Here is a 121,931-nt window from a genome sequence, read left to right on the forward strand (position 1 = left end):
GGATATCGTTATATGCTCTGTTTCAACCAGACCATCAGCCAGACTATTCTACATCTAACCATTAAAACTGGCCGTGCAGAGTAGCCACTGTGGCCTTCAAGCACCCATAGGGGTTATGAGTACATATGGTGCTTTCATATTTACATAAGCAGTTTCCCGTGAATCCCATAGAGGCTGGAGAAATAGAGCTAGCTGTTCTTTTTTAGCAAGAGCACTTATAAAATATGGACAAAGATTAGGTAAACATCCCTTCTATAGGAAGTTGATCTGTTAAAGGACTTTAGAAAAGTCAGCAGTTTAGTTACCTGAGTTTCCCATTTAAAGGCTAAATAGTAATTGAATGCTTTTTACTTAAGAATGTGAACAAAAATCTATAATATTAAAAAAGGGCCAGAGTCAGAAAAATTTGAATCAAGATAAGTTTGAGAATTTTGAATTTCTAAAAAATCTAATAGAAACATCTATGAATTTCCCTTTTTAGTTAAATCATAAAGTCATGGAACTATACTAATTTATTGGATGTTATTTAGAACGTAGGTGAAGGGTCAGCTTGCAAAATCATTAAGAAAGCAAATCAAATTCTTTTGGAGTTTCAAGCAAATTGTTGTAAGTGATAAAATAATTATTAGTGACTTACTTCAGTTATGAGCCTATATGAGATTATAAGTTAACACCAGATAAAGACTTCAGCATAAATATGATTTTTAACCTAAACAGATCCCTTTTGAAGAGTGATATAGAAAATAACCATACATTTTATACAGAAAAAATAGTGCACCCAGTGTTTTAACAGTAGTTATTGAAGTTTACCTTTCAACAGGGTATTTTCGTCATGCTCAGCTTGAACAATCTTCCAGGTTTTTTTTTGTGTTTGTTTAAAACAGATAGGGCTATGTTTCTACATACAGCACATTGTTTATAGTCAGGATCTTACCACTATTCTGGAATTGCATATTTTATCCTACAAGAAATAGAACCATGTTACTATTTTAAACACAGTGTTTCAATTACAGGTCGAGATACATCAGCTATATAAAATCACCATTCTTACCCTTTAACCCAGAGCAGAAATAGTGAATGAAGCACTTTGGTCTACACGAGTAGATTATTAAGTAAATGAAAAGCATCTCTTTCCCAAATTCTTCACCCCGTGATGTACTCAACGCGAAACACTCGACCGAGGTCCGTGCATCTGCTGAGTAGTTCCTGTAGGTGTGTTTCATGTGGCCCAAAGTAGCACTGAGCCAAGTCACCAGGGTTCAGGAGCAAGTTTTAAAGGCAGCATTTTGAAACACCCAATCCTCTTCCTACTTTCTCTCATTGTGAAGTCACAGAGTTTTCTTAGAGGAGACTAGGACTTCAAAAATGGTCAGTGTGATTTGGTAAATAAAACAAAATTCCATGATCAGTAGCACTGGTCCTGAACTGAGGACCACACAGCTTAACACGTAGTGAAAAAGTTTGCCCACGACCTACACAATGGTGGGTTCTTAAGTACAAAGAGGCAAGAAAGCTCTACTGATCTTCAGGCAAAATTATTGCTAAGTGACATCCACCTAGCAATTTATTCACATTTCAGAAAAAAAGGAACAGAGCCATTCTACACGAGATACTTATTTTAAGCCAGAGACAGCAGACGGGACCCTGCGCTTGTAGCACTAGCCTTCACAGCAAGGGCTGACTTGAGGGAACTGATCAAATATGTATATGTGTGGATTCTTCTGTGCAACAGGCAGGATTTGAATAGACTCCTCTGCCACCCTGCCCGGAGGAGCCAGTGGGCCTGCTCAGTGTGCACCAACTCTTTTTTTTTTTATCCTCACCTGAGGCATTTTGGCATTTTCCATTCAGATAGAGTGGGAAGGAAAGAGAGGGAGAGAGAGAGAGAGAAACATCGATGTGAAAGGGACACATCGAGTGGCTGCCTCCCGCACGCACGACCCAACCAGGGCCGGGGACAAACTGCAACCGAGGTACGTGCCCTTAGCGGGAACCAAACCTGGGTCTCTCTGGACTGCGGGCCGACGCTCTAACTGCTGAGCCAAACCGGCCAGGGCTGTACCAGCTCTTTAACCAAGTTCTTTAGTAGTAAATTTTTTCCCCATCTGATGTATCTACATATCAAGATATCAAAGATGATTAAATTACTCAAAACCAGACTTCTAAGTCTATGATTTTTAAATTTAATTACTTGTTTTAATTAAAATGAATCTAGCTTCTCTAAGGTTGCTCAACAGTACTACATAGCTCACATAGCTCTATTGAGACCAAAGGGAAGAACCTCTGTATTGAGTTCTTAAATATTTTAAAATGCTGCTGAAAAAAAAAAAGGGAAATTGATTAAATTATAAATGACCAATTCAAGCATACCCACTATGGAAGATTATTGTCTTCACTCACTTACAAAATCCTTGTCTAAGGATAACTTGAACTGTCAGGTGGTTGGAATAACCTAATTGAAGGTCCTCTTGGAGATGGGGGGGAAATGAAAAAATAATAGTCTGAGACAATGCACTTATGTGAATTTAAACTCCAGAAAAGAGTGACCTATAGGATAAAAGGCTCGGCCAATGGAGAAGGCAGCTGGTATCAAAACAACAAGCACAGATTACTGGGTATACACACGATGACAAGAGCAAGGAACTGACAGGTGTAAACAAGCTAACGATGACCTTGGCAAAATATCTTCATCTGTTTTAAAAAAATACCAAAAAGCATGCCACGTACAATTCTCTCCCTTTCGCAAGAATTCACTGAAAAACGACAACAACAACAAAACAAAACAGACGGAACCATCAGTTTCTGTTAGCAGAAAACAATAACAGCTGCATTAGGTTCCAGGACCAATAAAACTTTAAAATATTAATACTGAAAAAATACAATTAAATTTTTATTAAAAAATACATACTCCTTACTCAATCTTTGTGTACATTTTGTTTCATGTGAAAAGAAAAAAAAACATAAACATAAAATAGGAAAGGCGTTAAGACTACCTAATTATTTATACTGTATTTGGTAGAAGCATGTTTCAGTCAAACTTTAAACAAAAATAAGTTATTCCGTTTTCATTTGCTCCCGGATATCAGAGGGCAGAGTTTCAAACAGAGCATCTTCCACAACTAAACCGGCCCTTTTCAGAGCCCGACAGTCACCCAGCTCGGGGGGGAGGATTTCAAAGTGATTGCCTTTAACGTCTAAGTAGGAAAGAAATAGTAAATTTCCAATTTTTGGTGAAAGTACTGACAGGCTGTTTTTCCCAATCTTCAGTGTTTTCAGTTTCTTGCAGAAGTACAGTTCGTCTGGAAGGTTCTCCACTTTGTTACAAGTGATGGAAAAATACTGTAAACTTTGTAGAACGCCGATTTCAGGGGGGATAAAACGAATGTCGTTGTAGGATAAGTCCAAGTATCGGATTTTGTTGCATAGGAAGAGGTGGGAAGGCAGCACCTCTATTTTGTTGTGACTGAAGGACAGACGCTCCAGGCTGGTGAGTTTCTTGATGTGCTCCGGGATGTAGGTGATGCTGTTATGCCACAGTTTTAACACCGTCAGCTTTCTCAGGTGCTGGAAGCTAACGATCTCTTCTATCGACTTCAGGTTATTTTCCTTGAGGTCCAGTTCCTGGAGGCTGAGCAGGCTGAACACGGCGTGCGGGATGCGCTCCAGGTCACAGTGGACCAGCTCCAGCTCGGTCAGATTGGTCATCTTCTTTAAGTTGTTGAGCATCACCAGCTTGGTGCCGTCGTTATGGATACACATCTTCTGGAGATGGCTGGACACGTCCACCACTGCCTGCGGGATTTTGGAGACGTTGCTTTTGATAGACAGAATTTTAAGGCTTTTGAGGTCCCTCAGAGACTCAAGGGTGACGTTTCTGGAAATGTCGTGACTTAGGGAGCCAACCAGGTAGAGCTCTTCCAGGTTCCGGAGTCCATACATCCAGGGGGGCAGCTCCCTCATATCATCGAACTTGACGCTCAGGACCTTGAGGTTTTCCTTCAGGAAAGAGAGGGCCGCGCTGTGGATTTTGACCGAGCACTGGTGTAGCGAGAGCTCTTGGAGATTGTCCAGCTGCGCAATGGTGGCCGGTATCATTACATTCTTAATGATCTCCAGCTTCAGAGACTGCAACTCTGTAATTTCAAACACAGTGTCTGGAAGGCCAGAGAGCATGATGAGAGGCAATTCCAGCCGGTTGTGGGCATTTGTCTGCAGCTTCTGCCTCAGCTTGTCGGGAGTCCACTCATTATTTAAGTTCAGCTGCTTTAATTTGTTTTCACTCACTTCGGACAGGAACACTGCAAATCTCTTGGAATACAGGGGGTCATACTGATCTATCATATGAAGCATAAAAGCAAAGTCATTTTTTACGTCTGGAATATCATCGATTCCGGTCTCCTGCCGGACATACTCAAAAGAGTATTCCCTTAGCGAACGGTAGAACAGCCAGTATAAGGTATAAAGGCATGTCAATCCGTAGATACTTACAAAGCACAGGTAGCAGAAGGAGAGTTTTGAGAACAAGTGTGCCATGGTGTGATTGCAAGAAAAGTTCTTATATCCAGTCATGTCCTGAATGTCAACGTTACAGTCCACGGTAAACTGGACCTTGGAAACCAGGGCGCTGTTATATGCAATGATGATCAGGAATTTTATAACCTTCAGTACAGTCTGGCGAACATACATAGCATAGAGTATATCGCCTTCTTCCACATGCAGCCTGAACTTCTTCACTTTCTCAAACAAGGCCTTTGCTTGCTCCCCTTCCTTCTTATCCAGGGCTCCTGCGGTGGACTTGTCGACCACAAACTTCTCAGGAATTGACTTTAATGACTGAGAGTTGACCAGGTTGCCTTCTGGACCAGACTGGGCGGTATTGGACCTGCTCATGTTATTTTTCCTGTTGTCCTTCTCTTCTGAGTCCTCCCCGGACACTTCCGATAAAGCCCGTGTAGTCCAGGGAGAGTCAAAACACTTCCCCAGGATGGAGATGAAATGTTCTATTTTGGAGCTGGAGCCAGGGAATTTGAACCAAAAGTTGCTGCAGAGCATGAAGACCAGGGTATGGATGAGGACAAGGTAAGGGAAATACTTGGCGTACCAGTGGAGGGCTCGCTCGTAGCACATCTGGTTTATGAAACTGTACTGCTGCAGGTCCAGATCTGTCTTCAGTCCTTTCATTTCCACAGTGACGGGGTTGGTCGAAGACGGTTTCGGTGGAGGCAGTGGGGTGGTTCCGGCAGCTGCTTGAGAGACATTCAGAACGGAAGAGTGGTTCTGAGACAGCTGAACTCTTTTTGGAAGGCAGATGATCTTGTCTTGCATGACCTGAAACACAGAAATAACATTTTCAAATTATATTATTCAAAGAGCTTTCCTAATGTCATTAGTGCAAAGAGAGCAGCAATAACATCCAATAAATGTCCATTTCCTCTGCCTGGAGAATACAATGTTCAATTCCAGCACAAGGCTTTATTCTTAACCCGCATTGGAAAAATGAAAATATGACTTTGTTAAACATGTCTAAGTCATGACAGAAAACACAGAGGCTTTGTTAAGATGTAGAACGATTCACAACAAAATAAATCTTTAAAGACTGATGATGTCTTTGGCATTTCTTCCCTCTCACCGGGGCCTGGGAGAATCAGTCATCGGTCTGGGACATACACCCTTTTATCAGGCTCAATCTTGAATTGGATGGCTCCAAGGTTATTCAATTGTGCATGAGAAGTAAAAGGACTGAGGAGAAAATATGGAAGATATTCCTGTCTTTGTTTCCCCTTTTCCTTCTACCCACGTCCTGGACTAAATGCACAGATGCGTGTGAATGGCTTTAATACTGGGAATTTCCTACACTTTTATAAAAGCTTTGTCTTCAGAGAGAGAGAGGTGAAAGAACACACAGGTGTTCAATAGTAAAATAATTACATTTAAATCGCTGCCTTTTCACACAAAATGCCACATTGAGAACGTCTATCCCTCTACAAATGCAGCAATTTGTTGAAAAGAATATTAAGCCAGGGCAAGAATGTCCAGCAGCCTCGCAAGATTGCAATGTGGGTAAGACAGAACGCATCCTTCGTGAAGAGTCGGCAGTGGGAGGCAGAACACATCTTGAATCCATCTGGAGGAATCATCCCCAGAAAGAAATACAAATAGATGGAACTCTATGGACAATAAGCAAACAGTTCAGAGGAGGAGTAATAACCAAGGAACTGACAGCAATCATGTGTGGAATCAATAATGCAGGGAAAGTCTATTTGTACCTTAACATATCAAATGTCTAGAAATCCATAGTGTTTAGTAATTCTGCAACAGCACAATGCTTAGCAATTTTGCAACAGTTATGTCCTTTATACTGATTAGAGAAGTAGAAACGGAATCCACTGCAAAGCAGACTTCTACGGCCACAAGCAGGTGACATGGGTACCAGACAGAAGTACAAGGCTTGACAACAGAGTGGGGCATCCAGTACTTAGTCAGGTGCCTGATACACAGAAGACCACCAGTACACATTTGCTGAGAAAGAGAACGAATCCAGAACTGACACCAGTCCCTCCAGTTCAGAGTTGCCATAGGTCTGGAGGAGGACTATACCTCTCCTAGAGATGAAGATGAGGATGGTGATTATAGTAATGGCAGCCGGAAACTTCTGTTGTATTTATTTATTTATCATTTTTTTACTTCTGTTGTATTTATATGCAATTGACCTTATTCTGAAAATGTCATGGGTATTAATTTTTTTAATTATCACCTTAACCTGACGAGGCAGGCACTCTTGTTATTCCCATTTCACAGACCAAAACACAGAAAGGTTAAGTCACTTGCTAATGTTATATATCCATCTGGACCCAGAGCCCACATTCTTATTTTATTTTACTGAATTTCTAGGATTAAACCAAAAAGACCTCAATCTGACTTGATCATAGGTTACAAATTATCTTACATGAATTATTCCTGTTTTAGAGGAAAAGCTTACTTTTCCCCATATCCTATGCAGATAACAATTAAAAAAAAGAGATTAGGCCCTGGCCGGTTTGGCTCAGCGGTTAGAGCGTCTGCCTGCGGTCTGGAGAGACCCGGGTTCGGTTCCCACTAAGGGCATGTACCTCGGTTGCAGTTTGTCCCCGGCCCTGGTTGGTCGTGCGGGTGGCAGCCACTCGATGTGTCCCTTTCACATCGATGTTTCCCTCTCTCTCTCTTCCTCTCTCTCCCTCCCACTCTGTCTGTCTGTACAAAAAATGGAAAAATGTCCTCGAATGAGGATAAAAAAAATAAAAAATAAAAATAAATAAATAAATAAATAAATAAATAAAAAGAGATTAGGGGAAGAGGGGCAAGTTTGTTTGTTTTTATCTTCACCCGAGGACATTTTTCCATATTTTGTTCAGATAGAGTGGGAGGGAGAGAGAGAGAGAGAGAAAAAAACTTCGATGTGAAAGGGACACATCGAGTGGTTGCCACTCGCACAACCCAACCAGGGCCGGGGACAAACTGCAACCGAGGTACGTGCCCTTAGCAGGAACTGAACCCGGGTCTCTCTGGACCACAGGCTGACGCTCTAACCGCTGAGCCAAACCAGCCAGGGCAAGAGGGGCACGTTTTACCACAAGATTTATAAAACCTCCATCCTGGAATATGAAGGGACTAGTACTTACTATATAAATCAAAAGAAGGCGGAGAAGAAGAAGTGGGATTGCAGTCAGAGGATCCAGGGGCCGCAGAGGTGTGGGAATTGAGCCGTGGACACCAGAGAGTTTTACCACTTGCCTATGTCAGGGAAAGAATGTTCAGCATGCCCGCTCAGTACACGTATGTCTATTCCTAATTATATCCATAAAGTACAGTAAACCCTCAATTTTGCGGACCTCGATTTAATGGACTTGGGATTTAATGGACAGAATTGTCAAAGTCTGTATGTCAAAGGTGAAAATTAATGCCCTGTTCATTTTGAAATGTTTTTAACCAAGATTTGCCACATTGTTTGGTTGCTTCCCGAACAACCCAAACCAGGGCCGGGGATTGAACCGCAACCGAGGTACGTGCCCCTGACAAGAATCAAACCCGAGGCTTTGGTCTGAGGGCCAATGCTTTCACCACTGAGCCAAACTGGCCAGGGTTCACTGTTACTTTGAACAAATTTTAGTGAATAGGCCATATGTTGGAAACATCCCTGTAGTAATTTGACCAACATAAATAAATATCACAAGCGTACAACTATAATCTACATATGTAAACCCAAGAGTCACCGCTTGTAAACAATGTTTGGTGAACGCGTGGTAACTCATTCTGTTGCGGCATGGCGACAGGACAGCAGTTTTAACGCAGGGATGCCCCCGCGTGCTCAGCCACGCCCAGTCGTGTGCATCTGTTTACTCGCGGTGACTGGTGAATGCATGCAATTACCAGACCTCCTCAGTAGACATTTAAAATTACTATAATACATGTAGAAAACTTTTCTGTGAAATTAAACTTTTTCTACATACTTAATTGTAATTACACAAATGTGTCTACATAAGTAAAAACAGATAAACTAATGTGTCAATTTTTTAACATGCCCATTTGGAAAACTTACTTTATCATATAAGAGACTTGTGGCTTTAACGGACACCCCCTCGCCCAAATCAGTCTGTTGTATTGAGGTTTTACTGTGCTGTCCATCTCTATGTCAAATATTAGAAAAGCTTAATTCCCTTCCCTTTAAGATAAACACAAATAAAACTTTAAATTTTTATTCAATATCTCAGTGGGGCATCCTGCACTTGTCTGGGGGTCAAGCACCCTGTCCTGGAGGCCCAGGAACCGGAACAGGAGGAGAAAGCCTTGACAAACGCCAGACTGCCTGGGAGGAACAGAAAGGAGAAGCAAGGAATTCAGTGTTTGTGTCAGGCCCTGGATGTTTTCCTACTCGAGGTCTCATTAAATGCCTCAGCAATCTGCGGAGCAGGGGGAAAGGGAGTGCCTCCCTGAGCACCTTCTCCAAGCGTGACGCCTCGGAGTAACACCGTTAGAGCTGTGATGAAAATACAGAGAAATCCGCGTGGAAGCAGGATCAGTCAGAGTAAAATGGCAGGCGCCCGCGTTAGGTGCTAAATCCCTGCAAGAAACCAGGCTGACCCACTTCTGTTCCCCTGGCCAGCCCTTCCTCGGGCTTGCTCCTGATGATGGAAGATGGCAGCCTCTGCACCTTGGTTGGATAGGTTTTAGGTTATGCACTGCAGCAGGGTGCCCAGCCAAGGGGTGAGTATGGGCTGAAATCCTGCTCGACTCACCTGGATTAGCTATGGCCACACAGTAGGGGTCCTTCGGGATAGTGTGCACAGTCACCTGGTCAGTGCCTCTGCCATGCTAGGCAGGCAGGTCATATTCTCCCCATTCTACAGAGGAAATCGACCAAGGATCAGGGAACTCAGTTAACACACTTGCCCAAGTTCACATAGCTAGAAAACTATGAAGCAGGAATTTAAACCTGTCTTTTCTATAACCTACTGTCCTTCCACCATCCAAAGAGTCTCCTCACTTCACCAAGCTTCTGCTCAGATGCCTTTACAGAGATCGGCCCCGTGTCAGAGGGGAATTAATACACAGATGGTCTCCAGAAGTTCCCTTCAGCCTCTGACATCATATTTCCCTTTCAAGCCTCACAAAGGTATGATTTTTTAAAAAAAGAATAGTGTATTGATTTTTAGAGAGAGAGTAAGGGAGAGGGAGAGAGAAACATCGATGTGAGAGTGCAACATAGATCAGCTGCCTCTTGCACACCCCACACCAGGGATCGAGCCTGCAACCGGGCATGTGCCCTGGACCGGCTACACCGGCAACCTCCTGGTGCATGGGACAATGCCCGACCAACGGAACCACAAAGATTTAATTTTAAAAATGTGTGTACTTAAATTCCAGGAGGGTAAAGACAGTGATCTATTTTCCAGAGCTGTTAACTTCTGAGAACTGAGCACAGGGTAGAAAAAATACTGGAATTCAGTCACGAAGAACAACAATTGCTGGTACTGCTAAGAGAACATATCCTAAGAAGACTCCAGCAGAGTCGCAGCTCAGAATGGAATTCCCGAGGAAGGCGACAGCAAGTTGTCTAAACCAAAACAATGAAAAGGAACAGGGCAGGTTATGGAACTCAGCAATAAAGAGTGTGAAGATTTATTTATTTTTAGTTTTTAGTTTTTTTATCCTCACCCGAGGACATTTTTTCCCATTTCTTGTTCAGATAGAGTAAGAAGGAGAGAGAGAGAGAGAAACATCGATGTGAAAGGGACACATCGAGTGGCTGCCACCCACACGACCCAACCAGGGCCGGGGACAAACTGCAACCGAGGTACGTGCCCTTAGTGGGAACCAAATCCGGGTCTCTCTGGACCGCAGGTTGATGCTCTAACCACTGAGCAAACCCAGCCAGGGCAAGAGTGTGAAGATTTAAACAGTAAAATAACCAAAAAAGAAGAAGTTACCCCCTCCATGTTTAATGGAAACCGCATTTTAGACCACTACAAATTTGAGAAGAACTGGGGAGAAGGATCAGTATTTTCAAAAGCACAGTAAAGAGAAAGAAGACAAGAAAATAAGTCAGAGAGGATTCACGAGAGAGAGAGAGAGAGAGAGAGAGAGAGAGAGAGAGAAAGGAGGGTGTTTGTGGTATTTTTATAAATAACAGCAGCTTGTAAGAACTTGAAAGTTCTTGTTTCACCTTTTCTGTTCTTTTGAGAAGTTTGCCTAATTACACCTATATAGCAGGTCTTCACATAAGGTTGTTTATACAATTACCTGTTTCTTTCTTTCTTTTTTTTAAATTTGTATTAGTTTCAGGTGTACAGCACAGTAGCTAGAAAAGCATATTCTTTGCAACGTGATCCCCCTGATAATTCCAGTACACATCTGACACCATACATAGTTATTACAATATTGTTGACGACTATATTCCCTATGTAGTACTTTATATCCCTGTAACTACTTTGTAACTACTAACCTGTACTTCTTAATCCCTTCACCTTTTCCACCCAGGTTCCCAAACCCCATCCTCTCTGGCTACCATCAGTTAGTTCATTGTGTCTATGAGTCTCTTCCTGTTGTCTTTTTCATCTTTAGACTCTGCATATAAGTGAACTCATATGGTATTTGTCTTTCTCTGACTGATTTATTTCACTTAGCATAATACCCTCTAGGTCTACCCATGCTATCTATTGCCAAGGTAAAATGTGAATGTTGTTATGCTTGATGTTGTCCCAGAGGTCCCTTAAACTATCCTCATTTTAAAAATTCTATTTTCTTTTTGCTGCTCTGATTGGGTGTTTTCTGCTACCTTGTCTTCCAAATCACTGATTCAATCCTCTGCTTCATCTCATCTGCTTCTGATTCCTTCCAGTGTATTCTTCATTTCAGATATTGTATTCTTCACTTTTGATTCTTTTTTTTTTTAATGATTTCTGTGCCCTTTTGTATGCTGTTGAAATTTTCACTAAGTTCCTTGAGCATATACTTATAACCATTGTTTTTAACTCTGCATCCAGTGTTTTCTTGTCTCCACTTTTTAGCTCTTTTTCTGGAGACTTCTGTTTTTTTTATTTGGGATGTGTTTCTTTATCTCCGTAATTTGGCTGCTGCTCTGTGTTTGCTTCTACGTATTAGGTAGACATGCTACATGTCCCAGTCTTGGCCTTATATAGTAGGTTTTCTGGGAGGCCCAAGGTGCAACCTCCCTGATGACCAGAGCCTGATGCTCTAGGAGTGTTTCTTGCGGGGGTTATGTGTGCCTTCCTGTTCAGTTGAGCCTTGATTACTGCTGGCATGTCTGTGGGTGGGGTTGAGCTTTGGGCTGGCTGAGTGTGAGAACCCGCCTCAATCACACTGTGTGAGCTCCTGGTGGGACCGACCCCATGAAGCTGAATTCACCCCAGCATGTTCTGGTTCCTGCTGAGGCCCCTCGTTGAGTATGTTGCTTTTGGAGATAATCAGGCAGTACCATGTTGTGATCTGAATTCAGCCACTGGCTGTTGTTTCAGCGGCCTCTTGGGAGGGAATACAGTGCAGGCCAATGTCGGAGCTGCCTGTGACTGGCCCAGGGCTACCTGTTTGGAGTTACAAAGTGATCCATTCTTGATAGTTCCTTGTGCTTGGCCTGGGTGCCTGTGGGAGGGGCCAAGCTGCATACTGAGGCTGGCTGCCACCAAGAGCAGGCCTGGGGCAGGTCAGCTAAAGGCCCAAGGCATTCCACGATCTGCCTCCACCTGCTGGCTGCCCATGAGGCTCAGCCACTGAAAGAGCCCTGAGCGATATGTGAGCTGTGTGTGGAAGGTTCCCAGGGAGTCGTCAGGGAAGGGCAAGTGGCATTCACCAGGTTAATACGGATTCGAACTCGGCACCAGAGCTGGGCCGGAGGCCCCTTGGTAAAAGTCTTGGTTACACTGAGGCCAGCTGCTACCCACCTGGGGACCTTTGCAGTGGGGCTGGTCTCAGGGAGTCATCAGGGTGGAGCTAGCAGAGATCATCAAGCTGGAGGAGGGAGGGCCTCACACAGGAAAGGCGGCACCGGCTGAGTGTGCAGGAAGAAGACTCTTGCCCTAAAGCCACACAGCTCAGTTTCTCTCTGCGTGTCTCTCTGGCATCCCCTGAGCTTGCCTGAATGCCCTGAGAGTATTTTAAGAAAGATTGCAACGCAAGCCCCAGCTGGCAGAGTCTACAGCTGTGTGCAAGCTGGGTAGGGCGAGGCCTCGGGCTGTCAGGGTGGAGCTCGTGGAGCTCCCCAGGCTAACACCATGTGGGAGAAGTGCTTATTCCAGGAAAAATGGCATCCGTGGGCAGTGTGGCAGAGGGACTGACCCTACACAGGAACGCCAGTGGCTGTCTACCCAGCCCTCTCCCTGAAACCACACAACTCAGTATCTCGCTGTATGACTCTGGTACCCTCGAACTGCTGTCCCTCTACCAGAGCCAGGGTGAGTGGCTCTGAGTGAGAGTGTGTGTGTGGGCCCTTTAAGAGGACACCTGGGTTTCCAGCAGCCTTCCTTCTATCTCACCTGTGTGGACAGAATCCCTGCTGATTTTCACAGCCAGAGGTTATGTAGGCTCCTCTTCTTGGCACTGTTGCTCCAGGCTGGGGAGCCCGGCATAGGCGTCTGGCCTAGGATTGAGACCCCTGACTCCTTAGGGGGTACCTCTGTCCCTGAGATATCCCTCCGGATTTTCAACCGCCACCCACGGGTCTGGGCCGGCCTGCTTAACGTCTCTGCCCCTCCTACCAGTCTCAATGTGACTTCGTCTGTATATCGTTAGTTATAAGACTTTTGTGCATCTAGTCTTCGGATGGTTATCCAGATCGATAGTTGTTAATTCAGCTGTAATTCTGCTGTGGTGAAGGGAGGAGGTGAATCCTCTGCCATCTTGGGCGGAATCTGTGTCCTGTTTCGCTCAATGTCATTTCATGGTAACACTGGTAAGATGCTGCAGGCACTCACCTCCTGTTTATCTCAATTAGCCTATGGCAAAATTGGTTTCGTTATATGTCATTTCACTTACAGTCACAGAACCATGGACCACATTGTGTGGGAACTTACTGTACCTCGTTTCTTTTTACCTTTATCCTGTAACTTAAGGATTAGACTGTGAAACAAGTCTTAAAGAAAGACTGCAAAACAAATTTCAAGGGAATAATTGTACGGCTCCTGACTGCTGTTGCAGGACCAAGAGCCGGCTCGGGAAGGAGCAGGGAGAAAGCCCCACCCCCACCCCATTTTATAGAACACAGGGGCTCAGACCATTGCCAGCTCATACATACACATCACATGTCGAGGAATCCCATCGCTTCCTTCCAGGCTACCCTGAGCAGGAAAACATGCTTGAGACGCAGTGTTTGTGTTGTGGGAGGGAGAGAAGGGGGAGAAGAAACTGGGGAGGGGGAAAGAAAAACATTAAAAAAGCAAGCCGAACAAAAGATTCTGATCTAAAATGTAGGACAGTGAGAAAGTCATCCCGAAAGTGGATAGGAGAACATTCTTGAATGAACTCAATGTCAAGGAAAGTATCTAAGTTGCTTTGGGAATGAGGAGAGTCACTGAGAGCAAAGGTCAGGTGAAGCCAAGGCAACGAAGATGGCTAACTCCTTCATCCTGGGACACACCGGCCCGGAGGCAGGGAAGGCGAGTCAGCAGAACAGAGAGGGGTTAGGACTGAAGTAAAATAGGTCAAGCAATGGGGTAGGAGGCTGAAGCACACACTCACTATTTCTATTTTGAAATGTAAATACCTTTGAATACTCCCCAAACCTTTGGCAAAATACACACACACACACACATATACTCTCTCTCTCTCTCCCTCTCCTCCATCTTTTATGAATGATTTTTCTAGAAATCACAGCAAAAAAGGGACTACATTTTATGCTTGAATCAAACTGTACAGACAGGGAGAGTTTGCCTGGGATGGTAAAATCTGTAAAATCTGTTCTCATGGAAGGAGGAACTGAGACCATGAGAACCTAACTGTTCCAGAAATCTGCTAAACTCGGGTAGGCTGTGGACCGGAATTTGACCCAACATCCCCTAGACACCAAGGAGCAGGTGACAGAAGTGTATAAAAAGCTCCTTAGAGCTTACAGTTCAAGTTCCTGGAGAGAAGTAAAAATACACATGTACATTTGTTCCACGACTGTGATAATATCTAGGTAATATTTCTGGAAAAGAAACCCCACGGTTGCAGGGATTAGAGACATGGAGTCACTAAAATTAGGATTTATGGATTCTCATTTTGCAAATTATTTTGAGGTAACAAAATAACTGTTTTGGGTGTATGTGTGTGTGTGGGGGGGGTTAGCTTCCTTAAATCTAAGGTCAAGAAAATAAACTGAATTCCTTGCTTTTGTTTTCTATAAGAAGATATTTTTTTAAAAAACTAAAAATTCAAGCTTTCTTAAAGAAGGAAACAACCCATTGTAACCATGTCCTGAAATGCTGCTCAGATCTAGGAAAGGAAATCAACTATTTAAAGTTGTAATTGCATCAATGGGAAGAATAGGGGGGACATCTGTAATACTTTCAACAATAAAGATAAAAAAATTGTAACCGTAAAATGTATACAAGCAGAGAGATGCATTTTTAAGTGGTATATATGCAAACTTTATCGCATATTGAATCATCTTGCATATACAATGCACTAGTAGGGCCTTTTAATAGTAATTTTCACTATTTTAAATCATTAATGTTCATGATCTTTGATGACTGCTATTTGATATTCAGTCCTTTGTTAGAGTTGTAACACCATTACAATGTAAAAAAAAAAAAAAAGATTTACTTAATTTAGGCAGTTTCCAGAAAAGAGCTGCAATTAAAAGAAGAACCCACCAGGGTAACAAGTTGGAAAAGTATCGTATTTGCATGAATGAGAAACCAGAGGGCTGAGGTTATAACAAAACCAAACCAAACTACTTAGCTTCAGTACAACTGCTTGGATAGCAAAGATAGAGCAACATCAGGGCCAGTTTGCCCTTTACCAGCCGGAGATATAAATGACATGACCGGAAGTGGTGTAGGACCATATAGAACATAAGTATTGATTAGTCCTGAGTGCACCCTCAGGAAAAGCCAACCATTTTGGATGATCTACAATAGGCATGTTGTTATGTTAGGGATACCAAGAAGGATAAACCCTTCAAGGTCAAGCATGGGACAACTACATCTATAATTAGTGTGATAAGTGCTCAAATTCAGGCTTGTCTATCACAATGAACTTTGTAATCAACTTACCTAGTTCCAGTGGAAAAAAAACCCATTGGTGTTAGTTTTATTGGGATTACACTACATTTATAAATTAATTTACAAAGAACGAACATCTTTATGGTGTTGATTCTGCCTCTCCATGGTGTGTGTTTCTACCTGTCCACATGTAATTTTGTGTTTTTCAGGAGTGTTTTATAACTTTCTTCACATAGATTTTGGCTATTTATTGTTAAGTTGTGTCTAAATTTTTTTGTTTTTGCTATCATCAGTCTGTTTTTCTTAAAAAACACTTTTAACACAAAAGGTAGAGTCCTCCCTTCATCTTTCCCTACCCCCACGTGTATCCTTACTGAGCCCTAATGAGTCTGTTGTGTGCTCTTCCAGATCTATCCTTGTGCATTTATACATGTGATATATAAACACATGGACCTCACTATAGGTACTGTCCTGCACCTGGAGTTTTGCCTTCTCACAGCATGTTTTGGAGACCTTTCACGTTGGCACATAGGGATTGACTCCATTCTAAGGACTACAGAGTCACAGTGCAGATGCGGTAGAATTTACTAAACACATCTCCATAATGATATACATTTAGGTAATTTTTCTATTAAAACCAGCGCCAGTTTCAAAAAACCACATGCTGTCTGATTTTACATGGCATTCTATAAAATAGAACAGAGAACAGATCAGCGGTTGCCAGAGGCTCGCTGCAAAGGTTCAGCACCAGGGAATTCCTTGGGGTGTTGAGATTCTTCTGTATTATTTTTGTGGTGGTGGTTACAAGAATTTGTGCATGTTTTAAAACTCAAATATATATATCGTGTCTTGATAAAGAGTGCATTCTGGCCCTGGCCAGTTTGGCTCAGCAGTTAGAGCATCAGCCCGCGAACAAGAGAGTCCCAGGTTCGATTTCCGCTAAGGGCTCGTACCCTGGCTGCTGTTGATCGTCCTTGGCCCCGGTTGGGGTCATGTGGGTGGCAACCAATCAATATGTCTCTCTCACATCGATGTTTCTCTCCCTTCCTCCTTCTCTGCCTCCAAGCTCTATCTGAAGATAAATGCAAAAATGTCCTTGGGTGGGGATTAAAAAAAAAAGAGTGCATTCTGGATGATGGGGGCTAAATGCTGTCTGATACTAAAAGTGATCCTCCACCTTAAACACCAATCAGAAAGAATCTATGTACCCCCATGTTCGTAGCAGCACTATTTACAATAGCTAAGATCTGGAAACAGCCCAAGTGTTCATCAGGAGACGAATGGATAAAAAAGCTGTGGTACATATACACAATGGAATACTATGCAGCTGTAAGAAAGAAAGATCTCTTATCCTTTGAGACGACATGGAGGGACCTGGAAAGTATTATCCTAAGCGAAACAAGCCAAACAGAAATACAAGTATCATATGATCTCACTTATTTGTGGAATATAATGATCGTAACAGTCTGTGGAATGGGGTAGTCCCAGAGATGTGGAAGTGGTGTACAGACTGACAAACCCCAGAACAGGGGATGGTGGGGGAGAGATAAACCACAGAACTTATATGCATGTATGCATGAACAAAAGTCATGGACAACAAAGCTGGGGACAGAGTGGAGAGGGAGGGGGAATCAGTGGGGGAAAAAGGAGAAACATCTGTAACAAAAATAAATTAATTAATTTAAAAAGAAAGAAAAAAAAAGTGATCCTCCAGCTACTTTTTAAAAATTGCTCTTTAATTTCTTTAGCTGTTTCAATTTTTAATAATTCAAACGAATCACCTCTTTCTTTTTACAAGTGAATTTAATCCATTATATTATGCTGCCCACTTATATTTATTTACTAATATTTAGAATTATTTCTGTATTTTGTTATTTTTCTAAATACCATTCCTTCGTTATTCCTGCCTTCTGTTGCATTGATAACACTTTCCATGTAGAATTTCTCATCCCACCTCAGCTGGTTAGGAAGGTGTACACAGTATTTCTGTAATGTAGAGTGTACTTCTATAACAGGGGTAACTTAATAATTCTTTAAAACATGCACACTTGAAGGTTTTCAGTGTCCCTACATGTTTTAGCTAGCCACTGAATTACCCCATTTTGTTGTTCCCAGAGTTTATTTTAGCTTTCTTCTGAAATGCACATTTTTTGGGTAATCTATATTTGATCATGATTATTTTATACATTAAATCATGTCTTCACCAGTTTTCTTAGATCCTAATATTTTCTCCCTGGGTTCATTTTTCCTTTTGGTTGAAGTATATCTCTTGATAATTCTTTTAATAAAGATCTGTGGGTAGAAAACTCATTTACCTATATCCCTGAATGTGCCTATATTGCTTTCAATCTTGAATAGTAGTTTTTTGTAAATTACAAAATTCTCTGTTGAGGGCAATTTCCCTCCAGCACTTTAAAATAGTATTACTCCGTTCTCTTCTGGCCTGTATTTTTGACAGTGAAGCCTGCTGTAAGCTTGAGTTTCTTCTTTAGTAGGCAGTCTATTTTTCTTGGTGATACTCTTAAAGATTTTACCGTTATTCCCATATCTTCTACAGTTTTACTTAAATTTTATACACAGGCGAATTAACACTGCTCGATATCGTTAGCTAAAGACTTTCTTCAATTTGGGAAAATTTTAGCAAAATCTCTTTATTGCTTCATCGTTACTTCCATTTTTTCTGCAGTTCCTACGAGATGCAGATTAGAGCCTGAGATTATTTTCCATGGGTGGGTGTGTTTTTAAATCCCGGTCTCTCTCTGTGCTAAGCTCTGTGTAGATTCAGAACTCTTATCTGATAATTCTTTACCTCTTTCGGCAACTAAGTGACGTGTAGTTCTTCTACCTGCTGATATTTTTAAATTCAGTGACTTTTTTATTTCCAAGATTTCTAACTTTTTAAAAATAATCATTGGCTCTTATGTCACATCTACCTACTTTTTTATGTGATGTCTTCATCTCTTTGGTCATTGTAAATATATCTATATTAGTTTCATTGTTTTAAAACTTAGTTTCATTTGAAGTGAATCAATGTTTCAACTGCTAATTTTGTTGAGAGCCTTTCTTAGCATAGTTTTCTTCATGTGTGCTGGGTGTTAGGCTTGTTCTGAGAAGGAGACTGTTGTCTACCACCTCTCGCGTGCTCTCTTGTGGTTTCCTGCACCCAACCCCCAGCCCCGAATCCACCAGTAGGTCTTATCACGGTATTCTGACGTTCTGACACGGTAATGTCAGGAGCTCACGGATCCCTGCAGGGGGACAGTGGCAGGCTGACTCAGTTCCTGGCTGGGAGGCACCCCAGATGCACAGTTTCCTCCAGGGCACCAGATCCAGCATCCAGTTAATTGCCATTCTTTTCAGCTTCCTTTTGGGAATGGGGGCCTCTGGCCTCCAACAGTGACCAGGCTCCAGCAGCTTATCTCGCACAGTGCATTTTTAGTTCCCTATACTGGCGGGAGCTGGGCTCCTGGCTGCTACTGCCTACTTTTGGATGAGAGCCCAGCAGTTGCTTAGCCCCACTCAGTATTTCCTTCATGCTCCACAGAAATGTGTATCTTGTTTTTGAGTCCACACATGCGTTTTTGTTATCTCTCTTTATGCTTTATCTATCATGGCAATATTCGTTGAACAGAGGGAGTATTTTGATGTGTAACACTTGCTTTATTATCTTTTCCAGAACAGAATGTGTGGGCGGGATGTTTTAATATAAAAATTAGTCTCAAGACTAGCATGAAAAATCAGCAGTCTGCATTCTTTGGGTAGTGCCAAACAAGGTAAACTCGTAATGCCAAATCCCTCCCACTCCCCCAAAAAGGCTGAATGTTTTTACACATGTCCCACTAACAGCATATGACAGTACTTATTCTCCTATAACCTCCACAATTAAGTCCATTACTCTTTTTCTATGAACTGTGACCCACACATGATTTCCCCACCTTAGACTTTAATTCATAGTGATGACTATATATCATCACTGAAAGAAGTCAGACCACTTACTGTGCACAATAAGACAACTGGTGTCATTCCACTACGTTAACTGGTGGTCCAGGGGTATTCTTTAGATTGTGGTTTATTCCTTAGAGGGTGCTTTAATTCGTTATGGCAAATTTTATAAAAACAGGTAGCCTGGAGCCACAGAAAGGCCTGTGGCCCAACACAAAGGTGATTAACTTGATCCTTTCCCCTCTCTTCTCTCCACAGACTCAGATATAGCTGTTTCCTGAGGGTTCTACCCTGAAGCTGATCAACCAGATTTGCCCCCAATCTCTGATGACCTTGGAATGACCTAGCAAGAAATGGATGGCAGAGACCTACTCCCCAGGGTTTGCTCAACCATACTAAGGACAGACTACCCTTTTTATCAATGAAAACTTATTGAATATCTACTATATGCTAAGCATCATGGGAAAATCAAGGAGGCATAACCAATGTTCGTGATTCTAAAAGCATTTACAATCATGTTGTCAAACAGAAGTGTGAACAAGGCAGTATATACACCAAGTGAACAGCTTGGCGGTACGGTAGGAGCTCAGGCTTGGAGTGAGCAGGGAAGGCTTTTGGGAATAGGAGCAACTCTATTGGGACCTTGAAGCTACTGGACTTGGACAGGTCAATGGCGGAGTGTAAGGTCAGAACCTTGTGGGTTCCAGAGACAGCCACAAAGGGCTGCATTTAGGAAGAGCAAGTGAAAAGATGAGAAAGATGGACTGTCGCTCATCCTTTCTAAGGTAGACCCATTTCTCCAGGACAAGGGATGGAGATATAAGGGAAGAGAATTAATTTTCACATCACTAAGTTATCAGTTAATGTACAAACAATAAACTGTGTTCTCCTAGAAACAAGTTGCTGGAAGACAAAGCATCGATCTGCAAGAGGCATGAGATTCACCCTTATCAGTATAGAATTAACTCTGAAAGGGCAAATTTTGTTTCAAGGCTATGTTCTAAAAATATTTTAAGTAAAAAAAAAAAAACTTGGTGGGAAAGAAAAGGAACTGAAAACGGCAGAGAGGATAGATCCTGTGGGGTGAACATCTACATGCTTTAATTTTCAAAGTACGTCTTATTCCTAAGCCTTGCTATTCTCCAGATGCACCCTGTGGACACGTGGGGGCCATCACCACTGGAGCAGGAGCACACAGCCACAAGCGCCAGGCACTGCGCCACTCTCTCCCCAGCACAGACCAGGTCCTTGTCTCCAGGGAGATGGAAAAGCAGGACGGCATGGGTGTGGCGCCATCATTTCCTGCCTCCTGAGCACTTGGTCTCTTCCTTGTTAATGTTTAAAACGTATAGGATAGACAGGAAGTAACACACTGTGTGTGGACAAAGTTTAGACCCAGACAGTAAAGACAGGGAACAAAACCCCAGTCTAAAAAAAATGGCCAAAGTTAAAAGTGTTTATTAATAGACCCAAGGGCTGCATACAGAGTGTTTTTATTAGTTGCTCATTTTCCCAATAGCAACAGAAAAAGGAGAAGAATAAAGTCATACCCTTGCATTTCTGAGGCATGGAACAGATGTCCTCAGGAAAGTACCCAAGGGATTGGAGGAATGAGCTGATCGAAATGGGGTTTTTGAAGCCATGAATCCTCTCTGTGGTAAGGAGATAACAGCAGTACCCGTGCTATAGGGTTCACCTGTACATGACTAAAAACCAGACCTGAAGCACATCTTCTCAAGTTACGAATTGTCAGCAATGTCTACGCTTGAGGAACATTAAATGCCATTAGTCTGGCAGAAGAATTAAGCACTGAAAAACTCAGGCCATAATTTCTTAAAGAATATATAGTTAAACAAAACCAGACCAGTGTTTTATATCCTCATTCTCTCTCTATCATAGCACCTAAGAAAACATGGTGTACTTGTCTATTTACTTAACATTTTACCTCCTAGCCCGGCTGATGTGGCTCAGTGGTTGAGCATCGACCCATGCACCAAGAGGTCACTGGTTCGATTCCCAGTCATGGCACATGCCCAAGTTGTGGGCTCAATCCCCAGTGAGGGGCATGCAGGAGGCGGCCAATCAATGTTCTCTCTCATTGATGTTTCTATCTCTCTCTCCTTCTCCCTTCATCTCTCTCTAAAATCAATTAAAAAATAAATAAAACAAAAAATACCATTTTACCTCCTAGATCAGTAAGCTCCTTAAAGGTAAGCTCCATCCCTCTTGACATTGCCTGGCACAAAGTAGGTCTACAATAGATAAATACTATGCTCCTCCACAAAGGAAAACAAAGCACAGCAATAGCAAGTACCCAGATTTATAAAATCAGATGCCAGTGAACATCTGGAAATACTTGCCTTCTAGCTACTTTCCTCTGAGATGAAACAATTCATTTCACACATTCTCTCAATTGGCGAGTGACGTCAGCCTAGTGATTCCTAAAGCCAGAGCTAAGTGCTGACTCATTTAAGACACACAAAGGTGCCAGATTTGGGAGGCACTGACCCTTTCTTCCTAAGTAAAAAGCCATCAAATCTACGTAAGGAGCATGTCTACATTTTGGTATTTGCATAAAGGCAATTCTACTATCACTCAAAGGGCAGACACACTGATTTTTCCATGGGTAAAAATCTCTGTACCTATGATGAGTGCTAAATTTTTTAACCTTTGGTGAGCCTGAGACTTTCCAGCCATCGAGGATGCTTTCATTTCCTGTATCTTAGAGGTGCTGTAGTTGTAGTCACTTTCTTCTTTTGAGGAAAGCTGCTCCGTGACACAAAAGCAATGACAGCCCTGGCTGGTTTGGCTCAGCCGTTGGAGCATTGGCCTGTGGACTGAAGGAATCGCGGGTTCGATTCTGGTCACGAGCACGTCCCTCGGTTGTGGCTGGGTCCCGGCCCTGGTCGGAGTCACGTGGGAGGGAGCCAGTTGATGTGTCTCTCTCACATCGATGTTTCTCTCTCTCTCCCTTTCCTCTCCCTCTCTCTCCCTTCTACTCTGTGTGAAGATAAATGGAAAAATATCCTCGGGTGAGGATTAAAGAAGAAAAAAAGCAATTAGAAAACAATGATAAAAAATGAGGGAGTGAATGAGATTCAAAACTGTTTTCATTTTGCTTCATAGCATTTTTCCATAAGCCGAACAGACTAGTGAATTATTTCACCCATGGCAATTTAAGATCTGAGTACAAAGCACACATTTCAAAGTCAAAACCATGTGAGAAAATTCAGTGGATCTAAAAGAACTATGGATAAATGTTAGGAACATGCAATTTATGGCTCATAAGAGACTATTTGTTTCAGTTGTTTGAAAATTTTGAAGTATTTATAATTTTGCTCTTGAAATAAAGAAGGAAAAGCCTTTTTAAATCCATCCCCAGGAACTGAACTCTTAGTTCTGTACTCAACGGACTAGTCTCTGGACTCCCTGCAGTTTGCTGACAGATCTGTGAGGAAAACTGGGAGAGTCCAAAGAGAAGCACAAACTGGACTATTCACACACACACAGTTACATAATTCTACACACCAGAAGAATCCAAAGGACTGAATTAAAGGATATTTTTTAAAAAAGATTCATGTATTTTAGAAATTTACTATAATAAAGAATAATTTGCTAGAGTACTCAGCCATGAATGATGCCAATGGACAGGCTGTGGTCCACTCTATGTGAAGGAATAGATGGGATCATTTATGAGAGAGAATGAGCTGTACCTTGTTGTGACATCATACAGTGGCAGGTAAGACAAGAGTCATGGAAGGTCTTAGTCATTTACATGTGTTGGATGGCAGGACAATTTCAGTCACATGCTTTGTGGAAGTTATCTAGACTCCAGAAATATCATTAATTTGGATGAAAGGTTCTACACATTCCAGGCATATAAAGTTAATTTCAGTTATGAAGTTTTCCTCTCTTCTGACTCATCTAGATGACCAAACACTCCTCTATGTTCCTCCTTACTTCTTGCTAGGAGAAAGAAGGCTGGTAGAGATGGTGACGTAAAAGGACAAGTATGGGACCTTGGTGCTCATAAGGGGTTAAAGTTTACAGTTTAAGTGGCTGGGACTCTCTGCTGAACTCTCTCTTTAGAGCCTCTCTTGGGAGTCCTCACTGTGAAGTCTCTCTTCTTCCTTGAAGCTGGTGTGAAATGATGGGTTTGAAGCTGCCTATCTCTTAGAAGTGGATCTGCCCTGGCCGATTTGGCTCAGCAGTTAGAGTGTTGGCCCGCGTACCAGAGAGTCCCAGGTTCGGTTCCCGCTAAGGGCATGTACCTCGGTTGCAGTTTGTCCCTGCCCCGGCTGGGGTTGTGTGGGTGGCAGCCAGTTGGTGTGTCTCTCTCATATCGATGTTTCTCTCTCTCTCTTCCTCCCTCTCTCCCTCCTGCTCTATCTGAAGTTAAATGCAAAAATGTCCTTAGGTGAGGATAAAAATAAAAAAAAAAAGAAGTGGATCCTACCCTAGGAGAACAGCTCAGGCAAGCTCTCTTCTTGGCTTTAGGGACAGTCAATGATCAATCTCCTCCCCTCTTCTCCCTTCCCTTTCCCTCCTCCCTCTGACTCTTCGTTGGGAGACAGAGATTCAACTGCAGGGAAAAAGGATACGGAGGCTCCTTGAGCTGCCCCTCTCCCTTCCCCTGGTCCAGGTCACAGGCCTGCAGTGTGCAGTAAAGGAAGTCCTGTGACTCACCTGAGAGCTGCCTGTTACCAGGAGATTGACAGTGCAGTCTGGGGCCAGAGCTTAGCTTTCATTAAATGTTCTGCCTGGGCTGGTTTTGTCCTATCTATGCAGCTCCTATGGATTCCTCTGGGAGAGGGAAACAGGTAGCTATGGGAGGGAAGAACTGGAGCATTTGGTCCTTGACCTTAGACTTCTTTTAATCTATTTGCCAGAGATGCAACTAATCACATTTATGACTATATGGAAAATGCCCCAAGTGAAGACAACGCATTTGAAGTCTACAGTTAAAGAGACTCAAAATAATATTTTTCCATCTTATTGTTCACAATAAATCTGTGAAATGATTTAATAAAACCAAAGCTCAGGAGAAATTCATGTGTTTTACCTAAAATCATGTGTGAGGGCCCATGTTTTCTGGTTGAAATTTTGGAGAAAGATTTAGCTTTTCTCTTTAAAATTACTTGACCTAGCTGAAATTATAAAAATTAACCCAGATTTTATATTTCCAGTGTGCATATGAGTCTCTTACAAGGTAAAATGATGATATAGTTGATGGCATGTTTGTTAGACAAAAGATTTGTGGCTGGTAGCGCAGAATTTCTAAAAATATATAATTGTATAATCAATACAATCACGCACAAAGTAATACAGAAAGGAGTATTTCTACAACATTTTATGATCTCACATTATGTATTTTTTGAATCTAATATCAAATGCCTACATTTCAAAAGTTAATATCACATTCCAAAACATCAGCTAACATATTTGAACTTAAGGTTACATATCCTTAGCCTTAGGTATCAATGCAGAGCATCTCACCGGCTCTGAAGGACTAATATACCTTATGCAGGGAGGTGTGGACTCAATTTATAAAATAGCTGACCCTAACATTGCCAGTTAGTATAGTTTACTTCTTAGGAAAGCTAATATTGTGGATTTACTATTACATGATGAAAAGTCACTATGTACATGTAAAAGCCTTTATTCCTCTATGCTTAGAAAGAGGAAGTAGTGTTACATCAAAAGAAGTTGAAAGTCTTTATTTGCTAGAAACTTCCAAGTGGACATTTACTAAATTTCATGTTGCCTCACAAGTCTTTTTTCTTTGTAATACAGCATACACTCCCCCCACCCAGGCATATAATTTAAACCACCTCTAATATTGAGAAACCCGAATCCCCAGGTAGACTGAACTGTGCTTCCTCCTTTGCAGACATTGCAATATCTGGTCATTAAAATATGACTCTTCCTCTCCCGCCCACCACACACACTATGGCAATTATCTTATGTTTTAGAAGGATACATATGAATGCCTATTTTTGCAACAGTTTAACCATCTTTAGGGTCAAGAGCAAGTTTTGTGTTTTCAAACCTCAGCATAGTGCATAGAACATAGCATACAGAATAAATTGGTACAATGAATGAATGAATGAATGAATGAATGAGTTCATTTTGCCCCTGCAACTATTTCTTAAGCTCCTTTGGAGCACAGATGAAACCTTCAATTATTTTGTATTCCCCATATTACCTAACACAGTGCTGGGAACCTTGTCAAACTCAATAAATATGCACTGATTTATCTGCAGTTAAACAGCACACTTCTCTCTATCCCAAATACACACAAACAGAAGCTAGATATTAATTTGCCAAGACTGTTATAAAAGAGATTTTTTCATTGTATGGGAATTTATACACAATCACCTCTAAATTCTCTTCTGATTTTGAAATTCTGTTATTTTTATATATTTAAAAATTTTTTTTCTTTATTGTTTTCTAGAGAGAGAGAAAGGGAGAGGGAGAAAGAAATAAAAACATCAATGAGAGAGAACATTGATTGGCTGCTTCCTGTATGCCCATCACTGGAGATTTGGCCCATAACCTGGGCATGTGCCCTGACCGGAAATCAAACCGGTGACCTCTTGGTGCATGGGTCAATGCTCAACCACTGAGCTACACCAACCGGGCTATTTTTATATTTTAAAAGAAATTTAACTAGTACCGGACTACAACCTTCATGGATTAGAATAAACCAGTATCATGAAGATATCAACATTACTCAAGAACCACTAAATTTAAATGAATTTTTTTAAATCCCTGAAAGACTAAAGTATATTAAATAGTGAATGAACATACACACGTCCTCAAAAGTTCCCTTGAAAATTGGTTGTTTAGAATAAAGGAAACGTTCTCCCACAAAACAACAGGGAGGTTTTCAGACTCTCAGGGAGGCTCATAAAGTCTAATCAGGGCACAAAGTCAAGTACTGATACGGTTACAGAACTTCTTCACCGCTCACAATGCAGTTTACGTTAGGATGCCAGCGGTGCACTTCAAAAACACCCGCACGAACAGGCAGTCACTGGACAAGGAAAACCTGCCTTTCATCGCGGCAGTCAACACAAATCTTATTATAGAACAACCCCATGTGGCCAGAGCATAATACTTTCTCAGTCCTATAAAATAGAGGGTGGGGCAAAAATGGGTTTACTGTTGTGAGTATGCAAAACACAGAGTTTATTCTTGTATTATTATTTATTTATTATTGTACTATTTGCCATATGAACAGCTGCAAACCTACTTTTGCCACACCCCGTATACTCCATGGGTCTCAGCAAGAAAACTCTGTGACTTGGTCTGTGAGGTGCCTCAATTTCTGTAGCTTCTTAAGTTTCTTTACTGTAACAGCATGCTTTCTTTTTCCATACAAATTTTACTTACAGTTTTCCAACATATGAGGGCACATAACCGTGTATAAATCAAGATTTGTTGATCTCTTGTGAACGTACTACTGCAGTACGTCCTCAGAGGATTTTTCCCCCAAGTTTACTGAGCAAACATAAGGCCCTGTCCCATTTCTTTGGTACTGAGTTTATGCTAATGATTCTAAGGATGACGACCTGCAGGTCACGGTTAATCTCTGATAATACTGAGAAATATTAGTTGCTACTGGTTGCTTTTAATAATTTTTTTGAGAGATCTGATTTTTGTTTGTTAATTCTCACTTGAGGATATTTTTAGCATTGATTTTTAGAGAGAGAGGCAGGGAGGGAGGGTGAGGGAGAAAGACTGGTTACCTCCCACACGAATCCTGGTGAATGGGGCCAGGGATCGAACCTGCAACCCAGGTGTGTACCCTTGACCAGGAATCAAACCCTTCAGTGCATGGGTTGATACTCTAACCATTGAGTCACACTGGCCAGGGCAAGAGATATGCTTTTTGTTACCCCCTCATTAATTAGCCCACAGAAAATTTTCCTCCATCAGTTTATAATGCAGTTTTAAACTGCATTTGTATAATAATAATCATTATTTTTGAGACCAAACGAGATCGGGCGCGTTCAGGATGGTATGGCCGTAGACATAATCATTATTTTTAATCCTCACCAAAGGATATGTTTTTATTGATTTTAGAGAGGGGGGATGGGGGGGAGAGAGAGAGAGAGAGAGAGAGAGAGAGAGATATTTATCAGTTGCCTCCTATAAACACCCCGACAGGAATGGAACCCTTGACCTTTTTAGTGTACAGGATGACACTTCAACCAACTTAGCCACCCAGCCAGGGCTGCATAATTATTATTATTAAGACTTAATTCTAAGAGATGTGGAGCATATTAATGCATTCACTGCACACTTTTCTTGGGTGAATGTTACGTCTAAGCAGGTGAGTAAAGATGAACCAGACACAAATCCTGCCTTTAGCAGCTTGAAGTCTTGTAGCCGCAATGATATATGCTCTTACTATTTTCTGCCACACTGTGGCCAACCAAGTGTCAACAAAGAGGTAATGCTAATTGTTTTGGCAGTTCGTAGGTCCCAGGTTCCAAACACTGCAGGACTAAATTCTTTGTCCTTACTCAATAAGTTCTATTTAAAGCTGGAAGCTTAAATTGGCAAGAAAAAATCTGCAAGGGGTCGCTCTCCCCCAAGCTCCTTCTTTACCTGCAACACTGGCCTCTTCTGGTTCCTTTGCCTGGAATGTTCTTCCCCCAGGTACCCAGACCTCCCTCTCTCAGTTCCTTCAGTTCTGCTCAAATGTCACCTTTTCAGAGAGAACTTCCTTGACCACCCTATTTAAAGGAGGACCCTTGCCCAGCCAGTGTGGCTCAGTGGTTGAGCGTCGACCCATGCACCAAGAGGTTTGCCGGTTCTATTCCCGGTCAGGGCACATGCCCAGGTTGTGGGCCCGATCCCCAGTGGGGGCAAGCAGGAGGTGGCCAATGGATGTTCTCTCTCACTGATGTTTCTATCTCTCTCCTTCTCCCTTCCTTTCTAAAATCAATAAAGAAAAAAAAAAAAATAAAGTAGGATACCTGTCACTCTTTCTCTTTACACTGCTTTATTTTTCTCAAAGCACTTATATCTGACATTGTATTTTAAATGTATTTGTTTATTTTTTGGCAGGGTCTTGTCATTTTTATCACAGCCTACCTCCACTGCCTAGACCCATTTATTTTATGTAAAGAACAAATGAACATGGTTTTCATGACACATGGAGCGTCCCTGCAGCCTCCCCTCCACCAGGACACTCGTTCTCTGAAAGGGCATCTCCAGTAGCCTTCAGGTAACTGCTGCCTATTCTCATGCTCCCTTCTGTCTTCAACTTTAGGCCAAGAATACCCTCACCCGGGCCTCATATCAGGGTCTTTGGTCTCTCTCTCCTACTGCTCACAGTGTTTTAAGTTATGGTGTGAAACAGTAAAAAATGAACATAATATCTATGTAATTCAAAGGTCTTAGTCCCCTTCTAAGGCCATTAGATAGATGGTCACTGTACATCAGCACATGGCAGAAATGTCTCACCTATACTTCTCACTCACTCACCCCCTTCGTTCTGCAGAACAAATGCTAGTGGGCACCTACACGTGTCCGCTGCTGTTCTTGGTTCTGGGGATACAGGAGAAGACACAACTGAGAAGGCTGGGCCTGTGGAGGTTATGTCAATTAGAGGTCATTTTTCCAACAAGTTTTTTTTTTATCTTCACTCGAGGACATTTTTTTTTCCTCGATATTTTGTTCAGATAGAGTGGGAGGGAGAGAGAGAAACATCAACGTGAAAGGGACACATCGAGTGGTTGCCACCCACACGACCCAACCACGGCCGGGGACAAACTGCAACCGAGGTACATGCCCTTAGCGGGAACCGAACCCGGGTCTCTCCAGCCCGCAGGCCAACACTCTAACCACTGAGCCAAACCGGCCAGGGCCAAGTTTTCGGTTTTGAAACAAAAGGATGACAAATCTTAGAGCTAATGAGTTTCCACACTAATGGAATTTAGAGTTAAATTTCCTGCTTATGAAATACAAGAGAAATGTTTGCACAGAGATTTAGAAGTTTACAGTTGTTGAAGAAAAGGATGAGTTCTAGATGGAGCATCTGATCCAAAGTCTATAAACAAAATGTGAAGAAATTAGTTTATACAGTCAGGGTGATTTTTGTGTGTGGCGGGAAGAGGGGGACCTCCAAGGTGGAAGGTTGAACTACCCACGTTCCTCAATGCATAGTACAATGTCAGTTCCTGCAAAGTCCCTTCCTTCCTTTTTCCCTCTTTTCTCCTTTTTCTTCCTTCCTTTCCTTTCCTTCTTTCTCTCTATACTTCTTCACTTCCTTCCTTCATGTTATCTTATTCCCTTGCATTATCATATGTGAGCACTCATCATATAAATTTTGATTTAAGTTTATCAAACTTATCCAAACATGAAATTAGAATTTTGTAAATGTTGCTTTTAATTTATAGCAAAATTTGTGAGAAGCGGACATCTTTGTAATATCAAGTCTGTGCCCTCCAAGGACATACAATATCTTTCCATTTATTCAAATTGTCTTATAGGTCATTTACCAGACATTTAAAACCTTTTCGATAAAGTTTTTGTGTATTCTCGGTTAGCCTAATTCCTAGATACTTAATAGTTTCGCGGTTGCTATTTTGAATGGTATCTTAATTTTCGTTTCATCTTTTAGTTGGTATGTATCTTTCTCGTTGGGAGTGTTTTATTTCATACTTTTAAAAGTGGAAGGAAGGGCAGGGGCTGAGTGGAGGTAGGCAAAGGGGGCAAAATGGGGACATCTGTAACAGTGTCAACAATAATGATAAAAAAACAAGTGGAAAAAAATTAAAAATAAAAGTGGATACAAAACAATAATACTGAATTGATATTGTTTTTACTATACAAAGACTAGGTGTTCCAAAACAATAGGAATTCGTAAATAAACATAAAAATGCAGGCATTTAAATAGGAAACCAGTGGTGTGGAGGAAGAGCAGCACTCTATGTTAAAGATAAGACTCCAGACATAACCTAGCAACGTCCCAGCTTTGCAATGAACATGTTGTCCCAATGTTAGCCCTTTCAGTGGTGGCGGAGAGGATCCAGATGTTGTCAGTGTTCTCAGAGGAATGAGAAAGAGAGGACTTTGCGAGGAACCAATAAAGGCAGAAGGCGAAGAGTGGATCCGTTTGCCTGATAGATTAGGGGGTTGGGTAGGATCTCCAAGTCCAGGGCCCTGATGAGAAATACAAGATCATCCTCCTCCATAGCACAGCAAATCAATAGAGACCTTTAAACACAGGTTTTGGTAATTCGCAACCAAGGATCAACAACCGAGACTAAATACATGGTAGATTTCATTTGCTTCTTACAGAAAAAGACCCAATACTCTGTCAGTGCTTTTTTGAAGGAAAAGGTGTATTATTAAACAATCAACAGGCAACATGACCATAACCATCCAAAACAGTGAGGGAGAAGGAAATGCTCCTCCTTCACCGACTGGCATTGGGTGGCATCAGATGAACTAAGAATGGCATTCGGATTCACGCCCCGTGTTAAGCCCAAGCGAGTAAGGTGAAAGGTACTCATATGTGATGCTTGTGGCCAGGAATTCTCCGCACATTAAATTGTCAAGGTGATACATGACATGAGGTAAAGTTCTAGGGAAGATCAAAAGTTATCGGTTTGAATAAACCACCATAGCAAGGAAGTCCTAACGCATATTTTTGTTACTAGATGTAACAGAGATTTTGAAACAGTGTTTTTTTCTTGTAACATCCACCACTATTTCTAGTGAAAAATGATGTTCTTTAAAATAATTTTCACCATCAAATGACTTTCATTTCATTTCCCCCAAAGACCCAAGTGGAATGGTGGGTGACATGTGGGTACATAGACACCATAAGCATAGATGAGGTCTTCATTATAAGCCTACCCACAAGTGCTATCAGCTCTTTCATCAATATTCGGAATTTCACCTTAAACAACAGGCTACTCTCTAAGTAAGAATTTCTGAGCTTTGATCTCTAAATTCAGATTTGGTGAAAGAGAAAGATCTACTAGAAATCCAGACAGTAATGGGAAAGAGGATGGGGAGGGAGACAGAACAAGAATTCAGGGAACATTATCAAAGTGAACTCCTCTGAAATCACTGTGGGGGTCTCTCTTATTTACCAATTCTACTTTCTAGTGAACTGTATGAGCATTTTCTCCTGAAGGCCATTGGCCACGGAGTTGGCACTGATAGCTCTAAATCCGAGAAGCAGAAGCTAACTTCAGCGTGTAGCAAAAATCAAAGTGGGGATCAACTCCGACCAATAAGCTCAGATGTCCCAAACTCCTCTCCAGTGTGATGCAGCTGGCCGGCTTCCTCCTGGTGACTGGGTTAAGTCTGTAAAGATTTTTCTGTAGGTGATTCCAAGCCATTGAAATCATTCTCTTGCCCCCCTCCACACACACAATTCAGAAAGCAGGAAATGTCCCTTCCTGTAACAGTCACAGAGCAGTCCCCGGGGGCTTCCAGGGGGCTCGTATCCTCCAGTTCCTGTTTCTGGTTTCTGACTGCTCACTCTGTATTTGGTAATGGCCTGCCTGTGGGCTGTTTTAGATTTGGTCATAATAAAATAACCTGGACTCACTGAGAAGAGATCTAAAGCAATCTTATTTTTCCAGGAAGCAACATGTTGACCTTTCAAGATTTGGTCTATTTTATTGAGTGTGTAGAGTTTTTGAATAGAGTTGTTTATAGCACAGAGCTGGGTGTTTACACGACTGGACCTGAAGGGTGTATGACTGTACAGGATAGGCTACTACACATTCCCTCCTGCTTCACAATGAGTCTGTATTTGTTTCTCCTGTGGGCAGATGTAATTTAAGCAGTGCTCTTTATAGTATATGCTCTTACTCTATGGCAGCCTTGAAAATATCTACTTGCTCAGAAATGAACAAATATTTGTCAGATGTGTGAGATAAGAGTGTTGATTCTAATTCTTTTACATCAAAGCAAGAAAGATCAACACTCTGTTGGCAAATAATAACTTCCTCTTTCCCCAGTATTTTCAAACCTGCGTAGTTAGTGTTAAACCATTATAAACACAATCTTTTACCAGTAAACAGATAATCAAATATTTGCCATTGCAAGAAGTCATTTAGAAAACAGTCGAAAAGCTTTTGGATTACTATTTTATCACCAATACATGCTTTTCTCACCCTACCTTAGATTTTGATTTGTCCTGTTTTTGAACCCTAAGAGTTAACTTGTTTTGTAAATAAGATCAGAAAGAATGATTGCATATTCATTTTATGAGGAGCAAGTCATGAAAACATGTATTAACCATTGTAATATCACCCTGGAAATGGGAAAGGAATCTGAGTGCCACAGAGAAACTTTATTTGTGAAATTATCAATCATTAAGTCAACTGCACAGGATGCTCATAGTAGGGCTAAAACAAGAACTTAAATCTTCCTAGGGAACATTAATTTGTTATATGGGTACTGAGTGATTTTACTTTCTTTAGTAAATTATATCGTATTTCCTGTTTCGTTAATGTTTATGTAGTTTGAAAGTGATTATTCTTTACAGCAGGTGAATAATCTTTTAAACAAAGTCTAAACTGTCAATCATAAAACTCACTCTTTTTATAACTTTCTATTTTCCCTTTAGTTATCTGCATTTGTTTTTATATTTAAAATCCTGTTTTTCCAGCCAACGTTTGGCCACACAATCTGTATAGCTGTATTGGTTCCAGAGTATTCCCTAGCAGTGTGCACAGGGGTGAAAGACATGTGCTACACACTCATCCTGACATCTGAACCCTTGCTGCATCCCTCTTGGCTTTGGGACAAGTTACAGAACCTTTTATGCTGCAGAACTCTCTTCGGAATGGGACTCGTCTCCCTGCACAGGTTCATGCTGGGAGCTAAAGCACATGTGCTTCCAGCACAGGTTCCTTTCCAGGGCCACTCCGTGGACGTGCTGTCAGCATTCGGGACAGGACAGCTCTGTGTGAGGAAATGCCCCCCAAAATGCCATCTGTGCCAATCAATGAGGGCTCGTGACATGATCATCCTATATCTTCTGATTACACTGATTTTTTTCTTCCGTTCCTCTTTTTAAAATACATATTTAATTTTTTATACTCATTCTTTGAGACTAGGCTCAAGTTTCACCTTCTCAGGTTCCCAACTTCCAGTAGCTGAGATGATAGCATCATATTGAACGCTCTTAAGGTGCTGACACACTGAATGACATTGCTTATGTATTTCTATGCCCTTTGGACCAAGCAACGTGATGGCGGGAGCTGTACCCCATTTCTCTTTCAGTGTCTACAGCCCCACAAGATGCCTGCTGCGTCGCGGTGCTGAGATGTTTGTTGAATAAAATGATCCACTCCATACACTTTCTGAGCCTGGTCGCCTTCATATTCTGATGCAATATTTCTTTGGGGCATCTCACTCTGTTCAGAACCTTGAAAATTCAGACTACACTTCCTGTACCAAGTCAACAGGCATCCGGTTTTTTTTGTTTGTTTGTTTGTTTTTTAATGCTGGAAGGATGAAATAGGTCCGTGTGTGAAGGGCCCAGGTCGTCTGTCTGAGGAGTGGGCAATGAACCTGGAAGGTGGTGGTCGTGGTGCTGGGCCGGGTGCTAAGTGGAGAGAGATAAGAGCTTCTGTACAGCAGACACACGAGGGGGCTGTGCCCCGGGAAGACGGTTCTGACCGCGGTACAGGAACACATGCTTAAGTTGTGCTCGACTCCCCTCCTGCACTCACATGCCTCCCAAATGATGCTCATTACAGATATTTCCACAGGTACCTGCTCTCCTTTTCATTCATTTTGTTCCCAGTTCACTACTAGTGCTGACATTTTCTGGGAGGGTTCGCTCCTGCACATCCTCCCGCCGAACAGCGCACAGAGGGAGGCGGCAGTGCTGGTGCCGTGCACAGTGCAGCCTTCCTGCCACCCTCACCGCCCTCTGCTCCCCAAGCTGGCCCGCCCAGATCTTATCTGTGTCTTCCTCCGGGACTCTGCTCTGCCACCTTCCTTGTTGCCACGCCCTGCCTTCCTGGCCCTCACAATCTCACAGCACGTGCCAGGAGCATACACCCCCCTCTCCCCGGCCTCTCTCCACCTCCCCTCCCCTCCCCGCCCCAATAAAACGCATCCGCAGCCGCCAGTCTCCTGTTGGTGGAAGCCACGCCCGGTGATCCTTCCACCTGGGTCCATCACCTCCTTCCTCCTGAGACGACCATTCTTCACTTCCCTGCCCTCCTGGTCTTATATCCAACTGCTTACCTTAAACATCTCTACCTGGGTACTAACATTGTCTCAAACGTAACAGGCTCAGAAGCTTTTCCCAGTTGCTCAGACCTAACTCTGTTACAGAGTCATTTTTGGTTTCTCTTTTCCTCTCAGACCTCACATTCCATCTTTCAACCTCTTAGTGGTTTTCCTTTAAAATATATCCAGAACCATTACTTTAATCCTGGTCCACGCCATGTGATTCATGTCCTACCTGGATTATTATAGTGACCTTCTAAATAACCCCCTCCTTCTGCCCCTCTCCCCTGTATTCTCAACAGCTACAGTGGTCTTGCTCAAACCTAAGTCACATAATGACTACCTGCTGCTCAAAATCCTCCAGGTCCCATGTCACTCAGAGCAAAGCTAAAACCTTCAGAGCGGCTGCAAGGCTCCACCTCTCCCGGCACCTCTCAGGCCTCATTCTCCTGTCCTCCACTCACACTCTTCTCCACCTGGCCTCCTGGCTTTGCTTTCAACATGCCAGGGAGGCCCCTGCTCAGGCCTGTAACATCACCAGGGGTCTTTCTTGGTTATCTCCACATTCAGACTTACAAGATTATCGTAAACCTCACTTGGCACCAGAATCACTTAGAAGGACACAGGACTGGAGTCGCAGCTTGCCAGCAAGGCAGCATCAGGCTTTCCCCTGTGGGGGGATCGTCACAGCTGCCTGTGTAGTGGTCCACACGGCTGCCAGGAGCTAGGCTCTCCCTGAGCCTCCCCTCTCCGGACCATCACAGGGGCAAGGAACAGAGATCCACTGGAGGCAGATTCTGGATTTTAAAAAGCCTTCTGTTCCAAAAGAGCCCATATCTCTTGTAACCCAATAGATACCTCTTCCATGTGTCAAAGGACATGCCTAGTGACAGGTGGCACCACAATCGTGGAGGTTCTATGGTATGACTTCCTACCAGCCCAGATGCAGCTGACCAATCAGCAGTCACTGACATCATAAGCAATGTTGCCTAGTAACACTGTAACATTCTACCTTTATCAGGTCTGCAGAGAAACAAAGTTCTCTGCGAAATTCTCCTACAGAAGGGTCCTGTGAACCCTCTGCCTATGTGGCCCTGGCTCTTGCTGTTCCCTCTGCCTGGAAAGCTCCTCTCCGGACAATTCATCGCCTGCTCCTGCAGCTTCTTAAATTCCTTGGTCAAAGTCACCTTCCCAGCGAGGCCTTCTCAGGCCACCCTATTTGAGAACTGCAACTCTTAATCTCAGCTGCTGGACCTCCTACCATCCTCGTATGTCTTCTTTTCTTTTCCGCTGCCTTTATTACCTTCTAACATATATAATTTACTAATTGTTTTCCTTATTCTGCTTGTTTTCCCATAGAATTTAAGCTCCATAGGGTTAAAACATTTGTCTTTTAGTTTTTTCCTCCTGTGTTGATCATTCTCGGCTGCTAGAACAGTGCCTGGCACACAGTAGCTTCTTCCGCAACTATTTGGTTGGTTTATTTATGGATGAATTTACATCTTTTCTCTTTCAAACTCTAGTTTTTCATTGCATTTTTTTTTTTTTTTGGTATGTGCCCTTAGTGGGAACGGAACCCTGGACACTCTGGTCCACAGGCCGACGCTCCAACCGCTGAACCAAACCGGCCAGGGCTTTTCATTGCATTGTTAATTTTTTTTTTTTTGAGAAAGGTGGAAGGGTGATATTTTTTTCATCTGACAAATAAAGGGCAGCATGGTGTGAGGGGTTAACAAGAGGGAGTTTGGGGCCAAATTGTCTGGGTTTGAATAAGGGCTTCGTCACCCACCCGGGGAGGTTGTCCTAACTCTCTGTGCCTCAGTCATCTCCTCTGTAAATGGGGATAATAATAATACCCCCCATCTTAGTGTTGCCATGAGGATGAAATGAGTTAAAATACAGGTAACATGTTCAGAATAATGCCTGACACAAGGGAAGCACTATGTGTTAACTAGTATTAAAATTAACTTTAAAAAGGCCTTTACTTTTATTCAGTACCACTTACAGCTATTTTTCTCTCATCTAAGCTCCTCCTCCATTCAGCTGTTTTACCCGGAAGTCATATCTACCCCACAGTCTTCTTTCAATTACAGTTTCCATTCAGTATTACTCTGTATTTGTTTCAGGTACAGCATAGGGGTTAGACAATTATACACTTTACAAAGTGTTCCCCCTGGTATTTCAAGTACCCACCTGGTATACGTAGCTATTACAATATTATTGACTGTATTCCCTAGGCTGTAATCTATATCCCTGTGACTACTCTGTAACCACAATTTGTACTTCTGGGTGAAAAAGGTGAACGGATTGTAAAGTACCTACCCCACAGCCTTGACTTTAACTTCCATTGACTTTTCCAACCACTGAAACTAAGGTTTCTAATGACCTGGCTGCTACTTTTCTCTTCTTAGTCCATGAGTTAGTTGTACTGTCTGTCGTCATTTAACCACACCTGCCTTTGACTTCTGAGCCCCTCCTCTCCTGTCTCCATCCGCACTTACAGCTGCCCCTTCTCAGTCTTCTTCAGAGGCACCCCCTTTTCTTTCATTCACTCTTTAACGTTACTCCTAACATCATCTCACTCGCCTGTTCCCCTTGGCTGGTTCCATTTATAGGCATGGCTTCAACTCTCACAATGATGACACCCAGTGACAGCCAGTCCCACCGAGTTTCCCAAAGAAGCCCTGTTCTTTCTCACATCCCTGACTTAGAACTTTCTTTCCTCTTCCCTGCACCCTCTCCCTAACTTCAGCTGGTTCTCTACTTTTTAATACAACCACCCCCTTTTCTTGTGCTCCCAAGCCAAGCGCTCCTCCTCTGCACCCCCTGCTGCTTATGGATGCAGCTCCATAGTGTAACATGACCTTTTCTGATTGTTGGCTTATTTGGTTTTCCCTGCTTATAGGTACATACGTCCTCAAGGTACAGTGCCCGGCACATAGTAGGTATGCAAAAATAATCTGGATTCAATATACTATTACATAGGATCCATACAGAATACATTTTGATGGGGCTACATTTTAATTCAGAACTAAACTACAGGTAAAATGAATAATGATATCCCATTAAAATGTTCTTCCAGACAATCTTATCAGGGGTTAGTATAAGAGGTAAAGAAGAGTTCCATTTGGCAATATAAATGGCACTGTGAATATACACATTATATTTTATTATAAAACCAACTTTGGAAGATAAGGGACTTCCTTTAATGTTAGGGACATCAAGTACTATTCGACTCCAGACAACTGCTGTTTAGGTTCAGTGAAACCTCACAAGTCCCACATTCACTTTATCAGGAAGTTCAGTGAACCAGTGCTATAGGTTCCCTGCCATTGTTACAAACACCCTCCACCGGTAGAGGAAATCAGCTAATATTTCCTGGGTTAAAGATCACACAGCAGCTCTTTTAGGAGGTTTCAGTGGCTGTCTTGCTGCGGCTCCCCTCTGACATGAGCCTAGGCACCTACCTGTAAAGTACATCCGAACACACCGATCATCAGCATGGCCACCGAAAGGTAATCGGTGAACACATCCCACCATGGCTTCAGCACCCGGAAGGCAGGCTGCTGCTCCGAGAACTGCCGGAATTCTGTCACCGGAATCATGTTTCTGGGAAAGGAGACAGTACTGGTGAATTAATCGCTCTTCACGCACAACATACTCATTGTTAACCACATTTGAAATGCTGCTCCAACCCTCCAGAAACAGGGGTTAGAGTTAGACTTAGCCATCACAGCACCTTGGTGTCTTCATAAGTCATGGACCAAATACAGAGCCTCACATGAAAAAGACAAGTACTTTACTAACTATTGTCCAGTGAGCTGGTTCGGTTTGGCTCCATATGGACCAGAGAAACCTCCGAGTCCACGAGTTCCTGGATTCTCTCTTCTCTTAAACAGAACAAGAGGACACCAGAAAAAGCAGAGGCAGCCTTTGGGATGTTTTGCTATTAATCGTACGATCTTGGATTGTTGCTTTAATTATTTTGTAAGTATAATCTCAGCATTGTTATCTATTGAGCCCTGTATGTAAAGTATTTTGCTTGATCCGTGGGGAAGGCAAACACTTTTGCCATATGGTCCTTGTCTTGTAAAAGGGAAGATCTACTGGATCCAAAGATGGCAAAAGGGAGAGAAAAGAACAGGAAAGTCCCTGGTCTTCTTTTTTTTTTATCCTCACCCAAGGACATTTTTGCATTTATATTCAGATAGAGCAGGAGGGAGTGAGGGAGGAAGAGAGAGAGAGAGAGAGAAACATTGATGTGAGAGAGACGCATCGACTGGCTGCCATCCACACGTCCCCAACCGGGGCCGGGGACAAACTGCAACCAAGGTACGTGCCCTTAGCAGGAACCAAACCTGGGACTCTCTGGTCCACAGGCCGATGCTCTAACCGCTGAACCAAACCAGCCAGGGCGGTCCCTGCTCTTTTGACTTGATAGCATTGCTCTATTTCCTGTGCTTCTCACATTTCACTGTGAGCCTCAAATGTCTCCCTTATCTCTTCTGAGAAATCAGTTGGTCCTGAAAACACCTATCTCTACCTAAATGACAGAAGACAAATGAGAGGGTGCACCGGAGCCTCTGGGAACAGGGGAATCCTTTTCTTAGTCCGTATTCCCCATCTCACCGCTCAGTCCCATTGCCTTTATTAAGATCCAGGACTTGAAGTTACTCATCCTGCTACTGTGAGGAGGAACCGTCTTTCCTTATCTTATGGCAATGAGTAAGAGTGGCAAAGGAGGACTAAAAGGAAAATCTCTCCCTTTGCTATCTTTGGATCCAATAATCGAGCTCACTGCACTTGTCCTTGTTATTAGCGTTGTATTAGAGAGCAAAGGAAAGGCCACGCTTAGTGCCCCCCCTCCAAGTCTTGTTCGTCTCCCGGGTCTTCCTTCCTCAATGCTGAATTAAAGGCTGTACTACAAACAGCCCAAAGAAAAGCCACGGCTCTTCTCTGAATTTACTGGTTATCTCTGGAAACCATTATAATGTAATCCACTCTGCCCTGCTGCTCTATCTGACTTTTTCTCAAGCAGCAATTTGTCTTCCTTTTGGATTTGTTTCTTACCACAGTGTTGCAAATTCAACTGCACGGCGCTGCTCTAACCTGTGACCTATCGACTCGGCATCTGTGCAGCATTTGATATGATTTCCTTATTTTACCAAAACACAACTTTCCTATCTCTAGTTTATTACTAACACTAGGCTGCAAGCTTCTTGAAGGTAGAACCTATGTTATGCACGCGTGTTCTCATTATGCTATCGGTAAGCTTTACGACCTAAAAAATTTTGTGTGTTCCTAGTGCCACTGAAGTTTCATATGAGTTCAAAGTTTGATGTTTTCTGACATTTCATGACCTCTTTTCTTCTGTGAATCATTCCAATCTCACCGCCCCAACGCTTCCTGGTCACAGTTGTTCCAGCAGCAGTCACCGACAGTTTCTAACTCATCTTAATTTTCAAGTTTGCTTCAGAAGCTATTGTCTTATTCCAGTGGTTCTCAACCTTCCTAATGCCGCGACCCTTTAATACATTCCTCATGTTGTGGTGACCCCCAACCATAAAATTATTTTTGTTGCTACTTCATAACTGTAATTTTGTTACTGTTATGTCTTAGGCGACCCCTGTGAAAGGGTCGTTCGATCCCCAAAGGGGTCGCCACCCACAGGTTGAGAACCGTTGTCACATCCCCACCACTTGCCATGATGCTTGACAAACAAGAGGCCCTGAACGCTGTCTGTTGGATAAATAAACAAGTAAATTCAGATGCTTGTTCATGAGCAACGTTTGTCCCAATCAGATCTGGGGTGACCCTGCTCAGCTGCAGGGACAAGCTCAGTCGCTGTGCTCTAGTCTACATTCTTTGACTGATTTGATTGTTGTGCCCTTCATGATACGTTTCTGAACAGCTTGCAAGGACTCGGGCTTGTTCTCTGAAGTGGGGAACAATTTTAGGAATAAAATGCACCAGCGTAGAGAAGTGGTTCTCAAACTTTTTGATCTCAGGACTCTTTCACACTCTAAAAAAGAGGAGGTCCTCAAAGAGCATTCTTTATGTGGCTATACTTATCAATATTTACTATATTAGAAATTAAAACCAAGAAATTAAAAACTATATGAACTCATTTAAAAATAATAAACCCATTTCATGTTAACATAAAATATATTATAACAATAATTATAGTCTATAAAACAAAAATCAGGAGAATAATGGTATTGTTTTACATTTGTGCAAATCTCTAACTTCTGGCTTAATGGAAGATAACTGGGTCCCTGTAGCTGCTTATGCATTCAATCTGTTGAGACATGTTGTCTTGATTGAAATTTATACATCAGATGTGTTTGGAAAAGGGAGAAATATCTTCACAACTTTTTCATATAATTGTGGATATTAATTTTTAATAGTATGTCAAACTGACTTGGTTAGCTGCAATATGGAATCTGAAAACTATCAACTTTTCAAACTCCTAATATTAAAACTCATTTGTCTATCTTGCATTGTGAACAGATCTTTGACCCATGCATGATTTTGAAATTTTTCTTTATTGATTTTTTTCAGAGAAAAGAAGGGAGAGGGACAGAGAGTTAGAAACATGGATGAGAGAGAACACTGATTGGCCGCCTCCTGCATTACCCCCACTGGGGATTTGGCCCATAACCTGGGCACATGCCCTGACCGGGAATCGAACTGGTGACCTCTTGGTGCATGGGGTCGACGCTCAAGCACTGAGCCACACCAGCTGGACCCAGGCGTGATTTTGTATCCTCATATATTGGTCATCTGGAAACTATTAGATGGAGCTCTTCCAAATGTTGACAAATTATATCGAAAATCACATTAATTCGTATCACCACTGCTTTCATCAGAAAAGCTTTTAAGTATTGCAAAGCTGTCAAACGCCTCTTGGTGAAGACAAGATTTCCAAAATTCTAATCATCACTTGAAAGTCTGCATTTAATTTCTGGCAGAAAATATATCTGACATATTAGTTGTTCTCCTTAAAGTGTTACTTCATTTCATTATGGAAAAAAATATCTTCCACATACTCAAGTCTGAATAATCAGTTGTTTTATTCAAATAAAATGGTGTAATATGATAAAGGAGCTAATTCAACTTTCAACTCAAATAAGAACTTTCTCTTGAGATACCCACTGTACTTTAAAAGGTAGCAAAAGTACTTTATATGTTCTTCTCCCTCATCATAATGTATTAATACAATATGTAGCCACGGGTCGAGAGTTATTAAAATAATAACTTTACTGCTTCAATGAGGACATTAAATAAAACTGGCATTTTTTTTTTTTTTTAATCTTCACCCGAGGACATTTTTCCATTTTTTGTTCAATAGAGTGGGAGGGAGAGAGAGAGAGAGAGAAACATCGATGTGAAGGGACACATCGAGTGGCTGCCACCCGCACGACCAACCAGGGCCGGGGACAAACTGCAACCGAGGTACGTGCCCTTAGCGGGAACCGAACCCGGGTCTCTCAGGACCGCAGGCCGATGCTCTAACCGCTGAGCCAAACTGGCCAGGGCAAAACTGGCATTTTTTTAAAAAGTAGTATGTGCAAATGAAGAATGCAATCTCTACATTGCAGTCTGGTGCCTCTATCTGGATTCATGCTAAGGCACCTTACCCACCATTGCTTTCGCACCATCAGTGAATAAAGCAAAAAACATCTTAGTATTAAAAAATAATGTTGGCCCCAGCCAGGTGGCTCTGTTGGTTGGACTGTCATCCTGTATGCCAAAAAAATGTTGCAGGTTCGATCCCTGGTTTGGGCGTGTACAGAATGCAAATGATCGATGTTTCTCTCGCTCTCTAAAAATCAACAAAGCATATCCTCTGATGAGGACTAAAATAATAATAATAATAATAATAATAATAATAATTTTGACCTGTAGACCCCCTAAAAAGTTTTAGACTACCAGGGTGCCATGAACCACACTTTGAGAACCACTAAGGTAGACGCTCCTGTTCCTTTGTCTACAGCTCTCCTTGACAAACCATAGTGCTGGGCACTCAGAGGTGATTTGTCTTCACAGGCATCATTCCCTTAACATGGAAACAGACTAAAAGTCTAGGAAACTTTAAGTATTATCTATTGCTTCCTAATGCTGGCACAGCCTAGTTAAGATGGGTTACAAGACCTGTTAGGAAACCGCTGGTCAAGATGACGTAGCCTTTTAGTGTTATCATTCAACCCCTAATGCACTTAACTTCTTTCAGGGGAATGTGTGTTTGTGTGCACGTGTATGTACATGCTCATACATATATACTACATATAAATGCATGTAATTAGATGTATAATATACACACAGATGTAAATACATACACATACAGACTTTATTTAACAAGGTTCGAAGTAGCACAACATTAATCTTTGGAATTAGTTTTAATGCCAAAAAGGGGGAGCGGGGGGCGGTTAAAGGAGGAGTTGAATAAAAAATTCCAAAACTGGAAAGAGGATGATGGACCTTTTGCTTCCCTAACTAAAAAATTTTAGTATTCTCCCTACACAAATACAGCGCCTCTGAAAGTCATACATTACAGTGACAACGACACTTGATCTCTCTCATTATTATCATAGTGTCCATGTGATATGTGACCATTTTAAGAATTATCATTTTAAGCTGTAGGAGCCACTTCTGAATAAACTGCTGGGTTCAAGTAGGTTTTGCCCCCCTGAAGCTCAATCAACATAATTTAATTTTTACCAAATTTTTTTTAGAAATGCAAATGACTATCTTTATACTTCTAACTTTAATCTCCAGCTTATGTAAGATTTTAGTTTGCCCAATTAAATAATGTCTTTGGAAATATGGTATTTCAACTTCCATCAAGAAACTCTGGTATTTTAATTAAAATATATAAAATAAAGTTTTACTTTATCTCTGCTTTGTATTCTTTTGCAGAAATCAATGTGCACTTCCTTTATTAAAAACATTTACTATCAAAAGTCATTTTAATGGCTTCATTAGCCATAAATCTTTACCTCTCAAATGTATCCTATCATATAATCCTTTGGTAAAGAATACTGGTTAAAGTAGTTGCAAATCCAGAATTCCTCCCTCCCTCCCTTCTTTCCTTCCTTTTTCCTCGCCCTAGGACATTTTTGCATTTATCTTCAGATAGAGTGGGTGGGAGAGAGAGGGAGAACATCAGTGTGAGAGAGACACATCGACTGGTTGCCACCCGCATGACGAACTGCAATCGAGGTACGTGCCCTTAGTGGGAACCAAAGCCGGGACTCTCTGGTCCGCGGGCCGACGCTCTAACTGCTGAGCCAAACCGGCCAAGGCCAGAATTTCTTATTTCTTTAACTTATTTTGCTCTTCCTGAAACAATCTGTCTTCATTCGCTCTCAGAATTTTAATATTTTATTTTCCAGAATTAATTACACAGAACAAATTCTACTCTATTAACTCATGACTTAAAGAATATCAAGTTTATTGTACTCTGACTCAAACTTGATTGCTAGCACTGTTCTTCTATGGCTATCAGGGGGGTACAGCTAACACCTGCTTTCTTCCATATTTTTCTGGCATCGCCTTTAGACAGTACAATTATATGCCGTTCAAGGAAACAAGGACCGATTCTAAATGATAATAGGCATCCTATCAGTAACATGGTGAGTGGCTCCTTAAACGATGAATTTAAAAATTCAATAATTCCTGAGCATGTAAAATAATAAATTCTACAGGAAAAAAACCCCACAAATATTATTCATCTATGTTGCTAAATCTCAGCTCTCAACTTTTTGTTCTATCAGCAGCACTGGCATAATATGACATTCTTTGCTTGACACTCAGAACACCGCAGCTATTAAGTTTTTCTCCTCCTTCCCTGGCTGTTCCTTCTTTAGCTCCTCTGCTATTTCCTCCTCTTCGTCCTGGCCTCTGTCTTTGGAGTGCCCAGTGCTTGGTCTTTGGGGCTCTCTTTTCCCTAGCTTCTTCATTTTCCTGGAGATCACATCTGGTCATAATGTTTTAAATAGCATCTGTACTAAATACACCTATCAGAACCCAGAGTCATGGAACCAACTGCTTACTTGACATCTCCGTCTGGATAACCACCAGAAACATTAAACTCATTATGTCCCAAACTAACTCCAGATCCATTCCCTTCTCCCCACCTCCCCCTTCCCAGCCAAGCCCTTCTCTTGTAACTTTCCTATCACAGTTAATGGCCACTCCATCTTTCCAGTTCCTTAGGCCCCAAATCTTAGTCATTCCTGACTCTGCTTTGTCTCTTCCACCCCAAATCCAATCTGTCAACAAATACTTATTATATGTTCCTTAATATATTGTCTGTCTCTGCCTATAAGAATATAAGTTTCATGAAGGCAGGGACTTTCAGTCCTATTTTGCGCAATGATGTATCCCAACTACCTAGAAAATATTGCTTGGCACAGAGCAGGCACGCAGTATTTGCTGAATAAATTAGTGAAGATGTAGTGATTATAATGAAGGGGGTACAATCGCCTTTTGTTTTAGAAATAATCATTGTAAAGGCAAAGTGTGTATGTCTGAGTTAACGTCACGGGAGGACAATTCCGCAGTGCAGGGCCAGGACATGAGCACATCTGAGACCAGTTTGGAGAAAGTGCAAAAAAGGAAGAGCCCAGAAATGCCACAATTTATTTATGGGTTCTTCCCAGTTGTACCCAAAGGCTCCATAAATCAAAATAAAGTCACCAGGACATGCTCAAGCCATCACTTATGAAATAACTGCTCTTCCTTTAGCTGTGCAAAGATGCAAATACAAAACAGGAGAAAAAGCCAAGTTTTTCAATTACATTAAAAAAAAATGGTATTTTTTTCTCCTGGGAGAGCATGACTCGAGATTGTGTTTTACTCTGTAGCTGTGGTACATATGCCAAACTATTTCTAGAAACATCCACTAAAGAAGACCGTAATTATATGGCTCTACAGAAATATATTTAATTTAAAAATTATAAATAGGTTATAAAATTGTAATACCTGAAAGGCATTTCAGAGGCCACCCCCAGTCCATTACTCTCATTTTAGGAGTGAAAACGAGCCGAGAGAGTGGGTGTCTTGCCCAACGGACACTGCTAATGGTGAGCCGTGACTTCTAACCAAATCTCACTCCTCACTCTACTGCTCTTAGTTAATACTACATCATGCTGATTCGAATGTAAAGGATCCATTATATACTAATAAGCAAGTAGTTTAAATAGAATATCCCCATAAGTGAGAGCTTTAGACTCAGAAGGAATAGTAAGAGGCAGGTTGAACTTGCTCCCCCATAGATTTCTGTATTATCATTTCCTTAGATAGTTTTATGATGTCATATGTTAAATTAATGGCACTGTCACACTATTTGGAAAATATCTGAATTAAGTTTAATCTGTTTTTTTAAGTGTGGTGGTGGTAGGGAGCAAACATTATTCCTCCATAGCTATTCTCATTCCTTTTTAGTTTTTTAATATCTTTTCTTTTTTGATTTTGAGAGAGAGAGGAAGGAAAGGGAGAGAGAGAGAGAAACATTGATGAGAGAGAACATCAATTGGCCGCCTCCTGCATGCCCTGCACTGGGTATTTGGCCCACAACCTGAGCATGTGCCCTGCCTGGGAATCAAACCGGAGACCTCTTGGTGCATGGGTTGATGCTCAACCACTGAGCCAGCCGGGCAACCAATATGCCAGCCAGGCATATTCTCATTCCCTTTTAACCAAGGAAGATATTATACCTCTTCCTCATTATACTTCGCACATGAGTTTGTTTGTTTTTTAATTCCTTTAATCACTCCACTTCAAACCATACATCTCAAGGACTCTGCTTTACATGACAGTTTCCACTGTTATGTTTATCGTATTCATACACCTTTGAATCTACTAAAAACCTGTTACATGTGATCAGCAGCTGATTTTTTTCTCTCACAAGCATTGATCAGTTTTGTTTACTCACACACGTGCTACAGATAATTATGAGTGTGCGATATGTCAGGCACTGTGCTAGGTCCTGGGGAAATGAAAGTGAACAAGACAAAGCACCCACCCTCACTCATATGTATTCTCATGGAAGAATATACATTAAAGAAATTCCTGTAAAAGCATGAATTGTAACTAATCTTCATACATGTGATTATTGTTTCCTGTGCCAAGGACGCATTGAAAGAGGTTGTTTTTATTTCACTGAGTACAGGGTTTATATCTTGTTTATCTCCGTGTCCTCTAGAATTTGGCAAAATACCTTAGAACAGACCCTCAATAAACATTTGCTCAATTGAATTAGACCTAAAAATACACACACACACTCACAAATAGATACACACACCCAATCAAGCAATTTGTAGTGAAGACCAAACTCTTCTATTTGTTATTATCCTGTTGTAAAGTTTGACACTACAACAAATAAAAGAGTGACTATTACTGTATAGCTTCACATTGTAAATAATGATTACTCAAATATCCACTACTCAAGAAAATGTTTGAGAAGAGGAAACGAGTCAGGAATAATTTATAATTTCAAAGTTAAGGTTCACTGGAATTTTAATGCACACTGTTCTGTTACTAGTTATAAAGAGGGTGTGTCGATCAATAATGACTTCTTAGGTCTCAGCTTGTACCTACTGGTCTGATATTGTAACTCCCTTATCAGAACAGTACCCTCTTAAAAAAACAAGTGTCAGAAAACAACTCCAAACATAAAAGTCTTGTTTATAATATAATGGTTTGGAATACTGCATTTATACATCTGTACAACACTAATAATCCATTAATGCTTATTCAGTATATTTTAAATAAATTTGAATTCAGAAATCTTTTCTGAAATGAGGCTAAAGTATGATCTAATAGTCTTTTTTAAAATGAGCAGAAAAGATGATCACCAGATGTTACCCATTCCTTCCTTCATATCTGTTATTTTGAATATACCTTCTCTGAGAAATAACAGCTTCCACTCTCTGTATCCCACCGGTCTTCGTGGTCACTTATTCATTCCATGTTGTTTCTATTTCCTTTGAATCAGGTACAATTTTCCAGAAGGTAGAGTGTATACTTACCACCTGTCCCTCCAAAAGGGTCTTAAATCCTTGAAAAATCTGTGTGTTTCCCCTTAAACCCTCAATTTCATTCAAATGTGATTTAGACCAGGTTTCAGTCCTTATCAGTCTCAACATGCAAAAACAAAGCCTAGAATTCAACTGAGGACATCTGTAATGACTGTTGTTGAAGGTTATGTCCTCCCCCAAAGGACAAAAAGAGACTGAGGTTTATTTCCAATCCCCTTTCCCCCTTGAGCAAAGAAAGTCCAGTAGTCCTAAGCAGCAGACATACTGTGAACATACAGAACAGGCCAAAAATCCAAACCAAACACGTTCGGAAAATCGACGTAGAAGGCTCCTTTCTTCTTGATGAAGGGACCCAAGGAGAGAAAGGAAGCTCTGAATTTAACACACTGATTTGATGGCCATCTTTTCCAAGTTAGACAAGGAGTTCCCTCTTCCAACTCATATTTCTTATAGCAAAGCTAAATAAAACCTAATGTGATGATATCCGAGAGTCCTAGAGTCTCAGATTCCAGAATCTGAGGGCGACATAAAAGATTTCTTTATATGAAGGATCTAGGAGAACAGGTCAAAGGCTACTTGCCTCTCAGACCCAGACTGTGCCCAAAATCTAAATGAAAGAAATGCTTGGAGTATATGAATCATTCATTAAAACACATCTGTTCTGAAGCCATGCTATTTAGTTAAAAAAAAAAAAAAAAAAGAACAAAAACTATCGCAAAGGAAATAGTGAAACTAGGTGATATACATTACATAATTGCAAAGGTCAAGTGACACGTGTGGTGGTTCTTCGAAAGTCACTGTAGAGGAGATATAAGCAATAGTAGCAGGGCCTTGTGGTGCTCATACTGTGACTGGAATGTTCTTTCATCCCCATGTTTTGCAGACTCCTATGCCACCTGCAGAGCTCAGCTCTAGCACCCTGATCTCACTGATCCCACTGATCAGGTCAGCTCGGGCACTGGAGGTTCGCACAGCACGTGGACTTCCCCTGACAGCCCGCCACGAACACCGTTCTCCATTCATCTGTGCGGTGCATGGATTAACCCTGCCTCCATTATTTTCCCAGCACCGAACAGTCTTTGGCACAGAATAGTTGCTCAAACATATATTCATCAAAAAAAATGAAGGGTTAATTGAAAACAAAATGACAAGAACAATGTAAGTGAGAGATCTCAGACATATTCATTTGAATACTTTGTCGACAAAAAGAAAACAGAGGGAAAAATGTAGGGTCCATCCGCTAATTTGGAATAAGACCCAACTCAGTGCCATCTTTGTAAACAAACTGTATAATATTTTGAAATTGTTTACCTGCAATTGCTATTGTTAGTAAGAAAGACGGCTTGGGGCCAGATAAAGTCTTCCTGAGAAAACTACCTCAAAGATATTGAGAGCCCTGCCAAACTCACATTTGAAAATGCTTGAGAGATCTAGAAAACAAGATACTGAAGCCGAGCACTGTATCACCTTGCAGGGTGACACCTAGTTACCTGAAGACGGTTTCAGAAGTGCTTTTGCTCCGTTATTTCATCAGTGGGATGAAAAGGTGGATAGGAGATGCTTAAAAGGAGCAAAACTAGTTCGAGAGTTGTTATATGGGGAGGTTTTAAGTATTCATTACAAATCCTAAAGAATCAAACATTGTACAACAAGGCCATAGAGACTTATTTAAAACTTTAGCTTTAGTAGGAATAACTAAGGAGGAAACAAGAAGACTTACTTTTAAAAGCCAAACATTTCAAAACAGATATCCTGGAAGTTCCGAAGAGAAGTGGGATTTAGGAATGACGGGATGATCTTTTGGATGGTGTAGGGTCAAGGGAAAAGCGAAGGTTTATGGAACAACTGTGGGGATTTGTTTGTTTTTAGTTGTGAACATTGATACTATTTTCAGATGACCCATATTAGAAATGTTTTTTTCCACATTAAAAATTAATAGACTGATGTTTTAGGGACCAAAAAAGTGGTTACACAGACATAAATTAAAACTGTTTCCACAAAAACAAAATACCTTTCCACTTAATGAAGAAATAGACATTGGTGGAAAGACACGTCGGTTCACTTCTACTCAATGCCCTCAGTTACAAACAGGGTCAGTGCTGGGATTCTTGTGGGAAAGAAGTGAGATTTGGGAAAATGAGGTGGAGAAAGTCATAGGACCTTCCTTCATCCTGGGTCCCTTCTGGATGCTAAGCGAGGAATAAATCTTTGGAGATTGCTACTCCAGGAGCACAAAGTTTCTCATGGATAAATGCAATGGCTTTGAAGATCTTTCTAGCCCTAGCACCTACCACAGTGCCCGGAAGCATTAGTCATTCTTTCTACACGTACTAGAGTAGCTCTCAACTGCAAGATACTGTGCTCAGTAATGTGGATATACCCACGGTAGAAAGACAGGTAGGAAATAACTACAAAACCATTTAGGCATAATTGTGATAGGTGTGATGAAGTGGAAGTTTAGGGTACTCTGACAGTATACTGAGGCCCCTGAGCTACTGGGGTTTAGCAAGTGAGGCCTGCAGGGAGATATGAAGTACAGGTAGAAAGTTATCCAGGGAAAAGCTGGAGGCCAGGGACAGAACATTCTGGGCCGAATGAAAGGTCTGCAGTGTGACGGCCTTTTGTTCCCCCTCTGAGATGTATCATTTTGCTCTCCATCACTCGCATATTTTGTTTATTTCGAATAAGGTTGGACCTCCTATTTTCTGTCCCTGGAGACACAGGGTGGGGGTAGCCTGAGCTGGTCCTGATTCTGTGAGACCAAGAAGACAACAAGTTACACGGTCTCAGACTGAAATGGTCAAAAGCCACCAAGACCCCCCAAGAGTCTTTATTTAAGGTATTTATGAGCATTTATCCCAAGTAACCATTGTGTGGAAGCCTGTAGAAGGCAGCAGATCCACCTTGTACCCTGATGCTACACTGCCTTCTAAACCACGCGAACCAAGCTCCACTGCATCTCCTGGGCCATCCTCCACATGACGCCTCGACTCATCAACTCAGTGTGAAGATGCCCAGCGTTCTGGTTGAGTAGCCCATGCTTGGTACTAGATTCACCAAATTCTCATCACAAATGGCGAACGTGTTCTAGAACCTCAGTCATTTCCAGTGAGGGCGCTCGCTGCTCAGTAGTTTAATGGGACTGAGCATAAGTGGCAACCATGAGGGCAAGAGGCTGCTGTTCTCTCCAGCATCTGTCCCAACATGGTCTAGCCTGCAGGGTAGACACCGCACTCAAAATCAGGGCTGAATTCCTGCTTGGGAATGGACTTCTGAGTTACACACAGGAAATTCAGTCTTTGGTAAGAGGATAGTCTCCTTTGGGCTGTTTATAAATTTTCTTTTCCTCTTTGTTCCCTTTGATATGTCTTTCTTTCTTTTATTTCCTCTTCCTTTCCTCCCTCTTTCAACATTTGTTATCCAACTACTATGTGTCACGTAATGGGGATAAAAGATAAATAAAAAGCTGCAGTCTAACACTTGGCAAGAGATCTGCAAACAAGGAGACTCTAAATGTGTTAGCCCTTCTTTTTGCTCCTCAGCTCTTTGTATGGATTCAAACCCCAAGAGTTTGTGTGAGCTAGACCATCAGTAAGAAAGATACATGACAACTAGCCATTTAACACCTACAGGTAGTTTGCCAAGAGAAGGACAGAGATATAAAACCTAGCATGAGATGGCCCTGGGGTGAAGTAAAAATAAAAATGGAAATAAACAGGTATCTAAACTTTCACAGTCTGAACTTAGAAACACAGTGCTTTGGAATAAATCTTATTTTTTATTTTTATAAATCCACTACTATACAAACTCTTACAACTTGCTATTTAAAACTCAAGAACCAGCCCTGGCCGGTTTGGCTCAGCAGTTACAGCATTAGTCTGTGGTCCAGAGAGGCTCGGGTTCAGTTCCCACTAAGGGCGCGCGCGTACCTCGGTTGCGGTTTGTCCCCGGCCCTAGTTGGTTGTGCAGGTGGCAGCCACTCGATGTGTCCCTTTCACGTCAATGTTTCTCTCTCTCTCTCTCTCCCTCCCACTCTATCTAAACAAAAAATGGAAAAATGTCCTTGGGTGAGGATAAAAAAAAATCAATATAACTCAAGAACTAAATAGATTTGGATAATAACAGGTACTGTTAGAGATACTATTTATTCAATATTTCCATCCATTATTTATTTTTTAATTGATATACAACATTGCATTAGATTTAGGTATATAATAATGATTTGATAAATGTATCATATGAAATTATTACCAGATAAATTCAGTTAATATCCATCACCATACATAGTCACAATTTGTTTTGTGTGTGTGTGTGCGTATGTGTGTGATGAGAACTTGTGAGATCTACTCTCTCAGCAACTTTGAAATATAATACAGCATTGTTAACTGTAGTCACCTTGCTGTACGCTACATCTCCGGACTTACCTTATAACTGGAAGTTTGTATCTTCTGACTGCCTTACCCATTTCACACCTCCTCCCTGCTTCTGGTAAACACCAATCTGTTCTCTGTATCTAGGAGTTCAGTTTTCATTTTACTTTTAGAGTCTACATGTATGTGAGATCACATAGTATTTGTCTTTCTTTGTCTCACTTATTTCATTTACCATACTGCTTTCATGTTGCATAAGGTCCGTCCATGTTGTTGCAAAGAGCAGGATTTCTGTCTTTTATGGCTGAATTATACACACACATATGCTTTACCCACTCATTCACTGATGAACACTTAGGTTGTGCCCATGTTTGGGCTATTGTAACAATGCTGCAATGAACAAGGGGGTGCAGGTATCTTTTCAGTTAGTGTTTTCATTTCCTTTGGATAAATACCCAGAAGTAGAATTTCTGGAGCATACAGTTCTATTTTTTGTTTTCTGAGGAATCTACATACTGCTTTCCACAGTGGCTGCACAAACATACATTCCCACCAACAGTGCACATGGATTCCCTTTTTTCCACATACTTCCCAACTCTTGCTATTTCTTGTCTTTTTGGTAATAACCATTCTAACAGGTATGAGGTGATATCTCTGTCTGGTTTTGATTTTTAGTTTCCTGATGATTCGTGATCTTGAACAATTTTTCATGTACCTCTTAGTCATTTGTATGTCTTCTTTGGAAAAAATACTTATTTAGATCCTCTGCCTATTTTTTAAACCAGATTAGTTTTTTTTTTTTTTCCATTGAGTTGCATAAGTTCTTTATATATTTTGAATATTAACCCCTTATCAGATCTATGATTTACAAATATTTTCTCCCATTCCATAGGCTGCCTTTTCATCTTGTTGATGGCTTCTTTGAGGTACAGAAGCTTTTCAGTTTACTGTAGTTTCACTTATTCATTTTTGGTTTATTGCCTTTGTTTTGGTATCAAATCCAAAAAAATATTGCCAAGACCAATGACAAAACTCTGACTCCCACTACGTTTTCTTCTAGGAGTTTTATAGTTTCAGGTTTTAAGTCCAAGTCTTTAATACATTTTGAGTCGTTTTTGGTGAATGCTGTAAGACAGTGGTCCTATTTCATTCTTTTGCATGTGGCTGTCCAGTTTTGCTAACACCATTTGTTGAAAAGACAATCCCTTCCCCATTGAAAATTCATCCAGTATTTCTTTCTTTTTCTTTTTTTATCCCGACCCAAGGACATTTTTGTATTTATCTTCAGATAGAGCAGGAGGGAGAGAGGGTGGAAGAGAGAAACATGGATGTGAGAGAGACACATTGACTGTTTGCCACCCACACGACCCCAACCAGGCTGGGGGCAAACTACAACTGAGGTACGTACCCTTAGCGGGAACCGAACCTGGGACTATCTGGTCCATGGGCTGACGCTCTAACCTCTGAGCTAAACTGGCCAGGGCTCATCCAGTATTTCTTAAACTGGTGTTTTTTTTCCCTTGTGAAAAGGCACATAGCACTTGTTAAATCCTCAGTGGGATTTGTAATCCCTCCAAATACTTAAACATTATTCCAGTAGTATGTCAGCCATTATGACTATAGAAAAGCAGAAAACATTTGTGTAAAGAAGTTACAGGAATTAAACTAGAAAAAAAAGTCATAAGAATATGAGTCAGCATGAGAATATAGCAGCTTTAAAGGTATTAACTTCAAAGAAAAAATGAAATTATTTGGGTTGCCCTAGTAACACCAAGATAAAATGTGGAAGTCAAAATGTGAGACTTGACATTAAGAAAACTTTCTTCAGCATAAAGTCTCTCACATCATGGAATGAGCTTTACCATGGCGACAGGCAAAAAACATACAAACGGATCAAAGAAAGAAAATATCCAAGGGAGTCGAAGCACTGTAATAAGGACTAAGCTGAATTAATAAATATTCTGTACCTTTCTTTAACTCACATTAAGTAGAGGGAAGCAAAATATCTGCAGTGATCAAATTAGATTTTCTGCAGTGACGTGTGATCTTAAATTATTTTAAACGTTCAGCTTTTGTATTATTTCCACCCACTCACCTTTCCCTAAATGGTATAGAGCTTTCACTCATTCTAGAGCTCTGGTTTTATGAACAAGAAAGGGCAAAATAAAAAACAAACAAACATAAGGAATAGGTTACATTTTCCAGGCCCGATCTCTACTTTTTTGGAGGCGATGTATCTCTGGTAAGAGAAACAGACACCCATCTTGCCGTATTACTCGAGTGGTCGGGGCGCAGCGCTGAAGTCAAAGCGCCTCAGTCGGAGTCCTGGCTCTGCCACTTATAAGTGGGGTGACCATGAGGAGGTCACTAAATCCTTCTGTTTCCCCATCTTTAAAATGGAGAAAAGGATATAGCTTCTTTCACAGGGTTGTAAGGTGTGTAAGAGATAATTGTGACAAACACTAATTGCAATACTGGATAGGAAATCAGCACTCACTATACTATCAATAAAGCTAATAATCAAACTTGATAAGTGTGAAATGGAGTTTAAACCTCAGAGGGAAGGGGGTGGGGTGGGTGGAAGAGTTAAACCAAAGAACTTACATGCATATATGCATAACCAATGGACACAGACAATAGTGCGGTGAAGAAAACAAACTTTGAAAGAATCACTTTTGTTAAATGGAAAAGGAAAGATATAACAGGAAACAAACTTCAAAAGAATCATTGTTGTTAAATGGGAAAGGAAAGATATAACGGTGAACATTTAATATTATTGTGCCTATTAACAGCCAGGCATTAAACATGTGATCTATTGAGCTTTATTTTTTAACTTCCACATTAAACCCATGAGGTAGGTATTATCTTGCTCTGCAGAAGAGGACATCTGCAGGGAGAGATTAAATGCTTTCTCCAAGGTTACACAGCCTGTGAATGGCATAGCAAACCATCCCACTCATGTCTGTCACATTCCAGTGCCCAAGCTCATTTCACTTCACGAGAGAAATTATTTTTGTCTCTAACAACCTCCTGTATTGGAAATTCAACCTTGTCATCCATTGGCAAAAATATCTATTTGGGGAGTTAGCTATCTGAGGACTGAATTCAGGGCATATTTGCAATCTGCACATACTAGCCTGAAATCTGGCACTGGGAGAGAAGTCCAGTCTGAGGAAAGGTTTTTTTTGTGTTTTTTTTTTATCCTCACCCAAGGACATTTTTCCATTTTTTGCACAGATAGAGTGGGAGGGAGAGAGAGGAAGAGAGAGAGAAACATCGATGTGAAAGGGACACATCGAGTGGCTGCCACCCGCATGACCAACCAGGGCCGGGGACAAACTGCAACCGAGGTACATGCCCTTAGCGGGAACCGAACCCGGGTCTCTCCAGACCGCAGGCAGACGCTCCAACCGCTGAGCCAAACCAGCCAGGGCAGGTTTTGTTTTTTTTTAATCCTCACCTGAGGATATATTTTCCATTGATTTTTAGATAAAGTGGAAAGGAGGAAGGGAGAGGGAGAAGAAGGGAGGGAGGGAGAGAGAGAGACAGAGAGACAGAGAGACATCAGTGCAAGAGACACATCAATTGGTTGCCTCCTACACGACCCTGACCGGGGCCAGGGATTGAACCTGCAATCCAGGTATGTGCCCTTGACCAGAAATCAAACCCATGACTCTTTGGTCTGAGGGCTAACATTCTAACCACCGAGCCAAAGTGGCCAAGGCAGGAAAGATATATATATATTTTTAGGTTAGAAAGGACTCAGCGTCTCTCTATATGGGGATTACTGGTATGGGACTTACTCTTCTACTGTAAATAGCTAGAAAAACATACTTTTACCACAGCCACAGGAGGCCTTTATGCTGTATACTTTTTTTTGGGTGCTAAGCCGTTGGGTGGAGAATGCAGTCCCCAAGTTTCACTCAGTTCCAATCTCCTTTCGGGGAATATGCATATGATTTCTAGGAGCTCAGTGCAGCAAAAGAGCAAGAACCTTCTTTCTAACTGGCAATCCGAATGCCGGGAAACGTACACCAAATGTAAACAGGACAGTGACTACTTACTTCCTTTTCATTGTTCTTGTCCAAATTAATTTGGTCAAGACAATTATTAACCACCTCTTACCTCTGGAAAATGGTCAGAATCTCCCTTCCCTGAGGTTTCAGAAAAGTGTTTTGCTTTATCGAAGATGTACCCACAAAGAGGATTAGTTTTTCTTAAAAAAAAAAAAAAAGAATGGTTCAGATGTTCAAATTTATGACTTCTTAAAAATTAAAAAAATTACGACTCTGCATTTCTAGCTTCCCCATCCGGATCCCACAATGTTTCCAGAGGCAGGGGACAGAAGATGCTCTACGTGAACTTCATGAAAAGAATTCCCAAGGGTGCTAAGGTCCCAGTCCAACCCAAGGCGCTACAGCCTTAGCTCCGCCTACCAATTCTTGCCGGGAAGACACACCGGGACACGTCGGGCTAGTCGCGAGTTGCAGCTCTGTGAGGGGAATCTGACTTACGATGTGATTTCGCATCAACCTGAGTTCCACGGCTCACGTTCTCTTAGCTTCAGTTTCCTTCGTATCATCAATTGCCACCGTGCAGATATTTCTATTACTGCTCTGCTTTCTATTGTATCTCAAGTTCTTCAGCTCAGCTTCCCAAGCTCCTCCTCCTCTAGTTCCCAAGTTAGGTGCAGGATCTACCCGCTGGATCGATGTGGGGTGTGAGGCCGAAGGAGATGACACCAAGATTCCTGACTCTGAAACTCAGAAGGGATGGAAGCGTCATTTACTACAGGGAGGGTGAAGCTACGGCAGGGGCAGGTGTGGGGAGGGGCGGTGAGGAGTTCCGTCAGAGACATGTTAAATCTGCGCTGTCAGACATCTAAGAGGAGGGACTCCATCAACAGTGGGATATATCAGGCCAGAGCTGGGAAAAATATCTGGCCTGAAAAATGTAAATTTTGGAATCATTGGGGTACTGGAAGTAGTTGAAGCCACAGGACAGAATGAAGTGACTTAGGAAGCATATATGGAGAAGAAAACTACTTAAGGACTTCCAGTAGCAAGGGATATTTTCCAACCAGGTGTGGGATTGGATTACTCTCTGACTTCCTGTAGCTTTCTGCACAAATGTCTTATCACCTACTCTGAACACCGTATTTAATACTTTCTGATTGGTGTTTCAGGCTTCTTATGATATATGCTTAAAAGTGGGATCACTGAGTCAAATGGCAGATCCATTTTTAATTTTTTGAGAAAACACCATATTGTTTTCCACAGCGGCTGTACCAGTCTGCATTCCCACCAGCAGTGTACTAGAGTCCCCTTTTCTCCACACCCTCGCCAACACTTGTTTGATGATTTGTTGATGGCGGCCATTCTGACAGGTGTGAGGTGATACCTCATAGTTGTTTTACTTTGCATCTCTCTGATGATTAGTGATGTTGAGCATTTTTTCATATGTCTCTTGGCCATTTGTTATGTCCTGTTTGGAGAAGTGTCTATTCAGGTCCTCTGCCCATTTTTAAATTGGATTCTTTGTCTTCCTTTTGTTGAGTTGTATGAGCACTCTATGTATTTTGGTTATTAATTCCTTATCCAACGTATCATTAGAAAATATGTTCTCCCAGACAGTGGGTTCCATTTTCATTGTAATGCTGGTTTATTTTGCCAAGCAGAAGCTTTTCGGTTTGATGCAGTCCCATTTATTAATTTTTTTCCTTTGTTTACTTTGCCTGTAGGTGATGTATCAGTGAAAATTCCACTTCTAGGAATATATCCTAAGAATCCTGAAACACCAATCAGAAAAAATATATGTACCCCTATGTTAATAGCAGCACCATTTACAATAGCTAAGGTCTGGAGACAGCCCAAATGTCCATCAGTAGATGAGAGGATAAAAAGCTTTAGTATATTTACACAATGGAATACTATGCAGCTGTAAGAAAGAGAGATCTCTCGCCCTTTGAGATGACATGAAGGGACCTGGAGATTATCATGCTGAGTGAAATAAGCCAGTCAGAGAAAGACAAGTACCACATGATCTCACTTATTTATGGAACATCATGAACAAAATAAGCTGTTGATCAAAAGAGACCCAGAGTCATGGAAGTAGAGAACAGACTGACACACCTCAGAGGGATGGGGGTGGGATGGGTGGAGAACTTACAGGCATATATGCACAGCCAATGGTCACAGACATTAATGGTTAGGGAAAGCAGAGGGGTGGGAGTAGGGAGGAGGGGAGTCAATGGGGGAAAACAGGGAGACATTTGTAATACTTTCAACTACACACACACACACACACACACACACACACACACGAACTTGCCACCACCAGCAGCACACCATCCCAGCATTCCCTTTTCCGTTCTAAGTTTTCTCAACAGCATTACCTTAATCAAAGGTACTACATATGTGCTCACTTGTGTTTTATTCTGTCTCCTGCTTTACAAAGTAAATTCCCTTAGAAACAGGAGTTTTGTTTGGTTCCCTCTTACCTCCTGGTATGGAGAACAGTGCCTGGCACATTAAAAAAAAAAAAAAAAAAAAAAAAAAGTACTCAATAGTTGCTGAATAAGTGAATGAATGAATGAATGAAAAATGAGTGCACACTTATTCTGAAATTCTCCCAGCTGTGAAACATACATAACAGAAACATTTCCGTGAATGCCAGAATTTCAAGTTAGGTGCACTTGGCTTTGGGGAAGAGAACCACCAGATTTCTTTGCAACTCTGCATTTTCTCATAATACCCGCATTATTTTTTTTATTTATTTTTTGGTATATGCCCCTAGCGGGAACCGAACCCAGGACTCTCTGGTCTGCAGGCCAATGCTCCAACTGCTGAGCCATAGGGGAGGCAAAGAAGGCATAAAAGGCCTCTTAGGAGATTTATGGGGAGGCTGAAAAGAAATATCTTCTTTCTTTGCCTTGTTCAGGGAGTTGGGAGAGAAAAGAGAAGAGTGAGAAAAGAGGTGTTCTCAGCTTGATTTATTTTGAGCCTTGGGCTCCTGTATAATGTTAGTACTATGATGTTCTTTCCTCTCATTGACTGCCTCAGTGACATTCTACCAACTATAGAATAAGGTAAGGGCCACAAGAAGAGAAGACAGGTTTTTCTACACAACAGCAGTGCAGTAGTGACCACTGGAGATTTGGGTCAAGACACTCCACGGGAAATGCCCAGTAACACACACGTGCAGGAAAACGGGAAAGTGAGGACTGTGGGAAGTTATGGTGGATCAGAAGTGGAACAAATCAACAGCATGGTCATTCTGTAAAAAACAATATGATACTGAATTTGTGGTATTCAAGAGCCAGAAAGTTAACCATTTGCTATAACTAGCATTATTTGGGACCCTTACTAGACTTTGAATCTCTATTAAGAGGAATAGGAAAAATATTAGATAGACATTTATTTAAAAGCAACAAATTCTACCTTTAAAAATGTATCCAGGCCCAGCCAGTGTGGCTCAGTGGTTGAGTGTTGACCCATGCACCAAGAGGTTGCCTGTTCGAATCCCAGTCTGGGCACATGCAGGAGGCGGCCAATTGATGTTCTCTTTCATTGATGTTTCTATCTCTCTCGCTCTCCCTTCCTCTCTTTCTGAAGTCAATAAACAAAGAAATTTTTAAAAAAATGTATCCAGAGTGTACTAATTTCTGACTCATCTCCATTGCTATCACCATGGTCCATGCCATCATCCTTCAACTCGGTTATTGCAATAGCCTCATAACTGGACTCCTTGCTTCCACCATTGACCCATATAGATGAGTCTCAATGAGCAGCCAGAATGATGCTATTAAATCATTAAGTTTCTCCTCTGCTCAAAACCATTTCTCACTCAGAGAAATGGTATAAAATCTGTACAAAAATCCCACAAGGCCCTACGTACGCTCTACTCCCCCCTTCCCCCCAAACCAGTGGCACAGCCCTCTCCTCCACTCTTACTTTGCTCCAGCCATACTGGTCCTTCTTAACTTTCTTGAACATCCGGGTTCACTCCTGCCTCGGGGCCTTTGCATTTCCTGTACCCTTTGCCTGGAATTCTCTTCTTGATATCTGCGTGGCCCAATCTCTAGCCTTCTTCAGGACTTGCTGAAACTTATCCAGATTCAACCACATTTCACCGCCTCTGTCACTGTCACTCTGCTCCACGCCTTCACCAGCCCTTGTTAGGATAATACTGCAAAGCTGATAATATTGCAACACCACCCACAGACCCAGCACGCCCTTTCCTCCTGAACTGCCTTAGTTTTCTCCATAGCATTTAGCACCTTTGAACATGCCACATATTTTAATTACCTGTGCATTTCCCTCTGTCTCCTCCCACTTGAATGGAAGTCCTGGGAGGGCAGGAATTTTTGCCTGATTTGGACACTCTCTTGTCTCTAATGTCCAGAAGAGTGCCTGGCACATATTTGTCATTCAACAGATATTTGTTGAATGAAAAGAGTCAAGTGGTAGAAACAGAATATATACAGGCATGTTATGTAAATTGAGATAAGCAAAGGAAATACATAATCCAACGGATGAATCATGAGCAGAGAAGTAGATGGACAGACTGACATACCAAATATAAAATGCTTCAACTTCATATATAAAAACAGGCTTCAAACAGTTGCATGAGAGATTCTGGGTATACAGAAAGGACCTGTTACATGACTGAATAGAAGGTTCTAGAACAAAACTTGTGGGTTGGCCATGCAACAGAGATATGAAAAACAGGACAGTGAATTATGTTTTGAGGGTGAGACTCACTCTCTGAAGGCACAGTGCTAGAGAAGCAGCCCCCGCCCAACCTTTGCTCTACTCAGAGCCTAAGATGAGTGTTTCTCCAGGAGTCAACAGCAGAAGGTGCCATGTGTTTCTGAAGGGAGAACATATGGACTGATATTCAATTAGGAACTGCCAAGTGGAAAACCTGTTGACAGAATCTGGGCTGAGCCCGTCTCCCGAAATTTATTAGAACAGCCTGGAAGAAACAAAACCACCCATAGGTAGAACAGTGACTCTCAACACTGGCTGCATGTTAGAATAGGTTGGAAAGCTTTAAAAATACTAATACCTTGCCCAGCAGTATGGCTCAGTGGACTGAGCATCTCCCATGGACTGGAAGGTCCTGGTTCAATTCCCAGTCAGGGCACATGCCCAGGTTGTGGGCTCCATCCCCAGAAGGGGGCATGCAGGAGGCAGCTGATCAATGTTTTTCTCTCGCATTGATGTTTCTCTCTCTCCCTCCCTAAAAAAACTCAATAAAAACATATTTTAAAATAATACCAATGCCTGGTTCAGTTAAATCAGAATGCCTGTGGCGGGATCAAGCCTGAGGCTTCTTTTTAAAGATCTCCAGATAATTCCAACATGCAGGTGGAGTTGAGACCTATTTCCTTAGGAACATCTTATTTCCTCCTATGATAAAAAAGTCACCCTAAGCAGCAGATGAGGTCATCAGGAAAACCCAGAGCTTTATCTGGACCTCCCAAAGTAGAGCCCACATACTTAAAATGATTCCAGTACTCTATGAATTCACTGTTTAATAAATAGAAGGAACGGGTTAATAATATCTTTAGTGAACATGTACCTCAGCCCCACCTCTCCCGAGATCACCACATCAAGACCGACAGGCTTCCCCATGCGGCCCACTCTCTCGTGGGAAGAGCATGCTGCCTGGGTAACATCTGCAAGGGTCTCAGACCAGAGCTGCGGTGTTCTATTTTGGAAGCTTGCGGCTGGGTATTTTCACATGCAGTCCAAGATCAACACTTCCCTACCTGCTCTGTTCACTCCTTCACTCCCCTGGGTTATTTATATACTACGTGTCTGTCTCCCCTCCCCCACTCTGAACTCTGTAAGTGCAGAGGCTGCCTTGGTCAGTTTTGCACTCCCAGCCTTTGGCCTAGTTGTCTCAGTAGTAATGCTTTATGACAGGGTGTGCTACATGTGTAGCAATGACTTACCCCTCCAGAATTTTATGAATGTAGAAAATGCTCCGAACCTTATGTAGTTCTGATGGGGTCCATTTTTATTTTATAGGTGCTTTATCTTAGAATAACAGTATTCATCTTACCCAGCAAAGATCTCTTTATGGATAAAGGAAAACCCACCTGTAACAAAACGTGAGCTAAGGTTTACTATGTACATAGATAGATGATATCAGTCACTTCCCATGTATCCTATTATTTAATCTCCAAACGTCCATCCCTAAGCTCTAAGCACTACAGCTTACTCTTACAGAAGAAGTGGAGATTTCAGAAGCTTAAGTCTCTTCTCTGGGGTTACACAGAGGCAAGTCAAGAAGTCCAAGTACGCCCTGGCTGGTGTGGCTCAGCGGTTAGAGCGATGGCCTGCAGTCCAGAGAGACCCGGGTTCGGTTCCTGCTAAGGGCAGGTACCTCGGTTGCAGTTTGTCCCCGGCCCTGGTTGGCCGTGCGGGTGGCAGCCACTCAATGTGTCCCTTTCACGTAGATGTTTCTCTCTCTCTCTCCCTCCCACTCTATCTGAACAAAAAATGGAAAAATGTCCTTGGGTGAGGATAAAAAAAAAAAAGAAGCCCGAGTACAACCCAGGTAACCTGTTTTTAGAGCCAATTATTCAAAGTCACTAAACCAAACATTTCATGAACAGCAACAGTAACATCAGAACTGAAGATGAAATTCCTTCTTTTTTTTTTAAACTTATCTTTATTGTTGAATGTATTACAGAATTCCCCCTCCTTTCTCCCCACTGATCCCCTTCTCCCCAATCCCACCACCCTCCTGCCTTCCCCACACTATTGTCTTCGTCAACTGGTTCTGCCTATATGCGTAGAAGTTCTTTGGTTTATCTCTTCTTGCCCTCCCTCCCCTTCCCCCTCTCCCATTTGAGGTTCATCAGTCTTAACAACCACTTTGTACTTCTTAATTTCTTCATCTTTTCACCTGTCCCCCCAGCCTCTTCCTATTTGACAACCAACAAAAAGTTCTCTGTATCTATAAGTCTGTTTCTGTTCTGCTTGTTCATTTTGTTTGTAGATTCAATTGTTGAATTGTATTAATTGCCATTTTATTGTTCATATTTTTGTTCTTCTCCTTTAGGAAGAGCCTTCAACATTTCATATAATACCGGTTTGATGGCGATGAACTCCTTTCACTTTTTCTTGTCTGGGAAACTCTTTATGTGTCCATTGATTCTAATTGATAGCTTTGCATGATAGAGTAATCTTGGTTGTAGGTCATTGCTTTTCATTACCTTGAATATCTCTTGCAACTCCTTTCTGGCCTACAAAGTTTCTTTTGAGAAATCAGCTGACAGTCTTATAGGAGCTCCTTTGTATGTAATGAACTGCTTTTCTCTTGATGCTTTTAAAGTTCTCTCTTTGTCTTTAACCTTTGGCATTTTGATGATGATGTGTCTTGGCGTGGACCTCTTCAGGTTCATCTTGTTTGGGACTCTCTGTGCTTCTTGGAATTGTATGTCTGTTTCCTTCACCAAGTTAGGGAAGTTTTCTGTCATTAGTTTTTCAAATAGGTTTCCAATCTCTTGTTCTCTCTTCTCCTTCTGGCACCACCATGATGTGAATGTCGGTACACTTGAAATTGTCCCACAGGCTCCTTACACTATCCTCACTTTTTTGGATTATTTTTTCTTTTTGCTGTTCTGATTGGGTGTTTTTGCTTCCTTATATTCCAAATCAATGGTTTGCTTTTTGGTTTTACCTACTCTATTATTGATTCCCTGTAAATTATTCTTTATTTCAGTTAGTGCATCCTTCAATTCTGACTGGTCTTTATGTTGTTGTTACAAGTTCTTTGGAGTTCTTAAGTTCCTTGAAGGTCTCACTATGTTCCTTTAATGTCTCACCAAGTTCTTTGAGCATCTTTATAACCAGTGTTTTGAACTCTGCATCTGATTGTTTGCTTATCTCCATTTTGTTTAGTTCTTTTCTTGGAGTTTTGTTCTTTTCTTTCATTTGGGACATGTCAGGCGGTTCTGAAGGATGGTTGTTCTGTAGTTTAGTTGTAACTTTGATGTGGTTGTGGGAGGAGACGGTACCGTGCTTACCTACACCGCCATCTTGACCGGAAGTCCTCTAAATTCCTTCTTGACTTCATTTAGAAATTAGCAGAAAAGAATACCTTCCTTTACAGAATGATTTCTTAGGAACTGGGAGTCATACTACTTAAAATATCCTATTAAATTACGTTATAACATCAGAGTCATTTTCTTTGTGTCAATTATATACTCAGAGTCTCAATTATATTAGAGAAGCTTCTGTTACGTTTCTGTCAGCGCCTTCTACCTCTTTGGCTTCAAATCTTTAGCTCTTCATTCCCTTGGTCAAGCAGTTAATAACATTAATGAATTTAAAGGGTAAAATCTACTCCGCCTGAGAGCCAAGTGAGAGTACAGATAATCTATTTTTCTGTTAGAAAAGTGCTCATTCTCAGCATACTGTACATTTAGATTTTAATTAATATTTTATAATTTATCACTTGATGATATACAGGTTCAATTTTTATACCAACAGCTTAGTTTTTAAAAGATAATGGGGATTTCTTGTTCATAGGTGATTCCAATATAAAAATCATGATGATGCATTGGTATAATCTTTCTATAAATGAGGACATAGCTGTCTATTTAAAAAATATTGTGTTTCTGGGTAGGCTTGGCTCAGCATCATCACGTCAGCCACAGACCCAAAGGGTCTCGGTTTTTATTCCCAGTCAAGGGCAGTTACCTGGGTTGTAGGTTTGATCCCTAACCCCGACCAGGGGTCATGCAGGAGGCAACTAATCGATGTGCTCTCTCACATCAATGCTTCTCTCTCCCTTCCAGTCTATCAATGGAAAAATATCCTCAGGTGAGGATAAACTACAACACCTACAAAACTGTGTTTCTGCTGCCTTCCCCACTTCCATTAAATAATTCCTTAGTTGGAGTATGAAATATTAAGAGATGGGGAATGACTATTTTAAAATGTTACGGAGATTATATATTTTCTAATTCATTTTCAGACTATATTCTAAAACCAAATATATTCTAAAACAGGTTTCCTTCTAGGTTTCCAAGAAAACACACCCAAATAGATTAATTAATATATCAGAACTTTAGACTGTTTGCAAATGCTATACTTATACTGCTTATGATGTCACACAAGTAATTTTGATTCAGTTTGAATATGTCAACAGGAAGAGGTCTGGCAGAAACATAAAAATTCTAAGCAAACAAATTCTGAGACTCCAGCAATTCCATTACCAGAAACGTTAGTTAAACCAAACAGTAGTGTGGCCAAAGAACACCACTGTTTTCAAGATCTGTGGTTTTCTCTTATAAGGGACCCATTCTGCTCTTATTTGGTTGTGGCACAAGGGGGCTTTTTGAAAGCATGGTATATTTCAATTAAAAGAAAAATCTCATTACAGCTGAGCAAATGTAGAGATGCTCTCGGTCATACACTTGCATTCCTGAAATCCTCTATAAATATATCTGCTGCTTAACATTAATGACACGCTTGACAGCCTCACCTAAAACATTTCTGTTTTTGCGTATAAAATTCTCTAATGGGATAGGGTCCTATGTGCACAGCTCCAATTTGGGTCTAAATTTTTTTTTCACTTCTGTTGAAGAACAGGTCCCCTGAAATTTGTGCAGAAGCAGATTGTCACCATACTAAGCATCTTTCTTCTAAACTACAATGGCCGCTGCTTACTGAGGCCACTATCATACATAGATGGGATATGCTCCTATTTAGGGCATGGACAGGATATTAATTGCACTTTAATACAAAATTCAAAGGTAATTTGTACACCTTCTCTTCTCTATGAAGTGATTACAGTTGTTTTGTACTTTTAGAGTGACATGAAGGCCTTAGTTCAAAAGACTATATGCCAAGAGTAAAACTAATTAGTTTTACTGTTATTATACTGTTATTATATTATATGTATATATTACTTCATTGAATATCTGCATTCCGAGAACCCTAAGTTTAGTCACCCTAAGCAGCCACATTAATCTAAAAAGTAAAGATAAGTTATCTCTACTCATCATTTTGTTCAACATAAAGTGGAGGTTACAATGCAAATTTTTTTTTTATCCTCACCTGAGGACATTTTCCCATTTTTTGTTCAGACAGAGTGGGAGGGAGAGAGAGGGGGAGAGAGAGAGAGAGAGAGAGAGAGAGAGAGAGGGAGAGAGAGAGAAACATCGATGTGAAAGGGACACATCAAGTGGCTGCCACCTACATGACCAACCAGGGCCAGGGACAAACTGCAACCTAGGTATGTGCCCTTAGCGGGAACCGAACCCGGGTCTCTCTGGACCGCAGGCCAACACTCTAACCGCTGCCCAAATTGGCCAGGGAACAATGCAAATTTTATAGCCAGAAAGACCTAGGTTTGAAATCTAGCTCTGTGCCAACCTCTTTAAATGGTGCAAACTCAGAAAAGTACCTGGCAGTAAATTACAATTATCAAGTTCATTATTTAATTAAGAAAATATGAGCTCGGCTTCTCTCCTGGGAAGCTTCTGGTTTCTGAAAAATTCACTTTACTGTATGTTCTCTCTATCTACTATTCATGGAAAGTACCTAAAAGAACCCCACATAAAGCTTTTAGGGTCTCCAATAATTTTTTAAGAGTGCAAAGGCCCTGCCCTGGCCGGGTAGCTCAGTTGGTTAGAGCATCACCCCGATACACCAGTCAGGGCATATACAAGAAGTAACCAATGAATGTAGAAATAAGTGGAGCAACAGATCGATGTTTCTCTTTTTCTTCCCCTCCCTCTCTCTCTCTAAAATCGATAAATAGAAATGAAAACAAACAAACAAAAAAAGAGTGCAAAGGCCCTGAAGCCAAAACATTGGCTAATGGCTTCTCTACACTGCAGCCAGAGTGATCCTTTGAGAACTCAAGTCTGATTGTGAATCTCACTTGCACAGAACCCTCTAATGCAGTGGTTCTCAACCTTCCTAGTGCCGCAACCCTTTATACAGTTCCTCATGTTGTGGTGACCCCTAACCATAAAATTATTTTCATTGCTACTTCATAACTGTAATTTTGCTACTGTTATGTCTTAGGCAACCCCTGTGAAAGGGTCGCTCGACCCCCAAAGGGGTCATGACCCACAGGTTGAGAACTGCTCTAATGGCTCATCTCGCTCAGAAAAGAGGTGGACAAAACACTTAATGAGCCTACAACACCCTCTCTAAATAACTACAACTCTTCCCCTGGCTCAGGGCCCTCCGTCCACACCGGCCTTCTTGCTGTTCCTCCACCATGCCAGGGATATGCTCTTCACTTCCTGCTCCCTCTGCTTGGATCTCTCTTTCCTCAGATATAAACGGCTCCCTCCCCTCTGCCAGGTCTTTGCCTTATGAGCCATATTTTTAATTGTTTCCAGCTCCAGATATTTAAATACTTGCCTATATTTTCCTCCTTATCTTTGCCACGTGTGTGTGTGTGTGTGTGTGTGTTTTAATCCTCACCCGAGGATATTTTTCCATTTATCTTCAGATAGAGTGGGAGGGAGGGAGAGAAAGGGAGAGAGCGAGAAACATTGACATGAGAGGGACACATCGACTGGTTGCCTTCCACTTGACCCGACCAGGGCCAGGCCGAACCACAACCGAGGTACTTGCCCTTGACCAGAATCGAACCCATGACTCATTGGTCCACGGGCTGATGCTCTGACCGCTAAGCCAAACCAGCCAGGCCTGCTACTTATATATTGTTTACCCTAACGACTCTGCCACAGAGTAAGTCCCAGGGATATTGACTGGTTCCTAGTCACAAAGGACGGGGGATCCAGTGGAGCTTTGCACTATGGTCTTGAATGAAAAACACATGGCTGATCTCAAGGGGTTATCTGGCTAAACCTTCAGGCAAGGCCATACTCAACCCCTGGCAAAGAGCACCAACTCTACTGCAGCTTTAAAACCTCCCAGGGACCCAGCCTCTAGGAAAATTTGTGGAAAGGCTGATGACTTGATGTCAGAAAATTCTTCCTTTTAAATCCTTATGTTATAGGTGGAACTTTTATTTCTTTTCAGAAGAGATGTACAAACACACTTCATATTCAATTGGAGATCCCTTCATACCCCTGGAAGTAATTATTAAAGTTCTCCTTGTCCTCATCTTAGCTGAAACATGCCAATGCTTTCCATTTGTCCCACGCAGATTCTACTTTTCAATGCTCTGATCCTCTTTGTGATGGTCTTTTATCTCTTTCCCAAGTTTTTCATCATCCTATTAGTTATGTAGCCTAACAATAAACTGTAAGAGTTAGTATGGCATCAAAAGATCCCTTGAGTCTGCTTCTTTATTACTGAGTTCCTGTGTATGCTTTTAAAATATACTAACAGCCCTGGCCGGTTTGGTTCAGTGGTTAGAGCATCGGCCCGTGGACCAGAGAGACCTGGGTTCAGTTCCCGCTAAGGGCACAGACCTAGGTTGAGTTTGTCTCCGGCCCTGGTTGGGGTCGTGTGTGTGGCAACCACTTGATTGTCTCTCTCACATTGATGTTTCTCTCTCCCTCTTCCTCCCTCTCTCCCTCCTGCTCTATTTGAAGATAAATGCAAATAATAAATAAATAAATAAATAAATAAGTAAAATGTACTAACACTCTGCCTTACAAAAGAAAAAATTGTCCCAAATCTGTTTGTGTAACTTGCAACTTCCTTCCAGAAAGAAATCAGTGTTCCTGATACAATGCTTAAGTATTGATTCTCATGAACTTTAATGACATTAAGAAACTGGGAAATTAGTTACCACCCAATGCTGTTGACCAGCTGTCAACCAAGAGTTCAATGGCCTTTAACCTAATATTATTTTCTTTTGATGTTGGATCTAACATTTTTCTAACCATTCTCTTTTCCTATAAAATGTTCCTACCAAGAGGAAATCTTTGAGTTAACCTACCAGAGAGCTTTTGCCTTACAGGAAATTTCTTATAAAACAACACAGTTGTCAATGCTTTTTTAAATGCAGGATCGATGAACTTGTTCTATAAAGGGAGAGACAGCAAATATGTAGGCCTTACAGGTCACATCTGGTCTATGTTGCATATTCTTTCAAATATTTTAAACCCTTCAAAAACTTAAATCCAGTCTCAGCAAGTGGGCCATAAAAAAACAGGCTGCAGACTCAAACTACCTGGGCCACAGATGGCCAATTCCTGTTATAGTGGTTCTTGGAGATCCCAAGGGGAGTTGCTCATCTCAAAAGGAACAGAGCTATTCGCAGCCTCTGGATCAAGGAACTTCTGGCATTTAAGCTATTGAGATCCTTTGGGTATCTCATCTAACCTTGGATTTTTTGCTGATCTGTGGCAATTTGAGTACTTGAATGTCAAAGTCTAATGGCCATCTAAAAGGATTGTTGTTCTGCTGGGCTTAAGGTGATTTACCATCTCAATTGAGAGCTTGGAGAGCAGTCTGGGCCCTAAAACTGAATAAACTTGGGGTTGGAGTTAAAATAGAACTCATTCCCAGGAGGAGATTAAAGAGGTATTTTGATAACTGTGTGACACGGGGGACGCCCCGAAAGGAAAGTCAAGCGCAGAACCCAGAGTTGCTGTCCCATGTCTTAAGTTTGAGAACTTCCCCGGCCAGTGTTTTGTATTTGACCATTCTGTGCTTAAATCTCTGTTATATTACTAAGAAAAAAACCAAAGCCCTTAAAAAAAAAGTTTAGAATGAGCAAGAATGCATTGTTAAGAGAAAAAGTAGCCAAACCTTAGAAATGAGGCAGACTATTCGCTCATTGTGATATTGAAGAACTGTTTATTGGCCCCTCCAAGCATAATTTAGGAAAATATACCTTCCTTTGACTTGCTAATTACTACTGATTAAATTCCAGACTTGTAGATTTTTGTCCAGTAAGAAAACACAAAACACGGTTTTTTATTGCCCTGAAGAACACTGCCTAGTTTTGTATCTAACCTAGCAATGTTATTCTAACATTCTTTTTTTCAAATAATTTCTAAATGCTCTTTGAACCGACTTTGCAATCCTGCCAACTCCTTCATTAAGGAGTTGAATAAATCTTTGACATGTTCTTTTTATATTTAAGAGTCATGCTTAACTTTTTGAAAATCATCCTTGACAACACTCACAAAAGTCTCAAGTTATTTTGTGTTTTACTTGCACTGAGTTCATGTATATATTTGCATTTGTATTTACATTTGCCTAACAGTTAAAATTGTATGTTTAGAGGCTTGCTATTTGCTGTGTCTGTAAGCAGCTATTTATAGTGCGCTTTTGCGGTCAGTGAGTTCTTGGGGCACCTACTCGACCTGCAGTTTCCCATTTGCCTAGAACACCTCTAAGAAGGAAGGCTAAGTGGTCACAGGAATTTGTCCTTTGTATGCTAGGAGAACAACTCCTTAAACAAATAGATTCACATTGAAAAGAAAAAACAAGGGGACATTTGCCTGGGTGATTTCATAAGGACGTGAAGAGAAAGAGTTAAGGAACATTTCTGCCAGGTCTTGGTCTGACAGTGAGTTAAAAGCATATTTTTAAATAGACCAAAACAAATAAATCTACAATGTATCAAGATAGTCCCTCCATCACCTCTCAGGCAACAGAACAATGAAAGAATATTAACCAATGAAAGCTTTTACTTTAAAAGATGCCTTTACCTCTTTCCAGAGAGAAATTAACAAGACTATAAAGTCTCAAATGAATAAAGTTCATATATCCCAGGCAGAAACAAATAAATGCTTATGGATATCTAGAATAAGGGAATGTAAAGAATATTTATTGCCCCAGAGCCCCACAACAAAAAGAGGGAAAAAATGCACAAAAGGGAAACTTGAGGTTAATGGATAGTATTCAGGTCACTAAGAATAAGGAACCAAAAATATGCAAATAGCGATCTAGTCAGCCTTCACCAGTCTTTTCTAGATTTCTTACCAGAATATTTAAGCCAAAGTAATTTAGTAGTGCTGTATTAGTACTCTGCAAACTACTATTGAATTACATAAAATTCAATGTTCAATTGATATTCCTGATAATGATGAATTAAACTATTTTGTTAAATATCTTAGCTTTGACTTTATACTAGCTAGGGAGATAATGCAAAAATTATACCTCATTTACATCCAAATGGTAAACACAGAGATACCATATAATCCAGCAATTCTACTTTTATACATATTTATCCAAAAGACATGAAAACATGTCCACACAAAAACTTGTATCTGCATATTATTAGAGGCACCATTCCTCATATCCCCAAGGTGGAAACAATCTTAGTGTCCACCAGTTGGTGAATGAATAAAGAAAATATGGTATATCCATATAATGAAATATTACTTGGCAATGAAAAGGAATAGCATATTGATACATGGTATAACTGATTAGTGGATGAACCTTGAATATATGCTAAGTAAAAAAAAAACCAAGTTACTAAAGATCACATATTGTGTGATATCATTTATATGAAATGTCCAGAATAGACAAATCTATAGATTCAGGATACAGATTAGAGGCTGTCTAGAGCTTGGGCAAACTGGAGGGTATAGTGGGAAGTGATAGCTTATTAGGTACAGCCTTCTTTTTAGGGCAATGAAAATGTTTCAAAATTAGATTATGGTAATGATTGCACAATTTTATAATTATACTAAAAAGCATTTAATTGTGTGCGTTAAACAAGTCAATGTTATAGAATGTAAATTATATCTCAATAAAGCTGTTAAAATGTATATTAGCTCATGCACAACTAATCTGTTCTTTAACAGGATACTTATTTGACTGGAAGTTACTAAATTCCTTATATTTATCTCATAAATCAGATCATTATTTACACTAAAAATTTAAGTCTTTGTAGATATGTTCAATAACATTGAATTATAGCTAGTTATAATTAACCTGTTTCTTTAATGGTGATAAATTTCAGGCATTTCTGCAGTAATATGAAACCACAAATGCCATAGTTTTTGATAGCTTTTTAACAAGAACCATGATATATTATTTTAAGTGGCAATGTAAAGTGTAATTTAAGATAACTAATTTTAAGACCTAGGACTAACATTAAAATAAAGTAATTATAAATAATCTTTGACAAAATACTATCAGGTGATAGTTTAGACTTATGTATCATGTCTTTATACATAAACATAATTTATTCTTCATAACACTCAAATATTACAACTATAATCATTATCTTATAACATACATTATAAAATTAATTTGCCCTGGCCAGTTTGGCTCAGCGGTTAGAGCGTCGGCCTGCGGTCCGGAGAGACCCGGGTTCGGTTCCCGCTAAGGGCACGTACTTCGGTTGCAGTTTGTCCCCAGCCCTGGTTGGTCATGCGGGTGGCAGCCACTCGATGTGTCCCTTCACGTCGATGTTTCTCTCTCTCTCTCTGTTCCTCTCTCACCCTCCCACTCTATCTGTACAAAAATGGAAAAATATCCTCGGGTGAGGATAAAAAAAAAAAAATTAATTTTATCTTAAAAACTAAAGTTTAACACTATTGTCATCCACCATTGTTTGGCTTATGTAATTTATATGATAAGTAATACATATTGAGATAAAATTAAATTTTGAATAGTTTAATATAATAGATAACTGGTAACTCAGAAAGAAAAATTATTTGGGGGATGGAATTTTCTCCGTATGAAGCTGTGAAATTACTTACTTACTATATATTCTACCCAGACGACAAAAGTTATTTTTTTCCTCACCCAATCCAAATGTGTTCTTTCAGAGGGGCAATTAGCTTCCTTGTTTTTGTGCTGTTTTTTTGATATTTCAAATTTATAAATAACTGAAAACAAAAAGCAGAATAAGAGCTATTTGGCCTCTAGAGAAACTAAAATTCTGAGATTTCTTATGTACCATCTGATTTAGTTGTTACTAGTTAATAAGCCAGCCACCAATATGACCTTTTCTTATCACTGGGCATCTATACTGTTATCCAACAACATTTTAAAATGTTGCTTTAAGATTATGTTCCAAATTTGTAGCAGTAAAAAAGGAGCATTTTTTAAATATTCAAAACATGTTTAATACACACTGGACAGCCTCCAGGTAGCACCATATGTCTGCTCCCCCTACTCTAATCCAGGATGTGACACTACCAAGTAAAAGGTATGCTAGAAATAATTAGTTTTAATTGATTTGTTCCTAACTCCTCAATTAGGTCAACAGGTAGGTTGTTCTGTTTATTGCAATCACATTTATGGGAAAAGCTGTCAAGTTAAAAAAAAAGTTAACAGGTAATACCCAGCTGGTGTGGCTCAGTGGTTGAGCATTGACCCATACACCACGAGGTTGCCAGTTCAATTCCTGGTCAGGGCACATGCCCAGGTTGTGGGTCCAATCCCCAGTGAGGGGGATGCAGGAAGCGGCCAATCGATGTTCTCTCTCATTGATGTTTCTATCTCTATCTTCCTCTCCCTTCCTCTCTCTCTAAAATCAATAAAGAAAAAAAATTTTTTTTAATGTTATTAGTGTGATTATATTGTTAGATAACTTTCAAGATAAAATAATCTTTGCATTTGTGTAGAAGAGTAAAATGAAACAGACTTACTTTAAGATTTTGTTCGTAAATTTTAAATAGCTGCATGTCAATCAAAGATGAGTGTGGCACTTATTTTTAGTCGTTGCTTTGTAGATTCCTTAGGATGTGTGTTATGTGTTGTTGATTTGGCTCTGACTCCTGGTGACTCAATCAATGAGTGATGTCCACTAAGTCCTGGCTTCAACAGCCCTACTCAGCTGCTGCAGACATCATGCCTATGGCTTCTTTTATGGAGTCAATCCATCTCCTACTTGGTTTTCCTCCTTTCTTGTTGCCTTCTACTTTTCTCAGCATCATTGCTTTTTCTAAAGAACTCTGCCTTCTCATAATGTGCATTAAGTAGGATAGCTTCAGTTTTGTCATTTTTACCTTTGGCAAAGTTTCAGGCTTAGTTTGCTCTGAGATCCACTTGTTTGTCATTCTGGTGGTCCAGGGTAGAGGTCTCTTTCAACACCATATTTCAAATGAATCGTTTATTTTTCTGCCAGACTTCTTCACTGTCCTTAGCATGTGGAATCCTAATTTCTAAAAATATGTTTGTAAAAGATTTTTACTTCTTCCTCTCCAATATATATGTCTCCCCACCCCCATCCTATTGCACTGGCTAGCCTCCTGTATAATGTTGATTGCGGATAAGACTTATACATGGAATCCAGCTAAAGGGATGCCCAGTTAATCGTTAACTGTTAGTCAAGAGTCTAGTAATCTTTTTTAATAAAATATTTTGTAAAATATTTTTTCTTTATTGATTTTAGAGAGAGAGGGAGAGAGAGATAGAAACATCGATGAGAAAGAACATCGACTGGCCGCCTCTTGCATGCCCTCCACTGGGGATCAGGCCCACAAATCTGGGCATGTGTCCTGACCAGGAATCTAACTGGTGACCTCTTGGTGCATGGGTCGACGCTCAACCAGTGAGCCACACTGGCAGGTGAGTCTAGTGATCTTGAATCCACATTTTTTATCTAGTCTAACAATGATATCTAACTATCCATTATTCTTATAAAATGTCCCTAGTAAGAATAAATTTTTGAACTGACCTATCAGAAACCTTTCCTTTTTTATGTCAGACTGAAATAAAACTTTAACATATGCTCATAAATGACTTATCCCAAAAGTTTTTTTCTAACGGTCAATTCCATCTACTAGTTATTTATCACTATCTCCTTAGGAATAATTTTACTTTTGCCCTCATGGCATATAGTCAGCCTTTCTCTATCACGTATTTGATTCACTTATTCATTAACCAAATATTCACTGATCCTTTTCTACATATTTGGTATTACTATAAAAATTAGTGATACAGAAATGAACATAAAACAAACAAAAATCTAGTATATTTGTATGGTTGATTGATTTGTTTTTCTTCAAGGTACAACTCTATTTAAATGTATTTCATGGCTTAGCTTTTGCTATTTCCTTTATTTTTATTTCATTTCATTTTGCAAAGCTCATTTCCAGTCCTTGCTTCAACACCGTGCTGCTCTCTCCACCATGGGGCCAGCTATAGACAGATCAGGTACATGTTTTATATGACGCAACCAGATCCTTAGATAAAATGCTGAACACTCAACTCAGATCTAAACCCTAGACACACCTCCAGTTGCTAGCTCCTCAATTTTAATTACTTTCTGGTTATAGGGAATCACACCTTTGTGCATTAACTAGAAAGCTGTGTGTGCAGGACAGTATTTCCTAATGTTGCCGATAAGAACATTAAGGATGATGACCTTGCTAATGTCAAGGGAAATAATACAAATTAGCCTGACAGTGTTTTCCTAATGAAGCTAACCTCATATTTATTTTTTAAAATACAAGGTGTTATTAGCTAAATAATTTTCTATAGTATTTTTCTGCAAGTCAGATTTATAGGTTATATCTTTCCAATTAAAAAAAAAAAAAAAAAAGATACTTGAACCTGTTTCTAATCTTCATAAATCTCTAAGATATTTGAGAAAGACTAATTAGCAATTTTTATTGATTTGACAAGTTCTTCATATACACAGGGAGAAGTCACAGGACCCATGAGTTTTCATATATTTGGTTTATTTAGTGCCTTTCCCCTAGGATTTATTTTGATGCCCTGATCTCATATTTTATATAATACTTGTTCCTGATTTCCAATCACATATAGAAATATTTTTGTGTACATCTTTCATGACTCCATTAAGGATAACTTCTAATTACATTATCAAACTTCATGACCAGAATTTAAAATAGTAGAAAGAGAAATGGATACCATCCAAGAAGGCAGGTTAGAAATGCTACTGTAAAATGTATCATTAACAGTCAATCCACGACTACTTCCTGAGGAGCACTGTCCTAGGCACTGTGAAGTGCTGTGGGAACGGAGGTAAACAAGACAGAAATGGCCCTCATGGCTCTGCCCTCACGGAAGTTCACTGCAGCTCTAAAAATCAAAGACAAAAGATGCTGACAAGCAGATATTTCTGAAGTTTGGGGGTAAAGGAAAGGGAAAAGACCAATTGGATTAAGTTAAGACCTGGAGATGAGAAGATGAGTTGTTTTGGGAGACGGGAGGAAGCGAGGGCCAACAGGTTCCACATGCTGAAGGCAGCCAGTGCAGCACAACGGAACCAAGCTCCTCGAACGCGCACAGTGCCTGACGAGACAGCAGAGGCTCAGGCTTATGCTCCCCAGAGAACCGGAGCACGGAACCAAAAATGAAAAAGCTAAGAATGACTTCAGAAGCCCCACCCTCCCCCAACGTCTACTTGTTATGAGCTGAAATCCCTGTGATAGGAAACATGGTGTTTCATATTTATAAATAAGTGGCTTAAAATACAAATGCTCTAATAAGGACAAACTCATTTATATTTATATAATTGACCAGTCACATGAAAGGCTATTATCAGAGTCTTTCCAGCATAAGAGAAGTAAATAAAGGATGTTGAGCATTTCAAGTTTGGGGAAGGCTTCTCAGCCTGGAAAAATAAGAATGCAGGTAGTGGAGGCTTGGGCAGATAACTTTATGAATTTAATAATTTTGCCAAGGTGTAACTGGAACAAGAAGAAGCCATATATTTTTTACATGTGTATTTCCGTTTAAGAGCCAATAAATACTGATGCTTTTTTATAAGGCAAAAGAACAAAACACAATCACACACACACAAAGCAAGCTAATTCCAGAAAATGTGTTAATGTATCATATGCATTATACACACACACACACACACACACTATTCTTTATGTCTTTTACTTCCACATGGCTCTTTCCTGAGTTTCTAACATAATACAGAATCATGCTACATCATGCGTTCTCAATATGGGGATGATTTTGCCTGTGTTGAAAACTGTTTCTGAGGAGCAGGGCAAAAAAGTCTTAAATGATGGTTTGTAGCCTGTCCAAAGGCCACATTACATAAACAGATATACATTGTATCTATGACACTATAATTTATCTAAAATAGGCTAGGGGAGGGAGAGTAATAATGAAAGAAAAGTTGAGCAACACTTTTCTATGAGCTCCATTATCTTCTCTCTAGGGTTGCAAGCTCTTGAGGCAGTTTTTTGATTTAGCCCAATGAACTTTCCTCCTGGCTCTACCTTCCCACCCTTCTCCAGTGTGGGAATAGCTTTGGTCCTTCTAGTCCTTAGAGTCCTTTAAAGAACATACAGTCCTCCTGGATTCCTTTGACTCAAAATACTTTAGTCATCTGAAATCCATTTAGCTAATTCCCTGAAATTTAAAACAGTTTGCTTAAAATTAATTTTTAAATTTGTCCAATTCTCCCTTTTCTTTTCTGAACTCTATTCATTGTCTGAACCCATATTATCATTTCTCTACCAACTGCCTTTCATAGTTAAATACACTGTAGACTAGAGAGAACACCTTTTATTTTTTATTTAAAAAAATGTTTTTCTTTATTTATTTTAGAGAGAGGAAGGGAGAAGGAGAGAAAGACAGAAACATCAATGAGAGAGAACATCAACTGGCCGCCTCCTACATGCCCCCCCTGGGCATGTGCCCTGACCAGGATCGAACCGGTGACCTCTTGGTGCATGGGTCGATGTTCAACCACTGAGCCACACTGGCTGGGCTAAGAAACACCTTTTAAAAGGACACCCATCCAACACCAGAAATTAATCCTAAATTCACTCCTAGAATTTGTAACAATGTATTATACTTCTGTTTAGAAGTATGGGTTGTTTCATGCCTCATATTGGAAAATAATAGTTATCCTCTACCTTTCAATACTTAGAAAATTTTCAATATATTTTTAACAAACTATTTTAAGCAAAGCTCTGAAACTACCCTCTTGCCCTTCTGTGCCAGCCCTGGAATCAAATGGGAGTATATTGACGTGCTAGACGTTCATGGCCATTCTAGTTTCTCTTGCCCACCTTGACCCCAGTCTCTTGCCCATTTCTATAGTCCAGGAATGAGCAACAGCTAGCAGGCCTCCGTCATACAGTACTGTAGTCATGCTTCACTGCTTTCACTTCTTCCTTCCTTTTTATTTTTCTCCCCTCTTATATTTGTGGTGAGACTGCCTGGGTCTTTTCTCTGTGCTGATTCTCTCATGAAGGTCACTTCTGGTTGTAGCCAACACACTGTTGCCATGCTTTGTCTTATTTCCAAGCAAAGGGGTTTGAAATCCTCCTCCCTTATCATCTCAACCTTCTCTCTAAGGTTAAGTGTTCATTTCCCTCAGGTAAATCTGATTCCTAATTAAAGACATCCATTTCAAATGTTACCCCATCTAAAATGCCAAACTACTCAAACATTGTTGACGTGCTCAATATACCTGCAACTAAGGATCTTATCACACCACCAAGGGAGCAATCCATTGATGAAAATGGCCCGGCCAGTGTGGCTCAATGGTTGAGCATCGACCCATGCACCAAGTCGTCACCAGTTCTATTCCCAGTCAGGGTATATGCCCAGGTTGTGGGCCCAATCCCCAGTGCAGGGCATGCAGGAGGCGGCCAATGGATGTTCTTTCTCATCAATATTTTTAGCTCTCTCTCCCTCTCCCTTCCTCTTTCTCTAAAAATCAATAAAGAAAAAAAAAAAGTACTATCTTACATGGTACCTAATGACCAAGGCTTTGTTTAAGAACTATTCCCTTCTAGTAAATGGAATGCTAGTTAAATTGGTGGAGAAGGCTGGGATGAACAAGTATCAAAATAAAAAGGAAGGTGCTAACAATCATGTAACAGAGACAAATAATTTGTGTGTCTTTCCTAATTGATATAAAAATCTCTCTCAGAATATTTGACTTATCTTTCATTCAGGAAATAGAAACCATATATGTTTTATACAAAGCAAAAATTTTAAAGAAATAGAAAAATGTCCCTGCCCTCAAAGAGTTTATAGTCTTTCATAGGATATTACTTGGGCAAATAACTTAAAAAACAAAAATAAAATTTTTAATTAAAACAACTACAAAGTATCACCTCACACCTGTCAGAATTGCTGCCATCAACAAATCATCAAACAACAAGTGCTGGCGAGGGTGTGGAGAAAATGGGACTCTAGTACACTGCTGGTGGGAATGCAGACTGGTGCAGCCACTATGGAAAACACTATGGTGTTTCCTCAAAAAATTAAAAATTGAACTGCCATTTGATCCAGTGATCCCACTTCTAGGCATATACCCTAAGAAGCGTGAAACACCAATAGAAAGAATATACGTACCCGTATGTTCATAACAGCACTATTTACAATTACTAAGATCTGGAAACAGCTCAAGTGTCCATCAATAGATTAGTGGATAAAAAAGCTGTGGTACATGTACACAATGGAGTACTATGCAGTTGTAAGAAAGAAAGATCTCTTATCCTTTGCGATGACATGGAAGGACCTGGAGAGTATTATTCTAAGTGAAACAAGCCAATCAGAGAAAGACAACTATCACATGATCTCACTTATCTGTGAAATAGAAGGAACAAAACAAGCTGAGGAACAAAACAGACCCAGAGATATGGAAGTGGGGTACAGACTGACAAACCTCAGAAAAGGTGGATGTGGGGGAAGGGAAGAGATAAACCACAGAACTTATACACATGTATGCGTAAACAAGGACACAGACAATAATGCTGGGTGGGGGCAGGATTGGGAGGAGGGTGTCAATGGGGGGAAAAAGGAGAAACATCTGTAACAAAAAATAAATAAACAAAAATAAAAATTGTGAAAAACATTAGGTATACATGTTGTCTGAATTATAGGTGAACAGACAAAGGACTTAAAATGCAATGTACAAGAGCTCAGTTAGGATATAGTGTTTAGGCTGGGCCTTGAGGGAGATGCCGAATTTCAGTGAGTAGAGGCTCAGCTAAGGGCGAGGTGTGTGGTGGGGAGATCCTGGGTTTGTTATGGTGCCTTCCGTGAGTGATAAGCAAGGCTGAGAAATCAGGAGAGGCAGAAAACAGGAAAGTGTTTTTGCCAAAAAATACAAATTCCAACTGATTGAAACACGGCTACTAAGGTTCTAAAAAATGTGCAGAGTGGAACAAAGGAAAAACTATGTAAGATGAGCGAACACACGTAAGTCTGGACTACAAAAAAAGGATGTGATTCAAAAGCTAAAGATGCAAAAAACAGGATTAGACCTTTGTGCAGCCATATGAAGAGGGAATCATGGACAGCGCTGACTAATCGCTGTATGCATGTAAATATACAAAAAAAAAAAAAAATACAGTAGAAATTTCAATTAGCACTAGCTAAGATACAGGGGTATTCATCCATCTCATTTACTAAGCACCTATTAGGTGACGGGAGCTGGCCTTTGTATGCACTGCTATAGTTAATCCAAACAATGATCCAGACAGGTAGGCTTTATGACCCCCACTACACGAGGAAACAGGGGCTCAGAGAAACTGCATAATGTGAATTAACTGACACTCCTACTGTGCAGTAGAGCCAGAATCTGATACCAGCTTTTCCTATCTTGAGGCTAAGCTCTTTACCCCACTCCAATGTAGGATGATTTATATGTTAAGATAAATTAAGTGGCCCTGGCCGGTTTGGCTCAGCAGTTGGAGCATCAGCCTGCAGACCAGAGAGTTCCGGGTTCGGTTCCCACTAGGGGCACGTACAAAAAAAAAAGATGAATTAAGTGGATTCAAGGATGCCTCCATAGTAATTTTACCCTTGCTGGTTGCACTATGCTTTCATGAGTGATCCAGAGATGGAGAGACAGTCAGTCTTCTTTTTTTTTTTTTTTTAATTTTTTTTCTCCTTTATTGATTTTAGAGAGAGAGGAAGGGAGAGGGAGAGAGAGATACAAATATCGATGAGAAAGAACATCAATTGGCTGCCTCCTGTATGCCCCCCACTAGGGATCAGGCCCACAACCTGGGCATGTGTCCTGACTGGGAATTGAACTGGCGACCTCTTGGTGCATGGGTTGACACTCAACTGCTAAGCCACACCGGCCAGACCAGTCAGTCTTTGGAAGTGTGATGTATGTAGCCTATCAATCCATCATCGTCATATGGATGAGAATAGCTGATGAGCAGAAGTGAAATGTTGATTAGGTTAAGCTCTTAATCAGTCATTAATAGAGATAGATCAGTGGCAAGAACAGGGGTTTGGGAAACAGATGGCCCTTATTCCAAATTTGAATTCTGTAATGTACTAGTTACATGAAAAATCCTGAACAGATGAGTTGACTTCCTTGACCTCAGATTTTTCATACAGTCATAATGGTAAGTTAACAATACATTTATGTAGGAGAAAAAAGAGGGAGCTTTGGATAATGGAAAAGTATATCATTAAGGCTAATAAGGAGGTTTGGCCTCATTCAGGCATTAATCCAGCTGAATGGTCTTGGGCAAGTCACAAACTCTGAGCCTCTTTCTTCAATGAAATGTGGATGGCATCATCTACCTTAAAGGTTTGTTGTAAGAGTCTGAGCTAATGTGTCAGGTACCTAGACCAGTTACACTAAATCTTTAACACAATGCTTGACAAAGTACTTATAACTTTCCACCCCATTTTTTTAAAAACTTGGGCTTTATTATAATGCTATTGGTGACTATAACTTAAAAATATTACAGACTATTAAAACATCATAATAACAATTTGGTAAAACTGGATACCTTAGAAGTTAAAATATTGTTAGCTTTGTATTCTTTTTAAAAGATAAACTGACAAACTTCACATGAGGGGGAAATGATTCATTCTTTTCTCTTACATTTTCCCTATACATTTTTTTCACTAAAAGCATTCTCTTCTAAAAAAACATTTCATTAAGTAAAGTGCTTAGTCAATCTGAGAAACAAGAACAAAGGCTTTGATCATTCTATTCATAAGAGAACTGCTAAGCATGCTATCTGACATGATTGTGTTAGTGGGCCCTATCGGTGATCAAAATCTCTTCTGTGAACTATAAAACACCCATCCTTGCAGCTGCTACCCATCTTCCTCTCAAAAGCAAAGAAACAACCTAACCTAAAGAGAGTGTTTAAGTTAATGACTCCAAAGTAAAGCAAATCAGGGTTACACTCTTGCTCTTCCGTATTTAAACAAGTCACAAGAAATGCAAACATTACAGACCATAGCTGTATACATCTAATCTGTTATCTATGTCTCCACACCCAACACATGGTTTATGAATCTGAGCAAGTTTTGTGAAGTTCAGCTTTCATTTTGCGTTTACACAAATCATTTTTTAAAACATAAAGAATGCATACACTTACAAAGCTGATTGGCCATGACGATTTTTCAGTGCTGTGCCCACCAAAAGGGTTACCACTACTTTTTCTCTTCTCATCTAGATGGCATTTTGAGTGACTTATGAAGAAGTCTCGTGCATGCCTTAGGAAACTACTGCATACCAGTCCCGAATGTGACCGGTGCTGGAGGCTACATTTCTTACATTACCTTGGGCTTGTGAGAAGTGTGTGACTAAAACAGCGCTGCCATTTTCTTTACCTATTCCTCCCCCATAAGGCTGCGTTAAATAGGGTCATTCAAGCCTCCCTCTGCCCAAAGCCAGCACTCCCACAAAGATTGATTGATTCTCGTTTTTTTTTTTTTTTTTTAACTTTAAGGGAGATAGGGACTTGAAAGTGTTTCCTAGCCGGTTTGCTGGAAGTTTCAAGTGCGTTAAAAGGCTTTGAAACCAAGTGAAGTGGCTTTAACACTGAAATACCCGTCCTCGGATGTGGGCTAGGTGTCTATGTTCTAAAAAACTAGAATCTGATGTACACGGGCTGGTGTGGGGTGGGGGAGGGAAGAACCGGCGGAGGGAGAAAAGAAATTAGCGTCTACAGAGCACATCCAAGGGCTTCCTGAGTTGCTCACTCCATCCCTTACCACCTCGTTTCTGGGAACCGATGGAAAGGGAAAGACCGGCGAGCCTGAGTTTGGGTTCAAGCGGCGAGCGGTCCCGGCCTCAGCCGTGGGCTCACACACCTGGCTGGTGGGGCCCGCGCGATACGGCTCAACCCTCGCCCCCTCGGGTCCTGCCAGGGAGCGGCATCCCGCTCTCGGTGCCTCCGGAGGCCTTCACATTCCTCTGTCTCCAAAGTGCTAACTTCAGGGGCTGGGGGGTGGCATGGGGACAGCAGACCAGGACAGGCAGGCCCTGGGGTCTCCGGAATTTTTAAGGTAGTAGAGAACCACGACAGCCACCGGAGAAAGCCCCGTTTTCTCCTGCCCGCCACCCCCATCCCCCAAGTCCGCAGAACCTGCCGCGGCCAGGCTGCGCTTGGCGCCAGGCTGGGGACCCGCGCCCGGAAGCCGGGGATGGGTGGGGTAGGGTTTGGCGGGTCCCTGAGCCCCAGCAGCGTACAGGGACCACACACTGGAGGCCACCACGTTCTGCCTGCCCGAGAGCCGGGAGAAGGCAGGGACGAGCGAGGCGGGGTGAGTCCTGGCTCCAGCGCACCTAGCGGACCGAGCCCGCGGTCCTCTGCGGGCCGCCCCTCTCCATCCCTCTGCGGTCCCGCCCTTACCTCTGGGCGCGAGGGTGCCGGCTGCAGAGGGTGCTGGGGAGCCGCGCGGCGTCTCCCGGCGGGGCTCAGCGGCGGCCAGCGACAGCGGGGTCGCCTGCGGGGCCGCTGCTCATGGCTCGTGGCGCCCGGAGCACTGCGGCCGCGGCCACGGCGGCGCCTTCCTCCTCGTCCTCTTCGCGGGCTCCGAGCCGGGACGCAGCTAACGCCCCTGCCCCGCAGTCCTCCTCCTCTCCGCCTCCTCGGCGCGGACCGAGCCGCCTCCAGCGCCGCCCCGCGCGCAGCCGGGCCAGCGGCAGCCAGCGCCGCCCAGCGCCCGGCCCCGGGGTCGCCGCCGCCGCCGCCCGCCAGCCAGCCCACCCCGCGGTCCCAGCCCCCCTGTGACGCAGGCCGCCGTGCCCGGGAACTTCCTCCCCTGCAGAGACCACCCCGCGCCGGCCACTCGCCAGGGAGAGCTGCCGCCCGCCGCTGGGGACTTTCTTCAGGATGTGGGAAAAAATCCTCCCGCGGCTTCCCGGCGGGGCCGCTCCGGCCTCCGACCCGCCCACCTGGCGGCTCTGCCGGGGAACCGGCTGGGTCTAGCGACGCCCCCATTCCTAACAATGCGCGGAAAACGAGGCTTCGCCGCGCGCGGCGTCTGCGCCGCTGCTGCAGATCCTCCCCGGGTAAGTTGGAGGGGACAACTACCACTAAAAACAGCCCCTCTGGGAACTCCTGAGAAGGACCTGGGTCCCAGTAGAGATCATTCCGCCTCCTTATTTCCCTTCCCCCTCTACGAACCGATGGGTGGGAGTAGTCGTGGGACGCATTGAGTTAGACGCAGAAAGAGGAAGGCAAACCCCAATTTCCTTGGACCATGAAGTCCACCAGCCCTTTGACACTCAAGTCTCCTCTCCCGCAGGAACCCCCATGTTCCAGGACACTGACAGCCGGGCTCCCCGATCTCTCGGCAGCAGGTTTCTGGGACGCTGAAATTGAATGCACTGCCTACAATTTCATGCTTTGCATACAGGAGTTGCCTGTGCGCGTCATAACCACCTGTTGTTTAAGAGTATGGGGGAGGGGTTCTTATTAACCTGAGCCGTGCCTTTCTTCTCCACACTCCTCTACCCAATTTCAGGATGAAAAAGCAAACTCTGTCTTCTTGAAAGCTGACAGCAATCTATACGGAAAATCTACCCAATGAAAAATGTACAGACACGATTACTAAAGTAATGTAGTGTTCTGGGATGCTTTATCAATACCAGCTGTTCTGCAAGCACCAAAAATTAAACAATTGCTCTGTCCCGGTAGCCAAGAAAAGACCGTTGTATTTGAACAGAGCAATTAATAGACAACTAATAGTCTTTCACTGGTTGGTCTCTTGTTACACAATCAGCCTTAAGAAAGTAGGAACTTCCTTTTACCCCATTTCTATTTCCAAGCCGGAATGAAAAATGGTCCAAAAGCTGTTCTCTTGGGCTTTATCTGCTTTCCCCCAGTTCACATGGCAAACTCCTTCACTTTTGCAGTTCCAGTACTGTTTTTGGATTTCCTTCCTGCAAGACTACTTTAAATCCTTTTAGCCCTTAGAAGATGGCTCCAAACACCAGACTTAATTTACCTATATCAAGACAAAAATTTAGGGTGGGGCTTTCCTAGACAGGTGGAAAAATTCTTAGAGAATTCCTAGGGAAAAGCCAGAGGCTGACTTTAAAAATTTGCTAAAAATTTTGAATGCCTTGCAAGGCACCAGGTACAATCTGAGGTAGCATCAGCTCTTAAATGTATTTAAAGGCTCCATGAGGCAAGTACTAAGGGCACAGACCTGTGGTGGTCCTGCAAGTGCTTTCTGAACACACCTCTATCCTGCACGGCGGGCACCCAGACCCCAAGCGTAGGGACCCTCTAAATGCTGCCTTGCTACCCAGTGTCAAAGAACCATTCAGCCCTGAACTTTGGACTTATATGAACCAGGAATACTGCTCTCTCTGTGTAAATGTAAAGAAGTAATGGCTACTTTTAATTTTTTTTAATCATCAGTGATCTAACTACTACTATAGGGTATTATGAGAATGAGCTAACATATTGAAAGCAACAAGAACAGTGCCAAGCACTTTATACTCAATCAAGGGAGCTGTTATGTACCTTTACTACTCTTCATTGCCCTGAAAGCAAAGCACTGGGGAGAGCAACAGGGTTTTTAAATGGGATATGAACCCCACAAGTTGAGTCTCCCTGTTCTCCCCTTCTACTCGATAATTGCAATACTTTAGTCTACTCTGTACCTCCTTTCTAATAGGGTGAACTAGATAGCTTTCATGTAGCCAGGTGATTCACATACACACTAAAGTCAGAGGGGCACTAGTCTCAAAATCACTATGTAATACTGCTTGGGTCATTTAAAAAGAAATTATAGCGTGTAAACCTTAAGTCTAGTCCCCTCACCTCAGTCAACCTAACTCAAGTCTACATTCACACTTATCAGGCCCTCAGTAAAGCACCAGGTGGATCAGCAATCAGTCAGCCAACTTCTGTGAATGCTGGACCCTGAGAGTTTTAAAGAAGTATAAGGCTCATTTCCTGACTTCAGGGTGTTCACAGAGCATGGGAGAGGGAACCTGGCAGGCACATGAATCACAATAAACCATTTCAAACTAAATATAAATGAAGTTCAGAGAAAGGAGAGGGCACAGTGGGCAGGGTGTCTATACGGAGCCACCACCCTTCACTGAATGAATACTGAGTTCTTCAGACCAAAGTTTGACATTCCAGATGGGCTTCCAGAATGAGTTTCCACACTTAGACTCCACATAGCTACAAGTAGGCCATATGCTGGCTGGCAGTAGGGAGTAAAGTAGATTTTTCTGGCAAGTACAGGGCTCTGGTAAGGGGTTTGGAATGATACAGAATTGGGCTCAAATGCTGGGTCTACAACTCACCAGCTATGTGACTCTGAGCTCCCACAACACTTGCTTTTTGCACCTGTTTTAACACCTACCGTGATGTGCTGCCATTTCTCTCTACGTTTGATCTACTACTGCATCTTCATTCATCTCTATATCAACACCTAGCATAGAGCCTGGTATTAAATGTTGAAAGAATGAGTTTTAAAGTTTTGTGCTGGCTCTTACTTTCAGTGTAACTTGTACTAAGCTAAAGGGCCTAGAATCCCCATGAACCCTTTAGTTCATAGAGTTTATGTTGAAGTGAACTATTGTGTATATGTATCTGCTTAAGCCTTGATTTCTCAGTGCTGGGCTTGCGCTTTAAGACCAACCGGCCATTCCAGCCGTGTTTTATGTTTGATGTCAGTTGATCCTGCCTAGTAATACTGAAAGTAAAATCTAAATTCTAAACCAAAACCAGCAGCATTCTCTGTCCACTCTGCACATCTACTCCCCAGACCGTGTCTGAGCTTTGTGGGAAGATCCAGAGCTAACAGAAAATATTGTTTTGAGTCTCAGCTGTTAACACTGTTGCGGCCATTAGCACTTTCTGAATTAAAAGCTGCAAGATAAAACCCACCTTTAGCAATCATGTTTAAATCCTTGACTCTATGCCATTAAAAATGCTAGGACAGCCCTGGCCGGTTTGGCTCAGCAGTTAGAGCATCAGCCTGTGGTCCAGAGAGACCTGGGTTCAGTTCCCACTAAGGGCACATACCTTGGTTACAGTTTGTCCCCAGCCCCCTGGTTGGTTCATGCAAGTGGCAGCCACTTGATGTGTCCCTTTCACGGCGATGTTCTCTCTCTCTCTCTCTCTTTCTTTCTCTCTCTCTCTCTCTCTCTTCCTCTCTCTCCCTCCTACTCTATCTGAACAAAAAATGTCCTCGGGTGAGGATTAAAAAAAAAAAAAATTGCTAGGACAACCAGAATTAAACTTCCCCAGAAAATGTCCTGTGAGTCAGTTGCCCAAGAGGTGGCAGTTGAAGTTGTGCCAGAGGAGAGGGTGGTGGTGCTGAGAACCTAAAAATAGGATACTATAAAACTTTAGGTCAAGTTCTTCTAAAACCAGCCCTTTATATTATATACCCCTCCCCCATACACACACACACACACACACACGATAGAGTAGATGGTCCCACTAACTTGTGAGATATTCCTTGGAAATAATAATAATGAATCAGCACTGACTAGGTATACACTGTGCACTAAGTACAACCTAGCTTTATATATCTTGTTTAATCACCACAGCTATCCACTAGGTAGGCAGTGATTTTTATCTCATTGACAGGAGAAACTGAGGCATGTTATTATGATCAAGCCACTGGCCAAAGGTCATGTGGCCAATGAGTGGAAGAGTTAGGATTTGGAACCAGGTAAATCTAATTTCAGAGTCCTCATGCTTAACTACTAAGTCACATGGCAAATGTATATTCATTTGTAAATTGAATTCATCAGTTATGATTCAGCAAGGTTAATGATTTTCTTCATTTGTTTTTGAAATTGCATTCATTTGCGCTTTTCCCAGTAGTGTACTCACACCCTACGTGTGTCTTTGTGAGGTGATTTTACAGCTCAGCTTTAACTGAAAAGCATTTTATGACTGTAAACAAACTTTTATTTTTACTTTCTAAAGTAGTTTTAATATCACACAAACAGCTTTTAATTCTAAAGTGAGAGAAAACAGAGGTAGCCAAGAATAGCCCCCCATAGGCCTCTGGGGGCCCTGACCAGGTTAGCAGCTGTGAGGAGGGACCTATGCCTCAGGAAGAGCCAGAGGCCATCCCCGCCCCTTGGAAAACTGGTTTCCCAGGGGAGCACAGGCATCTCGGCCCAGGCCACTGCACCACTGAAAATGCCCTCAATCCCTGTTCATTTAACTCTGCCCAAAAAAGGGGTGCTCTCCCCAACAGACCCAGAACCAGCTTGCCCTGCCACAGGAAGGGTTATCAGCAGGGTCGTCTCTGGCCTCCCCTGCAGAGAAGGCTGTGCACAGCCCCGCATAGCACCAACCAGGGGCGGTCCCAGTAGCTGCCGCGTGCTCACCAAGGACAGGAATTCTGCCATCAGGGCCTTTTCTAGGTGGATCTGCTGCTCCAGCGAGCCCCCCTGAAGCCTGAGGGCCGCCAGGTCTGCATCTCCTGGGTGCTGGAGTAGAGAAGCAGTTAGGGGCTCCAAACGGGGTCTGCTCCTCCTCCACAGGGCAGTGAAGCCCTGGGGAGCCTCCCCGCAGGCCGAGGCCCAGCTGCTGTTCCAGCACTGCCCGAAGCCCCTGCAGCCTGTGCAGACAGTCTCACAACGGCCTGCAGCCCCTCCAAGGTAAGCAGGCAGTGATACTCCTGCATCCAGTCCACGGGGTCTTTTGTGAGCCACCCCCATTCACAGTCTCAGCAGTAAGCAGGCCTTTTGCAGCGCCCCACCTCTGCCTCCAGCTCTGCAGCACTAAGCCTGGAGCTGGGCCAGCCCGAAGTCATCTGCATTTTCTGGAGGAACTGCGTGTTAGAGGACATGGTGGCATCCATGGAGTCGCTGGTCTTGTAGAGCTGAGCTGGGCCCACAGGGGCGAGTTCTGAGAAGCCGCCTTCCTGAAGGCTCTGGGCAGCTGCAGCAGGGTCCCCTTCTCCTTGAGCGTGCAAGCACCTGGGGCCTGAGGAGCAGTCGATGGAGCTATCTGTTGGTCCCTGAGGCCTGTACAGTCTTGGCAGCTTGGGGCCCTCTCCCTGTACAGGTCTGATCCCCGCTGACAGAAGCCTTGCTGAGGGAGGCCCTTGGCAGGCACGGTGGTCTGCCCCTGAAGGGGGTTGTTTGAGAAGCCCGGGGTGGAGCAGAGGCTGTGATAGCAGAAGTGGCAGTGGACCCAGACGTTAGGCTGGAGGCCTTGTCTCTTTCTCCAGCGGTAGAAATGCCCTTTCGCACATGTACAGCCTTCCCCAGTGCCTGGGTTAGAAGCTCCAGCTCCTTAAAGTCTTGGGGGCTGGTGTGTTTGCTGGAAACGGGGCCTCTTCATTAGTTTCTGGACCTGGGGTTGGCTCCAGAGGTGGGGTCTCAGCTGGTTCCCAAGACCTCAGCAGCCGCCAGGAGACTCGCAGGCTCCGCCCGCTCCAGCCCCCGCAGTTGTTGGCACAGGTGTCCATGGCTCCTGCAGGCCGACCACCAGCTGGCGCGAGCAGCCGACCCGCAGCGTGAAGACGGCAGTCGGTCTTCATGATTTCTGAAAACAAACTTCTTTTTTTTTAATCCTCACTCGAGGATATTTGTCTATTTATCTTCAGGTAGAGAGAGAGGGAGAGAGAGAGAGAAACATCAATGTGAGAGGGACACATCAACTGGTTGCCTCCCAGATGACCCCGACCAGGGCCGGGGATGAACTGCAACCGAGGTACGTGCCCTTGGCTGGAATCGAACCCAGAACTCATTGGTCTGAGGGCTGATGCTCTACCGCTGAGCCAAGCCGGCCAGGGCCTGAAAACAAACTTCTTAATGAAAGATCATGAAGTGCCTGTGGCTCTGTATTTAGGCAACATGAAATATATCAGGCAGAGAGCCTCATTCTTATTGTTTATATGGGACAATGATATATAAGTCACATGAAAGAAGTTTAGAGTCAAAAATGAGTTTTACGTTCTCAGCAGTGATTTTTTGATACCCAAATGCCACCACTGTAACTGTATTACTAAACAATATTTGCTTGCTACCATTAAGCACATACAGTCACTGAACTGAGAACTTTCATGTATTATTAACTCATTAATTAAATCTACAAATACTGGCTCTAGCCATGAACTGAATTATTCAAAAGATAATGAAACACTCTTCAGGGTTTTAGAACTTGCTTATTTATTAAAAAAATAAATTAAAGTAGGTCTCATAAGGAAGGTAACTCATTTCTCACAGGACTCAGCATATTCAGCCATTTCTTAACACTGTATCATATTGTGCCTATAGAATGTACCATAGAACATCTCAGATCCAGTTTAACATCAACTTGCTTCAAATTTCAGTGACATCAGCCCTGACAAAGCACAGAATTTCAAGCCCAAGGAATTGCTTTCTTCCTTTGACTAAGAAACTTCTCTTTTTCTGAGCCATAAAGGTCGAGGGCTCAGGAAACCTTATCAGAGTAGTGAAACTGAAGATGCTCTTCTTATCACAAGGCTCTCTTTGACAAGGATCGGGGGTGGTGCTTTGCTTGCTTAGAAAATGCTATAGCCGTCCCAGGTGCTCTCAAAAATACCACCTCACGGTGACACAAGATGCATTTTCTTGAGCCTTTTGGGGGTTTATTTATTTTTTTATTCTCACCCGTGGACATTTTTGCATTTATCTTCAGATAGAGTGGGAGGGAGAGAGGGAGGAAGAAAGAGAGAATCATTGACATGCGAGAGACACATCGAGTGGTTGCCACCCACACGACCTCAACGGGGGCCGGGGACAAATTGCAACTGAGGTAGGTGCCCTTAGTGGGAGCCGAACCCGGGACTCTCCGGTCTGTGGGCTGACGCTCTAACTGTTGAGCCAAACCGGCCAGGGCTGGAGTTCACTTATTAATTTCCTAAATGCATTCATGTGGTTTACCTTTCAGGGGGGTGGGTGAGGAGCCAAGGAGGAGGCCTGGTTTGCCTTCTCAGTATCAGTGATAGTGATCATTAGTGGTCACTTTTATTGCTATTTGTGAAAAGATCATGAACTGGGATTAATGAGACCTGGTTTCCAGGCGTGGCTCTGCCAGTGGTTAACTTCGTGACTTGGGACAAGTCTCTTACTATCTTTTCATCCTCATCTGAAATGTAGGTGTTAAAAGGGACGATTTCTTAAGACCTGTTCGATGCTAAAACTTTTCACATCCATCTTAAAACGATGCATATTAATCTTTCCTAGATTTCAGTCAGTCATGGATATAATCACCAACATGTAATCAAGGAAGGAGGAAGTCATCCATTTCTTCTCTCTACGGGAAATGTGTCTGAAGCAGGGCAGACTAAGGTGAAATCTTCCCAAAGCACCTTTGTCTTCCGCCATCCATTGCCGGCGAGACAGAGCCATTCCTCTCCTGAGACGTTTCCACGCAGCCCTCTGCAGAACTCTAACTTGGAGTACCCTGAGAAACCGGGGTCCTGTGGTCAAATTCATTTGGGGAGCACTGTATCCCCCTTAGAGCTCCACAGTGCATAGTAACATGCTTAGTGCTCTGAGAAGTCCTGCATTAGCAATACTTGTCAACTTTGCTGAACCTGGCATTTTTTAAAGTTTATTTGATTATAGAACTCAGAATAGAATGTCTGAGTTGTTGTTCTAGAGATAAAGACTACAGAACCTTCGTAAGACATTGTTATTTAAAGAGAAGGAAATGATATGCCCTATTAACTCATGTAATGAATGCCTACCAAGATCAGCCCTCTTGGAAGATACTTTCTGCAGCTATTTTCCTTACAAACGTCAGCCATAATGCAGTGCGTGTCATCTTTAGTAGGAAAAATAGCATCCATTCTCACTGGTAACAGTGTAGCACTATTTTCTTCTACTCTGAGGAATATCCCCTTGCATTTACATATTCTTATTACCTCTGAATTCTTTGACATCCTTTTTGAAATAGTTAAAACGAGTGTGAAGACAAACACATACATTCTGAGCACTCAAAGGGCTGGCATAGTGTAGTTTATTAATGACTGTTGGGAGACAATTTTCCATGGGTCTATATTATTTCTGTATCTCTTATTTCTCACACACAGTGAGCAAGGCACTGCACGTCTTATGAGCAAAGGGCAAGCATACTTACTGTCCAGTATAATAATGTTTCTCTCCAGGACAAAGCACAAGCATACTTACACTCATTATAAAAGCTTTTGATTCCCTAAGCTAATGGTTCCTCTCCTCTAACACAACTACTGTTGCTGTGCTGGGGCTCCAGGAACTGACACAAAAATGCTGATACTCTGGCTACTGCTGTTGCTATGAGTAATAAACTGTCTTTCATCTCTGATTCAGGAGTTTCATGTCTTCTACCAGCATCCAAGAAACTGTGGCAGGCAAGTATTTTTAGCTCACAAGAAATAAAGTCTTAGACTTTTCACAGGTTTTTATTACAACGGGCTTTTTCTCCCCTGTCAATTGAACATTGGTAGAATAACTTGACATCGTTAGTTGTTCTCCCTCCCTGGATCATTCCTGGTCATGTGACTATTTCCTCCTCTGACTGCTTCTCTGGGCTTGTTGAACCCATCCCTGTTTCTGAGGAACATTTAATAGAGGGCTAGTATTAGTGATGCAGTCTGATTACGGAATATCAAAAAAAGGCACCATGAATTTCTGTCCAGCATGATAGCATTTCATTAAAATGATTACAGCTCAGCTGGTGTGACTCAGTGGTTGAGCGTCAATCCATGCACCAAGAGGTTGCCGGTTCGATTCCAGGTCAGGACACATGCCCAGGTTGTGGGCCAAATCCCCAGTGGAGGGATGCATGAGGCAACCAATTGATGTTCTCTCTCATCAATGTTTCTATCCCTCTCCCTCTCTCTCTAAAATTAATAAAGAAAAAAAAATTTTTTTAATGATTACAAAATACTTTACATTTATCTTGTTTTTTAAAAAGGAATTAAAAAATTAATGCTCAATGAAAATAAAGTGCCATCTTACAGTAAAGAATGGGTGAAATACTTCTGAGTTCATTGTACTGACTTCTTCTAAAAACAATGTAGAAAGAGGAAAAGACTGGAATTCAGACAAGAGAAATTGCTTTATGTGACCAAAGGGAGAATCACTACCACAAAATGAGAACTGTGGCTATTTAGAAGAATGAAAACATCCAGAGTTCTTGAATGCCAACAATACTGAAATGCTCCTGACAGCAGCCTGTCTACATCTGATCCCATGTTACTTCCTATTCACCAATGTCATTGGCTCAACCAAAATTCAAAATTATGCTTTCTGTAACTTCAGTTGCTTTGAAACAAAAATTGTCTGCTTGAAAGGTTTGCAGGGGCTTTAGAATATAACAATAATCAGGTTGGGAGCATCCTGGTCTGGAAATTTGAAGAGGTAGGCTGCTAACTTGCAACAGTGAGTTGAATGTCCAAATAGGGTAGAAAATTAATGTTTGTTGAATACTCTATGCAAGGTGTGGTTTAAAACATTTTACTTGTATTATTTCATTTAATCCATGTATCAGCACTATGAAGTAGGTACACCATTGTCCCCATTTCACAGCTGGGGAACTTGAGGCACAGGTCAGTAATGTGACTTGTCCATGGTCTGCAGCTAGGAAGTGGCAGAGCCAGAAATAGAATCCAGGCAACCTGGGTCCAGAGCCCATATTCTTTTTTTTTTTCTTTTTTATTTATTTATTTATTTTTTTATTGATTAATTTTTGTTACAAATGATTCTCCTTTTTTCCCCCAGTGATTCCCCCCTCCCCCTTCCCTCCCTGCCCCTTCCCCCGATTGTTGTCCATGTCCACTGTCCATGCATACATGCATATAAATTCTGTTGTTCATCCCTCTCTCAGCTCCCCACTCCTTAGGGGATTGTCCTCAAACTGTTATGTTCATTATATTCCAGAAATCAGTGAGATCATATGAAATTTGTCTTTCTCTGCTTGGCTTGTTTCACTTAGGATGATACTTTCCAGGTCCCTCCATGTAGTCTCAAAGGATAAGAGATCTTTCTTTCTTACCGCTGCGTAGTACTCCATTGTGTATATGTACCACAGCTTTTTAATCCATTCGTCTACTGATGCAGAGCCCATATTCTTACCCCTACCTTTCTGTCTCATAACATCAAAATTTTTTTTTTTTTTTTTTTTATCCTCACCAGAGGATATTTTTCCATATTTTGTACAGATAGAGTGGGAGGGAGAGAGAGGAAGGAGAGAGAGAGAGAAACATCGACGTGAAAGGGACACATCAAGTGGTTGCCACCCGCACGACCAACCAGGGCCGGGGACAAACTGCAACTGAAGTACATGCCCTTAGCGGGAACCGAACCCGGGTCTCTCCGGACCGCAGGCCGACGCTCTAACCGCTGAGCCAAACTGGCCAGGGCGACATCAAAATTTTTTAAACTGCTAGAAAATGTGATTCCTTCCCCTCAACCCCCCGAATGCTTAAGAGAAATAAACATCAATGTGCTTGCTTCTTTGGAGTTTTATCTCTAGACTATTATCTTCCCAGATATAATGTTCAGTTCATCATTTCTCTAGAAGGAATATATTTCAGGACCACTAAGGGTGAATTATGTTGATCATCAACCCACGTTGACTGAGAAGGGAAATATTTTGTAGCTCATTTTGAGTAGCGAGACACTCCAGTTAAGGACACTCTAATCAAATTTTCACCTTGAATTATTCCACATAAGATTTTTTTTCCCATTTTTTGTTCAGATAGAGTGGGAGGGAGAGAGAGGGAGAGAGAGAGAGAGAGAGAGAGAGAGAGAGAGAGAGAAACATCGACATGAAAGGGACACATTGAGTGGTTGCCACCCACATGACCAACTGGGGCCAGGTACAAACTACAATCGAGGTACGTGCCCTTCGTGGGAACCGAACCCGGGTGTCTCTGGACCACAGGCCGATGCTCTAACTGCTGAGCCAAATCAGCCAGGGCCCACAGAAGATTTTGATGTATCTCAAACTCCTCATATAAGACACATTTGAAAAAATTATTAAATATTAAATTTAAAATAAGTAAACAATGTTGTTTGTCTTTAATTCTGTATCCAGAGAAGGAGGAAAACGCAACAGTATTTTTAATGCTATTAGTTCTTCCCTTTGGCAAGTTTTAATTTTTTCACGACCAGGAGTGGTGTTATTACCAGTCCCCAAGTCACCCACCATTGCCAGGCCCCAGATGGGCACAGTGTGACCCTGTCTAGCCTAACAATCACATCACAATGCTTTTCCTCCAATCAGACTGGCAGCTTACTCTAGCCAATTTCCCAAGGAGCATGCAGGTGGGAAATAGTGGGGAGAAGGTGACTTCAGAGGACTTTAAAGGGAAAAGAACTTCAAAATCTTGGCTTGACTATTACTTAGAATGATGAGGAAATAATTTAATATACAGAATTTGTAGATCGCTGCCCAGTCTCTGAACTCCAAAATGATTTCTGAAAACTAGTGATAGGAAGGTTTCATGGAAACTCTCCGCAATGTTAGATCCATTCAGTGTTCTGGCCACTGAGGACACGGAATGGGACAAGTTCCCGGCGCAAGGGCAGGGGGCACTTCACCTGCCGCCACCATTCCACAGGAAACGGAAGGAACCGGCACGGTCACCGCTGAACAGTTTTTGTGGAGATTGGTGGGTACTTTTCTCTCTTCCTGTCAAGGCCTTGAAGAACCAAGAGTTGAGTGGCGTTCTGCCTTTCTGCATCTCGCATCTAGAGTGACTCCAGAGTTTGAAGAAAAGCAAGTATGACTCCATCTCCTGACCTTTATGAGACTTCATGTAGTTGTACAGAAGTAGTGTAATTTTGTTACTAAAAAGATTAGCATTTATCTGGATTTTAACCTGTATTGCATGCTTTTTATAACATATAATAATCGAATGCCTATGGATCCAACATTTTTGGGCAAAATCACTTTTCTAAGTGTTGCACTTGTTTACTGAGGGGACACGAGCCTTCGGTGGCGTCATTGCTTCCTACCTCCTTGATTTTGTGCACGTCTTCATACCACCTTCCAGTTTCTCCTGCTTCCCTTTTCTCACCTCTCCACTCTTCTCGAGTTTCCGCCAGTCTTTAAATGTCTATCCAAAACCTGTCTATGAAGTTTTTCTACCACTTTTTTTTTAGAAAGAGAGGAAAAGAGAGGGAGAGGGAGAAACATCGATGAAAGAGGACATCGATTGGCCACCTCCCCCAGTGGGGATCAGGCCCGCAACCTGGGCATGTGTCCCGACCAGGAATTGAACTGGTGACCTCTTGGTGCATGGGTCAACGCTCAACCCCTGAGCCACACCAGCTGGGCTCTAACACTTTCATTACTGTAAACTCTTACAGTAATTAATCATTTTTTATCTTCCATAAAATGTGAGAACTTGGATAAGTTACTTAACCTCTGTAAGCCTCAATTTCTCCATAGGTAAATGAGGATAATTATAGTACCTACTTTATAGTGTGCTTGTAAGGTTTAGCTCATTTAACACATGTGCCTTAGAACAGTGCCTGATCCATTATAAACATTCAATAAATGTCAACTTTTGTTAATATTAAACGGCTAATTATATCCCCTTTTTAACACTATACACTTTTTCTTGTTTCCCACATTAAGGTTCAAAAATTATTTGTTGATTTAACTTTTTAAATATAATGTCAATGGAAGAGTCTGTTGAAGATTCCTTATGATTTTATAAAAATATTGACAAACATGAAAAGTGGCCAGTTGTCAATTTTCTTAGAAATCAACATCTTATAACTTGATGTATAATAATTTTTAAGTAAACGTAATGAGTTCTTATTGCCTGAATGAACTATATAGACTTTTTTTCTATTTCAATTTAATATACTCATGATACGTTCAAATAATCAAATTGCCCTGGCCGGTGTGGCTCAGTTGGTTGAGTGTCATCCCCTGCACCAAGAGGTCGCTGGTTCGATTCCAGGTCAGGGCACATGCCCAGGTTGTGGGCTCGGTCCCCAGTAGGGGGCATGCAGGGAGCAGCCAATGGATAGTTCTCTCTCATCAATGTTTTTTTCCCTCCCCCATTCTCTCGCTAAAATCAACCAAAAGTGTTAAAAAATAAAATAATCACAATTTATCTTTCCTCAAAGAAATATAAACCCATGAAATTATTTTTAAAAAATCTTATCTAAAGTATCTGTCACATTGCAGAACTTCTGTGTATATGAGTGGTTCACTGTTCACCTTACTATCGTGAAAAACAGATACATGCTGAGAATTCTGAAATTACTTTCACTGTTAACTGAAATCTGCTTGCAGGAAGAAATAGCAACTTTTAACACTGCAGGGTTGCAGGTTCTCTTTCACACAGGAATTTTACAGGGGTACATCCCACATCCCCCAACCTCTTCATGAATTTGTGATCTACAAGGGAAGGAAAGACCTTGTACTAGAAAGTGAACAAATTTTAGCCTGGCCGGTGTGGCTTATGATTGAGCATCGACCTATGCACCAAGAGGTTGCCGGTTCGATTCCCAGTCAGGACACATGCTTAGGTTGTGTGGGCCCAGTCCCCAGCGGGGGGCATGCAGGAGGCGGTTAGTCAATGTTCTCTCTCATTGATGTTTCTGTCTCTCCCTCTCCCTTCCTTTCTTTCTAAATATCAATAAAGAAGAAAACAAGTGAACAAATTTTAAAAGGCTGTTTGAAATGTAAAAATAATGACAATATTCATCTTAAAACAGAAGTAGGTCTTCCATTTGAACACAAGAGGGGTCAACATTTTTGTTCAGAAGAACCAATGGGAATATGGCATTACAATCAGGACAGGGGTCCCAAAGTTTGTTCCAGGGATAAAATATTAAGATCTTTACTATTAGTGGAGTTTTAACATTTAAAATACAAAGTTCTGTTAATCATAGAGAAGCCACTTTATCTATATTACTTGGATATCTTTAAAAAGTAGTTTAACTCTTTTTTTTTTTTTTTGTACAGACAGAGTGGGAGGGAGAGAGAGAGAGGGAAACATCGATGTGAAAGGGACACATCAAGTGGCTGCCACCCGCACGACCAACCAGGGCCGGGGACAAACTGCAACCGAGGTACGTGCCCTTAGCGGGAACCGAACCCGGGTCTCTCTGGACCGCAGGCGGACGCTCTTAACCGCTGAGCCAAACCGGCCAGGGCAGTAGTTTAACTCTTCAAGTAGTTTTAACCTCCTGACACACTGTGTAGTATTTTGTAATTGACACAACCGTTTAAATGATAAACAGTTGAATTCTTCCTTTAAAATCTCAAGTTTTCCCTTTCCATTTCCATTTCTGCTCCTCTAGTTTAGCTGTCTCCACCTTGTGGTTACACAGGGTGATTGCCTTCTTCCCAGTTTTCCCGTCTCAGCGTCATCCAGACCACCCTCCACGCATACCCTAGTTCGCCCTCCCAAAGTACTGCTCTCAGCACATATGTTATGAATGGCTGCCCACAGCAGCTGCTCAATAGATGATCATTTCAAATTGCTTTGAGTGACTCCCTACTGCTCAAAAGATACAGCTTAAACTTAAAATCCCTGGTGATTTGTAAGTAATAATAGGAGACTATTGTATAACCAAATATAATTTTTTATATATAAATGTATGTGTGTCTGTGTGTGTGTGTGTGTGTATATATATATATATATATATATATATATATATATATATGAAGTGACTCAAGTAAGTTTCTGGGTAGCTTCAGAATGGATTGCAAACATCGGATCAACCACGTGAGAAGAGGGTTGGAGTTCTGGGTCAGCCTGACCTTCCCAGGAAGACAGTTGGGGGTCTGGGCACTGAGTTCATGGGGCCAGTGATTTAATCAACCATGTCAGTGTAGTGAAACCCAATAAAAACTCGATACTGAGGCTCAGTGGAGCTTCTTGGTTGGTGAGCTCAGAGACGTGCCCGCTGGCTAACGTGCCCTGATTCCACTGGGAGAGGTGAAGACATTGTTTTCTTTTAGACCTAGCCTTAGGCATCCCATTTACTGCTCCTGAGTTGTATCATTTATAATAAAGCCATGATCATAAATACAGCACTTTCTTGAGCCCCATGAGTCATTCTAGTGAATTATCAATTCGGAGGGCATCATGGAACTCTCACATTTATAGCCAGTTGGCCAGAAATGTGGGTGGCTTGGGGACCTCCCAAGACTTGTGGCATAGCATCTGAAGTGGGGCGGTCCTGTGGGGATCTTTGCCCTAAATCTGTGGAGTCTGCACATTGGGTAGCCTGTGTCAGAACTGGGTTGGGATAAAAACAGAGCAGAGATGTACTGAGTAGTTATTACTGGAATCTACAGAAACAGATCAAGTCATAAAACCATGATTTTGTATATTATACCTGTAATAGACAGACTGATTTACTATAAGTCTCCCCAGGACCAAAAAAAAAAAATATGGTGTCCTCTAATTTGGCTTACATACAACCTGTTAGGATGCCCTCATGCTAAAGAATCATGTCTGTGAGTCATGTGAAGACAATAGGAGTCAAATATTTCTGCTAGCCTAGGGCAAGGCATTTCAATGAATTGTGATCTATGCTCTTAATTCCAGGAAGCTCTACCAATAGTTTCTTTTGGCAGAAGATACAGTGTGTCCTTCTCCACTTAGTTTCTTTGAAAAACATTCCACCTAGGCATGGCAACCAATCCTAACTAAAGAGCTACTAGTGAAGGGGTATGTTATGAGCAAAGATGTGAAATCTTCTGCAGTGTTGACATCCTTGGTAGCAATTCTGAGAAGAATCAAGCTGCTAGTGCTGATCATACTGGTTATGGGATGAGGGAGGTTTGTCTATTTATTGCTCACCAAGCTGTCTGTTTTCCAATTTGGGCGGTAAAACATAGCAACAAATGGAAAGAAAAGAAGCCACAAGGCACTGAGCACCTGTTGTCTACCAGGCTTGGTCTGAGCGTTTTCACTGAAGTGAGCTCATTTCATCCTCATCACCTCCTGAGAAGGAGGTTCTCATTCTACTCTACACACTCAGACCGTGGCTCTAAGTTCCCCGCGGTCCAGCTCGTGAGCTAGAGAACAAGCATCAGCATCCAGGGCTGCCTCGTTCCAAATTCAAACTGCGCTCAACGTGGCTGCTAAGTGTCCAGGTTTGGCGTCGCCTTGGCCGGCCCACATCACAGCCCTAGTTAAGAAAGCAAAGTGATCTTTTCCGCCTCAATGTGTTTTGGATGGCCTGGGTTAATCAACACTCAACTTAGGGTAGAGTGAGCTACTGAACCAATCATCCCCAGACAAGTCGGAGATTGCCACTGGTGAGACAACCCTGAAAACTTTGTATAGCCTTTCCCCCAGCATTCTCTCTTTTAGGCAAATTGGTGCTCATTCTGGGGCAGGCAGGACCAAGTAACCATCACAGCCTCCCAGAAACAAACACTGGGCTGTGTGTACAGAACCTTACCCCCACTCCCCTGAATGGACTCTGTCTCATTTTTAGTAGCCAGCGGGGACTCTTCCAGCAAGAATCCTTTATGATTCTCTCTCTGTCCACCTGGAAGATTTGAAGTATGCTGAAACCACACTGAGTGCCTGAGGCTGGGGCCTGCATTACTAAGCGTCTATTTGTCATTGAACAGGTGCTCCTCCTCGCGTGGTTGGCGGAGGACCTAGCACTCCAGGGCCTGGGGTATAGAGCCCGGCCCCCTGGTGGTGGTCACTGAACGGAGGATGATGAGACAAGCTGACCTTTGAGTGTTTCCTGGCCACCAGCAGGGTGGGCAGCCTCGCATTTTGTACGGCTGTGCCCCGAGCCTGGGCAGCAGACAGAGTGCCTCCGCTCACCAGACAACACCTGGAGCTGAACACACTCTCCCTCCCATTTCCTAAGGCTTCGTGGCGGTTGATTTCCCATGGAAACAAGCAGAAATCTGTTTTCATCATCAGACATTTTTAGTTTCCTAATTTGTATGGGAACCTGGAGATACAGACATATGGTACATTCATTATCCCAGAAAGCTACAGTTGAAAGAAAAATAGTTAAAGCCAGTCTTAAAACTGGAAAGCGTCTTCATATGCTTTCAAATCGCTTTCCTTAAGCTCAGAGATTGTCATTCTTGCTGCCAAGAGTGGTTTCTGTCTCAGCTCAGTACTTCTAGCAGGATTTACATTTGAACCTGGGTGTGCTGGTCCCCCAGCATGGCACCGCCAGCCAGCTCCTGTGGTGGGATGAGGAGTCCCTCTTACCTCTTGAGCCAGACTGAGGGAGTGTGGTTGAGTCCTCATCCTGACCCTTGCCTTTCTAATCCTGTGAACTTGGCCTAGAACGGAGCTTCTCTGTGCCTCAGGATCCTCACCTGAAATTTTTACTCAGTCATTAATAACGATTCATTGAACACCTGCTCTGTGGCAGCCACTGTTCTGAAAACTGGGATGACAGCAGTAAAAAAAGTAGGTTCTCCACCATTGTGGAGTTTAGGTCCTATTTTGGGCTTATCAAAGCAAAACAAAAACCAAATGAGTATAAGGCATAATATGTTCCCTGGTGATGAGGATAACGGAGACAAATCAAGCAGGGAAGGGAGTCTTTGGGCCCAGGGCAATCACACATCTGAAATACACTGGGCACGGAGTCTTCGCGGGACAGGAGGCAGGCGAGGGAAGGCCTGGAAGAGCGAGAGTGAGCCAGGCAGATGGGCGAGAAGAGTGTTTTGGACGAGGCCCTGAAGTTGGAGATGACTTGCTGGTTTGAGGAATAGCAAGAAGTCCAGTATGGTTGAAGTCCATGAGTGTGAGGCTTTGGGAACCACCAAAGAGATGTGACTGTGGTCACCCTCAGATGGGAGGCTTTTGAGCAGAGGAGATCTGATCTAAGCTGTGTTAGGCTTACTCCAGTGGCCGTGCTGAGAGCAGACGGAAGGGGGACCACGTTAGACCACTGTGGTCATCGGGAGGCCCTGTGGTGGCTTGGACCCGGGGGATTGGCATTCGGTGGTGAGGAGTGGTTAAATACTAGCGAATAACGTTCTTTTGAAGGTGGAGCTGCCAGGCTGACGTGACAGATTGGATGAAAGGGTTAGAAGAGTAAAGATCAGTCTAAGGTTTTCAGCCCAATCACCTGGAAGAATGGAGCGTCCCTTTCTGAGGCGGAGAATCGTGTAAGGGGAGCAGGTAGGGAGGAATGGCAAGTCTGGGATTCCATTTCCAGCATGCTCACGTGGAAACGCCAGCTAGAAATGCAAATGGATAAGATGAAAACATATCACTTATCAAGCAAATATACTTACCAAATGAAATAAATCTAAAAGAACAATTGCTCTTGTCTTCGAGAAAAATAAGAGTAATCTTTGCCGATGCTATGTGATGAGAAGCTGAGATGATTGAGAAGTAACTCGGTTTCTATGGTTTCCTAGCATTATTATTTGTAGTAGTAGTAGTATCATCATCATTAGTATTATCTCCTTGCAGTTTATCATCTCATAGGATATCAAAGATTCACAAATTTAAAGGTGAAGAAAGGTCTTGTCACTGAAACATACAATAAAGAAACACACATCTACCTACCCACCTGCTTGGTTGGTCCTTTTGAGAAAGCTACACAGTGCTTTAGTCTGAATGTTTGTATTCTCCCAAAATTCATTTGTTGAAATCCTAATGCCCAAGGTACTAGGAGGTGGACCTTTGGAAAGTGATTGGGTTATGAGGGTAGAGTCTTCATAAATGGGATTAGTGCTCTTATAAAAGCAACTCCAACTCGGCTGGTGTGGCTCAGTGATTGAGCTTTGACCCATGCACCAAGAGGTTGCCGGTTCGATTCCTGGTCAGGGCACATGCCCAGGTTGTGGGCCAAATCCCCAGTGGGGGGCATGCAGGAGGTGCCAGTCAGTGTTCTCTCTCATTAATGTTTCTATCCCTCTCTCTCTAAAATCAATAAAGAAAAAGCCACTCTAGCCATTGCTGGTATTGTTCAGTGGTTAGAGCCCACACACCGAAGGGTCACAGGTTCAATTCCTGGTCAAGGGCATATACTTGGGTTGCAGGTCCAATCCCTAGGATCTCTGGCCTAGGCGGGAGGCAACCAATCACTGTGTCTCTGTCTCATCAATGTTTCTTTCTCTCTTTCTCCCTATCCCTCCATTTCTTCCACTCCCTCTAATAATCAATGGGAAAAAATATATCCTTGGGTGAGGATTAACAACAGCAAAAACAAAAAGCGACTCCAGAGAGCTCCCTGCCTGTTCCACCATGAGCGGATACAGTGAAATTCAGCAGTCTGCAACCCAGATGTCCTTTCCCAGGACCCTGACATGCTGGCCCCATGATCTTGGACTCCCCAGCTTCCAGAACTGTGAGAAAGAAATGTTTGTTGTTTATAGGCCACCCTGTCCGTGGTGTTTTGTTACAGCAGCTAGAATGGACTAGAGCACACAGGTTAGAGTTAGAAAGAGAGTGTTTATGAATAAGGGAGTGGAGAAGAGAACACCCTCCCCAGCCCCTCTTTTTGTTTTTCAAAAAGCTGGAGTCCAGTCGTGTAGTGGGAATTATAATATCTCGCTGGCAAGGGTGCCCGGGGCCTGGCGCAACACAGGAATTAATGAATCTTACTTCCTTTTCTTCTTCTTCAGGGCAAGAACTCTGTATTATTAATCTTTGTACTCTTAGTGGGCACCTAATACATGTACTGATTTCTAGATTTGAATGTATTCACTTTATATATTAATGTTTCTAAGGTACTGGAGACTTAAATGTCAGATCAAGGTCAAGTGAAGACTTTAATCTAGAGCAGTGCTACCAAGTAGAAATATAATCCAAGCTACATGGCTAATTTTAATTTTTCTAGTATCCACATTTGAAACAATAAAAGGAAAGCAATGAAATTGATTGTAATTATATGACTTAACTCAATCTAACCAACGTTTTATCCTTTCAACATGTAATCAATACAAAAATACTGATCCATTTTATTCTTTTTAAATAATTCTTTGAAATCCAGCATGCATTTTACAGGTAGAGAACATCTCAGGTCAAACTAACCCCATGTCAAGAGCTTAATAGCCACATGTGGCGGGTGGCTATCGTACTGGACAGTGCGTTCTGGTGTCAGAAGGGAGGTATTTTCCTCTCTTGCTTTATATTTTTGTGAGCCTGACATTCACCTGCAGAAACACAGTGTATTTTCAGTTAGTCGGGCTCAGGTATTACCTGTTCCTTTATATAGCAAGCATTATGTGGTCGCTATTCCTGTACAGTTGGAAAGCGGATCTCGAACCGTCTTGACGCGCTAAGCGTTTGGAATGAATGGTAAATCGCCCTGCAAGCCCCTGCTTCACCTGGTCCCACCTCCCACAGGCGGAACACAGCCCAGGAAACACCACGAAGGAAAGACCCACTAACAAAACTTCTGCTTGGGTAGGTGGTCAATCCCGATGGCTACATTTTAAAATGTTACTTTTCTCTAATTTTATGTTAAAAACCTCTGTGATGAAAAAGCATAAATGGTGTGTGTGTGTTGGGGGGTCACAATTAGAATTCGTGGCAGGAGGTCTTCTAGGGAATGGCACACATAGGAGATAGCGTCAAAGGGAAAACTACCGTGAAAAACACAGAGCTCTTCGTCACAGGACAAGTGGGAACTTAACTTACATTTCTGTTCGTTAAAACGATTTCACATACTTTTGCCGACTTGATCATGTTTCTAACTTACAAAATCCCTCCCTGTCTCCGGAATATTAATGTTGGCCCTTAGTGGGGAGGGTTACTCCAAACAATACTGGTTCTAAGCATTTAAATGTATTCATTTATTTAATCCTTGTAACAGTCCTATGATCCTTAGAATAAACCCGTAACAGGTTTGGACAAAAACAAAAAACCAAATCTAAAAATGAAACAACTACAAAAACCCCCCAATCCACCAGAGAATAAAATGGTGGTTACCAGGGGATGAAGGTGGGGGATAAGATTGATAATATTTAAGGGTACAAATTTGTAACAAGTTGTAAATAAGGCATAGAGATCTAATGTGCAGTATAATGCATATAGACAATATTGTATTATGACTGTGTGATGTGACAAATGTCACTACCATTCCAATCATACAACAATATATAAATGTATCAAAGTAATATGCCATATACCTTAAATTTACATGGTACTGCATGCCAAATTTAAAAAATGTTTTAAATTATTCAATAAATTATTTTTGAAAAGAAACAAGAGTGTAACAGGGTTTGAATCTCACTTGCTAGTTAGGATACTCTCTGAGGCTCAATTTTATAACGTAAAGTTTGCATAATAATGACTCACATCATAAGATCATTGTGGAAATTAACCTGAGTTGATGTGTGAAATGTACATTGAACAGTGCTTGGTTACTTTACAAATCTTGAAGAAAGAGGTTCCAAGATATTCTATGGCAAGGAGGCGCAGGACCAGAGTACGTACTTCTGGCTGTCAGTAGACAGTGGTTTTCAGCTTTGAGAGCCACGATTTCCCTTAGAACGTTTTGGAGGCTATACCAACCTTCAAGGCATTGGAGAACTCTTTCTGGAGTATTTAAATCAAGAACTTATTACAACATCACTGAGATTTTGAAGTCAATGTTAAATAGGTAATAAGTACGCATGATGCAAAATTAAAATAAAATACAAAAAGAAATGAGGAGAAAAATGTATACAGTTACCAGTTTTTGTGTGCATACACCAGAGACATTCTGTGAGTATTCAAGGGCTTGCCTTCTCTCTCCTCCTCTCCACTTCACCCTCCCTCTCCCTCTCTCACACACGTGCACTTTCAAATGCTCAATTAGCAAGTACAGTCAATGGGCATCTATTGTTTCTACTGAGATAATCCAAAGCCCCAAGTGTTTGTAAAGGCTTCAAGCAAGAATTTCATTTTAGGAGTATTGATTCAAGTTTCCCCAGGGACACTGTCTTACAGACTTACAACAGCTATTGGCTCTGTTAGGGATAATCACACCAAAGGCCCCAGAGAGGGGTCAATAATCAGGTATAATGAGCAAGAAATGGTAAGAGGAGAGCGTAAAGGAAGGAGGGTAAAGCTGATGAGTACTTCCTGGGTGTCAGATATGACTCTAAAAATTTTAAGTGTACTGTCATTTAAGTTTCTCAACCACTCTGGGAGATGGTTATTATTCTTTCCCATTTTGCACATAAGAAATCTAAGGTATAGAAAAGTTAACTGATCTGCCCAAGCAACACAGCTAGAAAGTTGAGGAAGCAGGATTAAACTGAAGTCTGGCTGATCACAGTCCCAAGCCCAAAGACTTCCACCCGAGGAGAAAGGCAGAGGGGACCAGGCACCCAGGAAGGCGAAGAGGGGCTAAATTGCCAGTTGTTTTAAATGCTCTAGGAAGGGGTGGGAGGTGGAATCTGAAAACCTAACAATTAAAACATTAAAAACAACACCCAGTAGGCAGAGACCATTGTCAACAATCCTTCTCTGTCTCAGTACCTCTTAGGAGGTATGGGCCACTCACCAGGGCACATTTTAAATGTTCTTGGAGGTCAATCTAAGGCACACACAAAGGGACATTAATTTTTTGGGGGGGAAGGCAGATGTTCTAGCCCCAGGCTGACTTAGTGCATCCCCAGAACCCTCACTTCTGTGGCTAAGTGGAAATCAGTTATAATCACTGAGCACATACGATTTTTGCAAACAAAAATTCTTGAATAAAGAAAATTAGATTCAGTTTTGGTGGGTTCTTGTCTTTGTCAGCTCAGGCTGCTATAACAAAACACAACGGATGGGGTGGCTTGAACAACAAATACTGATTTCTCACCGTTCCAGAGGCGGGAAGGCCAGCATCTAGGTTTCATCTGAATTGATGGGGGCTCCACCTTTACGACCTCATCTAAATGTAATTACCTCCCAAGGCCCCAGCTCCTAAGAGCGTCACATTAGGGATTAGGGTGTCAACATAGGCCTTTGTGGGGGACATAAATATTCAGTCCATACTACCAACAATAACAAAATAATTCATGCATACAGAGTTGAGCAGTTGGCCAAGTTCACACAAATCCCCTCATTTGCACCTCGGGGTTGTTATTGGTAAGTTAGCTATTTTTATTTCCCCTGTTTTTACAGATGAAGAAGCTGAGTTGAGAAGGATCCAGTGATTTCCCCAAGGTCACACAACAAGGAAGTGGCAGGGGTGGAGTGCAGATTCTGATTGTCTTATTGTAACTGCGTGTTCCTTCAGCCGCATCAGGAATCAGGCCTTTCTGGCTCTAGTACTAACAGCATTACCAAAGCAGGAAACAATAGATGTTTATTTAGATCACCACGTGCCAGTCCCCTTGAAAACATTATTGCTTCTGGTAGGCACCATTACTATTCATTTCACATCTCTGAGAGAACCTGACATGATCAGGGTTAAGTCACTTTCCAAGATCACACAGCCAGTACATGACAAAACAAGTCCTTGAATTGGGTCTAGCTGATCTTAGCGATTATGTTCTTATTAGACGCTGTGGTCCAGTGGCCTTTGAAATCCTCTTTGAGAGGCAGTGTGTAAGATTAAAAAATTTTGTTAGATACATTTATTGAGATTTTAGCCAGAAATGCAGTTCTTGCCCTTTAAAAGCACTGGTCCTACAATGTACTCGATTGAAAGTCCTATTTTTTAGGCACACAGATGGAGGACAGATGTTCCTTTGTGCTCTGAAAAGTCCACTCTATGTAGCTGACCATAATGAGATTGTATCTTGTTCTGAATGTTTCAGAAAAATGGCAACAAACAGGCAGATCATTCCAAATCAAAGCAGTTACTGCATATATTTGATGAAATCAACAACAGGATGTTACTCAGTGGTTGGAGGCGGGGAGACGGGACTTTTCATCTCAGACTTCATTCCGAGCCACAGCCTTTTTCAGAGAGGCGTTCTACCCTAAAATTCAGCCTGAAGTCAGAGAATTGCATGACTGAGACTGACGTGATGGGTGGGGTGCCCCAGGTGTGGGAGAGCAATGCTGAGCTTCATTGCAGTGTGATACAGAACGACCCGCAGAACAAAGGCCCTAGGGCCATGGCCAGTGAGTGGAAACTTTGCTGTGACTTAAGTCTGACTCTTCAGATAAACAGACCCTGTCTGGGAGCACAGCAGTTGGACTTGCGTGCCCGAGCATATCTTAAGTGCCCGTTTGGGAAAAGGCTTCTAACTCTAAGACAGTATTTCTCAGCCTTTCTTCTGTTTTGGAGTCATGATTTCAACCCATGAAAGAGTTTTTAGGGTCAATACACAAGTGCACTTAGGTTTTGACTGAGCTGATTTCCAGGTCGGGAAGGCCATTTGTATTCTACAGAGAACCATAGCATCGCAGAGCCTAAAATGGCCTTACAGTCACCTAGCTCACGGTTCCGCGGTTCACTGACGGGGAAACTGAAGGGGGCGCCATGAGGGGGAGTACAACTCAGCACGGCTGGGAGAGCATCCCAGGGAGACCTGCAGGCCACGGTCCCAAGGGCAGTGTGCAGATCTGGCTGCGTGTTCACGTAGTATCTGAGACCACAAACTCTCAAATCAGATCTGGATTCTAAACCAGATTTCTTTGCTTATGAGCTGTGTGTTTTGGTAAAATATTTAACTTTTTAATGCTTCAGTTTTCTCATCTATGGAATGGGCACAAGATTTTCATCCTTTAACCTCATCACATCCATTAAACCCTCAGATAATGTACCCCAAATTCTGCCTCCTCATGCTGTTTCCTTGTGCACAAGCCTCTAATGACTTCTCATTGTTTTAATAGTTTGTCCACAAAAGTACCCACGAGCAGTTCCTGGCACCTACACTTGCCCTTCGGCATTCTGGCTGACCCACTGGTCCCAGGACACGGTTTGTCAATGCCTGGCTCCCTGCCTTTTGTTCATTCTGTACCTACAGTGTGCTGGGAACTATTCTAGTGGAAGGGGATTAAAAAGGTGAAGAATTAAGCCCGGCCAGGGTGGCTCAGTGGTTGAGCATCAACCCATGCACCAAGAGGTCGCCGGTTTGATTCCCGGTCAGGGCACATGCCCAGGGTGTGGGCCCGATACCCAGTGTGGGGCATGCAGGAGGCGGCCACTTGATGTTCTCTCTCATCGATGTTTTTATCTCTCTCCCCCTTACTCTCTCTCTAAAAATCAATACAGGGGAAAAAAAAGAGATGAAGATTTGGTTTCTGTCATTTGTTTAGTGGGGAGGAAATTTATAAATTACCTCACTACATCGTTATAAGGGTGAGCAACAAAAGCACCCAACTCCAACCTGGGGGAAGGTAGGTGGTCAGAGAAGGTGTTAGAAACAAACATTTCATCTTACTGTTGAAGAATACATGGAGGTTTGACAGACGAGAGATAAATAGATAGATCGATCTTCCATATGTATGAGGAAGTAGGGGACTTCTGATGGAGAGACCGGCACGGGCAGAGGCGTGGCGGCGTGGAGGGGCGGGCACACAGCGCTGCCTGTTCCGTGTGGTGGGCCTGCAGGAATGCACATGGGACGTCCGGCTGCCCAGAGGATTGGGATTCTGGCCAATAGAAAACCACTGGGGTCAGGTCACATTGCTGCTTTGTTAAATCCCACAGGGACAAAAAAGAAAGGACGTTTAACTTTTCCAGTGAGTCACATGTAAATGACTATGTTTGCTGAGGTCTCCTACTCAAGGTACTGAGGCACCTTGAGGCTGGGGGCATCTTTTTTTTTTTTTAAGCATGTTTTTATTAATTTTTAGAGAGAGAGGAAGGGAGAGGGAGAGAGAGAAACATCGGCCGGCTGCCTCTGCATATGCTTCCTACTGGGGATCAAGCCCACAACCCAGGCATGTGCCCTGCGAGGAACTGAACCAGGACCTCTTGGGCATGGGATGATGCTCAACCAACTGTGCCACACGTGCCAGGGCTGGGACATCTTTTATGCGGAGTGACAGAGTGAGAAGTCAACATGATTACATTTCTGCCACTGACTTCATTCTAGTTATGTGGCATTGGATTTCATGTTTTCAAGCTTCTTCTGTTTATGGTTCCAAGAGGTAACTCCTTTCCCTTTAAATCACGCTTCCCGGCTGGGGGAGCGCAGACGCGGTGGGACTGCTCTCAGCAGGACTCACCTGCTCGGTTCTCAGCAGGGCCCTGAGTGGGGATGGATAGATGCCTGTGAACAACGGGGAACCCAACATGCCACCCTTTGCACCCTGACTTGGCAACCTGACTGCTTCCAGGGAGACGTGGGGCTGCCCAGGGCATGGCCTGTTAGTCATCTCCTGCTTTCCCCGCTTTTCCTACTGGGAGAGGGGAAAGAGGGAGAACATAAAGGGCCACGTGCTCCTGGCAGGCCTGATTCTTATTTCTGGTCCAGTGCATTTTCTCATTCAGAGGGGAACATCCCCTTCACCTGTCAGCTGGGTGGATGGTCAAATATTTGTGGAGCATCTCAAAGGCAGGTAGACACGGATGCTGCCCACACCAGGTTTACAGTGTCGTCAGGGACACAGGCATTAAACTAGTAATAATTATCAAAGGGATGGAGAACTCAGAGTAGAGTGCTGGTTGCCATGAGAACGCATAACAGAGGAATCTAAACGTGGACCTGGTCAGGGAGGTGCTACCCCGGGGAGGCAACCATTTAATCTGAGAACTGATGAACAGGAGTTAGCTAACCAAAGGGAGCAAGGAAGAGTCTTCCAGACAGAGAGAAATACAAGTGCAAAGACTGAGGTGGAAAGGGCATGTTTTAAAACATTTTCTAGCCCTGGCCAGTTTGGCTCAGCGGTTAGAGCATCAGCCTGCGGACCAGAGACCTGGGTTCGATTCCCTCTAGGGGCACGTACCTCAGTAGCAGTTTGTCCCTGGCCTCAGTTGGAGTCATGTGGGTGGCAACCATTTGATGTGTCTCTCTCACATCTCTCTCTCTCTCTCTCTCTCTCTCTCTCCCTTCCTATCTGCAGATAAATGCAAAAATGTCCTTGGGTGAGGATTAAAATATATATATATATATATATATATATATATATATATATATATATATATATATAATTTTCTAGACCCTGGGAGGTTTGTTTCCATGACAGCATTCTGTTTGTCTTGTCCCCATTGATCCACTGTATCTTCAATACCTAAGGCAGCACCTGTGTAGGAGCAGGCACTCGATATTTGTAGGATAGTTTACATTTCACTGAAGAGGAACCCGAGGCTCAGACAGAGAAGGTTACTCAAGTGTTACTACTGGCCACAGGATTCAAACCCAGGGTGAAGCTGAGACCCTTCCCAGCAACCAGGCTGGCAGTCCAGCTCTGTATAGGACCATGGTCTTGCTTTCTCTTCCAGACACAGAGCCCAAATCTAGGCCTGGAACCATCCTGAGCTGGGCACCACAACCCAGAGTCGGTGCACAGCACACACCTCCAGGACAGTCCACTGCGGGTCAGCTGAGTCTCAGGGCATCCAGTCGGCCCTGGGAGCTGTTACCCAGCTGTGGCTCTACCCTACATGCAGGGAGGAGCTGACATCTCTCAGTGCACCCAACCTTGGAGGTGTGTCCCTCCAACTGGAAGCCTGTTAGCTGACTGGACAATTAGGCCCAGAGTCCCTTGGACCAGAAACCTGAGAACTGAAAACTTGGAGGCATCTGTTGGCCCAGGTCAGACTCTAGGCTGCACGTCAGTGGTGATGGATCAGCCTCAGATTTCAAGTTTTGATGTTAAGGCTCAAGAGGGCCAAGTACTTCACAGGCCACCTCTGTACCTGTGCAACCTCAGGACATTTCTCCATACCAGGCACTGTAGCCTGAGCATGACGAAGGCCCTCCTGGGAATGCTCCTCTCTGCCCTGCCCTAGATAGCTCTTCGGCACCGTGCATCCAGCTTTCCTGATGCCAAGGTGCTGCAGAACACCTCAAAATCATCCCGTCCTCCTTTGCTTGCTTGTTTGCCTTAGGTTCTTCAGTGAATAAAAGTCTTGTTCATATGTCATAAAAGTGAGTCATTTTAAAAACAGAAAAGTACATGTATCACAAGCTCAAGCTGTGGAGAAAATTACTTAATATTAACCCTGATCAACACTTCCCACTCACTGAGCATGTCATGTAGATCAGAATAATGGAGCTGTTGGAAGGCACCCTGGGGAACATCTAGGTTCTCATGAGGCTCAGGTAGGCCGGGGCCCTGAGCATGCTGATCACATTGAAATGGCAGCTTCACGAGGGCCAGTGCTGAATCCCAGAAGTCACAAACACCCCAAACTCTCTGCCCCAGTGAGCTGTGGCCTCCGGCATCCCCAACACTGCCGATTCCCTGAGTCTGCCGCACCCTGAGATGCGTGCTAATTTCCTGCAGGCCCCTCTAGACCTGGGTGCAGCCGAGGCCTCTGCTGATTATCTGAGGCAGCACCAAAGCCATTTGGCTCATTTCCAGCCTTGCAAAAAAAAAAAAAAAAAAAAGCTCTGTGGGCACTCTTTTCTAAGCTGGAGGAATTGGACTCACCACCAGAAAGGAAAAGGGAAGAAGGCCAATTTCTTTTCTCCTTCAGAAGAATATGAAAAGAAGCTAATGCGATTGTGCAAAGTCACTTGGTAAGTCATCTTCCCTCCGTTAGCACAGTTCAGTGGGGACAGGAGTGGGAAGACATTTGAGAGCTGCAGTCCCACTGTGTGAATGGGCCTCAGAGACCACTAATCAGGGTGACTCACGGTGAACCTGACATGCCCCTTGCCCTGAAGGGCAGGCAATTTGAAGCATCCCAGAGGAAATGCCAAGTGAACCAGTGCTTCAAGAAGGGGGTACTTAGAACTCGAGGGAAGGCTTTTTCCAGTCTTAGCAGTGCGTTCAGTCAAAAGACAAAGCCAGGGAAGAACACACCATCAGCTTGGGGTGCAGAACACAGCTTCTTATCTGGAGCATGGCATGAATTCGATAAGGACAGCAGAACCCATCCCTTCTCCTCACTCTGCAAACATCTAAATCAGCAGAACAAATTTAGCCTGAACTGGGATTGGTAGGCATTTTGCAAGTCTAAAGCGTCTGCCAGCATTTCGCTATAACAAATCTGGACTCTCAGGGAGCTAAATTGGGATTGCTATTCTGTAACACTGACTGCAAGCCTCCTCTGCACCTTAGAACAAAACCAAAATGCTAATGACTCCCTTTACCAGGATGGCGTCTTCACCCAACATCTCCCATAGGGTCCGAAATTCCGAACGGCAGTCCGCTCTTCTAATGAGAGCAAGTGTGCTCATAGCTTAGCATAGGATATTAAAATAAAAACAGTCATTTCAAACAATAACCACAAAGTTCAAAAGTACATTGATCCTTTGAAGGAAATGATGATTTATTGACACTAAAGGGTATTAAAACTGTTTGTGTCTATGTGTGTGTCAGAATGTACAGCAATCCTTTTCTGGCTTATTTAGAGTCTGCATATTATAAAGGACAGAATAATAAAGATGTGGAAATCCTAGGCTGTGACCACAACGCCGACACGTTCTTGCCTTATGGTCCTGGCAGCGTGCACGATACAAATAGCAGAGATTTGGTGCTACAGTCTCTAGTTCCAAACTGTGTACCCCTGTATGTCATTTAACCTCCCCAAATCTATTCTTTTAATGAAATGGAGACAATGCCTACCCTAACATGGCTTAGGCATTCGTGATATTTATAAAACATATGGCAGATACTTGAGAAGTTCTCAGTGTTAACTATAGAAGATGGTTCTTTCAGACCCTAGTTTTCTTTAAAAAAAAAAAATTAATTAATTTCAGAGAGAGAGAAAAATATTGATGAGAGAGACCTCCGTCGGCTGCCTCCTGCATGTGCCCCAACCAGGGATCAAACCGCAACCTGGATATGTGCCCTGACCAGGAGTTGAACCTTCCACCTCTTGGTGTATGGGACAAGGCCCAGCCCACCGAGCCGCATGGCCAGGGCCCCGCTTTTCCGGTGCACGAAGTCGGACGGAGCCTCGAGCTCTGGGCCCAGCAACGCCCCTGCACTGCAGGGAGGGGCGCGGAAAGGACACCACTTGGTAGCGCGCACCGGCGGGTAGGGAGGAGGCCTGGGCCCTTCGCAGGCTGGTGGCTTGTAGATGACGCGCGCTCCGGAGAGCCAGCCCCGAAGGGTGAAAAGCTGTCACCTGCGCTGCGCAGCTCGATGCCCTCTCTCTCACGCATGGGTTTGCCACCGCGAGCAAGCGGCTGCGACTTCCCCTTCAGAAAGTCCACGGTTCCTTCCGATGGGAAGCTCTGCATTCATTCCAGAATGACATCAGGGGGTGGGGGCGGCTCGGGAGTGACCCAGCGGCCCAGGAGAAGACAAACCGGACAGACATGGGGCAGGAGAAGCACTGGGCTCACAGCCCATGGGAGACACCAATGAGCTCTGAAAGCCAGAGGGTCACCTGTGCATCTCCCAACGCCAAGGCCAAGGCGGCCCAGGGAGGATGACGTGCTGAGGCTGGTCTGCTCTAAACCTCCGGAGAAACACACTTTGCAGACTGTAGGTTGAATACAACTCCTCTTCTGAACAGTCATGAGGCCTTAGCATTTTTAAAGTTTCTGTAAAACGGGAATAGCACTGCAAATGGGGTTGTTGGATGGGCTGAGAGGGCACATATAAGGAACCCAGTCGAGAACCTAGCATGCAGCAGGTGCTCAATGACAATGCAGCATCCCAATTCCATGCTATTTTCCCTGCGGTGACAGACCCCAAGCTGAAGGAGCATGGATGAGCAACGATTAGATGCTTTATCTCAGTTTGAAGCCGTTAATGAGGTTCTGCCCAGGCTGTACAAGTCCAGCAAATTTTCCTCAGGCCTCTGAATGGCGAAGACGGATGCTCCTTCCCTTGGTTAGTTTTCAGTCTTTTCCTTCCTACTGAGCAACTGCCCAAGACGGGCTCAGTCTATTATGAAAAAGATGATGCAACAGCTCTTGGCTCCCCATAATGATCTGAGTAGTCTCTCCATCAAGTTACCATAGAAGCAAGAGGCAAGCTGCTAATCCAAACCCAGTTCAAGAAAGACTAGCCAGAAACTCCCTTCACACAGGTGGCATTTGCCACCCTGTGTTTAAACACTTGCCCAGGGTACTAATTTACAAGCAACACCCAATGTCATTGGAATAATTGGAAATAGGGGACCAGCAAACTCAGGTTTCCACATTCAGTTTCTTAGGTTACCAGCCTACAGAATGCCAGTTGCTCCTGCTCCCTGTCAGCACACTGAATAAGTCTCTTTTTTGAAATTGTGACAAGAAACCACCTTGTAGGAAGGAAGAATCTTGGTAACTGAAAGACGTTCATTTGGTGAGGAAAACGAAAATATCACCCTTGGTATGATGGGTATTTAATACTCTCAAAGATGGGATTTAGTAATGGGAGAGGATATGTAAGCTTGGAGTATGTGGTTAGGACAGCAATAAACAGCGGAGATGGGGCGGGGAGGGGGGGAGCCGGGAGAGGGATCTGGGAGTGGGATCTGGGATTGGAGGGGGGGGGGGGGTAAGAGGGTAGGGTGCTTTGAAGGAGAAAAAAAGGACAAGCCTGCTCAAGTTGCCTGGAAGAAGACATGGTCTGTTGTGATGTTTGCAGAAATGCTTTAAGCTGGGAGAACGTTCATTTGCCTCCCAGCTCCCACTCGTCTCTCTGCTCAGTCTCTAAGCTCTTCTGTCACTGGAGAAAGGAGGAATTAGACAGCTGATCTACAGGTTCATAATTTTCAGAAATAGAAAACCAGCCCCCCTACTTCTACCAAATACGTATTGAATAAATTATTCAAAGGAGGTTTGTTTTTTTTAAGAGGTGCTAAATTCTTGCTTGCCCACCTCTGGTCTGGTCCTGGGGCCGGGCATTGCAGGGGGCTTCCTAAGGCATCCCATTTGAGATGGAGTCACAGGGATCAAGTGAGGGCCATTGAATTCTCAAGGGCTTCCCGTGGGGGGTGCATGTGATCAAGGCAAAGCGAGGAGCAACTGAATTCAAGGGGAGGCAGGCTTCTGTTTGGTTTGTTCTCATCTCAGCGGCAGGGGGAGGCAGAGAGCAAAAAACCAAGTTGAGCTCTACGCCAACAAATAGGCCTGAGTAAAAAGGTGAACAAACTTTAAGGCATTTATTATAATAAATCATTTGAAAGGCTTCTCAGTCACACACAAGGAATCCTAAACAATTATTGGTATTTAGGAGGCAGGACTTATAACTTTATTCTAGTGGATGATGGGATAACACAAAGTGAGAAGTTTATTTTTTTTAAAAAAGACTATGCATGACAAAAATGACCTTTTTCCCTGATCCTTCTTTGGCATATAGATACATATTCCTCTGTAAATATGGGGCTTGAGTTTAAGGTTTAGCTTTGTGCCTTTGGATGAACTCTTTTCTCCAGACTGCAGAGATGAGGGGGACAGAGCTGACAAGTTAAGATTTAGAGAATCCAGAGGAGAAGGGGGCAGAAACCCAACAAAAGCTGTAACTCCAGAGAATCAAACCGTCAAACCTCCCCCACAGGCAGGCAGGCCCTTCGCCATGCTTGTGATAAGCCATTTTGCAATGTGGGAGTGGATACGTAGGAACACGAAGCCACGCTTATTGCTGTGCTCATGGGGGCTTGTCACTGCCCTGCAGGCTGTTAGCACAGGACCCCAGCGTCCCCAAACACCCAGCAGTCCCCGAGTGGCTGCTGATGCCAGTCTGGTGCAGGCTTTATCTCCTCAATGCATTTCCATCCAAATGGTGTCAGCAGTTAATTTCCATCATAATCTGGTTCAGAATATATCAAGTTCTGTTCTCCAGCAGAGAAAAGATCTGAGTATCAGCTTTCTAATGTGTCCCTAAAATTGTGAGTGAGTGAGTGTGTGTGTGTGTGTGTGTGTGGTGAAATAGAGAGAGGGAAAGGCAGAGTCAGAGGCGAGGCAGAGGGAGTGGGAGAGGGAGGGAGGGAGAGAGTCAAAATGATTGTGTCTATTTTACCCAATAATTCCTTTTTTCTCTCTTTACTAAACTTTTTGAAAATTCTGTCTTGCAGCTCATTTCTTTCCAGGTGTCTGGAGCGAAGAAGAGAGGCAGAGAGATGGACTGGTTGGGGATCATCAGTCCACAGGGATGAACACCATTGGGAAGGGGAACCTATTGGGAGAGACAGGTTTCACCCCCCTCTGCCCCTCAGTGTATTCTAGGACCAGTCCCGCTGTTAAGGGGCTTACTATATTGTGACGATGGGAGCTTAGTTTGAAAACTCATACCACTGTCATGAGGTGCACGTGTAAACGTAACATCTATTGTTTGGTGAGTGATGTGGCCGTGCAGCCGGCTGCGCAGGAAGTGTGGGAGGAGGAAGATCTCGCTCGGGACCTGGGCACTGACAGGTGTGCACAGATAAGAACAGGACAGTCGACTTCTTCCAACATTGAATCTGTTTTTACTTGCCATTTATTATAAAAATTGAATCTTCGTTTTACAGAAAATGTACTTTAAAAACAGTCAAGTTTACCAAAACTAATGAATCTCAGGCAAAGGGATTTTCCCACTAAAATGCAGATTTACATGGTAAACCTGAGGGCCGAAAACATTCAACTCATGACAAAAGCTTACATTTTCTAGTAATTTATCGCCAGAAGCAAAAGCTGATTATGTACCTTTCACAATATGTGGCAAAGGTAAAATAAGCAATGCTGGCCTTCACTGTGAAGCTAACAAGAAAATGTCTCGACTTAAGGTTGGCCCATTATTTCACCGAGAGTGAAACATTTGAAGAGTTTTTAAAAATTTAAACATAAATATTTAGGATTATACACAACACATATATGCACAGACACATCCATTCTAATTCTATGCCCCTTTGTATTTTTTAAATTGCACCATCTCTGTTAGAGATAATATATAACATGCAGGAGGCATTCCTAATTGTTTTTCTCAGCAGTAGTGTATTATACAAGTCAAATGCAAAACTTAAATGTGAATTAAGTTCAACTGGAAGGCATCTCAGCTCAGTACTTCGGCTTATATTTTCCGTGTTAATGCTGTAGTGTTGATGAAATTGTCACGGAAAAAAAAAAAAGCATTTGAGAGAAGGGAGTCCATTACCAAAGGTACTTAGTAGATAGATAGTTCCCAGTGGATATGAAGGTGATGGGCCAGAAACAAGAAGAAAGCAATCAAGTAGGACTGCAGCTTTCATATCTGGCTGAAGATGAGAAATCATTATATTCAGGGCGTTTTACAACAGTTTCGTGTATGTAATGTCTTCATAATTCAAACCAGGAGACTAACTCCTCCCCTCTCCCATCAGCCTTCCTCTTGTTTCCAGAAAAAAATAAACACAGACTCTGATGCAATATACAGTTCCTGAAAACAGACTTACAGTTACATTCTCATACTCTCAGGAGGGATGAGGGAACTGTTAGATCAGCTTTAAATACTGCAGGGGTGGGTAAAGTAGAGCTACTCAATTAGGCGTAATAATTATAGGCGCTGGCTGTCCCCCCCCCCCCAATACATACATGCTCAGGTATCACAGCACGTTCTCTAGTGCAAATATATTTTGCTACTGTACAAGCGCTGGTCAAATTTAAGGAGGTGGGTGCGTGGAGAGAGATAACAAAATGCCTTATGTGGACAGGACAATGATAAGAGAACAAATATGGAAAGAGCATTTTATTGAACATATAAGAAAATAAAGCTATAAGTCCACAGAATTGTTTATTTTAATAGTTTCTGAACCCATCAATATTATGCAGTTTTCATTAAACATACAAAATTTGAATCATGAAACACCTGAAGAACAAAAACAAATATTTTCACTAGCAAACAATGGTAAGCTACAATTCACTGCAGCCCCCCACAGCACACACTGAACTGGGTGTGCCACAGAGCTGAGGTCCTGAGGATGTCTATTTACCCTGTTTCACGCAGACATCTGGTAAGTGACAGCGAAATATGGTGACATCCACGGGGGAAATTAAGACTGAGGATGAAGAATGAAAACAGTATCGATGTGCCACATAGATGTACCTGACGTAGGTTAGGGAAAGAACACTACACCTTACCAGAAATGCTCAAAACTGCTTAGGTTCTTAGACTAAGGCTGAGTGTTCAGTTTTCTTTAAAATATACCTAAGAGAATAGAACACTCCTAATTACAAGTAATGAATAAAAAAGAATTAGTATCCTAGTATTAACCTACAACCTCTTGCAATCTTGGGAAAACTACTAAACATATCCAAAACTAATGTTACATTTTGCATACATAGGGGTGTGTGTGTGTGTGTGTGTGCATGTAAATGAAATGAACCAATGCCATTGCTAGCATAAGCCATCAACTTTGTTCTGAATAGCATCTGAGTTTATTTTTTGGAAAATGTATTGCACATTCTTGGAAATCAAATGCCAACTAAAGTTTCACAGTTATAAGTGAACAAACTTCATTTAAAGTCCTCTTAAATGAACAGGAACACATATAAAATGATCTGCTCCAACAACACAGTTAAAGGGGCATCAAACTCCTTCTGTGTGTCAAGCGGTGGTCTCAGGGTTCATTGCATTGATGCGACATCATTTCAAAAGCTACCTAAATACTGGTGGGTAAGACTGAAATAAAAAAAATATTCTAAAAACTATGGCATCAAGAACAGCGTCTGCACCAGTTATCATACCTTTATGTTTGAAAAGAAGCTTACAATGTTTGTTGTTAATCCTGACAGTAACTTGCTTCCAGAAGCTGAGAGTCAGGAAGGAAGATGTAGCCAATGACTTTTGCACATGAACAAAACCAGTGACTAGCCATGGAGAAGTTCTACTTTGTCAGAAAAATGATAACAATCCAAAATTTGTTTTGAAAACTCTTCTCTAGAAAAGAGGGTAACATTTTTCATACAAATTATGGCTAATTATTTGTCCAAAAACATTTAAGTTCCAAGATCATTTAAACACCTCTCCATGAATCATGTTCGAGTCCAAAATTTAGGAGAATCCTATCTAACACTGGATCAATACACATGACAATTCTATTGCGAAACATTAAAATAACCATCAACTCACATTAAAAATATAAAAATGACAAAAAAAAAAAACCCCACAAAAAAACAAAACACCCACACCTAAACCAAAAAACAAATGACACCCCAGATATAGTCAGAATCTGTTTTCTGAAGTCCTAGAAGAAAGTTTCATCAGTGAAGCCTGGGTCCCTGAGAACTTGAATGTTCTGACTAAAGGCAAGTTTTGGTAGAAATTACATTTTTATACCATTCCTTCTCATTCAGAATAAACAATAAGGTTTAGGCTGCCTTTGGTGTTTTATCATTTTTATAACTAATATTCAAATTCATTTGACGCAAACAATTCTTTTCTCTGAGATTCAGTCCAGGTGTGTGTGGCAGGTGAGGGAAACTACATTTTGTTATAAAGACTCAATTTCATCCTTTTGGAATGGGCAAAGCAAAAAAAATAAAAAACAAAAAAAGTAGCACACATGACAATCCCATGTTTACGGTACCCTTCACCACAGGGCCTTCCAGGCTTGTCGGGGTGCAGTTACTGGATTACACTTCATAGTCACATCCACAGTCAGATGGCATCAGAATGCCTAGACCCATTAGAGAAAAACACATTACAAATGTACATTTTCCCAAAAGGAGTCCGTTGATTTTCATTTTACAATATGCACGATAAACCACTGAACACAAAAGCTCTTTATAAAAAAGAGCAAAATGTATTCCAGAAAAGTTAAACAAAGGCATGAGATGAATTCCAGTTAAATGGATTTATTTCTTTGTGCGCTTTGAGAACTTATCTTAAACAGTGAATAGAGGCTGAGTGTTTTACATTATAATCATACCTATAGATCATACAGATGGAGAAGAAAGTAGTTTGCTTTAACTCTTAATTTCTACAAGGTATTTTAAAGTCAATTTTAAAGATCGAAATCTCTACCTCTCCCCTCCATCACAGTTTCTGAAATAATTAAGAATTGTACCCGTACAATAGCACAGCAACAAGGGAGGTAGATGATGTGGCCATCCGCTTACAAGGAAACCCCTAAACATTTTAGGGCACGAAACACAAGGCTTTTGTTATCCCAAAGTAATTAGTTGCAGAGTACAAAAACATTCTGGAGAATGCACACAAACATGAGAATCATAAGCAGCCCCAACCAAGTATGTTAATAGTAAATTCTTAGAGAAACGCATGTGTTCTCTGTACCTTACAAAAATTATTCCCACAGATTTTTGAATACAACATTACACAATAAAAATAGTTATGTTTTACACTTAATATAAAAACTTACTAGCAAATAAAAAAGGCTTTGATGATACACAAGAAGACAGTTTAGAGAATACATTAATTTTCAGGATATCCCCAGGGTGACATATGTCCTAAGTACCCTGCTCTTGTCCTATACAAAGGCCCAAAGCAGGCACTTTCTCAGGGTTCATCTTTGTTAAGAGAAAACCAGATGAAAGAAGACTCAAGCAAGCTGGAACAGGAAGTAAAAAGCCAAGAAGGAATTCTGCCAAGCACCAGACACCCTGTCTAAAAATAACTAAGAACATAAATCAAAGACAGTGTTCAATGTACATCAAGGAAATTTATACGGATGAGTTTATGGTCTGGGTGATAAATATCCAAATAGGAAATCAGTTAAAACAAGTGAGCAAATAAGTGATGGAGGCTGGAGAGGGAGAGAAAAGAATAGCTAATCTTCAAGGTAATAACTGCAAAGTAGAA

At 42.2% G+C, this 121,931-nt stretch overlaps 1 protein-coding gene and 1 pseudogene across 2 annotated transcripts; both read right to left on the reverse strand.

Annotated features, from left to right (window-relative positions):
• Positions 1 to 2,862: 2,862 nt before the first annotated feature.
• On the reverse strand, positions 2,863 to 83,883 carry LRRC8C (leucine rich repeat containing 8 VRAC subunit C). Of its 2 annotated transcripts, none has more exons than XM_036256702.1 (3): positions 83,708 to 83,883; positions 38,327 to 38,468; positions 2,863 to 5,328 (listed from the first exon to the last, which is right to left on the reverse strand). In XM_036256702.1, the coding sequence occupies exons 2-3, from the start codon at positions 38,462 to 38,464 to the stop codon at positions 3,055 to 3,057; spliced, it is 2,412 nt and encodes an 803-aa protein (XP_036112595.1). In that variant the 5' UTR covers positions 38,465 to 38,468; positions 83,708 to 83,883; the 3' UTR covers positions 2,863 to 3,054. The 2 variants fall into 2 exon arrangements, with proteins under 2 accessions (XP_036112595.1, XP_036112596.1); XM_036256703.1 differs by lacking the exon at positions 83,708 to 83,883 and adding an exon at positions 56,398 to 56,413.
• Positions 83,884 to 88,577: 4,694 nt separating this feature from the next.
• LOC118626726 lies at positions 88,578 to 92,114 on the reverse strand (annotated as a pseudogene).
• Between the last annotated feature and the right edge of the window lie 29,817 nt (positions 92,115 to 121,931).

Source organism: Molossus molossus, unplaced genomic scaffold, assembly GCF_014108415.1.
Source record: "Molossus molossus isolate mMolMol1 unplaced genomic scaffold, mMolMol1.p scaffold_m16_p_12, whole genome shotgun sequence".
Classification (NCBI taxonomy): domain Eukaryota; kingdom Metazoa; phylum Chordata; class Mammalia; order Chiroptera; family Molossidae; genus Molossus; species Molossus molossus.

Coding starts and splice junctions, on each gene's coding strand:
- LRRC8C (XM_036256702.1), bottom strand. CDS start 38,464: ATGATTCCGGTGACAGAATTCCGGCAGTTCTCGGAGCAGCAGCCTGCC. Junction 5,329..38,326: donor TGTTCGGATGTACTTTACAG/GTAGGTGCCTAG, acceptor TCTGTGTTTCAG/GTCATGCAAGACAAGATCAT.